This window comes from Phodopus roborovskii, unplaced genomic scaffold (genome assembly GCF_943737965.1).
Source record: "Phodopus roborovskii unplaced genomic scaffold, PHOROB, whole genome shotgun sequence".
Taxonomy (NCBI): Eukaryota; Metazoa; Chordata; class Mammalia; order Rodentia; family Cricetidae; genus Phodopus; species Phodopus roborovskii.
In genome coordinates, this window is record NW_026125295.1 from 25,368,205 (window position 1) to 25,512,383 (window position 144,179).

At 40.8% G+C, this 144,179-nt stretch overlaps 2 protein-coding genes and 1 pseudogene across 6 annotated transcripts; 2 read left to right on the plus strand and 1 right to left on the minus strand.

Moving 5' to 3' along the window:
• Positions 1-2,212: 2,212 nt before the first annotated feature.
• Positions 2,213-55,973, plus strand: Trpc1 (transient receptor potential cation channel subfamily C member 1). Of its 5 annotated transcripts, none has more exons than XM_051207004.1 (13): positions 2,213-2,869; positions 14,495-14,649; positions 21,165-21,266; positions 26,180-26,382; positions 32,480-32,611; positions 35,048-35,243; positions 37,894-38,230; positions 42,156-42,295; positions 43,837-43,980; positions 50,255-50,430; positions 51,672-51,873; positions 52,148-52,342; positions 54,043-55,973. In XM_051207004.1, the coding sequence occupies exons 1-13, from the start codon at positions 2,650-2,652 to the stop codon at positions 54,268-54,270; spliced, it is 2,430 nt and encodes an 809-aa protein (XP_051062961.1). In that variant the 5' UTR covers positions 2,213-2,649; the 3' UTR covers positions 54,271-55,973. The 5 variants fall into 5 exon arrangements, with proteins under 5 accessions (XP_051062961.1, XP_051062970.1, XP_051062979.1 ...); XM_051207013.1 differs by having other exon boundaries at positions 32,501-32,611; XM_051207022.1 differs by lacking the exon at positions 21,165-21,266.
• On the plus strand, positions 6,248-8,160 carry LOC127238433 (F-box only protein 43-like; annotated as a pseudogene).
• A 10,995-nt stretch (positions 55,974-66,968) lies between the features above and the next one.
• On the minus strand, positions 66,969-109,901 carry Pcolce2 (procollagen C-endopeptidase enhancer 2). Its single transcript, XM_051207110.1, has 9 exons — positions 109,558-109,901; positions 108,665-108,773; positions 84,500-84,755; positions 79,907-80,031; positions 76,742-76,878; positions 73,587-73,741; positions 69,741-69,824; positions 67,685-67,852; positions 66,969-67,509 (listed from the first exon to the last, which is right to left on the minus strand). Exons 1-9 carry the CDS (start codon positions 109,635-109,637, stop codon positions 67,379-67,381), a joined length of 1,245 nt encoding a protein of 414 aa, XP_051063067.1. The 5' UTR covers positions 109,638-109,901; the 3' UTR covers positions 66,969-67,378.
• Positions 109,902-144,179: the final 34,278 nt, after the last annotated feature.

Genomic DNA, 144,179 nt, shown 5'->3' on the forward strand with positions numbered 1-144,179 from the left:
TGTCTAAGGATGTCTTGTTTTGAGCTATGTTCAGCATGGGGAAAATACACATGAAGAGCTAGTAGCTGTGGCCCTAGAGTAGTAAAGGAGGAGGACATTGAAAAATATAAATAGGCTTTACCTTACTTGTAGGACTAGATCTAAATCAGAATTTCTTTCCCTCTGAAGTTGTGATTGCTTTTTTTTTAATACCTGTGACTTGTGGGAGTTGCTTAGAGTAATATGCTACTTCAGAGTTTTGCATGCGTCATAACTTTGCCACTGCTCTTCATATCATATATGCAAAATATGTAAATGGTGTTATAATGATCCAATTTCTGCTAGCCAAGCAGTTTACTAGAGGAGAAAGAGGATAGTCTGTAGCTGAGACAATCCAAAACCCTGAAGTGTATTATTAGAACACCAGATTGCCTGAAGTAGACTCTATAATGCCTTAAAAGGTCTCCTAAGATTACAACCAAAGAGGTTTGAATTCTCTCAAATCTTTGAAATTAATCCAGACCCCATAGGACTTCTTTGGATAAAGAATCTGTGTATAGGGCTAAGAGTCATTTGAATTCTTTAACCTCAAATACTGAAATTTTGGATAGGTCGGTTAGAGTTCTGCTACTGGCTAAACATTTTTACTGATTGATAAAATGCAAGTAAAGATGCAGAAGTAAGCACATTCCCATTTCCACTGGCCTCACCTTGAGCCTCTTTCACCCAATACATAAACTTGGAACTGTATTAAACATTACAGAATAATGGGGGAGATTATCTAGAAACAAAACCCAGAATGACTAGAGACTATTTTAAAGTAAACACATAAAAAATGTTTGAAAAGATGTCTTTTGCACCTTTTAGAGAGAAAGTTGATTTAAAAAATTCAGGAATTAAAATGTTGGTAGAGAAAGTAATGGGACAAAGCAGCCTCAATGGGAGCAAAACTATTCCCCTCAAATTTAAGGTACTTCTGAGTAAATTTATTCATTGTCTTAAAAATCTAAACGTTAAACACAGAGTTCAGATTTCTCCCCAGTGTTGACTGTAGGAAGCAATAAGGTGTGGTGATATTTTGTTATGATTTAACAAATAGCTTGCCTAAGGATCAGAGTGCAAGCTAGCCACACTAGTTAGCCATAGAGCCCAGGCAGTGGTGGCCACACCTTTAATCCAGCACTAGGGAGTTGTTAGATGGATCTCTGTTAGTTCAAGGCCACCCTAGGCTATACTAGATTGAATTTGTATAAAAGAGAAACAGCTTAAACACAAAGGTGATCCCAGCACTAGGTAGGTGAAGACAGGAAGGGATACGGTTCAGTAGAGAGAGGAGCTAAGGGCAGTCTGAGGAGCTGTGCAGTCTGTCTGAGCAGTCAGAGGATGCAGTCTGAGGACAGGATCGCTGCTTTGGTCTGAGCATTAGTGGAGATAAGAAGAACTCTAGTGGCTGACTGCTTTGCTTCTCTGATCTTCCAGTTTTCACCTCCTGATAGCTGACTCTGAGGTTTTATTATTAATACCAATTAGAATTCGTGCTGTAATAGAATTACCAAAAAGATTTAATTTCAAGTCACACTTGCTATGTGTCAGTTAGCTGATGTGTGAATAACAAATGTTTTAAAATTAGATGTGACCAATGTAATAAATTCACTGAAAGGACTGTATGAAGAGTTAAGTCCTAAACTGTTCGTATGCAATGGTTACAGGTAACCTTTGAATTACATGTGAATATATACGCATGTATATGTATATATAATGACTTTAGAAATATCAGGAATGTTAGGCCATATTAGATCACAAGAAAAAAAATTAACGATCCTTTAGAACAAGGGGAACGTAAACACAAACTCCCAAATCTGTGTTATTTGGCCAGGCTCTAGGACAATTCTGTATGTGATTTCAACAAAACGTTCACACCTCAAAATCTCAATAGCACCTTGCCGCGTATTTACTTTCTGTGTAGCAGCAGCTGCAGCAGCTACAAGCAGCGGCAAATTACCACAAATCCTCAACCTAGGGATGGAGGCCCGGAGGTTGCCATACACCAGCTTGGGTGCTCCAAGATGCTGCTGGGGCGCTAGGCGACTGACGAGGGAGGCGCACCGGGCCTGGAGCCCCGCCCTCAGGCCCCGCCCCCGACAGGCCCCGCCCCCTGGAGCCCCGCTCCGCCGCAGGCTCCGCCCCGGTGTCGTCGCCTCCGCGGGGCTGAGGATGACGTGAGGAGAGAGCTGGGAGCCTCTGCCTCCTGCGGGTGCAGCTGGGCCAGCGGTTCCCAGAGCCCCGGAGCCTGACGTGCTGCGAAGCGCACGGCCGAGCTCCTCCGCCGGCGGCCCCCTCTCTCGCTCCCCGGCCGGGCCGCCCCCTGCGCGGCCCCTTGCGGCTCCTGGCACGGCCCCGCGCTCGGCTGCCGCCCTGGCGCGCTCCACTCTGTCGTCCCCGGACGGGCGCGGACCAGCTCGACCGGGACGCCGGCGGCTGGGCAGAGGGCGCTGGCCCCGGGGTCGCGCCGGCGCGGCCACCAACCTGGGGCTGTCAGTGGAGGGCGAGTGCTGGTTCCGGGGCGAGGCGACGCCCTTCGGGGCCAACGGGCCGCACGCAGATGTGGCCGGGGCAACGACCCACCCGTTTTCCAGCTCAGGATCGGGGCTGGGGTCGGGGTCGGCGCCCATGGGGGCCCCGCCTCCGTCCCCGGGCCTGCCCCCGTCGTGGGCCGCGATGATGGCGGCCCTGTACCCGAGCACGGACCTCTCGGGCGTCTCCTCCTCCTCCTTGCCTTCCTCCCCATCCTCCTCGTCGCCCAACGAAGTGATGGCGCTGAAGGATGTGCGGGAGGTGAAGGAGGAGAACACCCTGAATGAGAAGCTTTTCTTGCTGGCGTGCGACAAGGGTGAGAGCTGGCCCCCTTTCTCCGCTTCTGGACACCCTAAGACCTACTCCCTGGGTCCTGCCCCTGCCTCCACTTACTCCAGACACTCCTGCTTTTTCTTGGGGTGGCTATTCCCTACCTGTGAGGCCCGCAGGACTTCTGCCTGATTGAGCGGGAGCCAGCAGGCAGGCAGGGCGGGGGCGGTGGACTCCTGCAGGTGGGATGTTTGGGTGGCTAGTTGGGAGCCCTGACCCCAGAGTTGCTTCACTTCTGCAGGCTGGAGTCCTTCCTTTGCGGGCCAGAGGCTACTTTGGAACCTTCTAATCCGAAAAAAAATCTGTTGATTCCCCTTATGGTTTCTCCTATTTATGGGCTGTCACCTTGCATTTTTGTGTTGTTTTGTTTTTAAAAACTTCTATTTAGCATCAGCTGCCAGTGCCTTGGTCTGTTACACTTGAGTGGAATTAGCTATTCCATTATCCTAAGCAGAAATAACATGAAGCAAGGACAAGACAGGAAGAATCCTTCCCTAGTTGCCAAAACTTTCCCTAAACTCCTTTGAGTGTTGAGATTATATATATATATATATATTAGAAATTAGGAAGAAAGGTTTACTGATTCACAGAGTTGGTGGGAGGCAAAAGAAGTAAAAAAAAATAACTATAGGCAAAATATGTGGAAAATACTGTCTTTGAAACTAGAAATGGATCACTTTATGGCCACATGAAAGAATAAGCATGTTTTCAAGTGATCCGTCGTAATGAAGGAATGGGAACGTGGTGCTTTTATCTCCTAACTGAACAAGTACTGAAAAAATTGCCATTCCTCAATTCAGCAGTTTGTTGTGCAGAGACTGTGTTCATTTAGGAAGACTTCATTAGAACCTTGCAGACTTCTGAAAGCTAATTCTAGAGGCAGCTTACACTATGGGAATACTAGTTACAGATTGTGTGTGTGTGTGTGTGTGTGTGTGTGTGTGTGTGTGTGTGTGTTTATACAGTCTCCCTAACCTTTTAAAGCATTTGAAATAGCTTTTCGGTTTTTTTATACAACTCATTTGATCTTAGCTTAGCCAAAAAGCAATTGTTTATGCAACTTTTTGAAAACACATTGGCATATAAACAAAGTCCATTTATGTCTGTTGCCAACTCACTTTGTTTTATGTGATTATTAAATAATAAACATTTTGTTAAAGTCTATCATAGACACCTTTGACTAGTCTTAGAATTATGAAGAAATTAAAAATGTATGTCTATAATGTCACAAAACTATGATCTGCAGATTATATAAGTTACTTAATTTTCCCCAAGTGCTGTGCTTGAGTTTTTTTCCTCATAAATTATCTAAAAGCAGAAAGGAACTGATTGTGTTGTTCTACAGCAGTCAAGAACCACTGCTTTTATTCTAGTTAACTGTGTGATTATTTCAAGGTATATTAGTAAAGGGGATTTGATATTCTTGTTGAACTGAGGACAGAGGAGTGTTGTAATGAAATATGATTGAAGCAGGTATTTTTGTGATACATGTATTTAGAGTGGTTGCATGAGATTTCTCAAAAGGAGTTTTAATTATAAAAGTTTTATAAACTGTCCATAGTACATGTTGAAACAGCTTGAAATATCTCACGTCTGTCTGTCAGTCTATCTGTGAAAGCTGGGACCTGATATATATTTATATTTATAGCATCATGAAAATCCTTGGAGAGATATAAAGTAGAACAGGCATTATTAATGTGCTAGGATGAAGAAACTATATACTTCTTGCATAAAATTTTAATTTGTATTTGCTGTAAAGATGAATTGAAGTTAGAGGAACACATATTGTTTGTGTTCATAATCTGTAATGTTGTAAAAACTTTTTTAATAAGGTCCAAATCAAATATAAAAGTGGGAATTTTCTTAAAATAGCTATAACTCCCACTTTTACAATGAAATCCTCATCAGCACAAATGGCAAACATTTACTAACATAGCTTTGGAATGGAGTGCTCATGCATTTTGTAAGCCATTTCATCTAAAGGGACTGGGAATATTGCTCAGTGGTAAAGCACTTGCCTAGCATAAACAGGGCCCTAGGTTCAATCACCAATACTACTACTTAAAATATAATATATACATATATTTTTCCAGGTAATTTAATCCCCACAACTTCATATATCATATCTGTTGTTTGTCAAGTCACCACAATGCTTTATTGATCTAATTGTAGTTGAAGGAATTAAAATAATTTGTTAGAAAAGGCACCTGTATTTGGATGTACTAGTTGGGAAATAACTCTTATCTGTATGGGTAGCTTGTATACTTTGTTTTCTATGTAAAGGTAAAAATCAAGCATGGTATCCTTAATAGGTCCAGAAAAAATCAACTGGTTTCATTTAATAACCCTTTCTACATGTATGAAGTATTCATAGTGTAGTCTTCTAAAATAAAAGGTAGTTCTTTCTAAAAGAAAAATTGCAAGTGGTAGGTGGTTTTATGTATTCTAGTAAATGAATGGTTATTTAAAATGAGTGCTGTGCAGAGTAAGTAGTAAACAAAATTAGGAAAGGGGAAGATTTTATGGTTTGGAATAACTAGCTTTTATGTAAATTAATCTAGGCCATTGCCAATCCAAGTATTAGCCAATTAGTAATGGCTCTTATGGCTCATTCAAATAGACTAGAATCATCTCAAAGCTAACCCCTTAATCCTTTTGGTTGTTGTTGTTGTCCTTTTGGTTTTCTCTGTGTAGCCCTGGCTGTCCTGGAACTCACTGTGTAGACCAGGCTGCCCTCAAACTCAAGAGATCCACCTGCCTCTGCCTCCCAAGTGCTGGAACTAAAGGCGTGCACCACCACTGCTTTGCAACTTTTTTCTTATTAAAAATAAGAAAAAATGAATTGAAAATTTCTGTTCCATTGATATAGAGCACAGTTTTTTATATATAAATCTACAAAATTAAATTCTTAGAAAGTTTATATGTGAATTCTTTGTAGACAGAGAGACTGAAATTCAGATACAAAAGCTAACTGAACAAGAGCTGATAATAAATGTCTTGTCTTATTAATATTAAATAGACCACCATGTCTTTCTTTTTTCCTCTTTTATTGAGAGTTAGTGTGGTAATTTTTTAACTCCTGGAAGCTTATGATATCCCTCAAGCCTCTTGCCTGCTGAAAGGGTAAATACTTTTTTCAGAAACACCTAAATTTAAATGTCTTTTTCTCATTTAAAGTGTTACGTAGGTGACAAGTTTGTGTTTGGTCCACATTCTACACTTAGGAAACAGTGAATGAAAATCAAGGCTTTAAATGTGTTTATTAAGTTTCTGATCCCTAAAAAGGAATGGCTGGAAATGATGAACACAGTATTTCAAGACTGGCCATATAGCCCAGGCTGGCCTGAAACTTGAGAGCTTAAAGATGTCCCAAAGGCACCCTGCCAGCCAGGGAGCAGGCAACAAAGTGGACTCCCCTGTTGTCAAGTGGCCCAGCCTCAGAGACTTTTGTCTCACATATTCCTTTCAACATGAGTTGTCAGAGACTTGCAGCTTTAATAGGAAAGAAAAAGACCTAGCGTTAACCTGTGAGCATCTGCAAACTCCAAACCGAGGCTCATACAATCCCGCAGCATCTCCCACTCAGAGAAGGAAAACTGTGTTCTCAAGGAAGGAGAAGGGGGGAAGCCCAAAGCTTTGCGAGACCCCCAAAGCCAGTTAACGCTGGTGGCTCTATCTTTCATGCTTCTGAAGGGGGACTCTGACCCTCAGATTCTCTGGAAAGCAGCATAGTCACATTCTTAGCCCAGGAAAGCATATCCCAGACAGTGCTTCCGGTTTCACAAAGCAGGACAGTTTTAGTCCATTAGGTATCAGCACAATAAAAACAGAGGATGCGACTTCCAACAATCAGAACTCAAGGTTAAGCTTTTCCCAGCACAAGACTTCCACAATCAATGACTCCATAGTCATTGCGGCTTATTCGAAGTGGAATGCCTATCTCTAATTCAAGGTGATGATTTTAAAGGTTCTGTCACACATGACTTTAGCGACAGCAGTTTAAGTGTTAGTGATGAGAACACATGTCCCGAACTTCTGGGCTCCTCTGGTAGCCAGACAACCTCTGGAGCATATGTAACAACATCTGTAACTCCAATGAGTAGTCGCATATCAAAAATTAGATTTAAAGGGAGCCAAGCGCTTTCTTCTTAGTGTTTCCACACCCAAAGACAGTGGTTTTAGCTCCCTTACCTGGGATAAGTCAGAAGATCCCCCTCTCTGACCAAGAGGACTCTTTGCAAGAGCTGCTTCAGAAGCACAGGGGACTCCCAGAGTGGGGGACCTGATAAGAAAGCCAAAGCATCTTGGAAGACAGAGAAGACTGTCCACCCTCTGGGAGCAACAGTCAGAGACAGAAGATGAAGAGCAGATGGTCCATCCCAACTCTGAAACAGGAGTGGACGCTGCTTCAAGCATCTCCGGGGGTCATCGAGGCTTTGGTATGAAGATCTGGGATTCTACTCTAAGCTTTAAGAACTTATCAAATCCCCAGTCTTACAGTTAGTTCACGAGCTCTTTGTAAAAGCAAAAGGAAGCGATTCCCGCAGAAGGATGACCAGGGTCTTTGAGGAAAGGGACGAGGGGACTATAGACAGATTGCAGTGTGTTCTGGCCGGACTGATTGGCAAGGCATAGAGCAGCTGGATATCTTAACAGAATTACAATATAGAAATTTGAAGCATGTCTTAGCTATGGTTTTAGATTCCTTGGCTTCAGAGAGTTTATACAGTGCTTGGAACGGCAGCAGAAACTGGCGTGAAATTGTGGCTCAGGATAAAAGGGCAAACGACAGGAGGAAACTTTATATCATTCAGCTGACGGCAGATGCAGAGGTGGCTGTGTTACATGTTCAGGACTCGGCTCCAGCTCCTAAGTCGCTCAGCCTTAAGATCATTGTAGGCACAGGCACCGGCTCCCACTTCTCAGAAGGAGCAACCACCCACTCTGTCTCCTTGGGGAGATGTTTTGACACCTGTAGCAAGTTCTTCTCTCACCCACCTAAGGAGTAAGCAGGACCAGTATGTGAAGGTTGCCAGGACGCTTTTCAGTGATGAAGACTAAAACCTTGCCCACGGTGCCAATCCCTGCTAAGTACCAGCCATATAAAAGAAGGGGGCTGTGCAGCCGTTTGGTCTGCGGCTTTGACTTTTGTGTGTTATGTCTGTGTGCTTATCATGGGTCGGAAGAATGCAGAGGAGGGCCCACAAAGCCACAAAGCCTGGCAAAGCATCTTTGCCAGGGAGTGTCCAAAGCAAGCGGAATTTAAAACGGCTCTAAGGAGACTGCTGGCCCGGGTTCCATCTGACTTTTTTATGACTATTTTGAACACATGTAAATCTTCCCGTTGATGACAGATGATGATTTATTTCCCATTTTGTATATGTTATAATGCACACCATTGTATATTTTCTTTAAAATGATGAGTTTTGGGAGAATTTTATTTTAGTATTTCATATTCCCACTTTAAATAACTTAATGTTTTAAATAAAGAATTTTCTGGACTGTTACATATGTGGGTTTCACTGCTTCATGTAACTTAAAATTTGTGCATTTCCTTAACTATGTGTCCGAATGTTCTTCAATTGTTATTTTTTTAAAATAATTTTCCAAATACTTGGAAAAAATTGAACTTTAGGCCGGTACACTTACAGGTTTTAGAAATTAACTGATGGCTGGAATTAAAACTAAATAAAATGTTTTTAGAAGTTCCATCAAATGTAAAAAGAAAAAGTGTTAAGTACACGATACCTTTTAAAACATAGTTGTGAACCTAAGCCTTTTGATTGTTGATATCAGTGATCAGTGCTTACGCTGAATAAGGAAGAATGAAAGTCTTTACTCTCTGCCAGTGCTGCATAAATTGAGCTCTTTTTAAATTGTTGCTGCCTTTTAAGCTATCCTAGTCAGCAACTGCAACTCCACTGCTAACAGCTCTTGTGGTTCAGGCCACAAAAGCCCCAGCCTGAGGAAATTCTGTTACCTTTCAAAGCTACACAGAGAACTTACCTAACTCTTTGTCCCTCTAAAGAATTCAAAATTCAAAGGTTGAGATGGACTTCCCAAGGAGGTTGAATAGCCAGCAGCTCACCTCCTCCTGTCTCCCAAGAAGTCCAAGCTTACTCTTGCCCCTTCTTATAAACCCTTCTCCAACCTGGCTCCTCCCTACAAGTTGCTGACTCCACCCCCTAACCGCAGGTAAATTTTATTTAATCAAACACATCTTTGCATCATTTAACAAATGTTCCAGAGCATAAACAAAACTAACACACCTTAAAATAATATTCTACAAAAGAGTATTACCAGAAAATTCATATTTTCATTAATAGTCCCTTCTGGACATTTCACTATGGAGTTTGAGAACGGATGGAGAGGGCAGAATTTCACTTGTACCCCTGGATTCATCCTAATTTCTGTCACCTATGTGGCAGGCTTGCTACAGTATAAGGAAGGATACTTTCAGTTTCTGTAGAAACTTTGTGTACCTTGGGGCTTAGGATGCTTTCAAAATGGGCAGCGTTTCCTTGAGAATATATGCCAGTGTTGTATTAACAGCTTACTTAATATGCTTATATGGTACTCTCTTCTTTTGCTATTTTAGAAAAGATTTGAAGGATGTGAGGTTAGGGAGAAGAGTGCTTTGATAATAAAAAACAGAGTACAGACTATTGCTGAGAAGTTTTGTGTTGATAGGCAGCACCTAATATAAAGATATGTACGGTGAAGGAAAATAATTTGCAGAGCGTAGTAGTGATGAGAGTATAACTAACATCAAGAGTATGGAGGTTACACTAGGCATCATTCTGTACAGCTCACAAAGTATCGCTAGCTACAGAACCTATGCATTCTGTGCAGGCAATCTTTGTAAATCACCAAAGTTTCAGAATGTGCTAGTTGAGAAGTGTAGCCATAGGGAGTGGTTCACAATTACTTTAATGGAAGACGACTGAGCAGCTGGCTGCCTTACTGACCTACGTAGTGCTTTCACGGTGTGATTCTTTTTCTTATTTTTAATTTACCGCCCTTTGCCATGCTATCAAAACACACACATGAACTTCTTAATTGTGTTAAGGCATTGGACAAAAGCTGTTATTAATGAGTTACTGACTACATCCATGTCCTGTAGGAATTTTTTTTTATAACTATGTTTTCTTGTGCAGTAGTAAGGAACAGTAGGTTAAAATGATTTGTGTTTGTGTATATAACAAATCTCTCTGAGCAAATGTTCAATTGAACTCAAATGGCCCATAGGAAGTTGGAAGATAGTATATTCTTAGTACAGAGCACTCTTTCCTGGGAAGTTAAAAACAAACGATCCAAGTGAAACCTCAGTACATTGTGTAGTAGAAGCTGAAAGATTACATTTGAGTGCACCAGCACTGTTGCAATTTGAGTTCCTCTTGCTCTGTTGTAGTACTATAAGTGTCTTCTTCAGACTGATTCCATCCAATTTAATTATGCTGAGAGGTCTAATAGTCTAATAGGAGTAATAGTTTAATATAGGTAATGAGAAAATCAAGTATTATTTAGAAACAATAAATGATAACATTAAAATCCAAAGTGAATTATTAGGACTAAAAGATTCTAGTACCATATCAATTATTTATGAGGTCAGTAGAATTTCTTTGGGTTCCAAAGCTTTTTGCTCTTAATGTATTTTTAATATTAATTGAGAATTTTTTTCCAAGGCAGAGTTTCTCTGTGTAGCTCTGGCAGTCCTGCAACTTACTCTGTAGACTGGCCTAGAACTTAGAGATTTGCCTGCCTCTGCTTCCCTGCTAGGATTAAAGGCATGGAACACCATTACCTGGCTTAAATGGGAATATTTTAAGTAGAATGTTATAATTCCACATCCAAAGGTTTTTTTTGTTTGTTTTTGTTTTGTTTGTAGAAAGTTTGGTTTGAAAAGATTTATGTTTTTTGACACAAAAGTTTCCCATACTTCACAACTAGCTTCAAGTTCTTCTTGGTTAATAGAAAATTTAAAAACTGGTCACCTTTTTTGTGGGAGTTGGGGGAGGGTTGGGGTTTTTTTTTAGACAGAATCTTAGTCTCCAGTCCAGTTTGGCCTGGAATTCGTTATGTGAGTAGCCTAAGCTGGCCTCCTACTTCCTGGGTCTGTATTTACAGGCATGAGCCGCCACATGTAACAAAACTGATCAACATTAATGCTGTCATTTTAGTAATGTAGAAATATATCATATATGTTGCAAAGTCAAATAAGAAGCCAGTGAGGAAATCGTCTTTATTAACTAATATTGCTTCATTCCTCTACTATATATTTCTTAAGGATTTATCAGTGTTGGGCAGTGTAAATTTATTGCTGAGAATCTATGGGATTACCTTGGTATTCTTCATACTATTTTATTTGTTGGTCCAATTTCCAGTGGGCTTTCTAGAATTTTAGTAAACATTGTGTCCATCGAGGATGTTAGGAAACCATAAGACTGATATGCTTTGAAGTTTATAGAATGTACTGAAGAGGTAGGGCTAGAACATGGGTGACTGATCCATAAGACAAATAGTTTTGGAAAGCCTGTGAGCTACAACTGCCTTTTGCATTTTATATTTCAAATACTTAAAAATATTTTTAATTAAAAGAATTGTATTTTAAACACAAAAATTAAAGTTTTATTGGAACACATCCTCAATTGTTTCCATGTGGTCTGTCTCTGCTTTGGTGCAAAAGGTCTGGGTAATTGTGACTGAGATATCATGTCCACAAAACCTAGCATATTTTTCTGTCTGACCCTTTCTCAGAACTATTTTCTTGACCCCTGTGTTCAAGATCAAGCACTGTATGTGTAATAATACAGAGAAGAGCCCAGTGTGAACTGAATCCAAGTTCATTTTGTACAGAGACAGCTAATTTAAAGGGTTAGAAAGGAGAGTAAGTGAGGAGTCAAGTAAAGGAAAAGTTACAAAACACCTGGGGAAATTGTACAAAAAGTAGATGGTTGAGTTTTTGTGGAACCAGTATGGATTTGTTACCTGGCACTAAAGGCGGTTGTTAGATGGCTATCTTTTCACATGGGCCCTGTCTTCAGTGTTCAAATGAACTAACAGCCATGACTTTCCTCGGTGTATTTGCAGAGGATCATGCTAGTGATGAAACCCAGAGCAATTAGAAAGTATGGTAAAGGAAATGTTTTGTGCAAGTTTTATGGGCTAAAATCAAAGCCTCGTAGTGGGGAAAAGGGGACAGTAGTTTGCTCAGGATTTAGTCAAAGAGAAAATCTTTTTTCAGTAGGTCTATCAGGTAGAAGGCTATTTCACTGTCCAGAAGGATGGTAATGGTTTGGTCGAGGGATGGCTGTGTTCACAGGGATGGGTGAAGGAGTATGGGAGGTACTTAGAGGTCTGGCTGAGATGACTTGCTGTTGCATTGGTGCACTACCTATGGAGCCCACTGAAAATGATTTCTGTTTTATTTGTTGAACAGAGACACTGGGGCCTGAGGTTGGCAGGTAAAGTTGGAGGCTAGAGAGCCTTCATATAAAAAGCAGAGTGATGGAAGTCTGTAACCCTGGGCAAGCCAGTCCTTGGAGCTTGGTGGCAGCCAGTCTAGCCAGTCAGTGAACTCTGAGTTTAGGGAGAGACCTGTCTGGGGATTGTGGGGAGTAGATAGCAATAGAGGACGACACCCAACCTGGACCTCTAGCCTCCACATTTCACACACACACACACACACACACACACACACACACACACACACACGCACGCACGCACGCACGCACGCACGCACACACACACACACAATTAAAAATAAATTTTAAAAACAACTATATCATCAAAAAGTAAGCAATTATATTGCTTTTCGAAAGACAAGAGATGACTTGCAAGCAATTCACTGTGAAAGGAAAACATTATCTGGCATAACAGGCATTTTAACTCGAGTCTGGGCCTTTAGCTAACTTCCTGTGTAAGTTTTCTAACCCCTTTCACATATGCCTTCATCCTCAAAGTTAACAACTGTTTTAGTCTTTACGGCATATAACTTTAAATGACTTGCAGATATAAAGTTTAGTAATGAAGCTATATTTAAGAAGTAATGGCTGATGATATTGCAGAATTAATGAAGTGCAATGGCCTTAGATTTAGAAAGCCTATTGAGTTCCAAAAAGGTGAATTAAAATGAATGATCCTCACCTAGATATACCAGAATAGCAAAGTGGAGTTTTATGAGTAGCATTTTCTTATATTTTTGGTTGTGAACCTAGCCTTTCATGGCTGAGCCATTCCTCTAGCCCATGAGTAGTATTTTCTTATCCCTATGCCTAAAAGTAGATTTGTCTGAAATAGTTTGAAAAAAAATTGTAATAGTGATGCCATTTGAGTGAATTACTTGACCCTCTTGGCACAGCTCGAGACTAAGAATATCATTTTATCAGTGGACTTTAAATGTTAATTAGTGCTATGGGGAAATGATTTCATGACTAGTTTTTTTATTCTTGAGACATAGGAGATGTATTATTAAGAAAATATTATTCAATTTCTTTCTTTAAAAGATGTAAGCAGTTATTAAAATAATAGGAAGTTTGAAATTTTCATAAATAAAATCTGCTACTTTAGTTGCAATATAGTTTTTCTTATTCAGTCTAATTTAATGTTTTCTCTGTGTGCACCATGAAATTATTTCTTTTCTCTTTCCAGTTTTCACTCTGATTATTCTTTCCCTATTTCTTCCTCACAGACATCTAAGGAATAATTGTAAAAGTGTTTGTTTATTTTGTACTTTAAAAGTAAAATGAAACAAGTATCCCCTTGCTTTCTTTCTCTAATGGTCATTTCCCTTTGGATTTTTATTTCTCTTTTCTCCTGCACAATGTCACTAGCAGGCAAATATACTGTGCCTTTGGTGACAGTAATTCCCATTTCCCTCACATGGAATGACCATCTAGGGTGGCCTTCAGTCAGGCAGACCATAGCCTGCTTGCTCCTAATAGGCCAAGCGGTCATTCTAGCCCCAATGGCTGGATGTTCCCTGTTTATTAACACTATACTTCATCTTCCTTAACAAGATGGGGTGTTCACGCATGTATGTGCATGTGTGTGTGAGAGAAAGTGGGGGAGGAGTAAGACCTTTTATGTACCCTTACTATTCACACTGTCAAACTCTTATTACTTTTTAAAAGTATGCTTTCCCCTCTTTCTAATATCCTCTATCCCAGACTCCATTTTAACCAATATGATGCATGAGTAAATGTGTGTGTGTCTGAGATCCAAGCCAATTCCTTCTAAGTTTCATTTTATTTTTCTACAATAGCTGTCAGTTTGTATTTAGGGGTATTCTTTATTAAATTGTTTTACATATCTTCTATGAGTTTTTCTTATAACATCAGGTTAAGAATTTAAAACTAGAAATTTTTATTATGTGCTACACATTTATTTTTTCTAGTTGTGTTTTATATTTACTGCTTATATGTGTTATTGTTTTATTAAGATATACTTTTTTTCCAGGAAATGTTCACATTTTCTGTGCACATGTCCACATGCAAAGCAAAAATGAGTTTAGGTATTTTTAATCTTTTAATTCAGCAGGATAAATTTTTCTTTATACTCATTCTTGTTTAATGTCTTAAATATTAAAGTATGTTTGTATATTGTTATTTAGGTGACTATTATATGGTTAAAAAGATTTTGGAGGAAAACAGTTCAGGTGACTTGAACATAAATTGCGTAGATGTGCTTGGGAGAAATGCTGTTACCATAACTATTGAAAACGAAAGCTTGGATATACTGCAGCTGCTTTTGGACTACGGTTGTCAGGTACAAGGCTAGATGATTTTATCCAGTAGCTTCTAAGAAATGTTAGCTATGCCATGCTTCCATCTGTCCCTCTAGCTCACCTTCTTTTTCTTTCCTTTGTTTACTCTCTCTTCCTTTGCCTTTCATCTTCTATCTGGTTTTAAGCTATAAAAAGTTTACAGAACAAACCCAAATGAGCTATTTAAAAAATGTAATATTTTAAATTTATTTGTGTTTTTCTTCCTGTTTCCTTTTCCCAAATCAGATGAAAGTAAACTATCATGAATTATTAAAGATGGCATTGTTTTTGTTACTGATAGAATTACTATTTGTATTATATACCTAAAAATAGCGCAAGTGTTCCAGAAGTGCCAGGGGACAGGGTTTTCTGTGACTGGTATTATTTATAGGCACATGAACAAAATGTTCCTTACAAAACAACTTACAGTTCAATTTGGTTTCTCCTAAGTTTCATTATGTTTTCCTTTTCTTTGAAATTTAGTGTTTGTTTTCATCTAAAGATAAATGATTGTTTTAAAATTGGAATGGACAGAACTTTCCATTCGTCTTTGTATCACTTAAGGTAGAAAAGCAGGCATGCATATACATTTTGAAGGTGTAAGTTAATAAAAGCATCATTTCTTTTCCCTCCTGGTTCACGCATGATAAACATCGCATAGGAAATCTGGCTCTTCCTTTGCAGCCTTGATGAGGCATAGCTTTTGCAGTGACATTAGGAAATACAGCAATTATTATTATTAGTAGTAGTAGTAATAGTAGTGTGGTAGATGGTTTTTGGTACATCCGTATTCATTATATTATAATGTGGTATCATGAGTGATTTATGTGTATATATAAGTACACACACACACACACTTAGGGTAGATAAGGGAATTGGGTACCCAGCCATTTTAGCTATCTAGACTACAGCAAGAAACCAAATGAGATTAGCTTCTGAGCTGCCAGAGTAATTTCCATGAAGTTTCTAAGTTATTTTTAGTTGTAGAACACTTCTTCAAAGTCTACTTTTTCTCATTTTAGACTTTATTTTAACAAACTTAAATTTTTAGTTTTCTGGTCTGATCTGAAGAGAATAAAGAAAGGCCATAAAGGGGGCATTAGAGCTGCAGCTGGGCACAATGAGGCATGGAACCACTCACACTGTCTAATTAGATTGTTAGCACTGCATGTCTGCCTGGTGGCTAAGCTTTATATCAGTGAGTTAGCGTCAATAAGGAAAAGTTAAATTATATTCACTACCTAACACCTTAGATGTAAGCATAAAACTTTCATCAAAATTATTTAAGATTTAAAGTTAAACACTTAAAGGCATAAGCTTCAGTTACCTAGAAAATAAGGTTATAAAGAAATCCAATCCTTGCTGATTTTTGATAAGAAATGCTATGTATAATAACTGCATTTCCATACATGGTTTTATATACATAATAATTTGGCAGTACCATGGTGCTTTGAGTACTTTTGAGCATTACTATCTACATTCTGTATTTTATAGATCAGAAAACTGAGGCTCACAGACTTTAATGAATTGCCCAGAGATGTAAAATTAGTAAAGGCAAGCTAATGTTTGAATTTAATCTTTTGGCTGCAAACCCCATTCTCTTTCTAGTTCTCTGTATTCTGTCCAAATTATCTGTGTCTCATTCTGTCAGTCAAGAAGTATCCAAGACCTTTACCTGGGTGTGGTGGTAGAAATGAGTAAGGAAAATACACTTATTCACCAGTGAATATCAAATGAATGGAGACAGCTAAAGCACATATGGATTACAAAAAAATTTAAATATAAGGCTGTATTTGACAAGTGCCGGGTGGTAGCAATGCTTGATGCTTGCATATTGCTTTACAGTTACAAAATGCTTCTTATTTTATCTTGGATTATATTAGTGATTCCCAAAAAAAAAACGTTGTCTGCACCAAGGGATATTTGGCAGTATCTGGAGACATTTTCGTTTCACAGTTGGTGGGCAGATTACTGTTGGTATCTAGTGTGCAGATGCTGTAGTTGTTACTAAACATCCTACATTACACAGGAAAGGTACTACAACACCAAAACAATACGTGACCCAAAATGTCAATAGAGCTGCTTTCGAGAAGCCCTATTTATACTTAGACTTTTTGAAAATCAACATAAATATTTTAGCAACATAAAAAAAGAATAAGACCATTATTTGATCCCTAGCATGGGGGGGGGCTTTTTTTTTTTTTTTTTTTTGTAATGTGCTGAAGCTGGAGAGATGGTTAAATGGTTAAGAGCTTGCGCTGCTCTTGCAGAAGACCCCAGTTCTGTTCTTAGTACCTACATCAAATAATGCACAACTCCAGCTCCAGGAGGCACTGGCACCTTTGACCTCCACAGGCACTTGCTTTCACATGCATATACTGCTCACCATCCATTTAATTAAAATGTATCTTTGTTTGGTTTTTTTTCAGGCAGGGTTTCTCTGTGTAGCCCTGGCTTGGAACTTACTCTATAGACCAGGCTGGCCTTCAACTCAGATATTCTCCTGCCTCTGCCTCCCAAGTGCTAGGGTTAAAAGCATCCATCACCACCACTTTCTTTTAAAAGTTTTAAGAAAGATTTCACTGAAAGAGTGAGTGTCTATTGAGCTCAGCCTTGAAATGTTAATACTGGGCTGGAGAGACATCTCACTGGTTAGGAGCACCTGTTTCTCTTGCAGAGGACCTTGGTTCTGTTCCTGACAGCCACATGGTGACTCACAACATCTGTAGGCAACTCTAGTTCCAGGGGATCCAACATCCCTTTCTGGCCTTTACAGGCACCACACACACATGTGGTGTACAGACATATGTGCAGACAAAACACTCACATAAAATTAACTTAAAAATATAAAAAGGAATGTTAACACTTATATTGTGCTGCGTTGTGCCAGTGAACTTGACTTCCTGATCTTCAAAAGATTAAGTAACTTGCCCAGATTCATTCTGTAAATGGCAAACTTGGGATCTGGCTCTAGAGTCCATGTTCTTCCTGTTACCCATGTCTACTCAAGAACTCAGAAGCAGCTAAGGGACAGGGGGTGCAGTGAAGAATGTAAGCGGATATGTGAAATGTGTTTCTTGAGACAGTAAATTCACAGCCTTTAGAATAAAATACTGGGCTTGTATTATAATGGGAATGCTCAAGGCAAATAACTAAAAAAAAAAAAAAAAAAAAAAAAAAAACTGGTGAAAAGGGCCTTAAATGGGAGGCTTAGAATTTGCGTTTCATATGATAGTAAGGTATCATTCAATGCATTTTTGTAGAAAGTATGGTGTATGTCTTGTGGTACTTTAGATAGATGAATATAGTGATCAAGTTTAGGCAAGACTGGGGAAGAAGGGAAGGGGATAGCCCATGTGAGCAGTCTTTGTATTAATTTGGGTATGAATATTAAGGTCTGAACTGGAACACTGGCTGTAAGAGTGACCGCGGCTGTAAGAAGCGGGGAGGAGCTGGGGTTTAGCTTCTGGTAAAACCCTTGCCTTGCAAGGGTGTGTGTGAGGGTATGAGGAGGGGTACAGATACAGAAGCTGCCAAGAAAGGGAATTGAGGAGTTTTTATCAACCTTAAGTATACCTAGGGACTAGGAAAGAAAACTGGCAGGCTCGGAGGACAGGGTGGGCTTGATATAAAGGATGGGGTTGTCTGACAAGGGTCAAGGTAGTCTAGGCATCATAAGCAGGAAAATGGCTCTATATATCTTCACAGAGGCAGAAATCACAGAGCATAGAGCTAGCAGGAAAATGGCTCTATATATCTTCACAGAGGCAGAAATCACAGAGCATAGAGCTAGCAGGAAAATGGCTCTATATATCTTCACAGGGGCAGAAATCACAGAGCATAGAGCTAGCACATATTTACTCTTACAGAGTTTTTACATTTAATAAAGAGCACAGGAAGAAAAGAGTTGCATTTTCAAAGATCAAATGAATTATTCACAATTTTGGGTCAGCTAGAATGGTGGTGTAAAAGCCAAAAGGGAAATTTTAATTTAATTTCTTGCTTAGAAATAAACACACAAGAGGAGAGAGGAAAAGTCACTGGGCTTTAAAAGTATGGTACTGATTAGGGAACATGATGCGTACCTTACTTTGAGATTTTAAACAATGAAATAAAAAAGAGAACATTTAGTGTCAATAGAAAGATAAGATCAAGTTAAATTAACAAAAAGAGAAGAATTTAAAGTTGTAGAGTGTAGGATTAATACTCCTTTGGATGAAAGACCAAGTTTTTATAGAATATTTTAGAGTATTAATAATAATTAGGTCTAGAAAGGAAATATAAGTATCTTCTCACCAAGTGTAGAAGGTTTAGGAGAATTAAGTGGCTTCAAATATATAGTAAGTGTATGTGCTGAATATGTTTTAGTGGAAATGGTCAGATTACTTAGAAATTGGGAAATAAAACTAAGTGAGGATATTTTGTATGCTTGCAAGTATTTGAGAATACTTTAAACTAGGCGTGGTGGCACACACCTACCATCACCAAGGCTTTGGAGGCTGAGGAAAGAGAAACACAAGTTCAAGGCCAGTCTGGCTTTTAGACTGTCTCAAATAAGTTATATTTTTTAAACATAAAATATTTGTCCTTCAGAACTGCCACTTATTTATCAAATAACATACTGTTTGTATAGAATGAATCAATAGCCACTCTTTAATTCAAATTTAAATACTCTTCATAGCTGAAGCTTATCCTTTTAAGCACTGAATATTAACAAACATCTTTATTCTTTACTGAGTAGTATATCTGAATATAATTTAACTTTACCATTATTAGTTGGAGTTCTTGAGAATGTAATGATTTTACTTGGCTTCATGAGGTTCCAAACTATTAATAATTTGTTCTTACATTAAAGTCTGCAGACTGCTGTGTTCTGACAGTGATTTTTGTTCTATTGGCATTTATTCTTTCTGTGTAACTTTTAGTTTTTTCTTCTTTTCCCCACTTGCATTGGTTTTACTCTAGCTCTTTTATTCAGTAAAGATCTGAGGAATGCTTGGGAAAGCCACTGCCCTTGACTTAAGGACAAATCTTAAGTCAGTGTGCTTAGGCCTGTCTCTTCTGAGAAACAATGCCCATGGTGTTACTCTGTGACTTGGTTTTGTTTTGGTTTTGGTTTTGGTGTTGTTATTGTTTTGAGTTGTAAATAAATTAGTGGCTACGTTTTAGATTATTGGAATTGCATGCTGTTTGAGAGTGGTGGCATTACTATAGTTAGCTTTATTGGTTAAAATTAAAACTCTAGATAAAATACCTAGTAATAATGAATACTCGGTTCTTGTTTTTTAAAAGTTTGTTCGCTTCAACTGATTGAATATGATAAAGCTGAAGAGAAACATGAAGCTAAAAAAGAAAAAAAATGCTTGCACTTTTTAGGGCTATATCTAATGAATCTAAAATTTTCAAATGATTAAATTTCTTATCTAGCAAGGAAGCTTTTCCTGAACGAAAACAGAGGTGACTCCTAAGAGTTTAGTAAGAATTCCAGCCCTTTCTTTGGGTTGTCAAATATCCCACTAAAGCCTGCTATTTTTAGCCTTATTTTTTATATTCACATAAGGAAAGTAAAAGCTTTATTCTCTACAGCTACAAAGAATACTACAGATCTGTTTTAGTTTCATTCCTGGGGCAAGAACGTTGACATTTAAAATAGTAAAGGTTATGTAAGTTAAAAGTGTACAGATTGAAAATAATCATGACATTTTCTTAGATTAAATCACCACTCATTACTATGTTTTCCTTCTGCCATTATGATTTTTCTTTAAAAAAAAAAAAAAAAAAGCAAAGAAACTAAAACTTGGCATCATGTTTGCCAGTAGCACGTAGACTTTGTTATAGAGAGTACAGAACCCCTGAGCCCTGCGTCTGTTAGGTCCACCTCTGCTCAGAAGTAGATAGAGCTCTACTGTAGTTAGGACTGGAAATGTAAACTCCTTCCTGACTCTACCAACTTCAGTACCTGGGTTCTTTGTGATTTATATTTGACAAGAATGTTGATACCCAATTCAAACTGTACCATTTCTATCGGCCATGTAGGTTTTTAAGAGGGCTTTTGTATATTTTTTCCATTCTCCCGTCTTCTCAGAATTACACTGATAATATTACATCCAATATATTCCTTTACTTGATAGTTCCTGGTAATTTCTTAAAATAAATTGGGAACATTAAGAAATTTTTGGTCCATGGTTCAAGAGAAAACATCTTGAAGGTTTTATTTTTGTTTTGTAGCTTTAAACATTGCATGGATCAGCACTGTTCCATATAGAATCCCTTCTATGAAATAGTCATTATTTTACCAGGTTGTTCATTGAAACCAGAACAGAAATGTTTATGTTGTGGTACATAGAAGTACTACTGATTTTGACAAGCAAATGTACTACATGGACAATATAAAAATTTTTTAATTCAATATTACTGTATATAATACAGTGTGAAGAATTTTAAAATAACCATGCATTAGTAAAACTCATTTCCATTTTTATCTTCCATTTTCATTGTAACTTTTATTTTTTTAAAGTCCGCAGATGCACTTTTGGTGGCAATCGACTCTGAAGTAGTGGGAGCTGTTGATATACTACTTAATCATCGACCAAAACGATCATCAAGACCAACTATAGTAGTCAGTACTCGTAAATATTTACTAATTTGGATTTTTAAGCCAAAGTGGACCTCCTGCCCCATTGCCATCTTCCCCCCCTCCCCATTTTATTTTGTTTTTAAAAATATTGATATTTTTACTTTGTAAAATATTACTTGGAAGTAGAGATAGAGACAATAGTAATTAATTTTGCTTTCTGGAAACCGTTTTAAAATTAACTAATACTTCCATAATTTTGTTAGTGTGAACCAGTATTTTTGATATGGGGTACTACTCTTCAGATAATGTTGAAATACTGACTAGTTTGTAGGTAGAGTTAAGAAATGCAAGTGATGAAACCAGAAATGTAGATAAATAAGTATGTAGCTGCTTGGTGTGGAAGAACTGCTTTAGCTCAAATGCTGTGGGTAAGAATTCTGATTGTTACAGCAGTTATGTCTCAGTTTCACACATTGAACACATATAGAGCTATGGATCCATGCGAAACAGGATTCTACTAAATATCTCCTATTAATAGCAGAGCTGGGCCTGGTGGCTCACACTGTTAATGATAGCACTTGGGAAGCTGAATCTGGAGAAACTCTGTGTGTTTGAGGACAGGCTGGTTTACATGGCAAGTTTCCAGGCCACCTAGAGCTATACAGTTAACCCCTGTCTCAATAAATAAATAAATAAAATAATAGAAAATACCAGAATCTATTACAAAATAACATTTAGAAATTTTCAGAAAATAAAACAAAATTTTAAATCATAATTGCTAAGGAAGATACTGGATTTTGCTTATTAATGACCAAATTAAGAAGAAAAAAATGACCACAGCTGTGTACTACTGCAGAACAGGGTGTTTTGGAAAATACTTTGGCAAGATCCCTCATAAACAAGAAAGATACTTGTGTTCTTTAGACTAGTGCTTTCTCCTCTAGAAATCTGAGAAGGAAATGGGCAAATCATTGACACATTTTATGTGTAGCAGTTTGAAACACTGTTTGACATATTCTAAATGTTCAAAAAGTGTGTCAGTGGTAGGGCACTTACCAACATGCCCTTGATTACATTCCTAGTTCAAGAGGAAATAAAAGAAAAGGAAAAACACTCTAAAAGACAAGACAGGAAATATAAATCATTGTATATATAAACCTTGGAATATAAGGCAGTAATTAAAATGACTTTGAAACTTTTTGAAACAGGATTTAATGTATCCTAAACTGTCCTGAACTCCTTATATACCCAAGGATGACTCAACCTCCTGAGCCTCCTATCCCTACCATTAAAATGCTGGGATTATAGTTGTGAGCCACACCCCAGCTAAAGATAATGTTCTTAAATTAAGTTTTAGGAATAAAAAAAATACTAAATGATATAAAGTGACCATACTTAACCATATGTATAATTGACTGAAGGTTAGATGAATACATAGAAAAGGGACTTGAGAGATGGCTCAGGGGTTTAAGCCACTTGCTATTACTGCAGAGGACCTGGGTTCTGTTCCCAGCATGCACATGGTAGCTAGCTCACAACCATCTGCAACTCCAATTCTAGGGGATCCATCACCTTCATCTGTCTTTTGGGCACTGCATGGACATTGTGTCCAGACATATAATGCAGGTGAAATACTCACACACATACAATAAATAAATGTTTTTAAAATCCTTAAAAATGCACACAGACGAGATATATAAATATGAACAAATGTTACTTTATAATAGTCATTTCTTACTGATTGATCTAATTGAGATTTTTTTTTCTTATTTTCTGTGGAAACAAAAATAGAAATCCTTTTCCCCAGTAACTTGTCCTTGAACTTAAATTTTGGAGTCAACGCATTTTTTTTTATTTAATTTATCATTTTACATGTCGATCCCAGTTCCCTCTTCTTCCCTCCCTCCCTCCCTCCTTCCCTCCTTCCCTCCCTTTTACCCTCTCTGCCCTCTCACATGCACTCTAACCACCCTCCCCTCCCATCCCCCACCCCAATTCCATATGTAGGGGAATGCCATCCAGTTAGGGTCATGTAGATCTGACAGGTCATGTGAAGTAGGGAGCCAGGATGTATCCCTGGTGCACAAAAGGACCTTGCGAACACATCTCCCATGGAGGGATAACTGCCTTAATCTAGAGACAGGAGAGAAGCTCTAATTGAGATTTTTAAAAATTATTTTATTGGTTTTCTCAGTAGGAAGATAGTTATTGATAATGTTATTTTAAAATGGGATATTTTTGTTCATTGAATTTAAAAAGTTTTAAAATGTATTATTGTTGAAGCTATAGTAAAAACAATCAGTTAATCAGTTTAAATAACTGCAGGAATTATCAGCTGACTGTAATTAGAATAAAAATATTTTTAAAGAACTAAACTAATTTTACTTTCATTTAGACCACTAAAAGAAAACCCTATGATTTGGGGGCTGATGTTACAAATAATGTAAGTTGTTTGTCTACTATGTATCCTTTAGCAACACACAGACACACACATGGACATACACACACACACCCATACACACAATTTAAAAACTAGCAGCAACAACAACAAAGTGTGACTCTCCTAGACTAACGTTTAGTTCAGATGTTGGGAAGAAACCAGTAAATACAGTAAAAAGGGCTAAGAAGAGGTCCTTTCACTAAAGGACCAAAGATAATAGAATCCCATTCAATTGCCACCATTTATCTTGAAGTTACTACTTACTGTATTTTTATACTTGTGTTCCACCATCTAGCCTTTCTTTGAAGCAAGGTGGAGTGCTGTGTGCCATTGGAACAGTGGCAAGTAGCATTTCATCACCATTGTAGTCAGCAGTTGAAAGCCTTGGAAGTCCCCAGCTAGTCAGTGAAGAAAATACTCTCTGCTCTGCCTCTGACAAATAAAGTTGCTTATTCAGTCTTTATCTGAACACTTACAACCCCTGTATAATCACCTAGACAGACACAATTAAGTATTTGGGTATATTTTCCTTCTACTATTTCAGTGAATTCATTCTATAGCCTTTGCTCTGAATTGTCTTTTCACTATTAACTTTAAAATGTGGACTATTTATTTGAAAATGTGCAGCTGATACTATCAGCAGTGAAATTATAAACTTTAATTTTGCACGTATCTAGTAGTGGTTTTCCAGCTATGAATGCTTCATAGGAAAGGCAGAGTCACTTTTCAGCTAGGACTTTAAGCCTGAGAGTAAATATGATTTTTTTTTAACCAATAATACAGTGAGAGAAAAGTACCAATTTTAGGCTTTTATTTACTGTTACATAAATTCATGAATATGAAATCTCCAATAAATAATTGAAAAGCACATGAACAAACTTCATAAAAGAAGAAAAGCATATTGGAAAATATCAAAACTTAGCAGTACTTAAAAGAAAGTAAATTAAAATTTACTCATATTAAGAGAGACAGTGCCCTTTGCTGTGATTAAAACTTCGGTATGAAATGGATACATACCCATGTTATTGAGAATATAAACCATTGAAAAGACTTAGACATTACGTATCAAGAACTTCACATTTTTCCTGACCTTTGACCTGTACTTCTACTTCTAGGGAGGGTCAGTGCTAATGAGGCAGTCCTAAATTTGTAGAAAGCTATTTTCTTAGCAGTTTGGTGTAATGTCATTTACATTGCTGAGTATCTTAAACACAGATGATACTGTGAGTTTCCTTAAATTGCATGCAAAATTCTGTCCATGATTTTGTCCCTTGACCTGGGCTCTAGAGCAATGAGATTTTTTTTTCATTTTTGATCTTTGTAGTATTAAGAATTATTGCTTTTATCAAAAACTGTTGTTTTTATTACTGGTGCTTAACACGCTAGGGTTTATGCAAAATGTGTCCTTCAAAAGGGGTGAAGTAAAGAAAGGACTAGAAAGAAATACTGTACTGTAAAATGTTAAATATTTGAGTGGAAGGAATATGGGTATTTTTATTCTTCTTTCTGCTTTTCTGTATTTTTCAGATATTTTATAATGAGTGTACACTACTTTTACAATGTTAATAAAAGTTACCAAAATGTGAACTTGATGAGCTTACCCTGGAATCAAACAGCTCTCAGGGAAACCTCTGCAAAAAAGTGAGAAGCATTGGAAAGAATATACAGTAGTTATAAAATAGCCAACCTTTTTATTTAACTCTAACTCTTAAATTACTGATGTTTTTGGTTTTTTGTTTCTTTCTCTTTCTCATTTCATAACATTGTAGGCCTGAGGGTCCTTGCAATGGGAGGAGCTCAGGGTCCTGAGTAACACAGACCTGGGTGTGATTGGCACCTGTGCTGATTACGGTTCAGGCACATTAACTTCTTTGAGCCTCAGTTTCTTCGTGGTTACTAATTATACTCAGCCTCATAGTTCACTGTGGGGATTAAATGGGATGATAAATGACTAACAGTGCTTAACATTAAATACTAAATATTAAGTGTGATTATAGTGATCTTGTGCTTTTGTGACGGGTTGTAGAACAGGCAGGGATTGGGCTCTATAAAGAAGCAGCTTCATTGCTATCTGTAGGACAAGGTTGGCACACAGGTAGAAATTTTAGTTTTTCTCATGCATTTATACTATGGCTGTTTTAACATTTCTATTTTTCCATTTTATTCTTTTCCTAAAATTCTTGTTCTTTCTTCTTATCATGCATGTTTCTATTAATTTTTTTAAAATAATACTTTTTCTTAAGGGATTTCTCTAGATACCCTTGTACCTTTATTAGGAAAATGTGCATAGTTTAAGAATGTTGCCTATCAAAGATTTTATCTGTTATGTTATTTAGCATTTGTTAATTAGAATTGAAAATTTAAAGTTTCAAAAAATGAGCCAAAGTAAAGTGTATTATTCTTAAAATAATTCTAATCTTCGTTATATGATATTATTTTTATTCTATCCTTTAGATAAGTATATTTTTGAAGTCACAGATAATAACCTTTGGACATTTGTATGAATATTTTTCAGAAACTAATGGAACGAATTCAGAATCCTGAATATTCAACAACAATGGATGTTGCACCTGTCATTTTAGCTGCTCATCGTAACAACTATGAAATTCTTACAATGCTTTTAAAGCAGGACGTGTCTTTGCCCAAGCCCCATGCAGTTGGCTGTGAATGCACGCTGTGTTCTGCAAAAAACAAAAAGGACAGCCTCAGACATTCCAGGTTAGAAAATTAGGATTTTGATAAATGGAAGAGTGATATGCCAAGACACATATCAATGACGTTTAGCATTTATTTTTTATTTTTTAAATTGTTCTTTCAGTGCAACTTCTGAGAAATGTGTTTAGGTGCCTTAGGAAAGCTAGGTTTCTGGCTCCTTTGGGCTCATAAGGTTAATGCTGAAGTTTTCAGAAATGTTTACCAAATGCTAAATAGGGAACTCCTTCAAGTTATAAACGAAGTTTATCTTATACTCTCTCTGCTAAGGCTTTTTAGAGGCATGGCTTATTAGTTCAAGAGTACTTCCGGGTAGCAGAAGTAGAAGGGCACCACTTGCTTCCTTATACAGAAAACAAAACTACCATCCTTATCACCACCACCGTGATGATGACCATCATCATGTTAGCTTTTTGAGACAGCATCTTGCTGTGTAGCACTGGCTACACTCTGTAGACTTTACAGCTGACCTTCAAGTAGTCATCCTCCTGCCTCTCTGCTTCTTGAGTAATTGGATTGTGGGTGTGCGCCACTATTCCTGGTAGAAGACAACTTTAAAACATTAAATACTTTTACCTTATGTGTATGAGTGTTTTGCATGCATGTGTGTCTGTATACCACATGTTTGCAGTGAAGGCCAGATCTTCTGGAACTAGAGTTACAAACATTTGTATAGGGAGCAGAGGAAGCTCTGAGTGAGTGAAGTCCTAGGGGAATGTGTATTGTCGACATGAGCTTAGCCATGTTGAGGACTTCAATGGCTCAGCCCCTCCAGGGTGGTTAAAGCCTTACCCAGGTGAGACTCAAGAGGGGTGTTAAATATATCATCAGGTGCCCAGGTCTGAATGTCTATAAAAGATTTATAACACAGTTTATGAGTGTGCAAAGACTAGCAACTTCACCTTCTTCCTCCTAGATGTTTGTAGCCTGAGACAGCTGCCTACAGAGGTCTCCTACTGAGAATAGTTAAGCCCTCCCTATGTGTTATACATACTAAATGTGCTGAGAGGTTCCAGAGATAGGGGAACCTCACCTGATCCCGGCTTCTCTCTCTCTCTCTCTCTCTCTCTCTCTCTCTCTCTCTCTCTCTCTCTCTCTCTCTCTGTGTGTGTGTGTGTGTGTGTGTGTGTGTGTGTGTATAGTTTGCCCTTTCCTCACTCATTCCCTTCCCACACTTATCTTTCCAGGACCCAAATTTCACAGGTTGTGTTATACTTGTTTTCTATCACGTGGATGCTGGGAACTGAATCCGTCTTCTGCATAGCTACAAGTGCTCTTAACCACTGAACCATCTTTCTAGCCCACAAAATTTAATTTCTCCTAATTTCTCACTCTTCATGTCTCTTATTTTCCCTCTTAGACCATATTTATTTTACTTCTTTACTATTTTTCATCTCTTTCCATCTCCCCAGTTGAAATGTTAAGATTAAGAGAGTCTGCTTTTTATAGATTGAACAATATCACCCATGGGCAGTTTTATTACATATATGATTGTCAGCTGGTTGGGAAGTCAGTTTTTCAGAGTAAGCCTTTTCTGTGCTTTACATATGGTTTTGATCCTCATTGTAGCAATGTTGAGATATGACCAGTATTAGAGGTCTATAACTTTATTACCTAGAATGTTGAGGCAGGAGGATCATAAATTTGAGGTCAGCAGAGGCTATTTAGAAAGTAAAATTACTCGGTCTCTGGCATTATTATACATAGTATCCAAAAATACTATGTAATGAGGCAAATTGTTAAACAACCTCTTTGGTCATTGACTTTCTTGTCTGCAAAATAGAGCTGATAAGTATTTTAGAAATATTTAGGTAATAAATACTAATTACAAAAAAAACCTGTGTTGTTCAGTTTTTATTGAATGTACAGAACTTTCACACTTGCAAAGTAGAAAAGCTTAAAAACAGGTGTAACCCTACAAGCTGAGGAGCATCAGTGTAGTGTTTCAGGCATCAACACGGGTAAGGAAGGATACTACATTTTTTTCTTACTGTATGGCTTGTCTGCTCATTCTTTTGACCCATGAATTGTTTTCACATGTGTTGTGTTTTATGTATATTTATGCAAAGAATTCTCAGATTTCTTTCTACTGGTAACTTCTCCCTTAATTCTGAGGGATTGGAGCGCATAATTCACTTCTAAGGAAGTATAAAGTAACAAACTAAGCCTCACCCTTTTAAAATGTAAAATTCTGATCTTAGGATATGTGGTAGTTTGAGGGGAAAAAAAAGGTCCCCAAATAAAGTGGCACTATTAGAAGATATGGCCTTATTGGGCTAGGTATGGTCTTGTTGGAGGAAGTATGTCACTGTGGAGGTTGAACTCTGAGGTCTCATATATGCTCAAGATATGGCCCAGTATCTGAGACCACTTCCTGTTTCCTGTATGTCAAGATGTAGGACTCTCAGCTACTTCTCCAGCACCTTGTCTGTCTGCACATTACCATGGTGATAGTGAATTGAACCTCTGATAATGTAAGCCACCCCATTAAATTTTTTTCCTTTATAAGTGTTACCGTGGTCATGGTGTCTCTTCACAGCAATACAAACTCTAATCAGGGTATTTATAAAGTTTATCATTGATCACTTTAACTTTATAGTTTAACCATTTCAAACAAAATGCATGCTATTAGCAACTCTCCCACTGCATAAAAACAACAGTCTAATTTTTGTATCCATGTTAGCACTATTTTGCAAACCTTACCTAAGTGAAATCATTTGGTGGCTTATGGACCCTGTACATGATCCTGCATTTGGTAACTTCTTAGTAATTCTTTAAGTCTTCTTTTTTTTTTTTTTTCAAACTTAAGTGTTACTCACATATGTGTAATTGACTGGCCAGCTAGAGAGTTGTAGAAACACTGTTAATTTATCTGCAGCTTTCTCATTTCCAGAGTATCTCTTGACATTTCTGGTTGATCCTCTGCTGGCCTCTTCTTGACTTGCCAGTCTTGAGAAGCTAGTTTTCCATTGGTCATATGTCCAGTCCATTATTTGGTTCTTCTAGCCCAAAGTTACAGGTTTACTAGTTTGAACCTGAAGGAACTACAGCTCTTTATTGAACAGGGGACAGGGAAAAATTGAGGCAGCTCTCAGCTGTAGCTTCTAAACTCAGTGGGAGGGAGAAACTTCTCAGCAGTAATAGGTTTGTGAATGTGAAATGGCTAAAAATTAATTCAGAATCAAACAGCAACAGAGTGTTTCTGGCATCATTTACCCACACTGTGTTGTACACCTTTACTGAAGCTCCTCTTGCACCTGCATGCTGTCTGTAATAGTCTGGTAAAATTAATCAGTGTTTTTGATGGAAGCACAGAGATGTTGTCTATACACATATTTGGTAGCTATAGTTCAGGCAGCTGCCTCTTCAGAAATATGTAAGATACAGGTAAACTAGATAATGCCTGTAACCTGAGCTACTTGACAGGTTGAGACAGAAGGTCTGTGAGATCATGGTCAACCTGGGTATTGAAAAAAAAAAAAACAAAAACAAAAACAAAACAGGCCATTCAGACAATTGGATGTTGTTTGTTTGTTTTGTTTTGTTTTGTTTTGTTAGGTGATATCTTGCTATGTTACCCAAGCTGATGTTGAGTTCAAGCGATCCTCTTGCCCCAGCCTCCTGAGTATCCATGAATACAGACTAATTTTGCATGCTATTTTTGCCCAGTAGTTTGAGCTGCGTATAAGATGTGAGAATTAAAGAGTGTCTGTTGTTTCATTTTTAGAGTAGAAATAAATTAGGAGCAACTTTAATGTTCATTAATGGAGATCTAGTGAACAGCTATCAAATGGAAAACCATTTATAGGAAAGAATGAGATGCATTGAAGTGTGGTGACTGTAGAGGGGGGTTGTGGCATTCCAGGTTTCCAGATGGTCTACTCTTTTTTGTTTGTTTTGTTTTGTTGTGTTGTTGTGTTTTTTGTTTTTTGTTTTTGCTGTTGTTGTTGTTGTTGTTTGGTTTGGAGCCTGTCCTCGAACTAGCTCTGTAAACCAGGCTGACCTGGAACTCACAGAGATCTGCCTGCCTCTGCCTCCGAGTGCTGGGATTAAAGACATGCGCCACCAATGCCCAGTCAGATTGTCTACTCTTTAAAATAATAGCACTGTATTAAATTTACATGTAAAGGAAACATATGTATTATATCTCCCAAATTTGTGAACTAAGAATTATATTTAAGTGTTTATGAATAAAGAATTCTGGTGAATTTTTATTCATTTCCTGTTTTGGTATTGAAATAGGAATATTTATTAAATTGCAGAGAGTAAAAGGGATTCTCTCAATTAGAAATTATACATAACTGAGTAATTTCACTCATAACTATTTGAAAAATCTTTCAAAATTGTAACTTGGCTTAATGAGACAAATGTTAAATATATTTAAAATGCTAAAGAAGTTTAATGTCTGGGAGAGGAAAAAAACCTCAGTATCATTCAGTCCATATTCTATTACTTGCTTGTACATTTCCTTTAAAATTATGTGGGTTCAGAAATAGAAAATATTTTCCTTAACTATATTACAGACAATTTTTGTATCATTTGTCTTTTTTGAAAAAGAAAGATCACAAGGTATCTATCATTTCAGTTAACTTAATCTGATTATATAAACTATAAATAAAAATAGAATTAAGAAAGGAGAAATGTATGTTTTAAATTAGACCACTAAGGTATTAGTGCTCACATTTTTCCAGACTAACTGAAACGTTAGGTGATAGGAACTATAGACAGAATATTTCTCCTACAATTAAGATGTTCAGAAGTAAAAGAATATTCAGTTTAAACATTGTGAATTTTTGTTTCCTTGAGACATGGTACTCTCCAGTCTTAACTGACAAATGCATTTAATAGGAAACATTTATCTTAAGAGAAACAAAGATAGTATTCTTCTGTATGGTCATAAATACACTTAAATTATGGGTTCTTTGTTCTTATTTATTTTTGGAGAAGTTCCTACATTCATACTGTTAATCTATATCACCACCACACCTGCCTTTCCTCTCAAGATCTTCCTGTGCTCTTCCTCCTAAATCCATGGTCTCTTTAATTATTAATGTTACATATATACAATCTACTGAGTCCATGTAATTCTGCTTATATATACATGTGTCCAGGACTGACCATTTGGGATTGGACATCCAATACAGGAGCTACCCCTGAAGGAAACTAATTCTCTCAGTAGGCATTGAGCACCTATAGCTTCTTATCTAGGAGTGGGCCCATATGGAATTGCCACTCTCTACGTAGTGCATTAGCTTATGTAGTCATTGTGCTGATCTTGTTCAGGCAACCATATTATTGAGCTGGTGGTGATGCGCACCCTTAATCCCAGTGCATGGGAGGCAGAGGCAGACAGATCTCAGTGAATTCTAAGCCAGGCAGGTCTATAGAGCCAGTTCTAGAACAACAAGGGCTCCATATACAAGAACGCTGTCTCAAAAAAAAAAAAAAAAAAAAAAAAAAAAAAATGGCAATGGGGTCTAGGCCTCTGACTCTTACAGTCTTTCTGCCCACCTCTTTTGTGTTTTTCTCCCCAAATCTGAATTGTAGTGATTGCCTTGAAGATGTATAAAATGAGGTTGAGCACCCGACAGCCCCGGTCTGCATTTTAATGAGTTGCAGGTTTCTGAAAGAGTCTCTTCCTTTGGAAAAATAAGCTTCTCTAATGAGAGACAGGAGATGCACTCATCTGTGGGTATGGAGACAGCTATTTAGAAATATATTGGTTTAGGAAAAATGGCAGTAGTAGTTCTCTCTCTTCTATGACTCCTCTAGGGATGGGTAGGTCTTGCTATGTATCCTAGGTTGGCCTGAAACTCCTAATCCTGTCTCAGCTACCTGAGAGCTGAAATTGCAGCTTTACCAAAGCAACCAAAATTTTGAATGTTGGAAAAGAGACAGTAACTTAAAGCAGTGAACAACATTTTCCAGTATTTATTCCTCAAAATATTTAAGTTTTAGATGTTTCTCCTTGGGGAAATTACCTTGAAATAAGCATATGTATATTTGCATTTTAATGTTTTATACTTTATAAGTTTGTAAACAATGTATATTAAAACTAACAAGGGTAAATTTTTTTACATTATGTAATCAAATTTTACCACAGATTTCGTCTTGATATCTATAGATGTCTGGCCAGTCCAGCTCTAATAATGTTAACTGAGGAGGATCCAATCCTGAGAGCATTTGAACTTAGTGCTGACTTAAAGGAACTCAGCCTCGTGGAAGTGGAATTCAGGTGGGGAAGAGTTGATGTTGTTACATCTTCTGTTGTAGAATCATATGCTTCAATCTGTTCATAGACTGAATGATAATTTGCACTTATTTACATTTAATCTAAGATAACTAACATTGTTATCACTTGGCATTTTCTTTCTCTGTCAAAGGAACATATCTTGGTGCTGTGTACTTGACTCCTCCTCTGTCCTTTGCTCTTCTGTAACCACTTAGTCCCCCAGACAACCTTGCAGTCACCCTTACTGCGAGTATCTCCACCTCCCTCTCACCAGCTCCCATTTGCAAAGTGCCAACAGGGACAGTACATGAACCCACTTTCCAGGCACGGTTGCCTATGTGGCCTCATCTTGTGTGGCTCTGCTCCATCTTGAAAGTCAACAAAGTTCATTCACACTTACGGAGCAGGATCAGAAACTCAATTTTATTTAGCCTTAACAGAAGCATACATAGTATGTTCCTAAAAGTTCTGTGTCCAGAGACTTAGGAAAGACTACTTGTAAGTTTTCAAGGTTAGAACTACTATTCTTTAAGTACATTACATTAGAAAAAATCTGTATACTTTGATAAACTCATAAAACATAGTTAACTTTAATTTTATTCACACATGAGGCTATGAATAAATTCTACTTAAATATGAGGAATTTCTTTTCTTTTCTTTTTTTTTTTTTTTTTTTTTTTTTTTTTTTTTTTTTTTTTTGAGACAGGGTTTCTCTGTATTGCTTTTGAGCCTATCCTGTAGACCAGGCTGGACTAGAACTCACAGAGATCTGTCTGCCTCTGCCTCCCAAGTGCTGGGACTAAAGGCATGAGCCTCCAAAGCCCATCAAATAATTTCTTATAACCTTATTTTTTATTTCCATATAAAATAGAATTTATCTAATTTATTCCAAAAAATATTTGAACAACTGCTATGATTGTATTATAATCATGAACTAATAAACTTAGATTTGAATGTTACCCTAGAATTCATTTATTTTAACCTGGTGTTTAATAGAGAAAAGTCTACAAAACCTAAATGTTTTTACTATTATCAGCAATATGTTAGCAGCAGTTAAAACCCAAAGAAGCAAAGTTACAGCTAAGCATGGTACTGCATGCCTGCAATCCCACCAATTATGAGATGGAAGCAGGAGTTTGAAGCCAGCCCCCTGGGTACATAACAAACCTTGTCCCCAAAAACAGAGACAGCTTTAATCCCAGCCCTTGGGAGGCAGATCTCACTGTTGTGAGTTTTGAGGCTAGCCTGGTCTACCTGGTGATTCTGCAGCCAGGGCTACACAGTTGAGTAAAGGCAGGACAAAATTGTACAAAATCCCTATAAAGTTATATTTAGGGACCAAGATCTTTGCTCATTACCAACTGTAGCTCTGTGTAAACTGTACAGCCACTTAATTATTTTCCCATAATCTGTTAGAGATTAAACAGTTTAATGAATTGTATACTTTGTTCTAGCAGTCTATTAAATATTTATTAAAGAAGAGATATCTTTGTAATAATACTTTTGATGCATATTCCCATCTACAATTATATTCCTAAACCAAAAGGCATGTTAAATACTTCATTTGTTAAATAACTAATTGTTAAACAATTAATTGTTCTCAGGTCATGTAGTAATGCAAAGAATGAGAAAAATGTTTGCCTCTAAGGAAAAGTTGTAGTCTAGCTTACAATCAGCCAGTTCAAGGGAACGTTTGCTGTGTGCAAAGACTAAGTAGCCTTCCTGTTTGCCTTCCTTTTAACATGGGGGGAAAAGCTGGATAAAATTATTTTCTAAAGTCCAGCCTCTAATAAAGCTTACTTTGTTTAGCTGAGTTATAAATTTAATGTAATTGATGTTTAATAAATTATTATGTACTAAAACTTCACTTCTCACATGTTAAGTACAATGTTTATAAGTAAGTCAAAGACAAAGGTAAGGTTTGGAAGCTAGCACTTCTGAAGAGGTGTCCTTAGGAGGTACTGTTAAAATTCAACTGAATGTCACTCACATGAACACTTTAAATGTGAGTCACAGTACCTTGTCAGTATTAAAGTAGCATATGTATATTGTAAATTTTTGAAATTACTGTAGGTAAAAACCATTTAATAATATCAAAAATACTGTTTTTGTTGTTTATATGAATAATGTCAAGGGAAATTTTAGCTGTTCTACAGAGAATGAGAGAAATGAATTAAGTGAAAACCAACAAGTTTTATAAGCATTTCTTATAGTGTCATCTGAAATCATCAATATGGACAACTGTGGAGACTTTCTGCACTGATAAGCTCCTGTGATTGCCAGCAGGAAAAGATCATATCTTACGTAATCCTGTCAGAATTTAAATATTACTGAGTAAAGTAATTTCCAGCGATGTAATCTCATTGGCCAGTGGAAATGGCATTCCTAATAGTATACAGTGGGAATGCTATTCCTAATAGTAGATTGTGCATTTTATAGGAATGATTATGAAGAGCTAGCCCGTCAGTGCAAAATGTTTGCTAAAGATTTGCTTGCACAAGCCCGGAATTCACGTGAACTGGAAGTTATCCTAAACCATACATCTAGTGATGAGCCTCTTGACAAACGAGGACTACTAGAAGAAAGAATGAATTTAAGTCGTCTAAAACTTGCTATCAAATATAACCAAAAGGAGGTATGAAACTTTCTGTGATATATTTAGGTTATTTTCTTTATCTTTATTTTATTTATTATTTGGTTCTCAAATATAATAAAAAAAAGTAACAGTATAGATACATGTTCATAATTCAACAGTGTATATACAGCGTAAAGGAAAGGCTATGCTAGTGTCTGGAAGTAGAAGCAGATCTTGTTTGGAGGGTTGTTACTCAGCTCTCTGGTGTCTGAACATCAGCCGGGATGATGAGTATCACAGTCTCAGTAGGCTGGGTGCTGAGATGGGCGAGTTCACAGAAAGTGGAGCTCCCGAGAACTCAAATCTGAGATCTGGGGGGAGCATGGTGATCACAGTGGGCAGTGAGGGCATGGGCCAAGAAGCAGCTAAGGGCTGACTGGAGTGTTTTCATGTCTGTGTTCCTCGGGCTTTCACAACTTGTTGACTTTGGGGTAGTGGACCTTTTTATAGGGCAACTCCTAACTCTAACAGTTAGTATTTATGTGAAGAAGGTAAAAGAAGCATGACCTTAAGGAGGCCTTTCAGAGGTAACATTGGGTCCCTTCTGCTGGAATGTAGTCTTTTTTGCTGGCTATAGTAATCTCAGGTTGCTGGATTAAAGGACAAATGGGAATAGTGATTTCCTCCCCTGCCCACCACTTCTTGATGACAGGAATATTAGAGAATCTTTGTCTATGCCTCAAACCACTGTAGACATTTGTAGTTGAGATTTTATTATTCTAGGTACTACTTAATACAATTTCTAATTAAATTATTATTATATTAAGGGATGTCAAGTATAGAAGTAGGGTTGAGTTTTCTTTGATATTTGGGGAAAAGTTACACATCCCCTAATTTCTGGTTGCTGCTAAAAAGTAGTTTGGGAAGAAAGACTATTTCATCCCCAGGTATCTCACCTTGAGGGACAAACACTGGAATCCAAACAGAATAAGGAATGGAGGGGCTGAAGAGATGCCCCAATGGTTAAGAACACAGACTGCTTTTCTAGAGGACCCAGGTTCATTTCCCAGCACCTATATGGCCTCTCACACCTGTCTATAACTCTGGTTTCAGAGGGTCCATTGCTCTCTTCTAGTGTCTTTGGGCATCAAGCACACAACATGCAAGCAAAGTGCTCATACACATAAAAAAGTTAAAGAATGACATAAGACCTAATTGCTAAAAATGAGTATAGTTATGTTAGAAAAAATCTTGATAAGCATGAGAGGATGCTGCCCTGTTTTGATTTGTTTTTCAGACTAAAATTCTGCGAATTAGGTATTAGTTCAGGATAAATTTTTTTGGTTTTTTGTTTTGTTTTGTTTTTCAAAATAGGGTTTCTCTACATAGCCCTGGCTTTCCTGGAACTCACTCTGTAGACCAGGCTGGCCTTGAACTTAAAGATTCACCTGCTTCTGCCTCCCAGAGTGCTGGAATTAAAGGAGTGTGCCACCAAAAATCATTTTAAAAAGTAACATTTACAAAACATTATTTTACATTCTTGAATAACATGATTGTCTATACTTTGATTACATTATATTAGAAAATATTGCCATTTAAATTTGTAAGCTAAGAAACTTTGTAAACTTGTACAAATTAACTTCTGTACTTGAACTATAATTTTGTTCTTATTTGAGATTTTTCTTCTTACATGAAATTCACTGCCAACTAAATTTAAGAGTATTTTATTTTTACAGGGCTGGAATGGTAGCTCAGTCATTTATGGTGAGGATACTGGTTTATTTCCCAGAATCCATGTCACCACATCTATGATTCATTTACAAGGGATCTGATGCCCTGTTATCTCTGTTGATACCATGCATATACATGGTGTACATATATACTTGTAGATAAAACATACCTATATACATACATACATACAAACAAATAAAGCTTTAAAATAATTTTATAAGTTTTTTTTAATGCCTTAGGCATTAAAATTCCAGCTGCTGAGGCAGGAAGATCACAAATCCACAGTTAGCCTGGTCTGAGGATGCAGCTGAGTGGTAGAGTACTTTTGCCCATCATGTATGTGCAAGGCCCTAATTTCAGGCTTCAGCACTGCAATCAGAGTCTCTGATACAGTTTAAATCCCTCTCAGTGTTTTCTTGAAGTGTATGTAGATATAATACATGGACTATTTTTTACCAAGCCATCTGGGTTTCTCAAAACTCAGGAACTAAAGCCAGCACTTTATCAAAGATTAGTTAATGCTGTTTATGGAATGCATATTAACTTTCAACTTTTATGCATATGATATGTCTTTGTACTGGCTTGTAAAGGCTCTTGATAGTCTTTAAATCAGCTGAGTGCAATAAGGCTGCTAATACTTTGAATACTTAAAATGGCATTGTGCTGAGAATAAGGCATTATCCTAAGAACTTGATGCCAAATCTTCACAAGTTTATGAGGAGCTACTATTGCTATCCAGATGTTAGAGACAAGGACTGAGAAGCTAGAGAGGTTGAAAACTTACTCATGGTCATCTAGCCTGTACCAGAGTTTGGATTTGAATTGTGTAATCAGAATCCATAGTCTGTGTTCTGAAAAAAACCTATATACAATGTGTAGGATTTATCATCAGATGTTAAGACTTTGAATATTATCCAGTTACTATTTAAAGGTTTCATTTACCTTTTTTATTTTTTATATTTCTGTATGTCCTTTTCAGTTTGTCTCCCAGTCAAATTGCCAGCAGTTCCTGAACACCGTTTGGTTTGGACAGATGTCAGGCTACCGCCGTAAGCCCACCTGTAAGAAGATAATGACTGTTTTGACAGTTGGCATCTTCTGGCCAGTTTTGTCACTATGTTATTTGATAGCTCCCAAATCTCAATTTGGCAGAATCATTCACACACCTTTTATGAAATTTATTATTCATGGAGCATCATATTTCACATTCTTGCTGTTACTAAATCTCTACTCACTTGTCTACAATGAAGACAAGAAAAATACAATGGGGCCAGCCCTTGAGAGAATAGACTACCTTCTCATACTGTGGATTATTGGTAAGTTCCAAATGAGTTTAAAAGATTTGCCTTTATTATTTAATATTCCTTGCTTGGTGACATTATGAAAATGGAGTTCAATTTGCAACTTTGTCCTTTGGTACAGCTAAGACATGAACATTTTCATGATTATTTATCTAATATCTTTACAAAGGTTAATGTTCCTGATTTTATAACTTTGTATTAGCTAAATTCATGAAAGTCAAAAATTGTGTGTGTGGGTGCACACATGCTCATTTGTGCTGGTATACATGTGTGGGTATGAATGCAATGTGGGTGTGTTATGTGACAAAAACTTTCCTGGGGAAATGCAACACACATGTCCACTCACCCCATATAGGGATCTCATGGCAAACCAAAGTATGGATACCACCACAGTCCAGTTTGATGAACCAGTGAGTTTTATTAGGGTAAACTACAGGAATATGGGTAAGGGGTTACTCACTGGAGCAGAAATTACTCAAAGACAGTGTATCACCAAAGCCCACCCCAGAATGAGTTACAGCTCACAAAGCTAGAACCTGGAGCACATTGCAGTTTGCAGGGAGCCCAGCTGGTTGGATTGTGTCCTTTCCAAGTACCTCAGTTTGTCTAAACATCTTGCAAGCTGGTCTTCTCTGAGAGTTTTTCCAGCTTTACTTGTCTGAGAGTTTTCTTTAAAAACTTGGCTTCCTTTGGTCTGAGAGGGACTCCAAGGTTTTATTGTTTACCATGGAAGGAAAGGGGACTAGTGAATCTGGTTAGTTTCAGACACTTTCTGAAGCTATTTTGAGTTGTTTACCTTCCTGCTTAAGGAGCTTCTCTAACGGGTGTAATGTTGTAATCTCCTTTTACACAAGTGTAAATAGAGGCTAGCAATAAACTTCAGGTGTTATTCCTTAGGAGTATTCACCTTATTTCTCACAGAGGAGTGGGACTTGATGATTAGACCTCTTTTTAGAGGGTTTTTTTTTTTTTACACAACTTTTTTAACCTAATATCAAAATTTACAGTATAAAGCTACATATAATACATGGGAAATATAAATTATTCCCTAAATTAAAACATTAAATCTTAGGTAAATAAAGAAACAGGAAAATATTAAGATGAAATTTCCCTTTAACCTAATGTACTATTTTTATTTTACCTACCTAACTTCACACATTAATGCATCATGGTTGGAATATTGCTAAAAGTAAAACTCTGAAATCAAGTCACTTGAAAAATAATTGATTTTTATATTAGAATGACAATATATGAAAATTACTTGGCACTAGCAGAAGGAAAACAAAAGGTGGATATTGTAAAATAACTCACCAAGTTATCTAATAATGCAAACCATTAAACTAAGGAGATAGAAACAGGGGTGGTATGGCTGGGTGGAGAGAGGAATATAAGGCGGGAGGGGAGGAGAGATGCAGTTTGCTGATGCACTCTGATCACCCCTTTGGTCTGCGTGTTGGTAGAGGTGAGAACTCTCTAGCAGCTGGCTGCTTTGCTTCTCTGATCCTCAGCATGAACCCCAATATCTGACTCTGAATTCTTTTTATTAAGAACAGTTAGAGTTCGTGCAACAGCCTTCTCCAAATAATGGAGTAGAGTCTTATTTAGATAAAATCCTGCATCACACAGAAGTAAAACGTTTTCTTGGATCATCATGTAAAGTGTTATTTGGCAATGTTATATAAGTTAAGATTTACACATTATTGTTTACCGTGATCTAGGTTGAGATAATAACTTGAGTTCTTAGAGAAGGTGTGACCGTGGAGGATTTAATAGTTTGTGATCTATATTCCTGGGGTGAGGCTGGGCAAGATGTGTTCCCAGAATTTTTATCTCTATTCCTCTTAAGAAAATATTTAAATTGATAAAATACAACCTTTCAGGACTTCTTCATTTAACATTTTAGATGATTTTTTTTAATCATTCATTTTGGGCAAAAAGTTACCAAGTAGAATATTCATTTTTTTTCTCTCTCAGATCTATATGTGTTTTAATTTGTTTCTTCATAAAATATAGTACTGTATAACAAAGATGTTCTTTCAAGAATGTTTCATGTTTTCACATGAAATTTTTCTGCCTGCTGGTTAGCCAAAAGTACTTTATTTCCATTCATGTGTTATATTGTAGCTCTCGTTCTCTGTTACTTCATAGTCTCTTTAAAATGTCTTGATGAATAGTCAGGCATGGTGGCACACACCTTCAATCCCAGTGCTTAGGAGACACAAGCAGGCAGGTCCCTGTAAGTCTGAGGCTAGCCTAGTCTACCCATCTAAATCACTTTCCTGGAAAACATTACTATTTGAGCACTAATTTTTGAAGGAGATCTATTGTCTTATTTGTTTGTGTTTTTGCAATGGGACCTAGACATTTGGAGTTAAGCAGTGGTAGTGTTTCTTGATATGGAAGTCCTGTCTTCCATTTTGAGGGTGTTTGAATTTGTTTCCTATTACCTGCGTTTGTCAGGTTGTAGACTAGCTGAATAGGTTTTAGGCTTAAGTCTTGGGCCAGTTGAGGGTGATGATAGAATGTGGTCTTAGAAATAGTCATAGTCATGGCTCAGTGTAGGTTAAGTGAAGTTTCTAAGCCCAGGAGCAAACCTTATGTAGAGTTAGAAGATTCTCGCATAGCCAATATTTAAAAACTAGGGGAAGTGTTCAGGAATTGTCCTCAGGCAATGAGAGCCTATAGAGTTGTTGATTGAGCCTAGCATACTCACCTGGAGACAAGCAGCCCTTAGCTGCAAGGATGGGTGGAGTTGGTATCACACAAGTCTGGGCTCCCTACCTGAGGAGGAGGGGCCACAGCGGGGCTAGAGGGCAGGTGTGGGACACAGGGCCTTCAGGCAAGTCATAGGGTTGGGTAAAGTTGTCAGTGTGAGTTTGGGTCTCTGACAGAGGGTTCAGAGAGGAGATGAGTGGAGTTGGTGTCTGAATCTGGGCTCCCTACCTAAAAGGGATGTGGAGTTTAAAAGAAACAGGAATTAGGAGTGATTCAAGATTTGAATTGATTAACATTGAACAACTAGAGGGATGGAGTTCTAGTAACTGAAATGAGAAAAATCTCTAAGTGTGATGTATTTAAGCTGTTTGGACACATCTTCAACTAGTTCAGATCAGAACATTGTCTAAATAATTTGAGTTTAGGAGAGAGGTTTGATAGAAATTATTATGTAAATATAAATTGAATTTAAATATATGTGTTGGAGGAGCTGTGAGATAGCTCAGTCAGTAGGATGCCTGCTGTGCAAGCTTGAGGACCTGAGTTCAGTATCCCAGCACCACATAAAAGCCATGCTCTCCAGCATGCATCTGGAATGTGAAGTCCGGGACAGGTGGATCCTTGGAGCTAGATGGCCAACCTGCATGAGCTCCACATTCATTGAGACCCTGTCTCAAAAAGTAATATAGAGGATGATTGAGGAAATCAACTGACATTGATCCCTGGCTTATATACACACGTGTACACATGCATATACCCACTGTTCACACAAAAACTAATAGAAATTTGAGACTTTTTGTTACACAGATATTATTTAAAACAAAACCGTGTGTGTGTGTGTGTGTGTGTGTGTGTGTGTGTGTGTGTAGTATGTATGTATGCTCATGTATGCTTGTGTGTGTGTGTGTGTGTGTGTGTGTGTGTGTGTGTGTGTGTGCATGCCAGCATTTATCTTGTCTTCTTAGTTTGTATCACATCACTTAGCATTCCTTTCTGGCCAATATGAAACTTAAGGTTATTATTTTTTCCAGTCTCAAGAAACATAAGATTTTTTTTTCTTTCAAATTTTAAATACTTTACACTAAAAGGCTGTTATTCTCCATCCTCCCCCCCACTGCCTTTGGAATACAGCTATAGTTAACCCAAGCACTGTAAACACTTTGTCTCTTACAGTATTGTTTAGCTTATTATTGAATTAACAAATCTGATGTTTTCATTGTTTTAGGGATGATTTGGTCGGACATTAAGAGACTCTGGTATGAAGGGTTAGAAGACTTTTTAGAAGAATCACGCAACCAGCTCAGCTTTGTCATGAATTCCCTCTACCTGGCAACCTTTGCCCTCAAAGTGGTAGCTCACAACAAGGTGACTGTTCACTGTCAATCAAAGTTACAGACATTTGTTTTAAAAATTAATATACTTATCTTTGGAACTCAGAGTTAGTATAGACCCAAATCTATGTCTGGTATCTTTTCATTTTAAAGCAATCTGTGTGAATCTGCTTACCTTTTCAGTAGTTTGAATGTTTTGCTTTTTCAATGATGGTTGTTACTTACATATATTGGGTCCCATGGTTGATGTCAGATATACTGCATCTAATTTTATCCTTACAATTGATGGTTGCCTACCATATGCTAGGTTCCATGGTCAATGTTAGATATACTGTATCTAATTGGATTCTCATAGGAATACTTTAAGACAAAAGTCCTTATCCTCATTTTGCAAATAAGAAAACAACTCAGAGAAATTAGGCAACATATCTGTAACTAGTGTTTTTAAAAAGATGATTAAAATCCAGGCCTTATGTATTTTGTTTCTACCTAGTATCTTATTTCTTCATTAGCTCATTTACCAAGTGTGTGTGTTTAATACCTCTTCTAATTTTTCTTTCATCAATATTTATGCTTTCTCAAAGTCAGGAAATATAATAGGCCCTATGTTAGCTATGGAGTACCACATTTAGGGTACTAAGATGTATAATATTTCATGATTTTTGGTCTATTTTTGATGATAGAAAGAGCAAAGTGATTCTATCAGTTTACTTTATTTAATACCTGTTTCTTTAATTGATCAATAGTATGCAACATGTTGATCAGAGGGAGATTCAATGACTGAAGTGAGAAGTTACTAAAAAAAAATTGGTCATATGGAAATGAATGCCTTGATAGATTTGGTGGCACTGATTTTTTTCAGACTACTTTCTTTGGTTCTAGAAGTAGTTTTCTAATCCAAACAGGACATGTTGAGAGTGGAAGGATGCATGGCTTACAGTCCCACAGAACAACTGATATACAGTCTTTGCAGTGAGATAGGTAGTTCCCCATGTCAAGGTACAATGACACATTTTTGTTTTACTTGAAAGGGGCCAACTTTTGTGGTTTGTTCTAAATTCCTAGGTCAAAGGACTGTGTCTTGTACAGCATCTAATTAACTGACAGCGTGCATTCTCACAATTTGTGTTATAGAATTCAAGGAAACTAGCCAGTGTTTCTTTCATGAGAATTTAATGATAAGTTTTTAAAAGATGTATTTATTTTATGTATATGAATGCTCTATCTGCATGTATACCTTTATAACAGAAGAGGGCATCAGACCCGAGTATGTGCTTGCTGGGAATTGAACTCAGGACCTCTGGAAGGGCAGCCAGGGCTCTTAACAGCTGAGTCACCTCTCCAGCCCCTAATGATAAATTTTGTAACTGGTCTAATTTTTTTTTATACCAAGAAATTTCTAGTAAATTTCTGCACATAAAGTGGTATTTCCTAGAATACATGGAAAGCTTGTGTTTGGCTAAAACATTATTTAGGTGTTCCACAGGAAGACAATTAAGATAGTTCTGGTTGAGACATTTCATGATATTCCTCTTCATTTTCCTGACTGACTTTGTCTTCCCTTCCTGCCCCCAGTTTCATGACTTTGCTGACCGGAAGGACTGGGATGCATTCCACCCCACACTTGTAGCAGAAGGGCTTTTTGCATTTGCAAATGTCCTGAGTTACCTTCGACTCTTTTTTATGTATACAACCAGCTCTATTTTGGGTCCACTGCAGGTAAATAAAGGTCTTACAGAATGTTAGTTACATGTCACTACTATTGCAACTGCTTATGCACTTCAAATTCATTCTCATGATGTTAAAATACACTTAACATTTGAAAATGATTGGTAAATACTTTGTTCTGGCTCATTGGTAATTTTCTTTCAAGAATTGAAACCTTATCAAGCTGTGGTCCATTGACCTCCTCCCTTCATTCTCTGGCTATAGCATCGTTAAAATATTGCTGCGCTTCATAGAAAGGAGTACAGAAAAGTATGGTTTTTTACCAAAAATAAAGTTCATATTTAAACTTTGAAAGATAGTTGGCTTTTAATAAAAATGCCATCTACATGACTTTAACACATAGATATGTACATGTAAAATGAATGACAGTAAGAACAAAAGGCCAGGCTGGGAGAAATGAAAATACACTATGGTAAGGCTTTCAGCTGTGTATACAAAGTAGTATGATATCATTTGAAACTAGGCTGTGTGATAAGATAGGTGTCATAAGCCCTAAAGCAGTCTATGAATTAAAGCAGTTATAGTTAATAAACCAACTAAGGACATAAAATGGCATTTAAAATTATCAAAAATAAGACAGTAAAAAAGGAAAAAAAAACCCCAAAAAACAAAAAACAACCCAGATGGATTAAAGAGGAAGAAATAACATGATAGATGTAAACGGTTCAGATGCCACCACAGTCCTCCCCAAACGCATAGTCAGGTCTGTCTCAGCTGTATCCCATGAACTGGTATCAATTTCTGTCTCAGTTAGGAGTTTTTGTTTTGTATATTTGTTTGTTTGCTTTCATCTGATAAACACCATGACCAAAAGGAACTTGGGAAGGAAAGGGCATATTTAAGCTTAAAGTTCTACATCAAGATCCATCATTGAAGGAAGTCAAGGCAGAAACTTGGAAGCAGGAACTGAAGAGTGCTGGTTCCTGGCTTTGCTCCTCATGGCTTGCTCAGCCTCGATGTTTTTCTGTCAGCTATGCGGCTGCACATGAATCTACTGATATTTTAATTATCATCTGCCATCTCATGGCCCTCAGTCAGAGCCGCCAGCTACTTAAGCTGTGGCCTGGAAGGTCCAGTCCTGGACCATGGTATGTAGGTTGAAATTAAGTCTCTATTGTTATATTTATCAATAAGACCCAGAAGTCAAAGGCTGGGTGAAAACCTGCTAACTCAGAGACTGAGTAGCAACTAGCTGACCTTGTTTTTTGGCTGGAGACGCTGTAAAAGACATATCTCTTCCCTTGTCCCAGAACGAAGAGAACTCATACTCTAGTCCCTGTCCTTTCCTTCCCGTGCATCTTCTCTATCCAAATTGCTAGCTTCTCTATGGCTAATTTTGGTCAGCTAGCCATTAATTGCCCCCTGATTCAAAGTATAGGTAGTCTCAGGGCTATCAGAGTGTAATCAAAATATCCCATAACACGGTCTGCCTTCTTATAGCACCCAGGACCACCAACCCAAGTGTGACACCACCCACAGAGAGCTGGACCTTTCTATATCAACCATGAATTAAGAAAATGCCCCACAGGCTGATTTGGCAGGGGCATTTCCTCAACTTTATTTTTCTTCTCAAATGACTCTATCTTGGGTCAACTTGACAGAAAACTAGTCAGTACAACCCTGAACATGTAATTTTCATTCTAAGACTTTACAGTTTCAGGTCTTATTCTTAATTATTTTTTCCACTTTGAGTTGATTGTGTGTGTGTGTGTGTGTGTGTTATAAGATTTGTATGTTGTAAGATAAAGGTTCAGTTTTATGGTTTTGCATGTGTATAATATGGTCATTTTTTCCCAACATCATATATTGAAGAGACCACCATTTACTTACTGTGTTTTCTTGGTACCTTTATTGAAGAGAAGTTGTGCTTATTTATTTTTATATTTATTTTTTAAGGTCTTTATTTTGTTCATTGGCCTACACATCAGTCTTTTTTATAGTTTGATCCCATTTTAATTACTGTAATTTTATAGTAGATGTTGAGATTGGATAGTGTATTATTTTTAGCTTTGTTCTCAATTGTCTTTTTTGAGATCATGCAAATTTTATAATTTCTATGTGTATATATAAACATATTACTGGGATTTTGATTTTGTCCCAAATCTGTAAGTATTTTGATTGTATGGATATTTTAACAGAGTGTCTTCTGTCTCTTTGTCAGTGTTCTGGAGTCTTAAGTGTGTAGTAGTGTCTTCTGTCTCTTTGTCAGTGTTCTGGAGTCTTAAGTGTGTAGTTCTAATTCAGGGTTAGGTCTGTCTGCCTCATTCTTTTTCATGTTGTTATAAAGGACTTGCTGTCAAATATTTGACCCTTTTCAGATGGTTGCATTACTAGTATATAGAAATGTAACTGTTGCCTCTTCATCTTGCATGCTGAAATGTTTCTAGATTTATCTCTAATATTTGTGGGCTGTTTTGTCACTTTCTCTCCACATAGGATCATGTCATATTCAAAGGGGGATATTTTCACTTTTTCCAATGTGGTTATACTGCCCCCCACCCATATTTAATTGTTTTGGGTACAACTTCAGTACTGTGTAGATAGACATATAAAGAGAAGTATTTGGCTGATGCTGATATTAATAAAAAGTGAGATTTTCACTAATTATGTTAGCTGTGGGCTTCCCTATATGGTATTTATTGTGTTCAGTTAATGTCCTTCTGTTTTTGTTGGAAATAGATTTTTTTTTGTTATAAAAAAGGGAATTGAAATTCATCATATGCTTTTTCTGGGTTTATTGACCCTATTATATAACTATTATCTCATTTCATTAATTTGCTGATATAGCCAATTAATTATTTTTTTTTCTTGTATCCTAAAGATAAATCCTAATTGGGAGGCATATGTGCTTTTTCATTGAGTTTACTTTGATTATATTTGGTTAGAAACTTTGTTCCTTTATACATTTTATTACATTTATTTAATATTTTGTGTATGCTTACTGCCTTAGTCGATGTTCTGTTGTTGTAAAGAGGCACCACTATCAAGGCAAAACTTATAAAAGAAATTAGGGGCTTGCTTACAGTTTTGGAGGGTTACTCTGTTATCATCATAATGGGGAACATGGCAGTGTGTGAGCAGACATGCTCCTGGAGCTGAGAACTTTACATCTTAATCTACAGGCAGCAGGGACAGGGAGGGGAAGCAGGGGGAGGGCTCTAGGGAGGGGGAGAGGAGACAGCTGAGAGGGAGAGACAGAGACTAGGCCTGGCATGGGCTTTTGAAGCCTCAAAGCTCATTCCCAGTGATAGACCTCCAGCAAGGCCACACCTTCTAATACTTTCAAGCAGTTCTACTCCATGGTGGATAAGCATTCAAAGAAATGAGCCTAAGGGTCATTATTCAGTCATCACAGTATGCATGTGCCATGACATGTGAGTCCTACAGACCAAACTCAAGTTGTCAGATTGGGTGGCAAGTGCCTTTATCTGCTGAGCCATCTCACTGGCACTTATTTTGTTAAAGATTTTTGTATGTATGTTTCAGGGTTATTTAAGCCTATAGCACTATTTTCTTATAGTCTTTGTCTGCTATTGGCAATGATATTAACAATATTTTTTGTCATTGGCCTCATAAGATGAGTTGAAAGTGTTTTCCAGATACTTAAGAAAGATTTGTATTAAATTTTAAAAAACATTTCATATTTTTTCACTGAAGCCATCTGATCCCTGTTAAGATACTTTTGATTATTGATTCTATTTTTATATTACTTTATATCTTCATGACTTATTCTTGCTAGATTATAATCTGGCTATCTTGCTAGTTTGTTGTTCATAGTAGTTCCCTATGACCTCCCCTTTCTCTCTCTCTCTCTCTCTCTGTGTGTGTGTGTTTTCATTCACATGTGCACATATTATGGAGGCCTGAGGTTGATTTCAGGTGTCTTCCTTGGTTGCTCTCTATCTTATCTTTTCAAGCAGAGTTTCTCACTGAAGTTGACACTCATTGATTGCCCGTAATGTATGACCAGTGAGCCCTGGGATCAGTCCAACTCCTTTTCTTTCTCTTCCTTGCAAATGACCACACCTGGAATTTTTACATGGGTACTGGAGATCCCCACTCAGATCCCCACACTTGTAGGAGGCACTTTACTGGTGACCCATGTCCCCAGCCCTCTTTTCTCTCTCTTAGAGGTTTTGCTGTTTCCCAGACTTGCAAGTTCATGGTCCTACTGCCTCAACCTCTGGTGTGCTGTACTGTTCCTGGCTCTATTTCCATTGTTCTGACAGCCAAGAACGTTTTTTTCCTCAGTCTGCACTAATAGTAACTACTTTGTAAACTTCAGTGTTGATAACTTAATTCTCTTTTTCATTTCCGTGATAGTATGGTATTTACAAAGGCATACTGCTTATGACCTCTCCATCCATAAGAAGATTGTTGTTTTTGCCTGCTTACCTATCACGTGCATGTTTATATTCCATCCAGTGCTGTGATACTGCTGTGATAGCCAGTGTACTATTTTTAGTTCTGTATGATGTAAATCTGATACCAGTTTCTGGTGCCCCTCCCCTCCTGTATTAACTCACCTTGATATTCAAGTTGGTTACATTTCTGTTTTTTTTTTTAATTTAGTTGTGTTAATTAAAATTATTTTTAAAATTAAGATTATATCACTATTTGTGGTTACTTTCAAAAAACTCTATTTATAGATAAGTGAATAGTACTAGAACTTTCTTCTGGAAGTTGCCAAAAGCCGTTGCTTTATTACTGCCTTAGTACATTCCCGGCTGGTTTAGGTGTGATTATATTCTGAATACTCACAGTCTGAGTGAATGGCTTTGTTTTCCTGAGTGACCCACTAAAGTTACTACTAGTGCCTTAAGAAGGAAAATACACACCTTTGATCCCAGCACTTGGGAGTCAAAGGCAGGCAGATCTCTGTGACTTCGAGGCCAGCCTGGTCTACAGAGCTACACAGAGAAACCCTGTCTCAAAAAAACAAAAAAGAAGAAGAAGGAAAATACATTTCTTTTCTTTCTCACATATTTTGAGCCCAGTTTGGTCTACAGAACAAGTTCCAGGACAGTCAGGGATACCCAAAGAAATCCTGTCTCAGAAAACAAACAAACAAACAAACAAACAAAACACAAGTATTCCAACATAAAAAAAATAAATCAAGATGTATTAAACTACCTGATCTTCAGACATTAGAAGAGTATGAAAGAAAATAAAATTAGGCTTGAATGAAGCCTCTCATTGCCCCATGCTAATGTATTAGAGATAGTCATTATTAACTCTTAGTGCTAGAGTAGCCTGCACACATAAGGGAAGTGAGGGAAAGATGCTCACTCTTGGAAAGAAAATAGAACAGTTCTGGATGCTGATGCTGTCCTTTCAGGAGTTAGTTGAGAATTAGTTACAAAATCAGATGAAATGCTTCATTTTGAAATGGTTTAATATTTGTAAACTTTAAGAAACCACATTTGCCAGTGAAACTAATGGGACAGAGAGGTGTGTGGCACACTGAGCCTCCCAACACCACCAGGACAAGTGAAGAGGTGTTGGAGAGGCAGGGGAGAATGAGAAGCAAAGAGATTTTTCTGTTGTCGTGGGTTTTACTTTGTTTTGTTCTAGGTTTTTTATTTTGTTTTTGCTTTTGTTTGGCTGCTTGCTTCCTTTGATTTGCTTTATTTGGAGCAGGGAGGAGCACAGCGGGGATGAGGGAGAGGATATGGGGGAACCAGGAGGTGCATGATGTCAATAAAGAAGTTAAATATAAAAATCAAAACAATTTTAAAAAGCCACATAAATATAAGCATTTAATTTCCTTTAAGATTTTCAGAGTTACTTCTTTATCCCCTTCCAACAATCTTTGTGTTACCAGCAGTGATGATCCTAGCATATGGAGAGCTGAGGCAGGGGGATTGTGAGTCTTATGGCAAGATTGATCATGGAGTATTCTGTGTCTCAGCAACAACCAAAATGATAATGATAATGAATAGTAAGAGTAGGTTAAGTTCTCCATGTATCTATTCTCCCTACACTTTAAGACCTTGAAGACCTCGTCTGGCAAGGCCTATCCATCTAATTCTCACAGTGCTGGTCTGGTTAGAATAGCTTGTTGGAAGATGGTTGGGTTCATTGGTTTGGTTTGGTTTTGGTTTTGGTTTTTCCTGCAGATGGAGTTTTGATGCTCATAGCAAGGTGAAACAATAAGTATGACTTGTGACTGTTGTGTCAGTCTTCCTTTCATTACTGCGTAATTTCATATCTAATATATAGTTTTCACTACAGTTTTAATGTTCACCATGTGATATATCCACAGATTTCAATGGGACAGATGTTACAAGATTTTGGGAAATTTCTGGGGATGTTCCTTCTTGTTCTGTTTTCCTTCACAATTGGACTGACACAACTCTATGACAAGGGGTACACTCCCAAAGAGCAGAAGGACTGTGTTGGCATCTTCTGTGAACAACAAAGCAATGATACCTTCCACTCGTGAGTACCTTCAGATTTTACTAGATGGACTCTCTCCTACTGAGTTCTGTATGGGATAGTCATTACATGAATGAGACTTTAATTGTTCTTTAAAGAATCCTTTTTAAATGTCTGCAAGCTTTAACAAATGTTCATTTTTCATCATCTTTACCTGTAGGATCTTCAGTAGTAGATCCAATCATTACATGTATCTTCTCTACTGAAATCTGTCTGCACAGAACTCTTGACAAATTTACACTCTGAGCACTTTGGGAAATTTCTTTTAGCCATCCCATACATTAGAGTGTTCAGCATCTCTTCCTCTAAACTGTTAAATACCTGTAGCTTCTGTTGGTTCCTGGTACAACCCAGAGCATTCATGTTTTCAGCATTTCTTGAGAAGTCATTAGAATTGAGAATCATTAGAACTAAAGGGCCAGTGGATCATAAAGAATGGGACAGCCACTATAAAGTAGACGGAATACCTCCCTTCAGGTTCCTTTCCTAGTGCTGGGGATCAAAACCAGGGCTGTGTGTGCTAAGCAAGTGCTAAACACCAAAGCTTACATCCCCAGTCTTACTCGCTCCATCCTTAAATAAAATTTGGAAGCGTATGTACTTCACATCAGTCATGTTCTTATTATGTGCCAACAATTCTTTAGGTACCTTGTGTGTCCTCTCATTTAAAGAATAAGGTTTCTGGGTTGTCCAGGATGGATGGGTAATAGGGGTGATCATGTTGGACCTTACAGTCTGATTTGGGGCTACTGAGAATGAGAATCATCTGAAGGCTGAGGTGAAGGACTGGCAGAATCTAACTAGATACCCCATGGACTGCAGTGCTGAGACTAGAAAGGCAGCGGAAAGTTAAATAGGAATATTTTTGAGTGTGTTTCCTCATTTAAAATAAGACTTTAGGGGCTGGAAAGATGACTTAGTGGATTACAGCACTTACTGTTCTTACAGCGACCTGGGTTTGGTTTTCAGTACCCACATGGTGGCTCACAACTCCAGTTAGGAGATCTGGTGCCCTCTTCTGACCTCTGTGGAAACCAGCATGCATGTGGTGCACACATAAAACAAAAACATTTGAAATATGACTGTATGTACTGTGAAAATAAAAATAAAGCAATAAAGTTATTTTTTTTTACAATGTATTATGCAAGATTATTAAAGGTTCACATGTGTAACTTTGATATAAATGCATTATCTGTTCTTGCTAATTAATTTCCTTTTTAAACAGAATGTATTTGCCCTTACAGGTTCATTGGTACCTGCTTTGCTTTGTTCTGGTACATCTTCTCCTTAGCACATGTGGCCATCTTTGTCACAAGGTTTAGCTATGGAGATGAGCTGCAGTCCTTCGTTGGAGCTGTGATTGTTGGAACATACAACGTCGTGGTTGTGATTGTGCTTACGAAGCTGCTGGTAGCCATGCTTCACAAAAGCTTTCAGTTGATAGCAGTAAGTATTCTTCCAAAGCTTTATATTCTCTCCAAAGCACATGAAATGTATGAAATCAAATAATGGAAGATTGCAGAATTAAGGAATAACATTTTAAAAATAAATATAGATTTTAAAATGCAATGTCTAATAATTGTACATCTTTGACCAGTTTTTTAATCTGTAAGGTGTGGTGACATTTAGACAGTTTTAATTAATATCTCCCCCAACCTGTCCATAGCATCTGTGTTTGTGTTTATGTTCTTATTCTATCCTGATTTTTCCTTACCTGTAGAATCATGAGGATAAAGAATGGAAGTTTGCTCGAGCAAAGCTATGGCTTAGCTACTTTGATGACAAATGCACACTGCCCCCACCTTTCAACATTGTTCCTTCACCAAAGACTATCTGCTATATGATCAGTAGCCTCAGTAAGTGGGTTTGCTCTCATACATCGAAAGGCAAGGTCAAAAGGCAGAACAGTTTGAAGGTGAGAAATTAGAGGTTTGAATTGCACCACAGTTTTACAGTTGCTAATTTCACTTTTACTTTCTCTTTGTTTTAATTTTGGGGGAAGGGATGGAGTCTTACTGACTATAGAGCTGTGGCTGGTATGGCATTTGCTATGTAGACCAGACTGCCTTCAGTTTGCTGCAATCCTCTTGTCTGTCTGTCTACCATGGGCTGGAATAATATGTATATGCCACCATGCCCAGCTCAGATGTGTGTTGCAGAATATTTGATCACACTGTGATTGATCACACCCCTAGATTGCATTATTTACTAAACTGTTTCTAGTTGTGGTGTGGCTTAGCCCTGGCACACACCTTTAACATAAGAGCTTTCCGCTTGAATATTGTAAACAGGATTAAATAAAGTCAGCCTTAGGTCAAGAGGCAGAGCAAGCAATCAGTTGACAGGAAGTGAACATAGCATTATTAAGAAAAAAAGAGAGAGTAAGAGGGAGTCAGCAGGACAAATAGAGAGACGCCCAGGAAGGTTGAGAAGTCTTGTTTGCAACATTGTAGGAGAAAGTGGGAAGGGCTTCTGAGAAGGAAGGCCATATGGGTGATTTCTCTGCCTCTCTGAGCTAGGAGGTTTCCACCCCAGCATCTGGACCCAAGTCCTTTTGGTAAAATCAAACAACTGAGATTTTGTTAAAAACCAGCAGATGTTTCTTAAAGCACAGGTTTCTTAAAGCAGGGTTGATAAGGGCTATACCGACATATTTTCCACTGTATCCTTAATGCATGCTGTAGTAGCTAATATAACGATTCAATAAATAATTGAGAATAAGAAATAAAACTAAGGATTTGAGGGTTGGTTTTGGTTCTTTTCTTAGTTATTAAATTTCCCCAATACATGAACTCTTATCACATAGTCTTTCACTATATATTTAAAGCACAACTATTAGTTCATATTGTTTTTGAGTCTTGAAAGTTACTCAGTTTATTTCTTATCCAGTGTATACTTATTGTAAACCAGGAGTTGGTAAGTTTCCTAGTTTACACTTTGCAAGCCAAACAAAACAAAAACACCATCTAAGAAGTTATATAAGAGAAAAATTTTCCAAAACACTTGTAGATGAAATTAAAAATAGCAATAAGTAGCAGTAATGGTAATAAATTACTAGGGAAAACAATTCCCTGTGGGAGGATTAAAATTTTGCTTAACTAGAGTTAAATCAAGTTGTCCATTATAAAACTGATTACAGATATACATTTGTAAAGCCATTCTTAGCTCATAAGGAAAGAAAGACAGGAAGTGGGCTATTGACTTGGGGTTGTAATTTGTGAATCTCTATTGTAGATTGAGCATTACAAAGACTAAATTTCTCCATGTAATTGGCCTACAGTTGAGTGAATGAAACAGATATACAGGCTATACTTTTTAAAACATGTACTGACTATGATTTTTACCAAAGTAAAATGTCCCCTAAATGCATTGAAAATGTGTATCTGTGAATATATTTAAATTTTACCTCATTTAAATATTGTCTCTGAGGCTGGAGGATGACTTGATTGCAGACATTTGCCTGATTGCCTGCATGTGGCCCTGAGCTCATTCCTTAGTACTGCAAATACATGTCTATATGTGAGCATATATACATGTTTTCTTTTACATATATGCATGTACTTGCACATACATTGTTCTGCTGTCATTATTACCGTGTAATTGCTTGTTTTGAAGGAGTGGAGAAACTTGAAACAAAAGAGAGATGAGAACTACCAGAAAGTGATGTGCTGCCTCGTGCACCGTTACTTGACGTCTATGCGACAGAAGATGCAGAGTACAGACCAGGCAACGGTGGAGAATCTCAATGAACTGCGCCAAGACCTGTCAAAATTCCGAAATGAAATAAGGGATTTGCTTGGCTTTCGGACTTCTAAATATGCTATGTTTTATCCACGAAATTAATCATTTTCTAAACCTTGTAGAAATAATTTTCCATAACAAATCTGAAAGATTGTATTTACATACCTTACAGTTAAACTAATAAGATACATATGGACATAAGCAATTACACAAAAGCCATTCTTTAAATATTTATAGTATAAATATATATCATGTAAAATATGTATATAGAGTTAGTTTTTTAAAACCTGTCTGTGGCTTTTTGTAGAAAGAAAACAGAGTAAGTAAACAGTTTTGTTGGCATGCTATTTGAATTTTCTTAGTTTGTCAGTGCTTAAGGTTTGTAATGTTTAAGAGGGGCAGCTACCAGTGTACACATTGCCCACTCCTTTTTATAAAATGGAGATCATCAAAAGCAGCTACCTTAAGAGACACTTGAAATGTAGAGTTCATGTTGTTTAGAATCTCTTGTTTTAGGAGTTCACACAGAGTCCAGTATTTATTATTTGAGTATAGTTTTATCTAAAATACCCTATTTTTTCTTTTGTTATAATCTTAAGCAACATAGAAAAGTCTCTAATGAACATTTGAGTTTAAGCCAGGCACGGTGGTGTACACCTTTAATCCCAGCATTGGGGAGGCAGAGGCAGGCAGATCTTTAGTTCAAGGCCAGCCTTGTCTACAAAGTGAGTTCTAGGACAGCCAGGGCTACACAGAAAAACCTATCTCAAAAAAAAAAAACCAAAAAATTAATATTTAGTACTGTCAATCTAAATTCACCTTGGTTTTGGTTATATAATATATTTAACTTTACATGGTTATAATGATTTTATATTTTTAATTTTGTTTTTTCACTCAATATTTTATATACAGTTCTCTATATTGAGGTAATTCATGTATTTAAATATTTATAGAATTCTGTGATTTTTGAAAAATAGTAGACATCTTTTAGCCATAGAATATTTGTTCATATTTATGCATTTTCAAAGTTACTTCTCTAGGCATTTGGTTAGTTTTAACTTTTCCCTGTAATTTTTCAAGTTTGGACAAGTTACAAAGTATAAGCTGCTTGTCTTCATGTGTGGTCACAGTGGGTTTGGCTGGAGAGCACCCAGGGCCTTGAAAATAGCTGCTGTAAGTTCCAATGCAGGTTCTTGAGCTCTCTTCTGAAGTGTTGGCCAGAATTTAACACAGCTCCTAGAAAAGTGGCTTTGTGCCTCCTGCTTGAGATGTGAAGCTTTGTTTTTTCAATTTGAAAGTAAAAAGTATATTTGACCTCTTTTCAGTGTTCACAAAAAGGCAGCCGAGGGTTTCCCCAGATACTGTGTAGATCTGTGTAGACCTTCAAGTGAGCAACGCACAGGGTTACTTTCTTAGACACATCAGCTGACCTTGAGAGTGTGAGGGTGCAGGCTGCCCTTGGTCTGTGAGTTTCAAGTACTCAGGTGGCGTCTGGGTAATCTAGTATTAGGTTTCATCTTGCGTTTTGCATTTGTTTTTAATGTTCAAGTTTAAGTGTTCCCTCTTTGGGGCAAATTCTTATAAAAAACGTTTATTGTAAAGTTATATATTTTGTCTACAATGGAATTATGCACTTCCCAATTGGGATTTTACATCAGGATTTTTAGTCATTCTAAAAAAAATACCTAATTATTAAAAAAAATTATAGAGTGCCTATTGTGTGCATGAATTACTGATGAAGTATATTTTGAATGACAGCATACTGTAAGAAAAAAAGTGAATAAAACTTGACATTAGATTATAAATTGATAGAGCTTTAGCTTTCTACTTATGATTATTTGCTTTTTATTTTTTTTAATTATTTCATTTTATGTCTGTGAGTATTTTGCCTGTGTATATCTGCTTGCCATGCATGTGTTTGGTACTCACAGAAGCCAGAAGAAGGTGTTGGATCCCCTGGAACTGGAGTAACAGACAGTTGTGAGTTACCATTTGGCTGCTGGGAATTGAATCTGGGTCCTTTGGAAAGAGCTAGTGCTCTTGACCAATAAGCCTCTCAAGTGCTTTTTAAGTTTGAGATACATGGATAGCAAGACAGCTCTGTGGGGAAAGTTGCTTACCACCAGGCCTGATGACCTGAGTTCTACCACTGGCACCCACATAGAGGAGAGATTCCCACAAGTTGTCTCTGACATCCATGTGCATGCTGTGTCTCACAGCATCCATACTCATACAAACACAAAACGAAAAATTTTAATGTGCATTTAAAAATGTTAGTATTTTTTAAACTTATGGTCATAAAGGCTTAAAATGCAAAATACCAACATCAGACACACTTAGCAACACTTCCCACTTCTGAAGCAATTACACTAACGGTTAGCTCTTTCCTAGTAGAGCATATTTTAAATGAATGTATAGCAACACTTCCCACTTCTGAAGCAATTACATGTGACGGTTAGCTCTTTCCTAGTAGAGCATATTTTAAATGAATGTATTGACGCAAAGATCTGTATGTGACTGTTCAAGGGAGCTTTATTCATTGTCCCAAACTGAAAATAAAAGACCTTCAACTAGCAAATGGACAAATAAATTATACATTTACATAGTATAAACCTCAAATATAAAGGATGTGTTCAGAGAAACAAAGCTGCTAGGATAGTGGCAAGCACGCATGCAGTGTGTGTGCATGTGCACATATTTCTATATAAGGGTCTGACATCTCACTCGTTGGATTGCTGGGCAGGTTCTTTGTCTTTGCATCCAATGTTGGAGGTCCCTGAGGTAGCAGCTAAGGAAAGGCAGATGCGAAGAGGAGGGCAAAGATGTGCTGACACCCGTGAAGATGGACTTGGGTGAATGGTACTTCTTGTGCCTCCAGCCTTATGCCGTCATATTCTGTGGCAATACTGTTGCCTTTTGCCACTTGCCTTTGGCCATGTGTTGCCAAACATGCCTTGACTCAGGAATCCTAGATGCTGAAGGAGGACCCAAAAAAAAGGTGCTGCTGCCCCACATCATCCATTTGAATCAGCACACACGAGTTAGAGAAGTCCTGGCAGAGAAAATAAAAGAAATGTGTGTCTCCATTCAGATCACACACAAAGAATTCTGGGAAATTAGTCTTAGGCAACTTAACGCATGAAGCCACCACAAACACAGACTGGGGACACTTGCAGTAATATGGCTGAATCTTAAAAAGTGAAAAAAGCTAGTCACAAAGACTATAGACTGCACACCTCGTAACTCCACCGTGTAACATTATACAAAACCTGAACTCGAAGTCAAAACATTGGGTCATGCGATCTGCAAAAGGAAATCAGCTGCACAACTCAGAAAACTACACTTTTATTTAAAATGATGAATTTTAAACTGGGCCTGGTGGCACAGATCTGTAACCCCAATGTTCAGGAAAGAGAGGCAGGAGGATTTTAGGGTTCTGAACCAGCTTTGACCACAGAGGGCACTGCAGACCAGACACAAATACATGGTGAAACCTGCTTTGAACTGTGAATTTTAATGTTAGGATTATGCTTGTGTCAACCTGTTGAGAAATAAATAATGCTGTAGCCGACTAAAAGAGTTAAGAAAACAACAGGTATCTTACAATTCACTACTGCAGAAGAACTAATCTGTGCCGTGTAGCAGAAAGACTTGCCATTTGGATCCACCAGCAAGCGGCATGGAGGTGGAGAGCAGACAGGTAATCACCATGTGCGCAGTACTTTTCAAAATGAATTTTGCTATCTAAGTGGTCTGCTTTTTCTCACAAAGTGGAACGGTCAATTTCTAAACAAAATCCAAGTTGACATTCTTATTGGAATTATGTTAAATTAGGGACTAACTTGGAAGAACTTGCATTTTAGCAATATCTTTCAGTCCACCAACACAGCACATCTGTGTATTTATTCAGGCCTTCTTAGCAATATTTAGTAATTTCTAGCACTAGAATCCAGTAGGATTGCATTTTAATAAAAACATGAAGATTCTATTGCTCATGTGTTTGGAGGATTATCTCCCTGTGGGGACACTAAGCAGGGCCTCCTGTCCCCCTACAGTTCCAAGGACAAACCAGTCCTGGGGAAAACACAGTGAGTTTATTAGGCTTACAGACAGAACAGTGGATGAGGGTTGCAGGCAAAAACATGGGAGACTTGAAGCATCCTCATTGGATGATGTCTCCCCCACGGTTGCATGGATGGAAACCCTGCCCCTAAACTTCCCCAGCCTATGTGCTCTAGCCCTTGCAAGACCCCCCACCCCAAGGCCAATTGCAATGAGGGCAGAATTGCATGAAACTGCGAAGGAATGGCTGGGTACTCAGGTGAGGGTTCAATGACCCTCTCCAGCCCCTCCTGTAAGGGAATGTCAACAGTCAGCAAGCCAGAGGAGCGCCACTGTGCTGCTCCAATGAAGAGCTGTACCTTCATCATAACTGGTAATTAGTTCACATTTCACTCAGATTATTATTCCTAAAAGCAGAGGTTATATTTATTCATTCATAGAGGGACACATACAACCAATTACTAATCATTGCTAGTCTTTGGTAAAAAGATAAAACTGGAAATGTTCTTTGTCTCATCTCTAATGAATACACACTATTCTCAGTCAGGGGAATTTTTTGATTCCTAAGACTGTTTGTTTGTTTTTGAGATGAGGTTTTTTTTTTTTTTTTTTTTTTTTTTTTTGTGTGTGTGTGTGTGTGTGTGTGTGTATGTGTGTGTGTAGTTCACTTTGTAGACCAGGCTAGCCTCACAGTCAGAGATTTGCCTGCCCAGCCTCTCGAGTGCTGGGATTAAAGGTATGCACCACAATGCCTGGTGATTCCTGAGACTTTTAAATTATCATTTTCTCCCGTACATTTCTAAAGCACTAAATGATCTGAGATCATGAGCCTTGAAAAGAAAAAAGAAAAAAAAGAAAAGAAAAAAAAAAAACATCCAGGCCTAATTCAGAATTTAACAAGGGCTGGGGACACGGTTCATTTGGAAAAGTGCTTGCCATTTAACCCTGAGGTTCTGAGTTCAATCCTCAGCACCCACGTATGGTCTCAGTTGTAGAGAGGCAGCCACAGGCACTTGCTGACCAGTTAGTCTTGTTGAATGGGTGAGGACTTAGTTCAGGGTTTTCAAATTAGGGGATGTGGAAGACTTGGAAGATGGTTCCATGGGTATAGTGCTTGCTATACAAGCAAGAGGACACAACTCCAGATCCCCACACCCACATAAAAGCCAGACATGGTGGTGTAAACCTGTGACCCCAGCACTTGGGAATTGAAGAATGTGGACTCCAGGGTTCACTGGACAGCCAGACTAGTGACCCAGGCACAGTAAGAGAGCTCATCTCAGAAAATAAGGCAGAGAGCGAGAGAGGAAGGTACTATGCATTGACTTTTGTGTGACCTCCACATATATGTGATCAAGAAAATGAAACAACAACATGCACACACTATATCTACACACACACACATACACACTCATACACACACACACCTCCAATTTAACACACCTAATGTCAACCTCTGGCCTACATGTGCATATGCAAACATGAGCACATACACAAAGAGGAAAATTTCTCCCTGATAAGTCAATGTTCTTTTTGTGGGATCACACCCCCCACCACCACCACCACGTGCAAACATACTGTTTCTACAGCACATTCTTCAAAGACTTTATCTTTCATTTGATAATTTCAAATCATTTCCTTTATTCTGTTTTTATCTGCATTTGAAGATGAACACCAGCTAAACCACACAAAAACTGGGAAATGTTTTATGTCCTCTTTGTATGCTTTAAAGTAGCCATTTTCAAGAGACATAGTTTCTGATGCATATTAAACTATAGGAACACAATAAGTAGAACAGCGGGCTTATTTTTTAAAAAGCATCCCAGGCAATCAAAATTACTGACAAACTCCATTCTCTTCACCCTGGAATTAGCAATCAATTTGTTCTCTGATTTCCTGCACCAGGAATGCTGTTTAAGAGGCCCATGAAATAGATCAGCAGGCAAAAGCATTTGCTGACTTGATGATGAGTCAGATCCCCAGAATCCACATAAAAACTGGACCGAGCCTCAGTGGTATGTGTCTGTAATCCCAGCATTCTTACGGTAAAATGGGAGAGGAGAGGGGCAGCGGACTTCCCCTGGAAGTTTGCTCAGACTGGATAGCTGCAGTAACAGAGAAGAGAGGCCCTGTTTCATCAATGTTTCTATCCAGCGCTGGACTCTGCCTGCTACAACTTTAGTATAGAATTAGTGTTGAATGGCACAGACTCCTTGACAGGAAACTTTTCCATGATTTATATGGGTAAAGGTTCTAGGGATTGCATATAATTAGATACTTAAAGCTGTGTGTGCTCTAATCCTATGTTGAACTGGGAGAAATCTTTGATAATGTCTGCAAGCTTTTAATTTAGTAAAAGAAAAGCTAGCATTTGGATTAATTTTCAATTGTTATATAACTGACTTGAGATCCTGAACTCTATTGTATGCATTGCTTTTTAAAACTAATTTGTCTGTTCAGTTTTCTTGAGCATAAATGGTCAGTGATGTAGTCAGACACAAAGGAAAGCCACATTAGCCTCAGACAATACCAAATCAAACCAGGACCAGAGTGCTCAGAGTGGAAAGTCTGGTTGTCATAGTTTTTTCCTATCTCTGTGAAGGGACACCGCAACTGAGGCAACTTATTTAAAAGAAAAGGGCATTTAATTCGGAGCTCGATTACAGAAGGTGAGTCCATGACCATCACAGCAGAGATCATGGTGGCAGTCAGGAAGGCGTGGTGCTGGAGCAGTAGCTGAGGGCTTAAATTTTATCTACAGGCAGAGAGAGAGAGAGAGAGAGAGAGAGAGAGAGAGAGAGAGAGAGAGAGAGAGAGAGAGAGAGTTCTTTGAAATCTCAAAGCTCCTGGTGAAACACCTTCTCCAACAAGGCCACACCTCCTAACCCTTCCTAAACAGTTCCAGCACCTGAGACCACACATTCAAATGTTTAAGCCTCTGGGGGGCCATTCTCATCAAACTCACTCAGTTTCTCTCCATGCCACCTTGTCATCTGTCTGATTTGGATGTAAATGATATGGACGTACTTCAAGACCACAAAGGGTCTCAGAAAGGATTCTACTTGTCTTTCTTGTTCTATAGATACACTTCAATTCTTCTGGCGATACACTGTGCATGAGAATCCAAGTTCTTCCCTCCTCATAAAGGAGGCTCTTCCATGCATTATATAACCACAGACATTACTTCTTTTTAGATGAGTCGGATGTATAAAGTCTTAGCTTGTCAATTTTCATAATAGGCTTTTATTCTTAGAACCTCTGTCTCTGAAATTAATTAAGTCTCACTATCAGGGAACCATAGACATCCTTCAAGCAAAAGACAATGTTTCTAGTTTATATTTAATTGAATGTTAGCCTTTTAAAGCTACTTTGCTTTTGAAAGGAAAAACAAACGACAAAGGGGGAAAATCAGGATTTTAAATTATAACATTAAAATGACTCCTGTAAATATTTCTGCACTTGATCTCAGCCAAAAGACAGACAAGGAATTAATTTCTGTGTATGTTCCAAAGCTCTTCTGAATATAATACCATCTGGCTGAAGCTCTGAATACCTGTGAATACCTCCATGCTGACAGTCATAGGTTTCATCAGCCAGCCATGGTGAGGTGTGTATGCAATCTCAGCACCGAGGAGGCTGAAGAAAAGATCTGGAGTTTAAATCCAATCTAAGATACATAGCAACGTGCAAGCCAACCTGGACTACATAGTCAGCCCCTGTGTTAAAACAGAGCAAAATACTTAAGTGTGCATAGCACTTAATTCAAGACTTTTAATGATGACAAAGTGCACTATATTCGATATTTTGTCCTGGAGTTAATTTGTCCTGGATATTTTGTCCTCTTCTTATATGTGAAATCCTTACTTTTAATTATATCTTATTTAGTTGAGACACGTGTGCACATGTGTGTTTGTTGATGGGCATACATGCCACAGTGTGCGTGGGGAGGGCAGGAGTCAGTTCTCTTTCCATTATGTCAATTTTAGAGACTAAACTCTTGTTCATTTGGTGGTGTCTCCTCCTGCTGACCCATCTCACCAAGTCTCCTTTAATGATAAAATAACGCTTACTTATTGTTTACCTTCAAGTTTCTTCAACTGAGTTTTTAATTTGGGTGACATATCATCTTTGCATTATATTAGTCTTATTTCTTCCTTTCCGAGTTTTGTATCATATACTTCATTTCCTCCCTCACTACGCTGTCTAGATCCTCCAGTACAATTTTAGAAGAAATGGTTATTTTATACAAAAATGTATAATATAATCATTTGAATCTTAACTGCTTTTAGTAGTTTACCATGAGGGTTACCAAAGGGTCCCCTGTGACACTGATGACATTTTCTTCCATTCATGGGTTGCTCAAGGTTTATTTTTGTCATAAAAAAATGGAATCAGACTGATCACGTTTTGCCTTATTAAGAACAGGAGCTAGGATGGGAGCTGTGTACAACCACATCTCGCCTGGCTTATGCTAGGGACCAACTCCAAGGCTTTGTGCTAGGCAACCACTCACCCAATGAAACCACACCCCTAGTTTCATCTAATTTGTTACCTAGCAATTTGTTGATATGGTATGTCAACTCTGCTGCTAGGCAAACTTGCTTATGGTTAAAAAAAAAAAAAAAAAAAAAAAAAAAAAAAGCTCAGATTGGCAAATTGTATCTGGACTAGGAGGAACCATAAGTAAACTGAGAATATCTAGTGAGGAACCAGAGCTTTGGGCTTTCCCAAGCATCAGAGCCTAGCACCTGGGAGATGTCTGGGAGCTGTACCTCTTGCACTGTGGGATGGAGCTTTTCTGAAGATAAATCTTTTGGCTGAGATGTCTATACCCTTCTGATGTGATTGTTGCCCCCTTGTACCTGACACATCATCTAGGAAAACCAAAGAAAAAATAGCAAAGGATAGCTATAAACACTTATATCATGTATGTATGTATGTATGATCTTGATGTATATATCTCACAAGAGACAAATAGTACCAAAACAAAAAAAAAAAAAAAAAAAAAAAAAAAAAACAGACCTGTAGAGTGATTAAGAGTCTGAGTGTCCAGTTGCACCAAAACTGGTAATACAATATAGTATAATTACTGAGTTCTCTCATGTTGAATGCATTCCTGGGTTCTCACATGTTGAATGCAGTCCCGGGCTAAGCCCTACTTGATCGCCACTTTATTTGATGGATTTTGTTTGGTAATGTTTTGTTTAGAGCTTTTGCACCTATGTTCCTAAATGAAATCAGACTGGATATTTCCATGGCGCCTGCTGTCTGCTAGACGTTTAGAATTAAGGTCACTAGTCCACAGAAGGTACCCTGTGTGCTTTCCTTGTGTACACTCTGGGATAGTTTGTGTTAGGTGGACAGTTCTATTAAGGTTATTAATCTCACAGAAAGTGCCCGTGTCCTTTCTTTGTGTACACTCTGGGATAGTTTGTGTTAGGTGGACAGTTCTTGCCCCTTAGACACCTGACAAACTTTCCAAATAAAACTAATTGTGTTTGAAGTTTCTCTGGAGGAAGATTCTAAAATACTTACTGGATGTCTTCAGTGGATGCAGTATTATTAATTTTTTTTTTCTGCTTAAGTCTGTATTGCTGGGCACACTCACCTTCTTCGCAGGAATTGTATTTTTCCCTCATTTCATTCACATTTTACAACCTGTAGGCATAGAGAACTCATAATGCCATCTTAGTATTGTCACTTTGGAGAGAGAGAGGGGAAGGGAGAGGGAGAGGGAGAGAGAGAGAGAGAGAGAGAGAGAGAGAGAGAGAGAGAGAGAGAGAGATGGGAGCTGACATTACAGGTGAGCACCATTGTGCCCAGAACTCTTATTACTGCTAAATCATCTAAAATATCTGATAATACCCGAGAAAATGTTCCCTTTTGACCATAAAACTGGTTTTACCTGGTTCTCCTTTTTAAAAGAAATATTAATCTTCCTTATTTTACATGTATGGGTGATTTACTGCATCCACAGCTATGCACCATATGCACGCAGTGCCCAAAAAGACCAGAAGAGGGTGTCAGATTCCTTGGAACCGGAGGTACAGATGGCTGTGAGCCACCATGGCTGGGGATTGAACCTGGGTTCTCTGGAAGAGCACTTGGTGCTTTTAGTCCCTGGGCCATCTCTCCAGCCCATACTCTTTACACTTTTTGTGTTTACTCTTGACGGAGTTTTCTGAGGTATACCAGTCGTTTCAATGAAGCAACTTCGAGGTTTGTTAACTTCATCTGTTATTTATAATTACTTTGTGACTCAATTTCTGTTCTAAGCGTTGTTGTGTGTGTGCTGTATATGTGTTTGCATGTGTGCACATGTGTGCATGTGTGTATAGAGGCCAGAAACCTCATTTACTCCCCATCTTATTTCTTTGAGGGTCTTTAGCTAAACCTGGAGATCACTGATTCAGCTGGTTTCCAACAAGCTCTATGGTTCTATCTGACTCAGTTTCCCCAGCCTCCCTATTTAGAAGTATTGCATCTCCAGTGCTATGGTACATGGCTTTCTTGTGGGTACTGGGGTTCCAGACTCACGTTCTAAGGCTTAAAGTCCCAGCAACTACTTTAATGGCGGCCCCACCTTTCACCTCCCCATCCTCCCTACCTTTTAGGCTTTTGGTTTGCTTGTTTGACTTTTGAGGCAGTGTCTCACTATGTAGTCCACCTTGCCTGGTACTCGCTCTGTAGACCAGGATAGCTCCAAACTTATAGAAATCTCCCGCCTCTGGCTCCTGTGTGCTGGGATCAAAAGCGTGCACCATCATGCCTAGCTTTCTCGACTTCTAAAATTTTACTGTTTTTATTCTACTAACTTCCTAGTTTGTGTCGTTTATGAAGTTATAAAATTTAAAAGTTTTTTAAAAGATTTATTTATTTTATGTATATGGTGCTCTATCTACAGGTGTACCTGAATGCCAGAGGAGGACATCTAGGTCCATCACAGATGGCTGTGAGCCACCATGTGGTTGTCGGGAACTCAGGACCTCTGAAAGAGCTGCCAGTGCTCCGAACCACTGAGCCATCTCTCCAGCCCCCAACATTATAAAACTTAAAGTGTTGTTTTTAGTATTTTTATTTTATGTTATGATTTTTAGTCGACAATTTAATAGCACATTTCTTAATTTCCAGCAAAAGATTGTATTTTTTCCCCCTTATTTTTGTTTAGTTTTTCAGTACTGATCTATTCACTATTGCTGGGGAAAGGTATCCATATGACATAGTTCTTTAAAATTTGCTTCATGGTACATTAAGTAAGAAAGTTTAAAAATTATTCTTCATACAGTCTGGTGAGATGAGTCAGTGGATAAATGTGCCTTCTGCAACTCCCTCCATTTATAACTGAGGAAACTGCAATTCTGCCTAAACAAATAATTTTATAACAGAAGTCAGAACATTTGTTGGACCAGGAAGAATATCTCACTACTCAGCTTGACTGTCTCTGTCTTAAATAATGGAGTAGAAAGACCAGCTGGTGTGGGAATTATTAGCCACCGACCCCTTGGCGGTTGTTTTGTGTCTGAGCCGTCAATGGATTACTGCTCCCAGTTTTTCCTGCACTGTGACACCAGACCCCACCCAGAGTCCATGTGCCGGGACCACAAGAGACAGTGGGACCACAATGCCACAGCATCAAGCTGTCCTAGCACATCAGTGAGAAGGGGATGCGGTCATCCCCAAGTCCCTAATGTGCATTCTTGACAGGACTCCATTAGCAGGCTTGTCTACCAGGTGGCGCTGTCCAGAGAAGCCACCACCCAGCTGTTGCGGGGTCCTCTAGCTCATCTTCTTCTTAGCTAGTGAGATCCTGGAACTTATGGACATGTCAGCAGGAGCATTTAGAACAACTTCTGATCCTTCTGACGGACTCCTATTAATTGCTCTTAGACCTGAGCAGCTGCCAAAACAGCTTTTCAACTTAAATTAACATTTTTCTGCCTCGTTAAGTGTTTGTCAGGTTAAGAACTGGGAATTATCCTTCTCATCCAAAATAAGAGCTTCACTTATTTGTAAAATTTTATTCCTACCATAGGAGGCATTGTGACCCATGCCTTTGTCCACCCATAGTGTTCCTTTTACCATCTTTAAATGGAGATGACACACCCTCTTCAGCAGCCTCTGGCCAGTGACTTCCTAGAAGGCAGACTGTCATACCCATTGCAGGTATAGCTGAGCTGCCTCTTGAGCAGTTCATCTCGGCTGCCACAGTCTGATTCAGTAGAATGGGAGCGGACAAGGAAAGGGCCCTGGAGCAGCTCACAGCTGAATGGTCAGGTTACCTTATTGCTCAGTCTAGCAAATGCAAGCCTAAATATTAGTCCTTAGTACGGAATGCTTCATGTGGGAAGGTGGCTTTCTCCCGGGGCTGGAGGAGCATCTTCTAGTGACATTGTGAGCACTGGGTTTAGAATTGGGACCCTTAGATTATTGTCCTGTCTCTGATGAGATGTGTACTCTGGGGACGTCCTTATACATACCTTCCATTTCAGAGATAGTGAAGGAATTTGGGCTGGTTTCTGGTTTTCCAGACAGAGATAATAGTCCACTGACATTATTGCATCCCTCTCATCCCTGGAATTCTTAGAGTGCCAACTCTAAACCGACACAATCAGAACCTTATGTGAAAACAGCATCTTGAACACTGTTAAACAGGAGTGGTCCCACAGTTGTCCTTTTCGTGAGAACAAGTTTACTGGCTGCCTTGTAATCATTTAAAAATATTTTATTAAGCACTGATGTTTAAAAATTGCAAGAGAAAAATGTGACACCTCACAGCAAATGCTTGAAGGTAACCAAATACCATTATAAATATTGCACTTTATAAAATCCTTTTTATATCTTCCTACAACTCGATTCTGGAATATCTTTCTACAGATGTATATTACACACTTCCAGCTGCCAGGGCCTGCTGCTGTCCCGGTCAGGAAGAGGGTGGGAGTGTTCTCAGATGTCTGCTCCTCACAGTGCAGGCTCAGAACTGCCACCAGCAACATGGGGCAGGGACGGGGCTCACACATCCGTCACGTGAGCAGTAACTTGGCCCCATCTCCCAGAATGTTCAGTATTAAATCGTATGGGCTTTTTCTAGGCGGGGAGCATGGGTCTTTCAGAGGCAATGAACAAGTACAGCCGAATGACCGAGCTCAGGCTAACACTGCTTGTTCCTCAGGGCATTCATGGGCTTCTGGTTCTTATTCTTGAACATCTTGACAAAGCTGTTTGGCATGATTTTGCCACGCCCATCTTCACCCACTTGTCCCATGATAATGTAATTTAGACCTAAAGAAAGAGAATGTAAAAAATAAGTGTTTTTTTCCCCTTCCAGTTCCTGACTAAAGGCTTCCTTCCCCATCAGAAGTGGACAATGTGTGAGCCTTGACTTCGCTTTGCTATACCAACCCCTGCCTGGAAAGGTCCCTGACTTGCTCGGAGAGGCTGTCTGCTCCGTCCTTACCTCTTCTGAGAAGTGGGCACTGCCTGCAGACCACAGTGAGCTTCACACTCATGTTCTTGCCAGCCTGCTGAATGGCCAGGTTGCCCTCCCTGTAGATGCTGATGATGGAGACTGTGGCATGCAAACTCCCACCTCGAGTGACTGTTGTGATGACTGTGCCCGCTAACACTGTAGAGGAAAACTGATGGTGAAGGCAAATCCAAACCCAGCTGAAAATGAATTTCATTCTCTTACGTTTCAGAAGTGAAAATCTAGTGTTGAAGAGACAGAGACAGCTGACATGAACAAGAGGCAGCGCATGGACCCCAGTCTGATAGCTGGGAAACCAGCATAGGACTGACCCAGACTCCCTGAATGTGGTGTTAGTTAGGAGGACTGGGCAGTCTATGGGGCCTCTGGTAGTGGATCAGTATTTATCCCTTATGTACAAATGGACTTTGGGAGCCCATTCCATATAGTGGGATGCTCCCTTAGCCTAGACACATGGGGGAGGGCCTAGGCCCTGCTCCAAATGATATGACAAACTTTGAAGACTCCCCCATGGAAGGCCTCACCCTCCCTGGGGAGCAAAAGGGTGACGGGATGGGGGTTGGGAGGGGGACAGGGAAGGAGGGGAGGGAACTGGGGTTGACATGTAAAACAAGCTTGTTGCAAATTTAAATAAAAAAAATAAACTCACTCTAAATAAAAAAGAAAAGGATTGTGGAGCTATAAGGCCATGTTTGGGTGTTGGGTCCCAGGAGAGAAATCTAGCTGTTTTCCCAACTGCCATCTGTGGCTGAGATGGAGACCCTCTCTAACGAATGGATAGACTGTCACGAGAAGGATGAAGTTATGAGCCTTATTTATGAGTACTCAGCAAGCCTATTTATCTCATTTAGAAAATCCAAGTAGAGAATGTGCTATAACTTAGAGTGAGCTGTGTGCTTGTCCTAGCGCTCTCTAATATAACCAAAAACTGCCCTCGGGGAGGGTGTCCTTCCATGGCCGAGAACTCACTGTCCCTTGGTAATAATGTTTGGTTACTGTGCCATCTAAGTGAGTCATAGACAATAGGCTGCAGGATGGTGTGAGCCCCCCAGTGCTCTGTAATACACCAGGCTCCTAAAATCAGAATTCCTAGCACACCTTCCTTTGACTCCTGGTAATGTGGGTCCACTGCAAAATTCAGCCAAGGGAGACCAGGGGGCTCCCAAGGCATAGAAATGCAATTCCTTGCCCGTCTCCCACAGAAGGCTGACCTGGGTGTGGTTGCAGATACACGGGGCAATATTTGCTTACATGTCTATGCAGTCATTTGAACTCAGCATGACCTGTCTCTTTCCTACAAGCAGTCCCCAGGCAGTAGAGTTACCACTTAGGGCATGAAAAACGAGCCGGACGCTTGTTTTTCATAACCTATTTGGCTACACCATCTTTCTTTTCCTGATAAGATTAAATTTGGGTATCTTTTGCTCTCAAGTGCTTTCCATGATGATGCAAATTTCCAATTGGACAAAATCCCTTAGAAACCCAAGCACGTGAGTATCCCTCCTCGGGGTCCAGTTTACAAGAGCTTCAGATGGTCGGCAGATTTTCACATTTTCCCTTAGCACTTTGGAAATACACGGCTGAGAAAGATCCTTGCATTTCTTTTTAAGAGTGGGCCAGCTTTTGAATGTGAGTTTAACTATTTAATATACTTGAGTTGAATCCCAGATGCGAGAATGTCATTTTCCGGAGTATAACAAAGAAATGCATGATAAAATGTCTACACGGGCTTTCTCATGAAGTCAGCCGGAATACAAAGAATAGCAGTGTCAGGTACCAAGAGTCGACTGATTAGACTGATGTGAGGGGAAAGAGGGCATGGTTTCTAAAGCTTATTCTTTTCACCGTGAAACCAGACAGTTCAAATAGCACAGGTGGACGGACACACTGGTGGGCAGGACAGTGACTCCATGGGTAAGCGACTGGCGTTGCGGAACCGCCACCAGAGAGGTCATGGGAGTGCCATTGAGATTAAGCACAGTCTCAAGTTTCTCATTACAGAGAAAGGCTGGTTTCTGTCTCTTACCAAAGTTGCTGGAACAATAATTGCTCTCCAGAGTCCCCGTCCGTCTACACTTTTGCTGACACAGGGCCACAGTGGGTTTTAAACCTGATTCAAAGAAGAAATTCAAAGAAGGTAGTCGTGAGACTCAGGAAAATGAATTCAAGTGTGATTGGGGTTTATATCGGAATCTGGTCAGTTGAAATCACCATTTATTTCCCCAAGCCACCAATCCACCACTTTGATGAAATAATTATGAAAGTCTCCGTGCTACCAACTACTGTTCTTTCTCGCAGGAACTCAATACTCTCTACTGAATTTTAAACATGAGGTCAATGATAATCCAAATTCAGCCTTGTCCTCTTCTCCTTTCATATCAGTGGCTCTCAACCTTCCTAATGCTGCAACCCCTTAATACAGTTTCTCATTTGTGGTGACCCCAACCATAAAATTATTTCGTTATTACATCATAACTGTAACTTTGCAAATGTTATGAATTGTAATGTAGATGTTTGCCAATGCTTTATATGAACTTTACTACAACAGAAATGACCTGTGTGCCCAGCTTAGGGTAAATAAAAAGCCATGAGTACAGTGTAACAAATCTGAATTGACAAAGCACAGGTTAATTCTTCACAAGAGGAAGTCTATGGTGCTCTCATGAGGGCAAGAGGAGCTTTCTTGGTGTAAATATATAAACAGACTTTGCTTAATGATAACAGAGCTATCTTGATGTCATTGGTGCAGGGCCTTAGAAATGCTACTCACATGTAAAGTGTTAGGTTTGATGCCGGAAATCACTGAGTATTTATTTTGAACCCTGTATTGGCAATGAGGCTCTCAGGGGCTGAGATGGAACAGTTATCAGTTCCATCCATCAAGAGTCACAAGTTATAAGTAAAATTAGACACAACCACAGTTGTTCTCAATTTGCAGTAACTTTGTTCTGTGGGTGACATATGATGGCCATAGGAAACATTTGTCCTAACTAGGGAGGTAACAATGGCATCCAGTCCACAGCTTAAACTGTACATCTGAGCTAGTTGGTTTTTATTACCCTGACACAAACTGAGACATATCTGGGAAAGGACACTCTTAACTGATAAAATGCCTCCATAAGACTGGCATGTAGGCAAGTTTGTAAGGCGTAGTCTTGGTTAATAATCACACATTGTGGGTGGTGCCATCTCTAGGCTGGTGGTCCTGGGTTGTATAAGAAAGCAGGGTAAGCAAGTTTTGGAGCAAGTCAGTAAGCAGCACCCCTCCATAGCCTCCATAGCCAGTTTCTGCCCTGACTTTCCGGAGGGTGGATTACAAGCTGTAAGAGGAAGTACATTCTTTCCCCCCAAATAGCTACTAGTCTTGGCGATTTATCACAGCACACAAACCCTAGCTAAGACTGCACTGCAGCTCATATGGGGTCCTGTAAGTGAATGTGGGGGTCACAAAGAGTTTGGCAGTGCTACAAGTTTCCTGAACACACAATGGCCAAAAAGTAATTCTGTTTAAAAAGCAGGTCTCCGTGTTTGGTGTTTGTGGCAGTGTTGGCCTGTGCTGCACTGTGAACCACAGCCTTGGTTCTGAACACAGCAGAACCCATCATATCAGGTCCCATCACAGCAGCCAGCACTGCCTGAGACACCTTGGCTCACCCCAGCACTAAAGCGTCAGCACTTTGGGCATCTAGCCCATCAACCCTGGCTTGCTGTTACCTGCTTAGTTATATCACTTGGTTCCTACAGTCTGTTTCTCAGTCAACCATTTAAACTGTCACACTCCCTCTCTCTTTCAGCCCCCAGAAGTCCTGCAGGAGAATGCTCTTTTCGATGCCAACTTCACCCCCACACTCTCTTCCTTTGCTTCTCTTAGGGAGGAGGCTACCCTCTCTGGTTCAAGGCTTCCAGTAATGGAGTATGTAGTCTATCGCTTTTGTGACAGACCTTTCTACCTCTGTTCCTTCTGCCCCCTGAATTCCCTTCATCACTCTATCGCACCGGCATTAATGTGTTCTCCTCTCACCATATTGGATCACACACTACAGATGAAGAATTTAATGGAAGAACGATGTGGCCTGTGCTGGACTGGGAGATGCAAGTGGTGAGGTAAGACAAAGGAAGGCAAAGGCGACTATGAGAATGTCTGTTGATGTTGGAGATGTGCTTGGGCAAACAGGTAGGAAACAGGCTTGAAGCAGAGGGTGTGGTCAAAACAAGCTGAGCGTAATATGCTTTTATTTACAATGTTGGGGAAATCATTGCAAACCACATTTGCAGTGTTAGAGAAAGTTCAAATTGGAGCAAAAAGCCAGGAAGCCACTACACCAAGGGTCTGTCCAGATACTTCCCTGTGCTGGGCAGAGGACATGTGACAGTAACACCAGGCAGTGCACAGCCAGGCCACAAGGTGGCCCATTTATAGACTGCACAGAGAAAGCAGAAGTTGTCTAGATTCTTTATCTTTGCGTATTTTGTTAAGCTTTAACTATTCAGATAAACTAAGTCATATACAAACTGTAATATTCTATGATGGTAAAATTTACTGCATTTATAATTCATTTTGATGCTAAAGGATCTTCAATTAAATCTTCAACTCAAGTTTTTAAAGCTCAGACTTAACAGGGATAAAGCTGTAAAAATCCTAACCTTACATAAGCTATTAACTTGTAAACTATTCATTTAGTAACAAGCTTTATTTAGCCTCCAGGGCGTGCCTGTGCTCTGGACAACCCTATTGGAGGAGGGCAAAAAGCCTGTGCCATTATCTCCCAGTTTAATCCATGCCCTAACTTGAGGTTTCTAGTGTGAATTCCTGAATTCCCACGGGGTGGAGCAGGTAGGCCACAGAGGCCAGATACCAGGGTCCATTGCCTTCATCACTACTTAGATCAGCAACTGTCTGCAGCTTCGGCAATTAGTGAACACTTTTGTTTGATTTATTCCATTTGAATGCGTGTGCGTGTGTGTATTTTGACATCTTCTGAGATGTGAAAACAAAGCAAAACCTTAAAGCTGGCTATTGTGAAAAACTGGTAGGCATTAAGGCCCTGGAACGTTGACCTGAAATAGAATTTTATGTAATAAAATGAAAAGTCTAAGTAGAAGGGAGACAAAAGAAAAGGTGACCTAAAACCTCGGTCATCAACTTATAGTTAAATGGGAGGAATGTTCAACAGCACTGAAGTGTGACTACATAATTCATTGTATGATACACAGTCAAAACAGTAAGTTTCAAAACCTTTTATTTCTCATGGAGAGGTGTGAATGCTGAGGTCAGAGGACAACTTTGTGGGATCAGTTCTCTCCTTCCACTGTGATGTGGGTCCCTGGGAGCAAACTCAGGCTCCACCCTTGTACAGCAAGTACCCTTTCCTGCTGAACCTCCCCAGTCCTAAGAACTAGAAGAGATGAGCTCAAATTCTAGATGACAAATGCTTAAGGAGACCAAAATGGTGGTTACCCTGGTTCAACCATTGTACACTGTATGCATGGGTCAAATTGTACATAGCATAAATATGCACCAGTTATTGTCAATTAAAAAGCAACGAAGGGAAGAATTTTGCCATGTATTATTAGTGAAGGAACATTTGGTTTATAAAGATAGTGTTTATGTTAAAATTATCGTCATGTATGTGATTCTTAGGTGGTCATTGTTTTTCCCCATGGCTAATGCAAACCACTAGCTGGCAAGCATTCTTACCTGTTTTTCTTTTATCCATGAAATCTCATTATCATCTCATACAAGTTTTCATCTAGTTATGTCCATTTCTGGGACCTTCTTATTTTGCCTTAAAATAAGAAGAATTTCTACTTCAAAGGAATTCTTTTTAGAATTCTAAAGTATTTGTGCCAACTTGCAAATACCAGAGCTTACCTGTAGTTACAGGGAATGGAGTGGTAACAGGTATGGCTGTAGTTGTGGGAATTTTTTTAGGCCTGAATTTGTAGTGACCAATAAATCCATCTGCTGTCAAACTTAAGTCTGATAAAAATTGAATGAGAAGTTCATTTCTCTCAGACAGGATTGGCCTAGGAGAGAAACACATTGACAGTTTATGTGGTACCTCTCTGAAAATGTCAAATCTCCTTCCTTCCTTCCTTCTTTTCTTTTTTTTTTTTTTTTGAGACAGGGTTTCTCTGTGTAATCCTGGCTATCCTGAAACTTGCCTTGTAAACCAGGCTGGCCTCAAACTCAGAGATCCACCTGTCTCCGCCTCCCCAGTGTTTGGACTAAAGGCTTGCACCACTGTGCCTAGTTAAAACTTTTAGTTTTCAATTCATTTTTGACAACAGATTAACAACTCTGTGGAAACCTAAAATGCAAAACACTTGAAAAAATAAAAGACCCAACACTCTGCTTCCCAAGAACCCTGTCATCATCCTCTTCCTGTAGAATGGGCAAGTGAATCCAGAGCTCAGTGATATTCCCAAGTTCCTGCAGTCAGTACGTGGGAACCAGGATTTGAATCTAGGGCCCAGTGACTCTACAAACAGTGGAAGATGTTGGGACCAGTATGGACACTGGGGTTATGGTTGTTTCCCACAAGCCCCCAAGGCTTTGCCTGACTTGTGAGTCTGAACTAAGTCTGGGATTCACACCAGCTGTTAGTGAGGGAGAAGCCAAGGAGCAGAGCAGATGCTGAGGACTCAAAGAGAGCACATTTCATTTTTAAAGGGCGGGCTAACGCCTGCCTGCCATGGCAGCGCTTCCTGTTATAATCCCCATGGGGGAGTTCTGATAACGAAAAAGAGCAGGTGACTCCCGATTGGTAGCCATGACACCATGAAGATCTCCAGCACTAGGGACTTGTTGGTTAGTTGGAACTACAGGGTTAGAGCACTGAAGTCCCTTGAACCATAGGGGACAATCGTATGAAGTGTCATCTCATTTCAGTTGCTATTATTTCCTTGTCATTGATGACAATGCTATTTGGTTGATCTTAATCAAAAACCAATTCATAAGTAGAAAAAGATTAAATTAATTATTAGATTGAACCAGTCAGTGATCTGATGGAAGTCCTTTTCTGGAGCATCCCTCTAGTCTGTGGGCCTGACAGCCCATAATGAGCAGCTCCCTTTGGTATCGCCTGCTGTGAACTGGCAGAGCCATTCTTGAACAGAACTGTGGAAAAACTGTGGACTGCCCGTCTTGAATAAAACCCTTTTGAAGTGGGTATGGAATCAACAGAAGCTGGAGCCTCATGACCTCTGTCTGTCTGTATGTCCCGTCCCCTAGAGCCTCATGACCTCTGGATGTCCTGTCCCCAAAGCAGCTAGGACCATGTAAATAATGCTTCGGAAATTCAAGATTTTAACAGAGACATTTTAACTTGCTTATGAAAAACATGAAATAAGCCAGGTTGCAGTGGTGCACACCTTTAGTACCAGTACTTGGGAGGCAGAGGCAGGTGGATCTCTGTGAATTTGAGACAAACCTGATCTACAAAGCAAGTTCCAGGACAGCTAGGGCTACACAGAGAAACCCTGTCTCAAACAAACAAACAAACAAACAAACAGGAAAAAGAAAAACATGAAATAAAAAATTTAAACTACCCTGTACACGATTCTCACCTACAATGAAAACAAAACACGCTTAAATGATAGATTGCAGCAAGTACTCCCTATAGGTCCAGTGGAAATCCAATCAGGCTGGCCTTCTACACAGGCAAGTGTCATTCTGGTGACCACACTGACTTTTCTTTGAACTAACTGGGAAACATTGCATCAGAAATTGATTTGTAGATTTTTGTTGTGGCACTTTATGGAAACATAACAGGTTCACAGTGCACTGAGGACACAGGGCTGCATCTGCAAGCTGACATAATGAATGACTGGGAAGGGGAGATGAGATCCCACCCAGAGATGGGCCGAGAAGCTGAATGCTTATGGCAAATTCAGATGTTTTATCTGAAAGAGATCTGCTTGAGGTCTTGCTTCTCCCATTGCTACCCAAGTTAGCATAGTTGGGCCAGGGACAGAGACACTTTGTCTAGCAAAACAGAGAAAATATTTTCTTTTCCTTCAGAATGGATTCAGGGAGAAGAAAAAGCCACAGAAATCAGTACACACACACACACACACACACACACACACACACACACACCCCTTCAGGTGGGAAAAGAAGTCTGACCCAGACAGCTGTATCGGGGCTCCGGATGGTCTTGAGGGCGAGGACTGGGGATTGAAAGGAATAAAGTGATAACAAAAGGAAAGAGTTGAAGGTGGGGTCAGGAGAGCAGGGCTGATGACCCAGGCCAGCAAGTTTATTAGGGTCCCAGTTCCTTATATACGCTGCAGATGGGGAAGCAGAAAAACGGCATAAGATCAGACACCAGAATTATGGGGAGCTCAGAATAGCTCAAGTTCCCCTTCTGGGAGGTAATTCTGGAACAGCAAACAAAGCATTTCACATCCCAGTGTCCGGAACATTTAACCACATACATACGGGGGGTGGGGGTGGGGCATATCAAGTGCCCCTTCGCAGACTACACCCCCTATCCCCACCAGATCCTCACCCCAGTCTGTAGCTGGCCTTGCATAGCATGACCCTGGCTAGGGAGGGGGCAAAATGCCCACATCCCATCATCAGGGCTGATGGGCAGTTGCCAATCCAGTCTAGTCCCCAACACCAGTCAATAAGGTTTTTCTCCAGAGCTCTGATAAACACCAGAGGAACAGTGGTTTCAATGCTACACAGATCCTCCTAGAGAAATAAGTCCCTGGCTTTTTCCCCCCCTCAGGTTTCCATTCATTCCCGTGCTTGAGCTCCCCTTAGCAGGTCTGCGACACAGGTGGCATGTCTACCCCTGAAGCACCACCAGCCCCGCCTCTATTTGTTCTGGCTGCTGGACTCTGTTCAGGTGGCTGCTCTTTGCTGATGCTGCTGGACAGGGATCCACTGCTATGGGATCCAAGCTTTGCCAACAAACAGCAACGTAATATTTTTAGGAAATAAAGGTATTTAGGGAAATAGTAGGACGTAGGTTTAGAGTCATTAAAATATTAGTGACACCGATAGGCACGACTTACATAGGTGGACTGTCACCACAGTACTTTCCGATTCTTTTAGCATCGTTGAGTTCCCCGCCATTGAACACAGCCACATAGTCATATCGGCAGTAGTTATCACGCTCAACATCAAACTTCTCAAACTTCAACTCTATAAGCTTCAGGAAAAACACAGCATGGAAACGTCAATAATCTGAATAACCTTGAGTGGAAATCCCCCCTGTAATTGGTGCTGGAGCTCTATTATGGCAACTATAAATAATAATAATGTACATTTGAAAAATTGCTAAGATCATAGATTTTACATGTTGTCAGTGTGTATAACCATATGTGTAACTATACTAGGTGAAAGATATGCTAATTGATTAATTGCAATATTTCACAATATATGCATCATCAAAGTATCACTCTCTATACTGTAGGCATATACAATTTTTATTTGCAGCTATACCTCAATAAAGCTAGAAAGAAAAAGAAAATAAAAAGGCTGGTTTTTATCTGGATGACTGGGTGTGTGTTGGGGTGATAAAAGTACTTGTATACCAAATCCATCATTCTCTGGAAAAAAAATGAACAGAAATCAAAAGTTTTACCTGAGATGATCCTCATATTGTATTACCTCTGGGTGTGGCATGTGTGCATGGTGTGTGTGGCCATGGGACGTGTAGATTTCTCTTTTTGAGAGGAGACAAACATCCTACTCACACGTAAGGGAGTCAATTTTGGGATGAAAGGTTCAGGGAGGTGGGAACTGACTAGAGTTGTTAAACAGAGATGCCTGCTCTGTGTATACACTCTGAGCATGTCATGTGGGGTGTGGTTGGTTTTCGAAGAGGTTGCACAGAAGCCCTGTGTGAGTATCAGAGGCTTCCTTTTCTTTCTTTTTTTTGTGTCCTAAATCATTCACATGAACAACACATTTTCATTTCATAAGCCATCATCGTCCCCCAGCCTCCCTAACAAGTGGCTTTGTTCAGTATGTGAACCTAGAAAAGTCTCCCTGGGTCTTTAATGACTGTGGCACTCAGCTGTTATCCAGTCTTGCTGGGCAATAGGTAACCAGGGACTCTGCTAATTCAGGGAGGTTATGGAAATTAATCCCCACTAGACGAAGGGTATTTATTCCCAGCGCAAGATGCTTGCACATTAATTGCAAAGGTAAAAGCAATGACATTATGGTTGGACACAGGTCAATTTTGATGGGATCATAAGGCTGTCCATGTAGACATTTACCTGCCTTTAAAAAGCCTGTGTCTGTGTTGGGGGAGTAAGTACCATCTTACTCATGCTAAAAATTGCTTTCTACCTCCTTTGGGAAGCCACTGACTTCTCACCAAAAACTAATAAAATACTTTCCATTTAAAAATTGGCTGAAATTTCTTGCCCTAAAAATTAAAAAGCTTTTGGAGAGGAGATTAAAAAGGACTAAGAGGAGAAAGGGGAAGGCTGGGACAGAACCCAGAAGCAGTGCTTTTGAAGAACATTCCACAGGCTTGCACAGAAATTCCTCAGGATTTGGTTTTCGGGATGTTTGGGATGTTTTTCCTCTTTGGAACTGCCCGAGGGTTCCAAGTACCCAGATGCTGGTGAAAAATTCAGCTGAGTGAAACAAAACAAAACAAAACAAAACAAAACAAAAAAAACCCTGAGGCTCCCAATAATGGGAGAAGGAATCACAAGAGATATGGGACTGTAATTTGAAAGCTAACGACATTGACTTTATTTGGTCAGCTGTAGTAACAATGTCATAGAGAAATTATCAACACAATTTCAAGAATTGCATACTGGTTTTAAATATTTCAAAAATTTACTTTCAAATATTACTATAAACTGTAATCTCTTCGACAGATATGTGGTCTTTCATTATTTAAAAAAAAGAAAAAAAAAAAAAAAAGGCCACATCTCTAGTCTTTAAATGAAGACTGAGTTTTGAGATATGGCCAGTATGGATGTGTGCATTTGTATGTATATGTGTTTACCTCAGTGACTTGCATGGTGCATTTTCCTGAATTGTAATTGACATTAAAAACAAATATGTGGTAAGTATCTTGGGGCTGGAGAGATGACTCAGTGGGTAAGAGCACTTGCTGCTCTTCCAGAGGGCCAGGGTTCAAGTCTCAGCACGCTCATAGCCATTTATAATCATCTGTGAGTCCAGTTCCAGGGAATCAGATTCCCTTTTTCTGGCCTCTACAGGCACCGGACACACACATGGCGCACAGACACACATTCAGACAACATACTCATACACAGAAAATAAAAATAGATCAAAAATAATTTAAAAATTAGTATTGTGATGCTCACTAGAGAGTGTTTAGACTAAAGTCAGCAATGTTTGAAACAAGAATAATTTTACAAATTGATTTTTAATTTTTTCTACAGCAAGATCCCTCCTACTCCTGCATCAAATTCTACAATGTGATATGTAGTTGTTTCTAGGAAAGGTCAAGAATTCAAATGACCACATATTAATAAACACTGGTAACCTGGATTTCAGCTGATTGTTTTAGAGCAGTGGTTCTCAACTGTGGGTCACGACCCTTTGGGGGCCACATATCAGATAGATATTTACATTATGTTTCTTAGCAGTGGCAAAATTACAGTTATGAAATAATTTTATGGTTGCTGTCACCACACCATGAGGAACTGTATTAAAGGGTTCCAGCATTAGGAATGCTGGAAACCACTGCTATTGAGGAATCCAGATAAAGAGTTTGCACACATTTTGTTTCAAACAACCCCAATACTCAAAAGCTGACCCGTTATCACCAGAGATAGGGGTTCCTTGAAGGCTCTGGAGCTGCTGGCTGGCTGGGCTGCAGTGAGGCATGCCCTGGATGAGGTAGACTGACTAAGAGAGCAAAGGAGATGCTGGGATGTGCATCTCCTCCCCATACTACATCTGCCCCTGGCCTACACAGTACCAGTTGGAATTTGCTTACAATTTGTATTTTCAAAACTGTTTTGATAGTTACAATTACATAATAGAAAATCAAATCTATGACTTTGCAAGTCAAAGAGTGCCAAGGGCAACTTTAGCCTGGGTCTTTGTAAGAATAAGAGTGAGTACTGGTGTCCACCTGGGCTTTCCTCCTTGGGTCTTTAACTCTCCAGCCCCAGAGGCAGAGGCTTACACCGTGGGCAATTCACACATAATCACTTTCGTCACATTTTCTGGAGCCTTACCTGGTTCTTTGGGGCTACGATGTGCCACACACATGTAACTCCTATGGGGTAATCTCGGTCTGGCCAGTTGGGGGTTTTAAAGGAGCCGGAAGGTTTTTCGAGGCGCCCTCCACAATACCTGTCTCCTAAAGTCATTAAATATGAAAAAACATACAAGTTTAGGTCACAGTAGTACAATCACCCGGAGGTTAGAAATAAGAACATTAGGGATATCAAAGCACATCAAGGCAATGGGAGGGGCTTGTCAGTTTTCTTTTCAAAGTAATGACCACAGTCTACTCTACACATCTTATCTGTTTGCTTTTGAGATGGTCTCACACAGCACAGGCGGACATCAGTGCACTATATGTCTGAGTCTGGCTGTGGTCCTCCTGCCTCCAACTCCTGTTGCTGTGGTTACAGATATGTTATCCCCACAGCCAGTTCACCGACAGCCTGACAGGTCACACAAGAGAGGGAAGGAGTAGACTCAGAGCCACAGCTTTCCTGTCGTTCATTTTCCCTCTCTTTGGGGACAAAAAAATTCCCACTCATTCAGAATTGTAGACAGTGCAATGGACCAGGTTCTAAGAATCCTCAAGGCATTGGTTCATTGGTTACTTATTAAAGTCCCGTGAACAAATTTCAAATTAGCTTCTCATTACTAGTATCTAGTATTCTCTTCTCTCTCCATATATACATACATATATATATATATATATATATACATATATATATATATATATATATATATATGTATAACCACTATATAACATCTAGTAACACATATAGTATGTTCTAGAGTTCAATAGGCTATTGTTAGTGAGGCTAGGTTATTTTTGTGCACATATTTTTTGTTGATGTGTATTTTCATTTTGTTTTACATTAATACCTGAAAATGCATTACTGAGCCAGAATAGATACAGCTGTTTCACTTCACTAAACAATCAACACCACCAAAATTCCTCCCAGCACCAAAGAGTCTATTATCATTTTATACCTCTCAAGAAGGGAGATGATTGGTTACTGCTCATCTTTGGTAACACACATTGTTATCAGGTTTTAGCCAACCTAATGGGGAAGTAGAAATGTGTAGAAAATATGTTTATATGTACTCTCAGTGTTTGCATGGATGTCCTATCCATGCACCATGTATGTGCAGTGCTCACAGAGGCCAGAGGAAAAGCACCAGATCTCCCAGGACTAGAGTTCCAGATCTTAGTCCTCTGGAAGACCAGCCAGTTCTTCGAATCATTGAGCCATCTCTCAGACCCTCACTGCCTCCATTTGCATTTTTCTGGTGATTAATGATACTGGCCATTCATAGCATCCTCTGCAAAACGCTTGTGCAAGTTTTTCACTCAGTTTGTATTCACTGAGATCCTTCTATTGTTGGGTGTTATTTTTATGTATTCTGAGTATGGACTGACACTTGATATTTCCATTAGTGGTGTGGACTGCTGTTCATATCTATAATGGTGTAATTTAGTAAGTGCCTTTTTAATTTTAATGAAGTTCACTTGGTAAATATCTTTCTCATGCTTTTATTTTCAATCTATTTGGCCTTTGTATTTCAAGTGGTTTTTGATAGACAACACTTGCCTGGGACTGGCTTTTAATCATTCCTAACAATAACTTTCTTCTACTTGAGTGATTAATCCCTTATACCTAGTGTATTTATGGATGTCTTGGCTTTAGTGTGCCTGTTGCTATTTTTTCCAATTTGTTCTCACCTTTTATTAAGCTTTCTTAAAGTAGGTAATTTTGGTTTTCTATTTAAATCTTTTGTCTGTTAATCATAGATCTTCAGGTTTTTAATGGATGCTCTACACACATAACTCATCGTAACCTATACCGAGATCATTGTGAACATTTTCATGTGTAGTATGTGCGCGAGCGCACGCGCGTGTGCACGTGCGCGCATGTGTGTGTGTGTGTGTGTGTGTGTGTGTGTGTGTGTGTGGTTACATCTAGCCATTCTTTGTTGTCAAATATAAGACATTATATCTTCCGTAATGCAAAGCTCTTGTTTTAGTCATGAAGGCTGTGAGAAGAAATCCAAAGATAGATATAGTGTGTGCTCTTCTATGCTAACCATTTCCAGTGGGCATCCTTCACCACCTTCAGGTCAGGTCAGCCCCTGCTCTCACTTCCCTTGACAAGAGGTGCTGCCATCAGCATTTCCGGTGGCACAGATATAAAAATGTCTCTGGGATATTCACAGCACTAGAAAGTGCTTTCCCCTCGCTTTCATGTTGGAAAGCTGGCTGAAGATGCTAGGCATCCTCATCCCAGGACTTGAAAGAGGCCGTGACACTGCCCTCTGCTCCCTCTGCCGCTCACAACGGAAGGTCAAGCTCCGCTCTTCGTTCTCCTCTCGGTTTACCTGCTTGGCTTTAGGAATTTTATCTTTTGAGTTCTGTGATTCAATTATAATGGACTAAGGTTTTTTATTTGTGTATTCCTTTTTTATTTATCCTATTTAGAGTTAATTTTCTTCTTGACTGCATCAATTCATGTCTTTGTTTCTGTATTTATTATGGTCAAAGCTTCACCCCAGCCCCTGGCATCCATATACCCAAAGAGTCTGGGATGTTATGGTGGAAATTTCACCCAAGCCCCCTCCCTTATCTCCCTCTAAATGCTTCTGCATCTCAGAAAGCCAAACAAATGATGAGCCCTCCCCAGATGCTCAGAAACACTCCCAGAGGGTATTTAATTTGCCTCCCAGAAAATAGACTTGTGGTTTTCAGATCTCTCTTTCCTGTCTCCCCTCTGGGGGACTGGAAGACCATCCGGGAGCCATGTTCCATTAAACATGGGCTTTTTCTAATTTGGTTTGAATTGGTCTGATTTAGATTGCTGCATGGATGGAGAGGTTTATTGGGTTGCAGAAACTTTTCAGTACTATTATCATTGTTTTAGAGGTAAAACTCATACATGCATTAGATAATTTAATACTATTTCTCTGGTCTTTTGGTCTCCCCTTTCTTCATTCTTTTCTGTGCTGATTTCAGACTAGTAACTTCTATTTGTGGGGAACTGTCTCTGTAACTTCCAGGCTACTTGTTGGGCAAATTACAAGATATCAAATTCTATATTTTCTAACTCTAAAATCATTACCTTATTCTTTGTTTGCTTGTTTGTTTCTGTGCTTTTTAAATTTATTTATCCTACATACATTCCTCTTAAACCCTGAAACCTTCCCCCTTCCTCGATACTGGAAACTGAACCCAGGACTTTGCACAGGTTGAGTGAGCATTCTAGCACTAGGCCACACCCCGCTCCCCTCCCCCACAATAAAGGATCTGTTCTGTTGCCCTGGCTAGCCTTCAACTTAAAATCTTCCTGCCTCAGCTTCCTGGGTGACTGGAATTCCGGAAACAAATTCACAATTGCTGCTTAAAGCGTTGCTTGTAGTGAGCCATTCCTCAAATCTGTCTGTCTATCTATTCTTTATACTTGCACTTGTCTCCTATTGGATCAATTTATGACCAATGCATAAATTTAATAAATAGCCCAATTGAAAAATGAAGCATTCATCTGCTAATTGCAACCTCTGATTTATGGTGGGTTTTTCTACTGACTGCCTTTTTCTTCGCATGAATGTAACATGAATGGGCTACATTATACTCTAGATTCTGTTATATTCCTATGAAAAATAATTTTTCTCCTAGTAGACACTTAGCTACACTTAAACAATCTGTCTCCTTGACCAGAGACTCTAATCTGTGTTTGGGTCTTTGTCCCAAAATTGTAGTGTTTTTTTTTTTTATTTAATTTATTTTTTGTGCATTGGTGTTTTGCCATGAGTGTCCAGTCCCCTGGAATTGGAGTCCCAGACACCAATGAGCTGCCATGTGGGTTCTCGGAATTGAATCCAGGTCCTCTGGAAGAGCAGTCAATCCTCTTAACACATGAGCCATCTCTCCAACCTCCTGTCCCCCCAGAAACCCCCTATGAAATTGTATGCTGTCAAAGATGTGGGTAAATTTTCCGTGTAATTTTGAACTCTATGCTTTTGTGGCAGCCTGCTAGGATTTCCCCCTCAGCGCTCGGGTTGTACTGTCAGCCCTCAGTCGGGTCTTCTGATGTCTCAATGTGGTTATGTGACCCAAACCCGAGGCAAATGAGCAGGTATCCTCCGGCAGAGGTCTGGAGATTTGGACATCCTGCCTGCTGCAGTCATCCTTCAAAGTGCTTTCCTAGAGTGCTCCTAAAACTGACATGAAAATACCCTGACATGGTGTTAAGTAAAACAAGAAAGTTATGAAATAATATGTGATTTCACTGAGGCTCTTAATGAGTTGCACAGGCACATGAATGTAAGTAAACACTGAGAGAAAGATACATTGGCCGTGCCTTTCTGCCGGATGAGGCAAAGTAGTGGCTTGCACATCTGTGAAGATATATTCAAGCTTCTCATTTAACCCAATGAATTTCTATCTTTGACTTTTTAGAGTGATCTCTTGGTGACTTGTTGGCATCCCTTAGCTCTTTGAGAACTGCTATTGCACTTTGAACAGCACCAAGAATAGAGCCTGGCACACAGAAGGTAATGAATCCCTGTGACCTGTCATCACTATTGTCACCGTCCTGTGTGAAAACGGGTACCTTTTCCGTCTGGTGCAGCAGCGGAGAATGTGGCCATGAAGCCACTACCAGCAGTGTTGGCATCGGAAATCATTTGTACCATCATCTTGTTGCCACTGGCCACAAGGGATCCAGGTCGGAATGTGCCGCAGAAGCGCCCAATGCGCTGGCCATTGGCATGGCCATTGTACACATCCACGAAGTCATAACGACACAGGTTGTCACTCTCCAGGTCTATGAATCGGAAATTCAGAACGACCACTTTGCCCTCAGGGACCTGTCAAGGGAAAAAGGCAGATGAAAAGCTGTCAAAGAAGCAACATGTATGGCCTGTCAGCACTGAAGGCAGCAGAGTGCACTATACTAGGCCAAGGTGTGCCTCAGTGCAGAGTCTTTGCCTGGCATGTGTGACGTACTGGGTTCGATCCCAGCAATACCCACTCATAAACAAATAAGTAAATGACTCAAGGTGATTTTCTTCTCAGGGCTAAACTAAGCCAGGAAGAGTGTCCAGCACACTGTTTCAGAATAAGAATATTAGTCCTTACTGGCCTTTGCTAAGCTCAACAATTCTGTAAGGTACACGACCCCTATTCTGTAAAAGAATTATCTCAACAAAGCCACAGAATACTAGACAAATCTCATTAGCTGGTATCATTGTCTATAAAGAATATCAGTTCTGACTGTTTTTATTGGTGCATATTTACATATTCTAAAATACTGTGTTACCCAGACATGTTGCTTGGCAATGAAAGACTTGGAAACATTTTTTGTTTTGTTTGTTTGTTTTGCAAATGAAGCAACTACATAGAATGCTTCTGTGAAGTTTAAAGTTAAGGACTTATTTGGCAATTTGTAGTTAATTTTCAGATCGTTCAGTTGAGGCCAGGAAAATCTATATTAATTGGAGATTTGTTGATAGATCTCTTCTAAAGAAATCACTATGTTTTAAAACATTTTTATTTGTCTTCCCTGAGTGGAAAGTACAATCTTTTCCCTTGTCATATTTCCTAGTTTCTCCATGCAGTTCTTAGGATGCTTCCTTCTTTGTCCTGTGAGGAAGAAGGAGAAAATATCTACAAAAGCATTTGGTGGGGTCGCTGGCCATCAGTCTCAGTCATGTGTCTTTTACTTTCTTTATTCAAGTTGTTCGGCCCTAAAGTTCAGATCACGTGCTTTATTCCTTCGGTCACATGAGTTCACTCTCAGGCTTTTCTCCTGTAAAGATGTTCTCATGACATGATAAAGGTCCATGTTGGAAATGCATACCTGCAAGCTTAAGCTGATTGGCTTCCATATCCATCTTAATGGAGGACCTCAGAATTGAAAGCCAGGGAGACACTAACATTAACTAACATTAACCTCCCCCCACCCAGGGCATGTTTTATTTGACTACACTAAAATAATGTACTTTCTGTGTCATTTAAGTTTTCTGTCAAACCCATATACAACCCACAGTGGAAACTGTACTGGAAAAACCCCAAGAGGGCATTTTTAAACCCCACTTTGAGGCATGGTCTCAAGTAGTCCAGGCTGGCACTGGAACTTGCTATGTAATTACATAGGGTGTGAAATTCTGATCCTCCTGCCTCCACTTCCCACATGCCGGAACTACATGTGCCATCGGGCTGTGCTTTATAATGTGCTAGGAACTGAACCTAGGGTCTTAGGCTCACCAGACAAGCCTCTATCAGCTAAGCCACATATCCCAGCACTCCCTGGTTGCATTCTAATTGCTAAATATTTGTACTAATTGTGCAAGTTCCAGACGCTCCAGAGATATGATCTAGGAACCTAAGAGAAAATGCAGCGTAACGTTTAAGGATTCTCACAAAAGCAAAGCGTTGCTCATTGGAAACGTTTTATTCCAAATCTCCAAATGCTCACATATGATGCAGGCACTTGACAATTATTTATTTTGGTGGCAATTAGATGACACTGTTGTTTTGTGAGACGATATTGGCTAGGGGATTCATTATCTGCCTGGAGGAGAAACAATCAACAGCTGAGGCCTGTGCGGACCAAGGCCAACAGCTGCGACAATGACCTTGGTTCACCCACAGCCCCTGGGATGTCCTTATTGTCACAGGCACACTTGCCAAGTCACTTGATGCCGGGGCTTCTGCCAGCAAATAGGGGAAGTGAATTCTCAGTTGGCAGTTTGCATTTTCAGGGAAGGATGAGCAAAATGCAAATCCACAGGCGGCTTTGCTGTGGAGAGCACCTCTACAGGAGGTTCTGCTCCTGGCTCTGCTCCTGGCTCAACAGCTCCCGTCCACCAACATATCACTTACTACTTTGAGAAAAAAGACCTGTTTCTGCAGCATGCCTAATTTCTTTTTTTCTTTTCCTTCCTTCCTTCCTTCCTTCCTTTCTTTCTTTCTTTTCTTTCTTTCAAGCCATCATTTCCAGCCGCTAGGATTTCTCTTTCCTACAGACAGACATGGTAAGTCATGCTCTGACACTCAGACTAGTTCACTCACATCAAACCTGAGAAGGTGGCCTACTGTTACCCTGCACATGCACCCCATATGTAGATCTGGAAATTTTACATTAAAAGTATGCATAAATATTTGGCTGTTTTTCAAGATGGGAATAGATCAGAGGCTTACAAGATCTTGTTCGTATATAGCCTGTGTGTATCTCAATACTATTTTTAAGAGCAGTCTTGTCCATGTTTAGAGAATAAAACAGTTTTAATAGAAACAGCACATAATATTGTGAACATTTCCTTTTGTCCCTGGGAGTTTCACCAAAAAAAAAAAAAAAAAAGAAAGAAAAAAAAAAAAAAGAAAAGAAAAAAAATATTAAACTCCTTTCACACCTAGAGGTGAGAAAACCCATCTACTGGAGTCTACAGAGACCTGGTCACACTGCCCTGCTGGAAATCATCCCAAACTTCCCCACTGCCTTTGGAGCCATAATAAACTTGACCCTCAGGTGTCAGGTACATTTCTAAACACAGTACAAGTTATCTCGCACAACCATCGCAGCCACTCCATGAAGCTGATGGAAACTGAGGTAGAGAGGTCAAGGCCCTGCGTGACACAGCGCTTGACCGTCGCATGTATCTTCCCACGCAGTGTGACCACCATGCCACCACTCCACTGTTTGAAGAACACTCCAACGATGGCTCCCACCTCAGGGCCCGCTGCTTGGCCAATGCGTCTTCCTGATATTCTACATCTGCGTCACCTTATCTTAGGTCTCAGCTCAAGGATTACTTCCTCACAGAGGCCCACCTGAGCCCTTCAGGCACCATACATGAAGCATGTGTGTCACATAACCATACTACTTCTTTACAGATTATTTGGCACCCATCTTACCACCGGCAGGCATGGTCAGAGAGCAGAATTTATCTATAGCCGGCATGGTGCTCAATATCCATTGAGCAAGCGACTATCCTGGTAATCTTAAAAAAGTAAAGCAGCAGGCTGTGCTTCCTACTGCTCACAATGATGCAAACTCACTTAAAGGTACAGAGCAAACATCATTAACCTTAGGAATAGGAAGAGACATAATATTGTAGACAACTGTAATATAATGACCATCTAAGGCCACTTAGCAAGTCTGTGGCAGAGCCCAAATTTTGTATCTTGCTGTGTTTCCTATGACCCGGCTGTGGTAGAGTCTGAGGGGACACTTTTTTTTTATTATTCTTTTTTTCATATTTTTAAATTAATTTATATTTTATATTCCAATCCCAGTTCTCCTTCCCTCCTCCCCTCCCATTCCCCCCTCCTCCCATCTGCTTCATGGAGAGGACAAGTCCTCCCCTAGGAATTCTAAGCCTGTCCCATCATCTCATTGAAGCAGGACCAAGGCACCTCTCCACCTACCATATCCCTGTGTCTAGGCTGAGCAAGGTATCTCTCCATATAGAACGGGCTCCCCTAAGTCAGTTTATGCATTAGTGTTAGATCTTAGACGCACGGCCAGTGGCCTCATATATTGTCCCAGTCACACCATTGTCACCTGTATTCAGGGAGTCTAGTCTGGTCTAATGCAGATTCCCAATTTTCATGTCTGAGTCAGTGATCTCTCAGTAGCTCAGGTCAGCTGATTCTGTGGGTTTCCCCATCATGGTCTTGACTCCTTTGTTCATATTATTGCTTCTCCCTCACTTTGACTGTACTCCAAGAGCTTGGCCCAATGATTAGTTGTGGATTTCTGCATTTGCTTCTGGAAGAGGGTTCTGGCTTCTCTGGGGTTGTGAATTGTAGGCCGGGTATCCTTTGCTTTATGTCTTATGTCTGGTATTCACTTATTAAGTGCGTACATATTATATTTATCTTTCTGGTTCTGAGTTATCTCACTAAGAATTTTTTTTCCCAGTTCTGTCCATTTGCCTACAATTTTAGGATGTCATTGTTTCTTACTGCTGAGTACTACTCCATTGTGTAAATGTACCACATTTTCTTTATCCATTCTTCAGTTGAGGAGTATCTAGATTGTTTCCAAGATCTAGCTATTACGAGTAATGTTGCTATGAGCATAGTTGAGCAAATGTCCTTGTGGTGCCTCCTTTGGGTATACGCCCAACAGTGATATTGCAGGGTCTTGAAATCGCCATACTGATTTTCACAGTGTCTGTACAAGTTTCCAGTCCCAGCAGCAATGGAAGAGTGTTCGAGAGGACACTTTTTAAGCTGATTTCCTTTCTCTAGACACACAGGAAGCCCACATTTCCCAGCCTCCTTTGCAGGAAGAATGAGGCTATGTGAAGAGGTCTGGGCCAGTAGAATGTCAGTAGATGTGATGTATCAAATATTCTGTGTAATCCCTCTGGAATTCAGTTTTGGCTTTAATGAAAAGATTCAGTAGAGGAAACAGGAGGTCCCAGGAGAGATGGCACAGCTTCTCAGGGAAGGAGTTAGCACTGAGGACCACTGCCCAGGACAGCCACTCACGGAGATCAAGGAGAACTACGTGCCTGGTTAGGCCACTGGGGTTTGGGGAGCTGCTTGTTAGGGAAGCTCAGTACCTTCCATCAGTGACCCAGGAGTAGAATGCATCAGCTGTCCTTTCCCAACACCTCTATGCCATGCAGCTGTCACCTCTGCTGTTTTCAGTGTCTATATGTTCTTTATAAGCAAACAGCTTGGTGTGCCTCCCAGATAAAGCAGGTTCTGAAAATGCCCAAGGAGGGAACGGCTTTGTCCCATGACAGCTATGTAGAGTGTACTCAGCAAGCAATGCTCCACTAACAGCAACTCATTTCAGAGAAGGCGTGGACCATTCGGATTAGCCATAAAAATGAGACAATGCAGAATAATTGGGGCACACGGTGCTTGTCAGCTTTCCATCACTGAGATGAAGGAACTGGAAGAGAAGCTAGTGTTTATTTGGGCAGAGGCTTTCACAGGTTTATACTGTTGCTTCTCAGCCTGTGGTGAAGTCGCATAGCATGGTCAGGAACACGTGGTAGCGCAAAGATGGGTTCATTGAAGCTAGAAAGCGAAAGAGAGAAAGATGAAGGGTCCAAGACCTTGACCCCACCCCCATTAAAGAAACGTCCCTGTTTCAATTAGGATTTCTCTGCCTCGGATAAAACAAGTTGTGGAGGAAGAGCTTCATGTACTCTTACAGCTTGTAGGCTGTTGTCCAGGGAAGTCAGGGCAGGAGCCAAAGCAGGAACCTGGAGGCAGGAGCTAAAGCAGAGGCTGTGGAGGGAGGGGATGCTCTTCCCTGATTGCTCGTTGGCGTCTCTTATAAACTCTAGGACCTAGGACCGCCTGTCCAGGCGTGGCACTACTCACAATGGGCTGGGACCTCCCACATAGGTCACTTAAAAAACAAAACCACCACAGGCCAATCTAGTGGGGGCATTTTCCCAATTCAGGGTCCCTTTTCCTGAATGACTCAAGCGTGTGTCAGGTTGCCACAACACTAGCCATCGGGGCCCCGTTGGCCTATTTTCCTCCCAGTGGGCCCTACTTTCTAAAGGTTCTACTGTATCCTAATACAATGGTTCTCAGCCTTCCCAACGCTATGACCCTTTAATACAGTTCCTCAAGCTGTGGTGACCCCCAACCATAAAATTATTTTTGTTGCTACTTCATAACTATAATTTTGCTACTATTAACAATCATCTGATCTGCAGGACAGTCTTAAGTGACCCCTGTGAAAGGGTCTTTCAGCCCTAGAGGGGTTGCAACCCATGCATTTAGAACCACGGTCCTAATGACATCCTAGGCTGAACACCAAATCTGCAATACACGCATTCTTCAGGGCATGTTCAAGATCCACACTACAGAATATAGCAATGGCTCTAAATTTAGACTCTAAAATGCCACCACCACCAGCACCCTGACTCCTTCACCTGGCTGGACAGGAGTAAGCAGCATCCAGCAGCTGTTTCTTGACCTGAGAAACCAAATGAATCCCTTCCTCCTCTCTACCCCTTCCTGGAATATATTTTTCCTTCATCACCAACCATTGACTCTCACACAAATTTCAAACTTGGGCCAAACACATCGTCTCTAGGAACCTGCCTCCCATCACCCTCAGGCCAGATCTAGGGGAATTATCATTTCTCTTCCCCCACCAGTGCTATTCCACGTCTCACTGTGATCTTCCGCGTGGCCCAAACCTCACAGTGCACAGCTGGAATAATTCCCCCCGTTATCTGTCTGTGTAAGTGAAACACAGCAGGAGAGACCAGGCAGCTCGGCAGGTCGGTGAGGTGGGACACATTTCTAACTTCATTTTATTTATTTTGATCTAGGATTGTCTGTGCTGTTTGATTATCTATTTTGCAAATCAACAAATGTTCATGAAATACCAGGGAAGGACAAAGAATTGAACTCAAGAGTCCATGTGGCCCAGAGCCTGGCAATGCCTTTTCGGAGCAGACTGGACCTCACCGAGAGGAGAGGCGGCACCAAGGGCTAGGCTGCCATGCCTGTCCCATTGGTCTCCTTCACGTGCTCTTTCAATTCACATGTACAGGCTTGTGAATTTTAAAAGCAAGGGTGGTGACTTGTTTTTCTGAATTATGCTTCCTGAGAGAAGACTTCAGAAGGTCATGAAACTACAGCAAGCCATTTTTTCTGCATCTTCAAAGAGTCATTTTGGGACATTCTTTCTGGTTTCCAGAAGTTGTCAAGATGAGGCAACCCAGAACAAGATAAACATGATTGGTGGAGATTTGCAGAAGGAAAAAAAAAAAAAAAAACGTCCCTAGGTTAAACAATTAGTCCATGTTACAGCTATTTTTAAGCACAACAGAAATAACAGCCGGAGGAGTCTTTTACTAGTAAAATCCTCACAGAGCACTGAGGATTTCTCCCTTGTGTGTGCCCACATGAGTGCCTGTGTTTCCGGGTATGTATGCAGGAACACACGTGTGTGGAAGCCAGAGGCCACCAGACATTGTTCTTCAAGAGCTGTCCAGCTTGTGTTTTAAGACAGTGTGGGACCTGGGACTCTCCCGTTAGGCTAGGCTGACTGAACAGCAAATCCCAGAGATAGTGCGTGGCTTTTCCCATGGGCTCCAAGGATCAGCTTCTGCAGCGGTATTTTACCATCCTTGCTCTTGCCTGATCTCTGGTTCGTTCTTCTTAAACGATTCTAAATGTAACCCTGCAAAACTTTACAAGTAGAGCTTATTTCTATCCAGCGACCTAAAGAAAGTGGGGGAGGAAACCCTGATATGTCATTTTCAAGAATAATTCTGTAATCTGGAATTTAGCTGGAAAGATCTGTAATGGATCCTGAGTATAAACTTGTAATGGCGTTTTACTAGGACTGAAACAAAAGCCCTTCCCTTCTGAGATGGGGAGGGGGGATCACAGCAAGGCAACTGAATAGTTAAAAAAGGCTATATGCAAATGAGCATCCACTCTCTTCTCCCGTGAGTAAAAAGGCTTTAGGGGCTGCATACAGTTGCTACCAGAGATAACTCAATTATTTGCAAATCTGATTTATTTGTAAAAATTAATGTTGCTGCTTACAAAGGATAACAGAATGACAGGCTTTAATGAGACATTCCAGTCCATGCCATTTCCCCATCCCGTGTCTGCCTCTCACAGGTGACCAGTTTAACTCTGGGCAAGCCCTTCCAGGACTCACCTCCTTGTGGAAAAGCAGCCTGCAGCCCTTCGCCTTGATTTATCTCTTTCACTCATTATCTTATGCCTGTAATTCCCCCTGTCCCTCCATCAAGTTCCTAGTTGAGTCAAATTCCCCGTACCGCCTTCATGTAAAGTCACTGCTCAGCTAAAGTGTTCCCTTTCTCATGAAATTTGTTTTCCCTGGAGCAGTGATTGCATCTCTTGAAGTTTGCTTATTTTCTGAGTCTCTATCACTAGATCTTCCCGATACAGGCATCAGTAGCCCACCGTTTGCACTTTCTCCTCGGGAACGACCACTCCTGCCTCTATATATGTAATTACACAGATCCTGTGTTCAAGGAAATATTTTTACAGAATAGATTCATAGAAATTGATAAACTCAAAACTTGTGAATAATTTATTTTATTTTCTTAGTGTGTGTGTGTGTGTGTGTGTGTGTACATGCATGGGGAAGATGCGTATGTGCATTTGGCTGTTGGCGCTTGCTTTTCCACTTTGTCTGAGATGGACCCTTGTTGGCTGTGTAAACCAGGCTAGCCCTCTAGTTTCTGGAGGCCCTCTCGTCTCCCCTTCCCATTTCTCGCAGGCACGCAAAGATTACAGACACTTGCACTACTGTTTCCAGCTTTTAGTTGGGCTCCGGGGACAGAAACTCAGGTAGGTCACCAGGCTTACACAGAGATTGTTTCTACATACTGAATCATCTCCTCAGCCCCTGCATTTTAACATTAACAGAGTACTGACACCAGAAAGCTGTATTGATTCCTATTCTCGTTATTTCCTGCTGCACTGGAAGCTATCAGCATGTGCCAACTTAGAAGGCACACATGCTCATATCACAAAGGAAAAAAGGAGAGACGTCATTGTTATTTTGTGGCCATTGTGGGGGAAAGCTGAGCTTATTTAAGGTGACAAGAGACAAGAGGTACAATGTCAGGCAAGAGACACTTCACCAAAGACACCCTGGAAGTGGCAAGCCCATGGGCAGCATCAGAAATAGAAACGCAGTAAAGAGAAGAGGAACATGCGTTATTTTACCTTAGAAGACATGCAAAGAGGCAGAGGGCACAGTGGTTTGTTTTTTTAAATGTTGCATTTAAGATGTTATAGGAATATGCTACAATATTAAAGGGCAATTAGAATGACTGCCACAAAGGCCTTGCCTACCTCCAGTTTTGGCTCCCTAAGCCACTCCATCTTTCTGGGTGTCATTTTTGCCTCTACTCATCTTGAATTCCAAGAGCAGTGACTCCTCCATGTGATGACACCATGAGAAGAATATTATCAGTCTCCCAGGCAATAAAGCCTTTCTGGGGCTACCTGGGCCCTGAAGAAGCAGACTGAGAAATGCATCAACCAGACCGGTGTGACCAACCATGAGTGGCTATGCGTAGCTGTTGCCCTTTCCTTGTTTCTGCCCGTGTAATTCTAGAGCTCTTGCCAGCAGCTCAGGATGCTAGAAAACATGCCAGACAAGCCTAAAATCCCAGCATTTGGGAAGCAGAGGCAGAAGGACAGCAGTCAGTTTGAAGCCAAGCTAGTCTGCGTAGTGAATTCTAGGGCATAGTGAGCCCCCATCTCAAAAAAAAAAAAAAAAAAAAAAAAAAAAAAAAGAAAAAAAAAGAGAGAGAGATAAAAACGCCTTCCCTGTCACCCCAGCATTTAGAACTCTGTGGCAGAGAGACAGTGACATCAAAGCAAGCCTGGGCTACGAACACAGAGAGACCCTGTTTCAAAAGCCAGGGGTAAGAAGGAGGGGGTGGGGAGGAACCTAGCCAGCTTCATTATACCTTCTCTTCAAAATAATTAAACTATCTCCCACTCAGTCTCACCCAAAAAGCTTTAAAAAAATTAATGAAACTAAAAACAGAAGAAAAGTAGATAAACTAGCATGATATTTAAGTAAGACGAGGCAGAGAGTGAGTCACTTAGCTCAGTTGGTGTGGCATTTAATTAAATGTTCTTAAATGTTCTGTGACAACGACATGCTTAGGAAAAACCATGGGGATGCCAGAGAGAGGACAGAAGAGGCTCAGCACTGTCACTGGGCACTGCCTGATGTACACGGCAGTGTGTTTGGCTCCTCTCTAGGTACCCTGTCCCTGTTTTCAGCTCTTCAACTGCAGAGCTTGGCTTTAATTCATGAAGTGGTTACAGCACCTTTGCTCAGAGCCCATCCACCCCCCAAACTGCTTGAGGGGCAGGGTGCCATGGAGCTTCTATCAGTCCCCGGAAGCCAGGCACAGGGGGTGCTGCTGCTTTCACCCTACTTCTAGACCACAATCCCTAGGCAGGGCCCCCACAGTCCCCTGATACCTCAAATGTCAGTCAGGCCAGAGAGTTTCCATCTGAAGCCCCACCTCCTTTTATAACCTTAAAAACAACAACTTCATTTAGGAATGATTATCCACTATGAACGCATTCCTTCTAAGTGCACATGTCAGTGATGCTTAGTAAATTCACGCAGTTTCACAACCGCAATTACCATCCAATTCTAGAACGTTTCTATTAATCGTCTCCAGGAGATCTCTTATGCCAGCTGCAGGCAGTCCTTGTTCTCACCCCAGCCTCTGGAAGCCACAGATGTGTCTTTTTTAAATGTGTTGTGTACTATTGCAGAATAGGGCCTTGCATCTGGCTTCTTTAACTTAGTACAGTGTCAGGAGATACATCTGTGCTGTGGCACGAGTGAGGACCATGTTCCTCTTATGACTGCGCAATATTTCATTGTATGTACACACTGTTCGTCCATTCACCAGTTGATTGACATCTGGAATACATCCACTTTGGGGTTGTTATTAACAGTGTGTCATATGGCTAGCTTTTTACAAGTCTTAGGAACAAACATTTTCACTTTTCTTGTACTTAGGGGTGTCAGTGCTAGGCCATGTGGTAGACGTTTACCTTTAAAAGGAACTGTTTTCTGAAGTGACAAGTACCATTTTACACTTCTACCGGCACTGTAAAAACGTTAAGACTTGTGTGTGTGTGTGTGCGTGTGTGTGTGTGTGTGTGTGTGCGTCCTGACTGAGCACAGTTGTCACACTTGTGTGCATGTCTGATGTCTTCCTCAGCTACTCTCTGTCTTATTTTTTGAGACTTTCACTGAACCTGGAGCTCACCGATTTGCTGAGATCCACTGACTTCCTTGGAATCCTCCTGTCTCTGCCTCCCCAGCCCAATAATTATAGGCTTGTCTTACACTTGCTTTTTATGTGGGTGTGAGAGATTAAAGCCAGGCCCTCACGCTTGCATGGAATGCACTTCACTGACAGTCATCTGCTCAATCCCTATTGTCTGTCTTCTTGATTCCTGCCATTCTCAAATGCTTGACAAATATTTAAATTTCTCCAGTAGCTAATGATGCTATGTATCTCTTTACACACCTACTGGCCACTCATTTACTGTCTGGTAACACGGGACTGGAGAGATGGCTCAGTGGTTAGGAGCACATGCTGTTCTTCCAGAGGACCCCGGTTTGATTTCTAAGTAATCATCACATGGTGGCTTACAAGTGCCTGACCTCCAGTTCCAAAGAGTCAGACACTTCTCACTTTCTCTTCTAAGAGGTTCAGTGTGACTGGGTTTATGTTGAGGTCTTTGATCCATTTGGACTTAAGTTTTGTGCATGGCCATAGATATGGATCTATCTGCAGTCTTCTACACACCAGCATCCAGTTATGCCAGCACCATTTGATGAAGATGCTTTCTTTTTTCCATTGTATAATCTTAGCTTCTTTGTTTAAAAAAAATCAGGTGTTCATAAGTGTGTGGATTAATATCACGGCCTTCAATTCGATTCCATTGGTCCACCTGTCTATTTTTGCACCAATACCAAGCTGTTTTCATTACTATAGATCTATAGTAGAGCTTGAAGTCAGGTATGGTGATGCCTCTGGAAGTTCCTTTATTGTACAGAATTGTTTTGGCTACCCGAGGTTTTCTGTTTTTTTCCATATTAAGTTGAGTATTGTTCTTTCAAGGTCTGTGAAGAATTGTGCTCGGATTTTGATGGGGATTGCATTGAATCTGTAGATTGCTTTTGGTAAGATTGCCAGGAGGAGAACATGAGGGATCAGAAAGGTTGAGCTGAAAGAAAAACAGTGTAGGAGAGCAAAGAAAGTGATACCTTGATAGAGGGAGCCATTGAGAGCTTAATGAGAAATCTGGCACTAGGGAAATCCCCAGGAATCCACAAGGATGACCCCAACTAAGAACCTAAGCAATAGTGAAGAGGCTACCTTAAATGCCCTTCCCTGATAATGAAATGGATGACTACCTTACATGCCATCCTAAAGCCTTCACCCAGTAGCTGATGGAAGCAGAAGCAGAGACTCACACTAAGCACTGAGCCAGACTCCTGGAATCCAGTTGTAGAGACAGAGGAGTGATGAGCAAAGGGGTCAAGACCATGTTGAGGAAATCCACAGAAACAGCTGACCTGAGCAAGTGGGAGCTTACTGACCCAGACTGACCGCTGGGAAACCTTCATAAGACCAAACCAGGCCCCTGAACACGGGTGTCAGTTGAGGGGCTTGGGCAGCGGAACCAGTATTTATCCCATGAACTGGCTTTTTGGAGCCCATTCCCTATGGAGGGATACTCTCCCAGCCTAGATACAGGGGGGAGGGCCTCAGTCCTGGCCCAAACCATGTGACAGACTTTGATAATTCCCTGTGGAAGGACGCATCCTCTTTGAGGAGTGGATAGGAGGTGGGATGGGGAGATGGTGGGGGGGAGTGAGAAGACGGGAGAGAGAGGGAACTGGGATTGGTGTGTAAAAAAGACTGTTTGTAATTTAAATAAATAATAATAATAAGGAAATCCAAACCGTGTTTGTCTTTCTGAGTCTGGATTGCTTCACTCGCTCATAAGTGGACATTAGATGTAAAGCAAAGGATCACCAGCCTACAATCCACAGCGCCAGAGAAGCTAGGAAACAGGGAGAACCCTGAGAGGGACTCATGGATCACCCTGGGAAGGGGAATTAGGTGAGAGCTCCTGGGTAACCTGGGGGAGAGGAGGGTGGTAAGGGGAGAGGATGGCGGATGAGAACATGGGGGATGGAGCGGGAGAGCAACAGAAGAGGTATCTTGATAGAGGGAGCCATTAAGGGGCTAGGGTGAAATCTGGTGCTAGGGAAATTCCCAAGAATCCACAAGGATGACCCCAGCTAAGACTCCTAGAAATAGTGCCATCAGTGCCCGAACTGGCCTTCCCTTGTAATCAGATTGGTGAATACACAAACTGTCATCACAGTATTTGATGGAACCAGATGCAGAGATCCACAACCAAGCACCAGGCCAAACTCCAGGAATCTCGTCTAAGAGAGGGAGGAGGGAATACACGAGCAAGGGAGGTCAAGATCATGATGGAGAAATCTACAGAAGACAGCTGAACCAAGCTCGTGGGAACTAATGAACACTAGACCGACAGCCGTGGAGGCTCCACGGGACCGAACTAGGCCCTCTAATTCAGAGACAGCTGTGAAGCAGTAGAACCAGGATCCATCCCTGCTTCATGAGCTGGCCTGTTGGAGCCCACTCCCTATGGTAGGATGCTGTGCTCAGCCTTAACACAGGGGGGAAGGGTTTGATCCTGCCCCAACTTAAAGTGCCAGACTTTGTGGACTCCCTCACCTGTTGGGAGGAGTGGGTGGAGGGTGGGTGGTGGGGGGAGGGGCAGGGGAGAGGAAGGAGCGGTGGGAGGGAGAACTTCGGTTGGAATGTAAAATGAAATTTTAAAAAAAGCAACCCAAGTGCTATGCAGGCGCTATAACCTGTATAATATAATAATCTGTACTTATCTACTAGTCAGCTGAGTCAGAACAGTGCTTGCCACTCAGTCAATGTAGACAAAGACGGGCTAACATGATGATACTATGGAGGCTGGAGAGATAGCTTAGGAGTTAAGGCCATTGGCTGCCCTTGCCGAGGTTCCCGATTCAATTCCCAGCAGCCATGTGGTGGCTTACAGGGACTCCAGCATCCTCTTCTGGTCTCCTTGGTCACTGCACAGTACTGAACAGACATGCATGCAAGGAAAACACCTATACACATAAAATAGAAGTAAATAAATAAATAAAAAATACTAGCTATCACAATAAAACCATTTCTTAAGTGCCAACTTGAAACCCGCTATTTAGGGAAAGGTTAAAACTGTTTGATACGGATCTGTGTAACGAATTACCTAAAATGCACTATAGTCTGCCACCTTGCTGCCTATTGGAAAAACTCAGTAAGTCATGCTGTGCCATAAACAGCGTAGCGGCGGGTTGTCTTGGTTTTTCATGCTGTTTCTATGCCGAGGCTGACACACGCAGAGCAGTTTGTTGGTTGAGCCCTCTACTCACACCCCGTGGTTGTTGTTCAGTTTGCTTTTCCACTCTGAGCAGAGGCCTTCCAATGTCAGGAGAGGACTCAGTTGTACTAGGGTTTAGATCTCCATCCCCTCTGTGGGGCTAGTGTGGGAAGTTCCAGAGAGGAAAAGAAACTACAATGGCCATGTCCTCAAGGGCTTTATAGTTTAGCAGGGGACGCAGACTAGCAAACAGAGCATGGAGTGCGATCAATCGGAGCTGTGACAAAGGTTCTCTCTGGACGCTCTGGGAAGGTAATCTTAGGCTCCAAGCATGGCCTTCTGGTTCACAGATGTACTGAGGGCTTGCTGCACACTACTCTGAGTGACAGTGACTCAGAGACACCCGAGTCTCACAGCTCAGATGTCACCACATCATTGATCCCATTTCAATTAAGCTTGCAATTCTCATTACATGTCTTGTATGTTGTCTTCACAGCTCATGTTACCCCCTTGACCCCTACCCGTTCACCGCTTCTAGGCAAGCACTATCCAATGCAGGGATCTCCCCTACTCTACTATATCAGTAAATACTTCATGGAAAAATAATTTTTTAGTATTTACTATCCGCTAAGTGCTGTGTTCTTTAAACTTTTTATTTTATGCATATGGGTGTTTTGTCTACATGTATGTCTTTGTATTGTGTGTATGCTTGGTAATGGTGGAGGACAGAAGAGGCTGTCAGATCCTCTAGGGCTGGAGTTATAGCCAGTTGTGAGCAACCATGTAGGTGCTGGGAATCAAACCAAGATCCTGAGGACGAGCAACCATTGCTCTTAACTGCTGGGCCATCTCTCTAGCTTCCAGGACATGGTTACTTCCTCCCTAGGCTACTCCCACAAATTTTGTTTCACCAGACTGCTCAAGACTCTCTATGGGGAACATGGGAAACCAGAAGGCATGGCATTTGGAGGCTCATCTTTGGAGACTCCAAGTGCAGGGCTGGTGATGGACCCCAGCAGTCTGACTTGAAAACCTACACCTGAAACTCTGGATCATGATGTGTCTTCATTGGGAATCCCTCGGTAATGGCTTTAGCTGGTTTGTGTAACCAGGGCCTGTTTGGTGATTGGAACTCCAAAGAAGGAAAATGTCTCCATTTCTAAAGACAGAAATGTAGTCCTGGAGGCAGAACCCAGGACCCTGCACAAGACAGCCACGTGCCCTTCCATTGAGCTCAGCCTTCTCTCAGCTTCATTGATGGTCCTTTCTCTGAGTCTGAGCACCCCAGTTTTAAAGTCTTGAGGAATCCTCAGTTGGTGCAAGGGTGGGAGTTGGCTGGGGTGGGAGGGTGGGAAGAAGCCCTGTGGATAAAATCTTATGAAAGATTGTATTTTAAATGGTGAAAGCACACAGGGAGAAATTTCCGATGGGAATTCGTCATGCCCCCAAGGATTACCAACCAAGTTGAAACCAGTTGGCTTGCAGGCAAGTCCTACACAAACACCACACTTTCATTCCTTATTGCAGCCCTGGAGAAGTGGTTTAAAAAGATCAACACCACCTCTAGCCCTGTGCCAAGGGCCCTCCCATCTAATACCTACTTCAGTGCTCACATCAAGAGGGTGCCAGCTTCAGAAAGGTTCAGAACCTCCCCACATGCGTAGCAAATGTGTAAACAGAGATTAAAACCCACGTCCACATGCCTCCCCAATGCTTATTCTTCTAGGGTCCAGGAATGCCACACAAACAACTCCATTTGGTCCCCGTTCACCTTGCCTCTCCCTGCTCCAATGCAGGGGTGTGATTTCTCGACCCTAATTGCAGTTTCTGGATTCAGTGCAGCATCGGATGGGCACATCATGGGCGATCTTAGTGAATTAATGAATTATGGTTCCTTCAGAAGAGGTCAGTTGTAACCCAAAGATTTTAGCAAGTCTGTGTGTGTCTAGCAGTCAAACTCAGCATCCATTTCTAGGGGGCACCTAACAGTAAAACTGCCACAGGCAGTTCCTTTCTTCTCAGTCTGATCTGGTAATGGCCCCTCCTTGACCAACTGTCTCACTCTCTCTCTGGACATTTTGGTTACGTGCAGGTCGGGGGGGGGGTGGTTCAAGAGTGAGCATCTGAGGAGGGAGCCTAGGGTGTGGTGAAAGAGAGGTGTGCTTATGCTTTAGGAAGCTTCAATTCTAACTCTTCACTGCTCCAAGTCTCTGGCTTATTCAGGATGCTTACATTGGGTGTTCAAGACTCACCTCTCATGAGCTAAAGAATAATGGATTTCAAGAAAACACTTGTTCCCCCACCCTCCAAGTTCCTAGAGTAAGAAGTTCAGAGATGCCTGAAAGCATCATTGCATTGTTGAGGTGTAAATTTGAGGGCAAAGAGCGCTTTCATAGGCTGCTCCTCAGGTCCCACCATATACATAACGTCTCCCTGTGTGAGGAAACCACGCAGCAGCCATCCACAAGAGTATGCCCAGCTCTAAGGATGAGGAAAGTGGTAGCTTTGAAGGAGTTGGCAAAATTTTCATAGAACAATTCAGATTTGCTACTGAGTTCACACCATAATTTGAACTGTGGCGTAAGTAAGGGATGTAAAAGTTCTCCCTGGGTATTCACCTTTATTGAATACCTTCTCCATTGACAATGTTACCAAAGAATTTCTGTCAAAAAAGAAACACATGAAAACTTCATTTTCATGCTAATCCCTCTGTTCGTTAAGCCTTTTAAAGGCATTGGATTGGAAATAGCACTAAAAATACAGGCAGAATAAATGAGCGCATTTATAAAACATCAGGTTTCCAATCAATAAATACATACTTAACTTCCATCTGAAAGAGCAAAGGAAAACAAAATTAAAAGAGGCAACAGAAGCCCTCAAAAGCAAGCGGGGAGCTAAATTTAGGAAAAGTGGGTTGGGCCCCCATTGGGAAAGTGTTACCCACTTGCTTATTTATTTAGGATCTATGTTTGTCCTTCCCAAAAGGACCTGAGACAGCAGGAAAGCTCTGTAACTCTAGCGTCTTAGTAACTGAACCCTCAAAGGAGGAATTTATCTACTTCAAGACTCATAAAACTTCTAAATTAGAAATTATCAGTCTAAAACACAAAACAAGTTTGGCTTCCAAGTTTGAAGATGCAAACATGTTCTATTGATCTCACTCATCTGTGCTTAATCATACTAACTTTAGCACTGGGTAACACTATTATTCAGGCAGCTAAAGGGCTGTGCCTATAAGGGAAATATATACATTCATTAGAAAAAAAACATACTTAAGATCGGAACTTAAGTCTCCATATAATGCTAAATCCTATGTGCAGTCAAAAGCCAGGAAGTTCGTGGTTAAACTCCAAATTCCATTCTTCTATCTATCCTGCGGAGGCTATTCCAGACAAATAATAGTTATGGTGATTTGAGAACCCTTTCTTTACCCTTAGGTATAATTAACTGACTTAAATGTTGAGTTCCTGCCCAAATTAATTCTTTGTTTTCTCAAATTACATACCTAACACTGTTCTTCCTAGAACATGGCACATACACAGCTCCATGCTGATTTTCTTCTCACTAACCATATAAAAGTTGAGAAGAAACAAACCCCAATCCCTTTTTAATTTAGAAATTCTCTAAGCAAAATGTGAATGCCATTTAACCAGGCTCCTGGAAGACAGATTCAGTATGATGACTTTAACATACATAAGTTATAAGATTACCCTCAAGGCAATGGTACAAAAATACCTCTCTAGGGTTCATTATTATTCAGATATCGAAATAATCAAGGCATGTGTAAAAAAAAAAAAATACTGACCTGTGAATCCAAAACCTTATAAAGGCATCTTCAAAATTTTCAATACATAAAGTTACTTAAGAGTGAGCAGCAAAAATGACTTTTAAATGTTCCTGTCACTGATTTTCTTATCTCCTTCTTACCAGATCTGAACTCTCTAGGGATGGAAAACATGCCTTGTCTCTTTACCCAAAGGGCCAGCACAATGGGGCACCTATACCAGGACACTCAGTTAGAATGTTTGTATAAGAGATAAATAATAATTATATATTACCTCGACAGGAAACTGCGAGTCTTTTCATGGTGTTTATAGACATGATGTTATATTAGGCAAGATACAAGTTTTGTTTAGCTTAGATTTTTTGATACAAGATCTCACAGTATAGACCAGACTGACCCCCAATTTACAGCACTCTCCGGACATGCAGGCATAAGCAACCACACACTGGTCAAATCTAACGAAAGTTCTTCAGCTAGCAGTTTCTCTACCTGTGAAATGGATATACTAATGCTTGCCTTACCCAAATCAGAGAATTAAATGCAAATGAGATAAAATGGTTCAATACATGTGAAGGCATGCTGAAAATATACATTGTCATTTAAGTAGTGTGAATTACATGTTAAGTCTAGTATATGCTAGCTGGCCCGAATAAAGCAGGTGACTTATGAAATGGCCGGACATGCACTGGCTAGACTGCTGAGGCTCTTTCTGCAGAAGAAACATAAGCAAACTGCTCAAACATTTGCTGGGTGTTTTTCTATTATATTAATGCTAAAATTAATATTCATATGCACTGGTGTTTTACCATGGAATTGGAGTTACAGACAACTGTGAGCTGCCATGTGGGTGCTGGGAATTGAACCTGAGTCCCCTGGAAGAACATTCAGTGCTCTTAACCACCAAGCCATCTCTCCAGCCCCTGAAGTTAATATTAAAAACTCTAAATAACCAGCTGACTTCAATGTTCTTCATTCTTTTTATAGATGAGGCAATTACAAATAATACAAACTTTGTGATTTTAATCCTGATGTAACAATCTATCTCCACACGTGGAGTTTCCTATTTTAAAACTGAAGTGTAAATTGTGTCCAGCTTAAAACCTAAGAATAAAATAATTTCTGCCCATCTCTGCAGACCCGACGTTATCTCGGTAACAGCATCTCCTTTACACACTAGGATACTCTGCTGGATTTTAAGTTCAGGAACTAATTTTAAACAACAATTCTTATACATGTTTAGGATTTCCCAGAAGTCTCTGTGCTTATACATGTTTAGGAAGTCTGTGGGCTTCAAGTTTCCTGTAACTTATTGTTTCTGTAAGCAAATCTTCAGCAGTTGACTTTCCTACAAAAGAGTGAAATTGTTTAAAATCATCAAGTTCTATCTTTGATTCTACTATGGGAGTCAAAGAGGAGAACGCAATGGGCGAAAACATCAAGGAACATTAGCGATTCCCCAAGCTTTTGCTGAATTTATCCAGACACTATTAAGAGGCTGGTGATCTAGATGTCAGGGGTGCTGAAGAGTTAGAACTGCAAGGGGTCTGGTGGGCTGTATCTCACTAGCCCTACCCTCGCAGCCATCTGCAAATGCTCACATCACTTCTGACATCGCCGAGATTCGCCTAGGAGGCTTCCGGCCAGTGTTCCGATGGCCCACGGCCCGAGCCCTTGCTGACAGGGCTTCATTGCAGCCTTTCCACTTTCTTTGAGGATCTCAGCTACCTTCCATCACCCCCTCCATTATTGCAAAGGAGAACTGTAACCAAGTGTGGTGGCAGTGTGCCAAGATCTGGAGTGCCATCTCTTGCTCCAGGGCTTGGCACGTGCTTTTCATGCTTCAGTCACTTGGGGGGTGACATCAGCCTCACCCCAATGTTTTATTACAAAAAGATTGATTTCCACTTTAGTTGTTGACTCATACTCAATTCTTGCCCCTTACTACCAAGGCAAGGCATAGCATCTAATGCAGATGTCCATGTGGTTAACTTTCTGTAGAGTTAACATCTACAGGAAGTTAAGAAACACTCACTCTCACCATGGATTACATAATACTGAACTATTTCATAACCCTCAAATCATCTATTTAATGTGTAGCCGTACATTGTTTAAGAACATGCTCAGCCAAATTAATTACTAAAACCTAGTCAACTAAGGCCACCACAAGTTGTTGGCCAGAATGATAAAGCTGAGTCAGCAGGATTAAGTCATCAACTATGGAGGACTAATGTCAGCGTCCCCAGTGACAGGGCAGAAGTACAGCTATATGGTCTGGAGCACTTCCGTTCTCAAGAACTGTCCAAAGGAATCTTTTACAATGATGGAAATATTCATGCACACTAGTCATGGGGAGGGGAAGAAAGAGAAAGGGCGAGAAGGAGAGAGGGAAACAGAGTGCTACTGAGCATTTAAAAGTGGCTACTATGATTAAGGAAATAAAACATTTCATTTAAATAATCCACAAAGACAATGTGTACAATGGTGCCTTCAATCAAGAAGTTGCTATAAAATTTAAAATACTAGAATACAGGCTGGTAATGTAGCTCAGTTGTACAGCAAGGGCTTTGCTTGTTGAAGCCTCCAAGTTTGATCTCGTCTCTGAGGGAAGAGAGTTCTATCAGGCCTGTACTGGTTAGTTTTTGTCAAGTTGACACAAACTAGAGCCAGCTAGGAAGAGGACACCTCAATTGAGGAACTGCTTCCATCTGAAGGGCCTATGGCATATCCTGGGCATTTTCTTAATTGCTAATTGATGTAGGAAGGCCTAGTCCACTGCGGGTGGTGCCATCCCTAGGCAAGTAGTTCTGGGCTATATAGGAAAAATAGCTGAGCAAGCGAGAGGAAACAAGCAGCATCCCCCATGGTCTCTGCTTATGTTCCTGAATTCAGATTTCTGCTTGAGCTCCTCAATTACAGACTGTAAAGTATAAGATGAAATAAACCCTATTCTCTTCAAATTGGTTTTGGCCAGTGTTTTATCATAGCAACAAAAACCAAATTAAAACAAGGAAACATTTCCAATATGCAAGCCACACTTCCATACCAGGAAAGCCAAGACGATGGGCTAAAACATTTAGTTGTGACAATTTTAAAACCACGCATCAGACTTCCTTCATTTTCCCACTGATAAAACAGTTCCACGGAAACAATCTGGCAGTGAAATCCACCTTGCTGTGCACATCTTGAGTTGGAAAGGTTGGGATGGTAAGGAAATGAAAAGTCTGATGTTAGCAGAGGATGACAGTAGCTGTGGAGGTAGAGAGAGGATAATCCCTGGGGCTTACCAGCCAGTCTAGCCAATGGGTGGGCAGGCAAGGGTTCAGTGAGAGATACTGATGGAGAAGCATTGAAGAAAATGCTAGATGTAAACCCACATACACATACATAACCACTGACATAAGAAAACATAATGTACATGATATGATGTAATATTGAGTGCCAGTAGAACTCCGTTCTTGCTTTTCTGACTGCAGAAGCACAAAACTGGACTGGATCAATTGATGTGACAGTTGATCTCGATTGTCACCCTGATGGGACTTGCAGTTATAGAGAAGACACACCTCGGAGTGTGTCTACGAGGTTCTAGGTCCTTTGGGTTTCTTGTGAGAGGAGGGTTGTTGTTTAATGTCTTTCAGAGAGGATTGACTGAGGGTGGTACCATCTCCCAGGCACCCCACATAGAAAGAGCTTTGAGGAAAGAGCAGTATGAATGACCCTGTCTTCTCTTCTTGAGGGGCCAGTGTGTCTATCCCCACCACTGTCATCCTATGCTGACATCACACCCTAGTTTCCTCAGCTTTTCAACATGGACACCACACCAGCTGCTCTCCAGGGAGCCTATAGGCTTTCAGTGTTAGATGGAAATACTGAAGTACCCAGTTTAGTTGACTGAGTGGTTACTGAGTTGTTTGTTTGTTTGCCTCTCCATTGCGGTCACAGGCACTGGTGGACTCCGAAAAGCCCATGGTACACACATACACACACAGTCACATACACACAGTCACACACAGAGAGAGATACACATACACAGGGACACATACACAGAGAGACACACAGATACACACACACACACACACACACACACACACACACACAATTGGTTCTGTTCCTCTAGAGAATCTTGTCCAATACAGCTGGCTTTGAGAAGGTCTTCCTAGACTGCCTTGGGTAAAGCCCCAGCAGAAGTCACCCCTGCCTAGATCAGGAGCCACAAAGGGGACAAGCTGGCACATGGACCTATCAGCTGGTGCCACTACACCCTGGTTGCATGTACATCTACCTATGAAACACCTGAACGTAGAAGATGCCACATTTCTTCATCTTTGTTGTTACTCCCCTGTTACTCCATCCTCTCCTGGATCCTTAACACCATCTTAGCCCTCCTCTGCACCCTCCCTCCACACACACAGCTTTTTGAGTCTGGCACTCACTACTCAGCCATTCGGGTTGGCTTCAATCTCATGGTCCTCCGGTTTGTTTCCTCACTTCTCTCCAGACTGCTCTTTCTTCATTCCGTTCCAGCTACCCTGACTTCCTTGAGTTGTTCTTAAGGCAGTTAACCCTCTTCTCCACCCCAGACCCATCCCACCCCTTAACACTCCACACCCACCCTTCCACCCCACCCTTAGGCCTTTTTTTTCGGGGGGGGGGCAACTACACCTCCTCTGAGACAAAGCCCCTCCCTGATGCAGAAATATCTCCTCTGGACATACCCCTCCCCCATTAAAGTCCTGATGCCACAGCAACATGACTGGTACAGCCCCCAAATACACAACCAAGCATGAATTTTGGCTTCTTAGGCACACGCTGCCTCTTGGATCATTTTGAACTCAGAATCACTGAGTCACAATGAAAACACAACTATAAAATAAAACTAAGTCATTTTACACTTGTCTCCCAGCCTTACTTCACATTTATTAATATCAGTATTTCAAAGCTGCTTCTGGAGTGTCTGCTCCCCTAGCTTCAGGTGCTGTAACAACATAACAAAGTCTGTACTCATTCACTGAACATTTAAAAAGCCAAATTTCATTTTATGGAGGGGTCCTCCACCGGATTCTGCCTGCCAAACGTCATTGCACACCAGGTAAAGTCAGGCTTATCAAATCAATGTCTCTATCTAATTCTGTTAGGCCTCAGCTTTACCATCTATAAAACAGGGAATGGTTCTGTGGACTCAGTGAGAGGCTTGTTAATTACTTGGCATTTCAGTACTTAAGACATGATGGGGCTGGGTGTGTAGTTCAGTGGTAGAGGACTTATCTAGCATGTATGAGCCCCTGGTACAATGTATATAGCAACATACATGCAACAAATCATAACTGGTGGGTGTTACATCCTGACTAAATGGACTTTTTTGATTACCAAATAACTTCCCAAGAGCAACAAGAAAAGTTACAGCAGCAGTGACTGGAAATATGACTCAGCCAGCTGACTCTAAATCCAGACTTTTATTTATATTAGTTGTGTCTTTATCTGGTTTCTTGCCTTGACTTGGGCTAGGACCACAGGCATTGACTACTGGGAGCATTTTATTAAACCCTCCTTAGCATCCTCCAGTATTAGATTGCCTTTAGTGGTGCTTCCTAAGAAGGGACAATAAATGGCAGCAAGGGTTGTTGGTAACTGCTATTCTTTTTCTCCTCAGTATAAAGTAGTCAAAACTACTTTGATCATTTATTTCCCATGAGGGATTTATGCAGGTATGAACAGCATTTAACTTTCAAAGATCCTTCCAACAGACCTCTAACTGGAAACAGCCTTAATCATGAATCCATAAAACAACTAATTCAGAAACATGGGCTTCAGCGGTTTCTTCCTTCAACATCATCCTGAGCCCTTTCTAATCACTATTGCAGGACACCACCGGCTCTCTTAAGAAAAACTTCCCAAATGAAATAAATGCAACATTTCTCGTTCTTAGGCATCTACCACTACCCTGAATCCTGACACCAGGGGGTAATGGCACCAATGTGCACTCTTTCCAGTACCCACACCCAGAAGAACACCTTTAAAATAAATACTTACTGTGATTTTCCAAGTACATTTGCTATTTGGAGGGTACATTCCAGGAAAACCTTCACTGCCAATAAATCCAGACTCTCCGGTAAGAATGCCGCCACATGTGAAAACAGGTCTGGGAAAATAAGAGGAGAGAATGCTTAAATTGAAACACACTCTAGCAATCTAATGTGAATTTCAAAAAGGTGTATGAGCTGCTGTGAACCAGTTAATACTGTTTAACAAAATCTTGTACCAGATTTTAAAAAAATCTGAAAGCTTGCCAGATTAGAATATTTAAATCATAGCCCGATAACTTGCCCAAATTCACCATTAGCTTAAGATAGGTCATACATGTAAATATGTAAAAATGTTCCACTCAGGGTGTTGTATAAAAATTGAATGATTTAACTGGAGAGAGTGGGAGAGGTGGTGGGGGCCATTCTGGGAGAGCCACATGGTTTAAAAGCCATGGTAAACATAAAGTTTGTAAGTTCTCAGATTTGGAGACAGACCCTGTTTTCTCCTGGTTTCGGAAAACTTGGGTTTCCCAGTGCGTCCCTCCCCACGCCCAGGGAAATAGGGAGACAGAGACGGCTGGAGGTGATGCTGGAGTTAGGATCCTGTAGATGCCTCTGCCCTGGCACTCGGATGTTAGCGAGAACTCACTTAAAGAGCGGCCTGGGTCTGCCTTAGATTAGCCAAGGATAGGAAGAAAAGCGCTGGGAAGAGGAGGGAGCACATTCGAGCGCTAGTGAACTCTGCACCAGCACACAAACCGCGGAGAGGCGAGGCAAGGGAAGGCTAGCCGCGCCACGTGGTGGCCCGGGGACCACAGCGCCAGCGTCCGGGAAAGCAGGGCAGCCGGCGGTTGAGAGGTGCGGGGTCAGGGGTGCGGGGAAGGGCCGGGCGGGCTTTACCTCTCTGGGGTCTGCGGCCGGGCCAGCTGCGCGGCGGCCAGCAGCAGGCAGAGCGGGATGCAGGCGCTCGCGCCCCCCATGGCCGGCAGCTCACTGCGGCATCCCGCTCGGAGCCCGCAGCCAGGTACCAAGTGCGCCGCGGACGGCGGGAGGGCGGCTTTTGAAAGCGATCGCGGCCGACTCTACGCCTAATTTCCCCAGGGGACGCGCCCTGGCAGCCGCGGGCGGCGGCTGAATGTCCCGTTTGTTCTCCGGCGGGAGGGGCCGCGGCTTCTCCCCCGGGGCGGCCGCGGGGGAAGGGAGCCCCGGCCAGCGGTACCCAGGGCCAGCCTTGGCTCTCCGGGGTGGGGGTGGGGGGTTGCCCCCAGCTTGCTTTTAAGTAAAACGCAGCGGGCCTGCTGGGGAAACCCCCCTTCTCCTTTGTCTTCTTGGAACTGCAGCCCCAAGGGACAACAAGTAAAGAGATCCTTCCAGAGTGGACCTCCAGCTCCAGCCCTCATTCTTGCTTTAAATACACACACGCTGGAGACTGTGTTCACCGGAGTGTAACAATGGCTAGAGAGATAATTTTGTGGGCAGATTTCAATATGCGTTTCCAAGAAGAGATTTGCAAGTGAATTGTCATTAAATGTCTGATCTTCTCATCTCGCCACCCGCGTTAGGTTCTGAAAATGGTGTTTCTCTGCTAGCATCTCCGTCATTTGAACACTTACCCCTAAGCCTGGGAAAGGAAACTTTATTGATGAGTTAAAATATTTACACACTTTGGAGAACAGTTCTGGCCTTGTGTAGTCGAGGCTTTACTTAAAGAAAAATTTCATACCTTTATTGTGGCACATCACCAACAAGACCAACCAGAGTGGACTCGATGCTCATGGGAGATAAACTTTACTTTGAGACTTCGCCAGCAATGTTCCTTTTAAATTATTTTCAGCTTGGTAAGGAAAGGAAAGGGAAGGGAAGGGAAGGGAAGGGAAGGGAAGGGAAGGGAAGGGAAGGGAAGGGAAGGGAAGGGAAGGGAAGGGAAGGGAAGGGAAGGGAAGGGAAGGGAAGGGAAGGGAAGGAAGGGAAGGGAAGGGAAGGGAAGGGAAGGGAAGGGAAGGGAAGGGAAGGGAAGGGAAGGGAAGGGAAGGGAAGGGAAGGGAAGGGAAGGGATCGAATCAATGCAGTACTTATCAAGCTCTGGGGCTGAAGGAACAGCTCAGAGGTTAAGAGTGTTCGCTGCTCTTTCAGAGAACTCAAGTTCGGTTCCCATCATCCATGTTAGGCAGCTCACAATCACCTGAAATTTCAGCACCCTGAGATTTAAAAACTCTTCCTTCTATGGGTGCGCGCGTGCACTCACACACACACATACATATTTTTTTAAAGACTTAATTTCTAATAGTGAGTTTGTAATGTTAAGAAGTTAGACTACAGTCTAAGCGGTGGAAAGCCTCTTCAGAGTTTATACTGCCTTAGTATTTTAAATAATTTTAAAATATATGTTTTACGTGTATGGGTGTTTTGCCTGCATATATATCCGTGCACCATGTGTGTACAGTGTTTAGAGAGGCTGGAAGAGGGCATCAGATCTCCTGAAACTAGAGTTACAGCCAGTTGTGAGCCACCATGTGGGTGCAGGGAATTGAACCCTGGTCCTCTGGAGGAGTTGCTGGAACTCTTAATTGCTGAACCATCTCTCTGGCCCCTCCCTGCCTTACTACTGTTTTTTAAAAGCAGGGGAAAAAAACAAAACCAAAAACCTCACCAGGAATTACAACTTAAAAAAAAAAAATTACTAAATGTACCACACCCTGTATGACATTTTTGTAAAAGGAATTACAGAATTTGGCAGTGTCCATTATATTCTGAAACTTACACCCTCAACTTAGTAAAAACTCCTTTAAAGGAGCCTAGAGGAAAATCAGTTGTTTGTTTTATGCACATTTCCAGAGTAAGCTATCAGAAAACTCAAGACTCAGTAGATGATAGTTTATTACAAAGTCACAGATTGGAATTCTAAAGTGAAAATATTGCTTAATTCATTTTTCTTGAAATGGTTTGGAGTTTTTGTGTATGAAGCTATTTTATCTGTAGGATTTTAAAAAATAAGATAAAGTAAATGTGTTAACCATGCATAAATAGAAAACTGTTTGAGCATGAACTTTTAAAAGTATTTTCTTTTCTTAATTTACAGACTAATGGCTGTGTTTGTATTCTTAAAAGTAAAAGGTTCTAACATGGATCATTCTGTTGTTGTTGACACACATTAAAAAGATTTTACCAAATTAAAAAAAACGAGCAAAAAAATTATATGGACTAAAAAAATTACCATTTGATTGAAAAGGTTTATTAAGGACCATGTTATTTGCTCTTAAAAACACATATTTGACCTGGAACTACAGTTCTAACCAAAATTATAAACCTTAAATGTCCTGAAATGTTTAATGTGTTAAATTTGAGACAGACTCAAGGGACCTCTGAAGGTGTGTGTACACTTCACATGAGTGAGGTCAGTTTAGGGTGCACTAAGGGCAAGAAGAGGCAGAGCAGAAGGGAGCTGGTGAGAGATAACAGTGCAGTGGGTAGATCACCTGAAGGTCAGCAGAGGGAGGGGTCCTCTTCACCCAAGTATGTGAGACCCCTTCTGATGTTGCCTGGTTGCACAAAGAACCTAAGTTGGGAACATGCACAAAGCTACCAGTGAACTGACTGTTTGGAAAAGTAGTATGCATTATGCAGAATATTGGCATTTAGTGTTTGCCATCTCTGGTTGATTCGTTAACCTTGTAAACCTCTAGAAGTATACCGTAAATTCCAGCACAGTCACTTAAAGGTCATTAGCCCTATAAAAGATCCAGAATGTTATATACTTGTGTGTGTGTGTGTGTGTGTGTGTGTGTGTGTGTGTGTGTGTGCATGCGCAGAGATACTGACACAAAAGATACGACGATGAACCTTATAGGATAAATGACATTAGATGTTCTTCTTTAGTGAACAACTGAAAGAAAGCAAAGAAGGTTCCTGATGAAAAGTCTCCACAGTGACTTTTGTGTCCCCTCCTCTCCCTTTGGGTTAGATCCAGGTCCTTGACACGCACTAAGAATATGTTCTACTCCTGAGGGACACTCCAGACTCAAGAGAATATTTTTCAGTGCCAAAGTATTAACAGAAGCCTGTGAAACAAATGAACCCCTAAGGTGCTTTTCCCAAAGTGTTTTTGTTAGCTTTACAGCTGATGAACAAACAAAAAACACCTGCAACAATCAAGTTACAAAGAGAAAGGGTTAGTCTTATCTTTTCAGAGGATTTGTTCAATCTGTGACTAGTTGGCTGGGTTGCTTCCAGCCTGTGGCAGCATATCACAACAGAAACCTGAAGGAGGAGTCAAACTGTTCAGCTTGTAGAGCGGTGGTTCTTCCGAAAGCTTCGACCCTTTGAGACAGTTCCTCAAAACAAACAAGACAAAAGACAATTCCTCAAGCTGTGGTGATCCCAAACCATAAAATTATTTTCACCACTTCATAACTGTAGTTTTGCTACTGTTATGAATCATAACGTAGATTCACATGATGTGCAGAATGACCTTAGGTGACCCCTGTGAAAGAATCCTTCAGCCTCCAAAGGCGATGCAACTCACAGGTTGAGAACCACTATTGTACAGGGAGGAGAAAGATAAGAAACAAGAAGGGACCAGGACCCACCCACACAGCTGCTTGGAGAAAGGTGTGTCCTCAGTTACCTCCCATAGGATTCCACTCGAAGGTCCTATCACTTCGCAGTAGCTCCGTGGGCTAAGGATTTTGACACACAGTCCCTTGGGGACCACTCCAGATACAAACAGCAGCAGTGAGAGTCAAAAGTGAAAAGACTGGTAGTTTATTATGTGGTTTCATCAAGAAAATTGTATTTTAAAAGTTTACATTGGGGCTGGTAAGATGGCTGAGGGGGTAGAACAAGGACTTGCATTCAGATCCCCAGAACCTACATAAAAGTTGAAAACCACAAAGTGGGGAGGTCAGACAGGTGGGTCCCTGGCCTGTCATTTTGGCTGAAATGGTGCGCTCTAGTCTCCAGGATGAAAGCTCAGCACAGGATCCGAGGACTTGTCTAAGTACATAGGATGGGTACCATCCATGTCACTTGCCTGCATCTCAGCTCCAAGGCAGGCAGTCTGAAACCAAACCCAGCATGTGATGAATGAGGGTCATGCACTGTTGAGGTCCTACCCATTTCAAAAACCAATGGACGGGCATGAGAATAATTAACACTCATGCTGGGGAATCTGCAAAGCTGTACAAGTGCATCTCTTTCACTGAGGGAAGCCCCTGAAGGGATGTCTTCCTGTGTGAGTGTCCAAGGGGATGTGTTTGAAATAGAGGCAGCTTGCACCCACCTGCACAGGTGCACCCACCTGCCCAGGTGAGGATGGTCTGTCAAAGGCAGCTGGGGTGAGGCTGGGCAAGCTGGACGCAAAGGAGTGAGCTGCCGCTGACTGACTTCCGTGGGTTCTCCATGACGGATCGGCACTGCTGTCCTCACTGTCAGTATGGTCTCTATCTTCAGCTGAGCACATAGTGTGTAACAGGGATTGTACCGAGTCCCACACAGTAGCATTTCACTGCTTTTCTTTTCCTCTTTTTAATGTTTATTTATTTTCCTTTCCCTCCCTTTTTGTTGAAAATAGATTTTCTCACACACTACATCCTGATTATAGTTTCCCATCCCTCTACTCCTCCTAGTTCCCTCCCCTCCAATCCACTCCCTTTGTGTCTTTCCTTAGAAAAGAACAGGCTTCTAGGAGATAACAGCCAAACGTGACAAAACAAAATATAACAAGATGAGCTTGCTTCTATTTTTAAGTCTGTGATGTAAGACGGTTTGCTGTCATTTTACAGGCAGAGATTCTGAGATTTGAAGCAGTAAGCCATTCGTTTTTATAAATGAAAAGCTGGGATTTGAACCCAGGCTGGCTGAAAGTCAGGGTTTTAATCAGTACTGTAAGCTAGCCCATCGTGACCTCTATCAGGATGAAAAATGCCCACAGCACATGGAGACAGTGGGTGTAAATGAACTGGCAGATGCTGTTTACCTTCCCAGAATCCCTTGTACTTTGTGGTTCTGTGAACACTAAGCCCATTCACTATTCCTCAGGCACCCAGGTCGGGAACCTGACCAAGGAGTGAATGAGAGTGCTCAAGCTTTTTAATTATCTATTTTTGTCTCCTCTTTAATCCCCTGGAAGTAGTATGTAAGCAAACATTTCCAGGACCAAACCTGAGGTCAGTGTTTCAGAACAACAGTCTTCCTTCTGGAGCTGGAGTTCCAAGAATTACAAAGACTACTGAAAACTCAAGAAGTCATGAATGGAAAATATAAGGATAATTAAAGCATTTATAAAAATTTATGATAACTGGTTATGGTTGCCTATGCCTGTAATCCCAGCATTCAGGAGGCAGAGGCAGTTGGATCATGAGTTCAAGGCCACTTTGGTTCATCAAACTGAAGCCTAGAGGTGTAGCTCAATGGTATAATGCTTGCATGTGCAAGGCCCTGGGTTTGCAAATAATAGCAATAACAATAATAAAAAAGAAGCCAATTATGTGGACCACAAGTGACAATAAGGAGTATGAAGTATAGAAAACAATCAATATCACCAAATCAACCCAAATTACGTTGGAATTGTCTCATTGTGTTGACTTGTAGAGACAGACTTTTGCCTGCAAGAGGGATTAGCATCAGCTGCCTATAACACAGATCTCCTTATCGTACAGGTGTACTTACCACATAGGAATAGCTTCATCCTATAAATGGGCACAGAGTCAGTGAGTACATTTTGTAGCTGACTGGCCTGGGAATCTCACTGGGGTCAATTTTACTCATAATCTTGACTCAGAGCGAGCTAGCATTTGTCTGCAAGAATGGCAGTGCAATAGGTCCACCCAAGGTAAGGACAAGGACAGCAAAGATAAGTCCCCAAGATGGCTGGTGAGAAGAAGCCAGGAGTCTAGAACAAGACATGCTCAGAGTAACAGAAGCCATCCTTGATCCCTTCTCCCTCAGATGTTTCTCTTCGTTCATTACACTGATTCTGGAAGGGATGGCAGACTATACCAAGGAGTAAAAACAAATTGGCTTTTCAACTGTGTAGTTCCATCTCTTAGTGGTGTGTGTGTGTGTGTGTGTGTTAGTGGTGTGTAAATTAAAAATATCCTTCAATATAAAGGAAATAATTTTTGTCTTAGGGTTTCTATTGCTGTGAAGAGACACTGTGACCACAGCGACTCTTATAAAGGAAAACATTTAATTGAGGTGGTGGCTTACAGTTCAGAGATTTAGTCCATTATCATCATGGCAGGACATGGCGCCTGGGAGTATGGCTGCATGCAGGTAGACATGGTGCTGCAACTGAGGGCTCTGCATTTTGATTGGCAGGCAATAGGAATGGTCGGTCTCACTGGATGTGGCTTGAGCATATATGAGACCTCAAAGCCTGCCTCCACAGTGACACACATCCCCCAAGAAGGCCACACCTACTTCAACAAGGCCATGCTTCCTAATAGTGCCGCTCCTTCCAGGGGCCATTTTCTTTCAAACCACCACATCTGCTCATTATGTAAAATATGGAAATGAAAGGCAGGAAGGAGGAAAGGAAGAGAGAAAGAGAAAACTCACCCCTAATATCATCCAGAGACAACATTAGTGCCACTAATGCTACACTCCCCCCCTTCTAAACTGCTACTTGGGGAACCAGGGTACAGTAGACAATTGGACAATCTGGCCAATTCACCTGGAAATTTCAAATCAAGGAAAAACATGGCGTTCATTGCTCGCTGAACACCCGGAGTGAAAGTGTTTGGCTTTCCCATTTGAGCCTGGATTGTTATTATGTTTCAAGACTGCTTTAGAGATATCCTTTATGAAAAAGTAGGATTACAAAAAAATGAATTATCCAAATAAATTATATATGAAAACAAAGGGACTAGAGCTGGGAGACTAATTAAACTTGAGAGAAAAGTACAACAGCATTTACAAATATGTACTTACATATATTCGCATATAAAATTATGCTTGTGAACATAGTCACAAGTCTACATTATCAGTAAAACATGCTTAAAGCCTATGTCAAGTCCTTGGCTTTTAGAAAATAACTTATAGCCCTGTAAAAGCTGGTGAAATAATCCCAATAAAAACTTCATTTTTCCTAAGAAAGGAGAACTCTGAATATACATTTTTGTTAAGATAATTGCAAAAGAAGATACACGCAAGGAAAGCATGGTTCTCAACACAGGAACATGTCGAGCAATCTCAACATGCTTGAACTTTAGCATAAACTTATCACAGGGATTAAATGACTGCTAATTTTAAACCCTAGTGCTAGCCCTGCTTGTTTGACTGAACTTAATCAGAATACACTTCTTGCTTGACTCCTTTTTGTCCTCCTCAGGGACATTAGGATTGATGCTTCTCAGTTGGGGGAGGTTGGCCAGACACTGACAGCAGCAATCTCATGACCCCACTGCTCTAGGCTAACTGTCCAAGCGGGAAGTGCCCACAGCAGACACACCACCTCTGTGCCTGGAGCTGGCAGTTGGCTCTGTTTCCTTGGTTGGCAATGTTTCCATGGTAGTGTCTAGACACTTTGTTGTTGCTGCTATTATTGCTGGTTCCTTTCCTTTTATTTTTGTGGTATATTTAGGTCTTATTGAATATGTTTGGAAAATATTAGGCATATAAATGCACATTTTGTGTATTGTTTCCTGAACGTTGTCATTTATGCATATGTAGATATAGATGGAGGGTGAATGTGTCTGTGTACATGTATGTCTCTCAGACAGTGCTAGAAACACACACTTTGGGTCGCCTGCCCCTCTTCTAAACTACGAAACTGATAAGGCTCTTCTGTCTGCCCATTTTCTTTTCGCATTATTTATTTATTTTTTAACATTCCCTAACACATGATTAGATTTCAGTCTTGGCTAATCCTGATCTTCTTTCTTCATTCCCTCTTTCTTTCCTTCCTGTTCTCCCTCCCTCACTTCCCCCTCCCTCCTTCCCTCCTCCCTCCCTCTCTCCCTTCTTCCCTCCTGTTTTTCCTATTATTGGGAGCCTGTTCAATGCCAAGGCTCTGGAGACACAGCCTGTGCAGTAGAACAGGCCTGGTTCCCACACATCTTGTTGAGAATGCCTATAAAGTCTGTTTTATAGGACCTAAGGAGATGGCTCAGTCAGTAACATGCTGGCCTCTCAAGAATGAGGACCTGAGTTCAATTCCCAACACCCATGTAAAAAGCCAGACATAATGGCACACACAGGAAGGGCCCTGTACTCGATGGCTCACCAGCCATTGACACACTGCAGGCCAATGAGAAACTCTGTCTCAAAAAGGAGACTAAGGACCCCTCTGAGGATAAAAACCTGAGGTTCTCCCGTGGCCTCTACAAACGCTCCTGTCCTCACCACTTCCTACTTTTAAAAGAGGGATTTGTTTTTCAAATAATCTCATTCATTTTGTAATGTGTGGGCTTGGTCCTCTGAGTTAGCAAACGCCAAGACAGAATTAGACTTGCAAGATAAGCAAACACTAAGATAGAATTAGACTTGCAAGATAATGCCTCTGAGAGAGCCCGAGACTACTGGAAGTTTGGCGTCAGGCTGGAGTCAGAGGAACAAGGCGGAACCAAACTCTGGTCTCTAGAGCAGCCTAGGCAGAAGTTTGGCCACAGTAGTGAAGAAATCAGCAGGAAGATGCCCAGTGACAAGAAAGGCTATGAAGGACACAGTTGATCGTGGATAGAAAGCAGCCTTGCTGAATGTAGCAATGGCATGCCTGAAGCAATAGATCCCAGTGTGTGATGGACAGGGCTGCCAGACAATGATAATTTTTAGAGGAGATTTTTCTTTTCTTTCTTTTTTCTTTTTTCTTTTCTTTTTCTTTTCTTTTTTTTTCTTTTCTTTTCTTTTCTTTCTTTCTTTTTTTTTTTTTTTCCTGGAAGGAGATCTGCAGGATGCACTGGCTGGTTGCTAGGGTTTCATCATAACAGGCAGCTTTGCTTTCCATGCCTTGGAGTAGGTAGGATGGAGGAGAAGTACCATACTGCCACCCTGTGAAGACTGCAGGAAGCAGGACTCAGTGCCCTAGGTCTCCATCCCATCAGCACTCATGGGTGCATCTGTCTCACTAGGGAGATCTCAGCACTGCAGTGTAACTGGGCTTGCATGGAGGACTATTGGCCTTGTCTCTGGTGCCTAGGAATTCACCTCCCTGTCCACTTTTGTCCTATAGCACTCACCTACCAGGAGTCAGGTTTTGAATTAAACACACAAAGGACACCTTTATCATCTGCCTCCTCTAGAGGCTCAGGTTGTGTCTTTCTTCAGTCTCAAATCTAGGGACAACCTTGGCTTATGTTTCTTATTTTTTAAAAAAGTAAGATATAAACACCCAGTCTTCCCTATACTATCACTAAAAACCAAAGAGTTGTAATAGAAGAAAAGAAAGACGAGTCACTTTATTATGTCCAGTGACAGGACCATAGACTCGGTGGCTTACAGACAGCAAATGTGTTTCGCATAGCTCTAGAATCTGGGACGTTCAGATTGAGGCTCTCATAGTCTACCATGTCAAGTGATTCTCACCATAGTCTACCATGTCAAGTGATTCTCATGGGTGCCTCTTTTCCATGGTGTCTTTGCCTGGCAGAGGGAGCAAAGCCATTGTCCTGATCTTGTAAGATCAGGCACTAATTCCAGCCCTAAGCTCCATCCCTCATTTCCCCATCACCCCCAAAAGGACCCCCTCCCCAAGCCCAGCACCTACAGAGGTTGGAATTTTCACTTCTAAATTCTGAGGGGAATGCAAACATTGAGACCTCTGGACCATGAAAGAAAATGAACTTGAAAACTACAAGGCTGTGTGAATAGTTTCCAGAATGTTTATAACCACCCACATATGACGGAGCTCAACCTCAGGTTACCCTCTTGTCAAAGAATTCTAGAAAGTCTGAAAACATCTTGAATATCTCCATCAGCAGCATAGTAGACAAACAACTCCACCTCCAACATTGTTACTGCCCAGAGAATTTGGAAAGTAAATAAGAAAATTACTGTGAACTATTTGAGACAAAAACAATGAACACACGAAACAAATCGTTAAGAATGCAAGTAGGTAGTGCTTGAAGATCTGGTAGCCTATAGGCACTCCTACTCCAAGTAACCACACAGAGACATAGGATTAGTTAAATGCTCAGCCAAAAGCTCAGACTTGTTACTAGCTAATTCTTACATTTTAAATTAACCCCCATTTCTTATTTACACTTTGCCAGTTTGGCTTGGTACTTTTTCTCAGTACAGCATGCCCATTTTGCTTCTCTCTGCATCTGCTTGACTCCTCCGACTCCGCCCTCTTCTTTCCAGAATTCTCCTAGTCTGGCTCTCCTGCCCAGCTATAGATCAGTCTGTTCTTCATTAACCAATGAAAGTAATACATATTCACAGTGTACGGAAGGGTTATTCCACTGCAGTACAATGAAGGCTTGGGTGGCTTGGCTTTGGCAAACATGGCCATGGAAAGGGGAAAAATTAGTGGCAGAGAGAAAGAACATGCCTTAGCATATGGGAGCCTTTCAAGATGGCGGGTGTTTGCTGGCTCCCTGCAGAAACTAAGCTAAGTTTTACTCATGCAGGAATGAAGAGGAACCCTTCTGGGGCACTGCTTATGGGCATGATGAGTAAAAATGGGTCCTTTTGGAGCATTTGAGTGATGCTAGCCACTTGGAGCAGTGTTGAACTGCTCCAGAGTCATAGCAGATGTAGTACTGATCCAGAGGTTGACTGTCACTCTTTCTCAAAAGAACAGTTTCCAGAATGTCCATTAAGACTCTTGGCCTGACTCAATCTGGCTGAATGCTCCTAGTTGTCACTCAACCCTGGGGTTCCCAGGCTTGGGGACAGGAAATCCTGCACTGATTTTTGTAGTAACTATTGTCAAACTCTGCTGTCAGGGAGGGGGCTCAGTGGGCACATTGTCAAGCCGAGTGTCACTGGATCTCCTTATCCCCTTCCTAATGTGCCATATTGAATAAATCTCCATTCTCTGTTTTTATTGTTAATTTGATTGACTTATTGAATACAGGTGACTGAACTTGATTTCTTGGGGTACAAACTGTGACCCCAATCAATAGTAGGCAGCTCTGGCAGAGAAATAAGTAGAAGTTGATGAGTAGCTTTCAAGCATTTTGTACATTTTTACTGATCAACTGAATTTGTTATTAGAGGCAATTTTTCTCTTTATTAACATGAGATATTGTGTGGTAGAGTCGTCATGACCAGTAGTAGAATAATTACATTAATAGATGTAGAAAGAATTTAATACTTCAGATGATTTTCTAAAATTATTCTCAAGATCATCGTTGTAAATAATACTAATTAAGTGCTGTGTCTTGATGTCCTCATGATGTTGAAATGTCCTATTTCCCAAATAAGAAGATAGCCAGCTCCAAACCTTGGAATAGTCATTAAAAATAACAAGAACATGATTTTATTTACTTCTTCAGTGGGACAATAAAACATGGTTCCTGGTTCTATCTTAAGAATAGAATAAAGATGTGAAGAAAAAGTAAAATTAGACTGTGCCACCTTCTGTTCAACCCCATGCTGCTTGTCTGATCAATTGCAGCCTAACAGAAAAATGATACAAATGCCCATAAGGGAAGCTAAAGTGAATTGGCTTTCATAACTTAAAGGTGGATCTTGGTTCCAGTGATATCACTGGAACTTAGCTGGTCTCTTACCTTTGTTTCTTCCCTGTTAGTTAGTTCAGTTTCTAGTTAAGGCCCCACCAGTTCACAAGATTCTTGCAGCAGTAGCAGACTTGGATATTGGATAAGAAGTCTATTGGATAAGAAGTAGTTACTGGGAGACCACTCCCCAAACTAGCAGCAGGTGGTACCATAGAGCCTGGAAACCCTTCCCCAAGACTATCAGAAAGCAATGACAAGTTCTCTGGAGTGCTGGACTTAACAGATTGCAAGAAGACATCACTGGTGGAACTGAGTATTTGGCCACAGCCCAGGACCTAAGGTAGAAAAATACTCAGTAACTCCCCAGGTTGTAATGGGTGGCTTGACTGTCCAGTGTGCAATAGTTTAATTCCAGAAGGAAAGAAAACTTGCTACAACTGGTAGGTGGTGGCTTTCTTCTACAGACTGTAGATCACAGCAGCTTTGTGCAAATCCACTAGGAGAGTATTGAAAAAGATGAAAGCAAAGTCAAAAGACAGATTAAGAAAAGAGAGAATAAAGCAAGCTAGGATCTGCTGGAGGACAACCTGTATGGTATGTGAACAACAGTATTCTTGAACAAACTGTGGCTTTTGCAATTTTTAAAAAATTACATTTGTTCAGAAACCAGACTATAAATATTAGTATTGGATACAGATATGGAGAGATAGAAAAGCTATTGTGTGTACTACTCAATGAAATATTATCATTTTTTATTTAAAAGCTCTGTTTTGTGCTTTACTCTATAATGCCAAAACTTAAAACCTAGTCTTATAGCTTCAATATTATGGTTGATTTAAAAAAAAATGTGCTTGCAGGAAACCAAAGAATTGTGGTGCCCTTTTGTGAAAGGTCTTAGAAACAGTGGAATTATTAAGATATTAAAGTCTTCCAAAGAACTGATTTTTAGGTTATTTTTTCTGTTTCTTACTTTACTTATATAGAATCTTTACATTGAAAAAGGCTCTTGTAAGAGTATACTAAATGCCTACAGTGATTTTTCCTTCTCTGATGTTTATGGTTTTAAAAATATTTCCTTGTATGTTCTCATTTTTCAGATTTGTTTTGTTTGATTTATTTATCCCTACAGCCTGGAAAAAAACTAATTATTTTGGGAGTACATATTGGTCTTATTAATCAATTTAATCCTCCTCATTGATATGTTTATTATCCTCAAATGCATCTCATTTTTATTTTTAAAAATGATAATTCATATTTTGGCCTCTTCTTCACCAAAAGGTACAAATTGCTTTAAAATACTTAAACATATAATATGAATTTACCATCTGGAAAAAAATGTGATTTTCTGTGTAATCATAAAATTACAGCTGAAATAGAACCAACTCTTTGACTGGGTATGTGATGTAAGCACTGGGAACCTCGGGTGCTGGTAGTGATGGGAGATGTCATTCTGTAAATATGTTTCTCTTATTGGTTAATGAATAAAGCACTGTTGGCCAACAGGGAAGCAAGATAGGTGGGACTAGGAGAGGTAGAGGATTCTGGGAAACATAGGACAGAGTTGAGATATGATCTCAGGAGGAGAGGATGCGTGAGTCTGGCGTTCTTGGTAAGATAAGACCATGTAGAAATACATATATTAGTAATTATGGGTTAATAGTTAAGACAGAACTAGCCAATAAGAAATGCTAGTCACTAGCCAACAGTTTCATAATTAATACAGCATCTCTGTGTGTTATTTGGGGCTGATGTGACTGTGGGATCAGGCTGGTGGAAAAGTGCCCGTAACATGGTAGCATTTCATTGCTTGAACATTAGGCCAGTTTGCTTGTTTCCCGGGGCCCACATCATGCTCAGAGCCTCCCTTGTCCAAGAACTTTCAGTATTGTTAGTCTTGCCTGAGAGTTCTAGGTTGGCATTAGGGAAAACAGAACTGTGTAGACTGGAGTCTTCAAACTGGAAAGACTACAGTTATTCTGACTGTGTCCCTTTATTAGGAAGTCCTCATACTATATTCTATGTATTATAAACATGGAGCATTTCATATTTTTGACATCAGTTGTAAGCTGCATGATTTTATTGTGTTAAATGCCTTTATACCCATTGGGGGGCTGATTTTTAATTTCTTCTTTTATTTTCATTAGCACCTCATATACAGTGCTAAATAAAAATCAGTGCCTTAACATGAAACAGCAATTATACCTTCCCTGGGACTTGTTTACAAATCACACCCATTTTTATTGGCTCTGTTTGGATGTTGTTCCATACTTACACCAGTTATCATGACCAGTCTTCAGTGGTGGCAGTCACTGGAGAGATGTGTAGCCTGCCAAAGCTCCAAGAATAAGAGGCTGACTACTCAGCCCTAAATGGGACATGTCTCAACCCCCAAACCTCACACTCCCATCGTCAAGGATTGGGGAACTGAGTGGATGGAGAAGAGAGCTGTGAGGTCCTGTCTTCTGGATATGACACGACTGTCTCACGAGCTCACAGAAGCTGGGGTGACCTGCATAATTTCAGGCCAGCCAAAATTCCAGCACCTACAGGATAAGCATTCTCCAGCCACACCCCTAACCCCTCCCCACTCTTTACCGAAGACCTACTGGAAGCTGATAGCTGCTTGGGAAGAGATAATTATCTTTATCCCAACACCCATGCACATTTGGACCAGCACTAACTGGACTGTGGGTTAATAACACACAGTTTGGGTTGGAATGTGTGCTGGAGAGGGTAAGAGGAAAGTTAGAGGGGGGGATGAGGGGAGAGCTGTGACTGCATTTTATTGTATGCATGTATGAAATCTCAAGAATAAGAAGATTTTTGCTGATGATAATAAAAAGTGGCATTCTTTCTAATTAATTATCTGGGCTTCAGTCACACTGCCATACAACAGCCAAGAGTTGTAATTCAACCCTGCCATAATTTTTTTTTTTTTTTTTGAGACAGGGTTTCTCTGTATTGCTTTGGAGCCTGGCCTGGACCTAGCTCTGTAAACCAGGCTGGCCTTGAACTCACAGAGATCCACCAGTCTGCCTCCCAAGTGCTGGGATTAAAGGGGTGCGCCACCAACACCTGGCTACCCCACCTTAATCTTATGGATGGAGAGAGTAGAGCTGGTAACAGCCCTGAGGGGAATCTTGCTGTGGTTATCAGAAGGAAGTATGGAGGTGAAGTGACAAAGGACAGTGTCACTTATCTAAACCAAACTCTTAACTCAGACCATACAAGGGTTGGTTGTGGAGGAGACAGATGGGAGGGACAATTGGGACCACAAAAATAAAACCCAGAATTTCTCCAGTTGTATTCTCACCTACAATGCAGGGCTTTGTCCTCTCCGCTCCTCACAATTGCCTATAGGTCCTTAGGGTCTCTTAGAGAGGAGTCATATGTGGACTGTCTGAACAGTTCATCGAGCATCTAAGTGGCATTCACCGCCTGTGGCCCTCTCTGTCCTTTGTCACGGTGGCCTGTGGTGTTTCTGTGGCTGTGAAGACCAGTGCTGTTGCTAGGTTTTCCAATTAGGTTTTCCAATGCCCTCCCGAGGCTAACGAGACTTTGCTCATCGCAGGAATGATCAACTCCCAAAGTGTCTCTCCCCACTTCTCCCAAAGGCTCGCACTCAAGGCCCATGCCCTCTGCCCCCACTTCTGGAACCCAGAGATGAACTTGAGCTTGAACTGATTGCCTGGTGCATAACCAACCCACAGTGACTCACCCAGAGCTGCTGGCCTAGTTAGGCAGGGTGTGGTGAGAGGGGTCATGCTTCTAACCGTGGAGAGTTCAATCAGACAGGCCTGGGAGTTGTCACATACTCTTGTAGCTCTCTTGTTCTAATTCCCTGGGGTGAAAGGCTGGTCATCAATGTACAGGGGGGAGGGAGCTGTTGGGAACCATAACTTTTCCACACTGGGAGACTGCTCTGCATTGGCAGGTTCAACCAAGAACAAATTGAAAATATTTTGAGAAAAAAATTAGCATTGCATACCCACATTATTATTCCCTTAACAATATACAGTACAAAAAATGTCTTCATAGCACATATATTGGGTCCCAATGTACTTAGTACCCATATTAAGTAACCTAGAGATGTTTTAACATGCCCAGGATATGTCCAAGTACTACACAGTTTTATACAGAGTCTTGAGACTAGGCAGAGTTTATTATTCACAGCGGCCCTTGGATTCCCAAGCAACCATTGGATTCCCAAGCAATCATACACGCCTGGGGACAGTGAGAGCAGTGGACTTGACTGGTCTCTTGGGCCTCCAGGTCATCCTCAGACAATGCAGAGTTGACATTTTCATCACAGCACCTAATACTAAGCAATTGTCATGTGCTAAGTAAAGTGTTACGTCCTTAGCATGCATTGTCTCCTCTGTCCTTTACAGCAAACGTGTGGGTCAAGAAGCATCACTACCCATAATTAAAACAGATGATGTCAAGTACAGCAAAGAAATGTTTTAGTAAACATAGCTGTATACTGCCAGACTTTTGCCTGCCTCAGTCACTGATACACTCTCCAGCAGTGATGCATCCCCAGTGCCTGTGTTTAGTAGTCATTCAGTAGGCATTTTTCCTTAGGTAGACAGAGTGACACGTACCTGTAGTTCTAGCACATGGAAGGCAGGAAAAGAATGATTGGGACCAAACGTGGCTACATAGTGAGACCCTACCTCAAGTGTGTGTGTGTGTGTGTGTGTGTGTGTGTGTGTGTGTGTGTGTAATTCAACAATGTTTTGAATTGATGGATGTTATGTGGTTTCTCTGTTGAGGACCGTAGCACCATGCTCCAGCCTCCAGCCTCTGGGTGTCCTGGTTGCTAAGGCTCTCAGTTGGCTTCTCTCTAGAACACTCTGTTAGAAGGTTCCATCTCTCCCCAAGGATTGCACCAAAGACTGGTCTGTGCAAGAATGAAAAGATCCATCCCAGTTGGGAAGACTGAGGTCCATCTGGGGGTCACTCAGCTGAACACCGCAGGACAGCAGCTCTGCATCCCCTCTTTCTGATCCAGCTGCCCTTTTCCCCTCACAGGTGTCTTTCCTGTCGAGACTACTTGTAGACACTGTGTGTACACTCCTCTTAGTCTCCAGGCAGTAAGAATGTGTCCTTGGTCCGGTCCGATGGCTCTCACTTCCAGCATGATTTCCACAGTCTGGATCTTCCTCTGAAACTGTTCCAGGCAACTTGGCAGCTGGCTGCTTGCTCCCAATTGTACTTTAAAAAAAAAAAAAAAAAACTTGTGTAAGCCTAGTGGTAAGCTGAATGCTCAGGAAGTAGCCACCTCTACCTTAGCTGTGGCCACTGAGGCTACAGATCCAGGCTCTCCCTGGATCATCTCAGGATGAATCTCTTGTCCCAGTACCTAGTGCCTTTCTAGCTCACTTTCTAGCTCACAGTGGTAATATAGCCATTGAGAATAAGACCACTGCTAATTTTTGAGGCAACTTTGAAGCAAGTTTTAATTAAACACTGTCCAAGATGATGGACTCTAGCCAGGACTATTCCAAGATTCCCAGAAAATGAGGATGAGACATATTTTCTAAGGCTTATAAAGGCATACCTATAAGGCTACATATTTCCCACCAGGTCTAATTAGGAACAAGCACATATCCTTACATACTTCCTGCCTGTGTACCTCCTACTTACATGTTATCAAACATATCTGGTGCAGTTGGGTCAATCAAACTTGATTACATATCGAAAACCCAAAGCTTGTTATCTTACATCAACAACAGCCTCTGGCATTTTAGGAAGTATCTGTCCTTGGGCAAGTGGAGGCAGTTTTTTTTTTTTTTTTTATAGATCTCTCAGACACAGTAATTAAGACTTAAAACATAGCTTAGCTCTCACAGTAACCTAAGACTTGAAAAGTGATGTTGGTTCCCTATGGGAGGCCCTAGTCTTTTAGCTGTTAGTTTAGTCTCTCCTTCCAGCAAAGTGAGGGCCCTCGACCATCTCCCTCTCTTTTTTCCTGCCTGTTGGTGAGGCCCCTCAGTTCCTCTGTAAGCTCTTCTGAATCTCCATTTCTTTTGCCCTCCTCCACTACCCACCAAGCTCTGCAAATATTGACTACATTGTGGCAGGGAACTGGGATGTGTATGCTATGGGAAGAGACACCGACTTACAGAGAAAGCATGCAGAAAATGTCTCGCTGTTTACAGCAGAGGAATTAGGAAGTCACACACCTGTCATCTTTGCTTATTCATCTGTAAAAATGGGGATCCTTCCCTAACCTGATAAGATGATTAATTAAATATTAATTAAATAGTGAGTTCATATAGAGCAGTTATCATGGAGTAGTACTTTATTAATGGCACCTACGCCAGGGACGAGGTTTTTGATGCTCGGTTCAAAATTACTACACCACTATGCAGTGCTCTGGTGGGCTGAGACTCTGCAGGGCACATTTCTGTTTGATTAGCTGTGTCTAGTTCCCCCACCCTTAACCCCAGGATGCCACATGGCTCATGGCTTTACCTGTCCTCTATCATTCCTTGTTCCTCTAGTTAAAGAGAAGAAGGGGATGGAGCAAAGGAGAAATCTTTCACACTGAACAAGAATGACTGCTCATCCTTCAGATGCGAAGCCAACACTGCAACTGACTGGGGAAAAGATACAGTGACATTGCTGGGAAGCTGGTCAAAGCAGGAACTATTGCTGAATTTTAAAACATTTGTGCAGAATAGTTATGGAATTCAAATTTCTTTTTATTGCCATAAAGATATAATTTTCTCATGTGAAGGGTCTTACACAGTCCTTTAGCAGAAAATTCAGTTTTTATTGTTAAGTAATATCTAATTGGAAATGGTGTCTCAGAGAAAAAACAAGTGAGTTGTTAAATAATCATTGTCAAGAAATAATGAGTAATGTCAGTGGATGAGTGGAAAAAGCCTACACAACATGTTTGTAAAAACAGAGGACACTATCCAACTCTCGGGTCATTACCAAGGAATGAGGGCAGAGTTCTCATTGCAGGCGGTGACATGGGGCTATTCTTATGATTCTCTGCTAGGAAAAACAAAATCAAGTACACACAAAAAAGTACTTTACACAAGTTTGAAGAATTAAGCCACTTAATTTTTGTGTTGCCAAAAAGAATGTTCCTAGGAGGGAAACAATCACTGACAAATGTAATTATATATATGTTTTATTAAATATAATATATATATGCTTAGAATTATGCTTGAGTTCAATGTTCAGAATTTATTAAATAGTAAATGTCAATCAAATAAATGCCAAGAGAAATAAATATTCTTCTCAGCCTCATGCTTCTTGTTCGAAAACTCCACCCAGCTCCACTCCTCCCATTCCAGACCCCGCCCCTGGGAAAGCCTGCCATCAGTGGCTCCTCCTCCTGGGATGCTTAAGACCACACCCACAGGGTACTTAAGTCCCAGCCAATAGACCTGCCATGTGCTCTCTCTCTCTCCTGCCTCCCTGAGAGTCACCCGGGAGTGCTCTGCCTCTGTTTATTAGATATAGATTTATTAATTCAGTCTGATTTGGTTTATTGCATCAGTGGAGGAACCAGGTTATCAGGATCCAGTACTTATCAAATCTCTTCTCTCTATTATGCCAGCATCTTGCCTTTTCATTGAGTGATTCTATTTCTTGGGGGTTCTTGTGGTGTGTACTGTTTACATACTGCTACATTTTAAAGTCAGAGAAACGACAGGATCTGACGATCTTTTTACCTAGCTGACAGCTTCCTCCAGTGCACCTTTTGCAATCTTTTGAGTGACTATTTTGGAGAACCTTGTTAAAGCAGTTTCAGTGGTACAATGATGGGGATTGAACCCAGGGCCTCACAAATGCTTGGCAAAATCTGTACCACTGAGCTATCTGAAACAAAAGGTGAAGGAAGTCAGTAATTGCAATATAGTGTCCTTGATAAGACAGATCTGTTTAGAGATTTGGCTAGGTGACCTTGAAGCTGTGTCTTTTTGTAATGGAGAGATATTGGTCAGCAGTGATGTGGCAGAAAAATGTGTGTGTGAGGGGGGGATGGAGCAGGGTAGGGGCGGAGCTTCAGAGGAGCATGGGAAGTATGACTAGGCTAGGTTTCAGTGAGAGAGAGAGAGAGAGAGAGAGAGAGAGAGAGAGAGAGGCAAGTGACATAGCCGAGGTTCTGCAGTGCCGCCTGATAGAAGGTGTCCAAGTGGCTTCCTCCAGGGAGAGGGCTTCTGGGAAAGAAAAGTGGATTATCTCATTAAGAGGATAGCTAATCCTCCATTCTCTGTACAAGTCTTCAGGTGACTCATTTCCTAGAGGATGGAATCTTGGCTGGGAGACTGACAGGCAGGCCTGGCTAAATCAACTCCTTTTTTCTTTTCTTCTTTAAAGACAGAATCTCACCAGGTAGTCCCGATTGTCCTGGCACTCAGATGTAGATCAGGCTGACCTTGAACTCACAGAGATCTGTCTATCCCCGCCAGAATTAAAGGTGTGCATCACCACGTGTGGTCTGAATTAACTCTTAAAAGGTACATAAGGTTGTGGGTCCAAGGTAGGAGTAGAATTTATACTGTATTCTTTTGTCCTAGAGGAATGAGCTTCACCTTAATGGGCCTTAACACAGATACCTCCACCTTCTCAAAAGGTGTTTTAAATTCTGAGTCGAGGCAGAGCTGTTACCAGGGAAATGGAGAGGGGCTCCAAAGCTATACCACTACAGTAGCCTACAACTCTAAAGAGTAACCATAAAATCTAAAGATTTAGTACTGTGTAAGCATAAAAGCTCAAGTACATATAAACAATGTGCATATGTGTGGTCTTATGTAAAGATAGAGTTTATTTATAAAGTATAAGACATTTGATGACAAGGACAGAGTCTAACCTGTATACTGACAAGGTGTTAATAAGGCTGAGCAGGCGCCAACAGCTTATTTCTGTTTTAATTTTTGCTATTTATGTTAATGTGTATGGGTGTATAGGTCTGTATACCACATGTGTGCCTGGTACCTGCAAAGGCCAGAAGAGGGCAGCAGATCCCCTGGAACTGAAGTTACAGACAGATGTGAGCAGCCATGTGGGTGCTGGGCCTCAAACCCAGGTCCTCTGGAAAGGCAGCAGGTATTCTTATCAACCCAGTCATCTCTTCAGCCCCCAATAGTTTTTCCCCTTTATTATAATTGGACAAGATAAAAACCTTGAAAAACCCAGGTGTGTGTTTGTTTGTTCTGTTTTGTTATTTTCTTGGTTACTGTGTTTTAGGCAAGGTCTACTAAACTAAGTAGCCCTGGCTGGCCTGGAACTTGCTATGTATTCCGGGCTAGACTTGAAAGCAGAGGTCAGCATGCCTCTGCCTCCAGAGTGCTGGGATTAAAAGCAAATACTGAAAGAACCAAAGTTACATCCTAAGTTTTAATTACTGTGCCTAAGAGATCCACAAAAAAAAAAAAAAAAAAAAAAAAAAAAAAATGCCTCTGATCTGCAAGCCCCTTGCCCAAGGACAGATAGTTCCTGAAGTGCTGGAGGCTGTTGTTTTGGGGAGATAACAAGTCTGTTTGACCCATCTGCACTGGAAGTGTTTGATCACTTGTGGACAAGAGGTTTACAGAAAGGAATATGTCAGGATGTATGCTTGCCCCTGATGGAAAATACTTAAGCTGCAGCCAACCATAACTCAGAACCCAGAGATAGATCTGGCCAGAGCCCACCTACCTCTCCAGTATTTAATTAAAGCTTGCTTCAACTTTGGTTTTAAACTGTGGTAGTGGTCTTATTCTCTATCTGTGGGATTAACATACTACCAAGCTTGGCTTGGAAAACCTGGCCTTGAAAGAACACAAGGGCAGAGATGGTTCTTAACTCTTCGTGTTGTGTTAAGAGTTATCCTAGGGATGTGAGTAATTAGTTACTATGATCTTAATACCTAAGAGCATAGCCATTTTCTTATCAATAGCAAGTGAATGAAAACGAAGACATGACAACTCCTGGTGTGGTAGAGGAGAAAGTTTTTATTGTAGATCTGAGAGAAATTACAGCCAGAGGCCATGAGAAGAGAGGGGGTAGGGAGGGAAAGGGAGAGGAGAGAGGGGAGTAGAGAGAGAGAGCACCAGGGAACCAGAGAGGTCAAGATGGGAACTAGGAGCCCAGAGAGCACGCAGCCAAAATGGTTGAGGTTATATAGGAAAGAGAAGCTGGGGGAAGGGAAGTGAAGCTCAGGGGATGGGGAGGCTTGGGGGTGGGGTCAGAAGTGCTGGGAGGAACGGCTGAGTGATGCCAGGAGGGCTGGCCAACTTCCGCTTTGTTATGTTAATAGGCCCCTCAGCCATTAGTGCAGGGTTTGTTTGAAACCTGTAACTCACCTAGATTTCAAAGTAGTTAGGACTGTCAGCTTCACTTGCCACACCTAGAAGAGGGGATGTCAGCTGAGGGACTGCTTGTGCCAAGTCTGTGGGACATTTTCTTAATTGCTGGTTGATGGAGGAGGGCCCAGCTCACTGTGGGCACTGCTGACGCTAGGCAGGTGGGCCTGGGCTGTAAAAGAAAAGCCCTGAGCGAACCAGTAAGCAGAGTTCCTCTGCTGCCTCTGCTTGAGTTCCTGCCTTGGCCTCTCGGTGATAGACGGTAACCTTAGATGGCTACCTGTAAACCAAGTGCCTTCCCCAATTTACTTGGAAAAAAAGAAAAGAAAAAAAAGAAGGTTTGCCCCGGTGGCGGCGGCTGTAGTGCTCGCCTTTAATCCAGCACTCTCAAGGCAGCAGCTGGCCGGTATCTTGAGTTCGAGGCCAGCCAGGTCTACAGAGTGAATTCCAGGACAACCAGGGCTGCCTGTTACAAGGAAACCCTGTCTGGAGAAAAACTGTGTCCTCTAGCACACAAGAGGGCGCCAGATACTCTGGAGTTGGAGTTACCAGCAGCTGTATACTGTCCAACATGGGTGCTAGGAACTGAGTTGGGTGCTCTAGAAGGACAGCAAAAGCGCTTAACTTCTGAACCATCTCTCCGATAACTGAGAACTAGGCAGCCACCCAGACTGAGGGCTGGGCTCAGGCAGCCAGAATCCTCTCCTGGGCAGCAGTGTAGCCTGTATCTTCAGCATCTTAATGGGGGTGGTAACATGGTCACAATCACCTGGCGGGGGAATGGCCCTACAGTCACCATCATCTCCATAGTCAAGGGCAGCTTCTGCTTACCCCCAGATACCTGATGTTGGAAAAGTCGTAAACTGTCTGCTGGATGGCCTTCTTGAGGGTGACAGGCTCAGGGTCATAGCTCTTGGACCAGATGGTCTCAATAAGCCATTTTGTTGGTTCTGCAGCTGTGTGTTAGCCAGCCTGATGGGGAACAAGTGGGTGGCCCTGATTAACCCACTGATGCCACCGTCGATGAGCTCAGCCCTCAGGTTGAGCTGCTTTATCTGCCGTTTAGCCCATAGCCCAACAGGCAGAGCGGGAGGCTGACCCAGTCCAAGCTGATGTGGGGAGAGGGTGGCTGTTAATCGAAGATAGGTCATTCTCAAAGGATTTTCAAGGCTCCTGCCACCGTACTTTGTTTCCGTGTTGTTTGTCTCCCCAGTGCAGTGTCCGCGTGTGGGTGTTTAGTCTTGTTAATAAAAGAGTTCATAAATGGACTGGGAAGGAAACTCGAGGATAATTTAGTGTCTGAGAGAAAAACAAAAGATGAGGCAAGCTGTAAATCTCAGCAGCTGCCTGAGACAGAGAGAAGGAGGAGGAAAAAGAGGAGGCGAGGAAGAGAAGGGGAGGAAGAGGAGAGGAGGAAGGAGAGAAGAGTGGGGTGAGGGAGGAGGAGGGGGAGAGAGGGGGAGAGGAGGAAGGCAGTGTGGTGATAAATTGCTTCTACAAATAAAGCCTGCCTGAAGGTCAGAGAATGGAGCTTGCCACTAGCTAACCATAGAGGTCTGGAGGTCTGTACAGACAGACAAGAAGTGAGCTAGCTGGGCAAAAACAGGATATAAGTAGGGAGAAACAGGAACTCGATCTCTAGTCTGTGGAGTGGATAAGGAGGTAAGGTGTGGCTGTGGTTGCTCCTTCTCTTTGATTTCTCAGCATTTCCCTTTATATCTGACTCTGGGTTTTTATTAATTAGACCAATTAAGAGCTCCATTTACAGGGGAGGAGGGGAGTATGAAGAGGAGAGGAAGTCATGTCTTTTACAGTGAAAAGTTGGCAAGCAAGGTGTTGTAGGAAGTTGGGAGGCGGTGTTTCAGAGAGTGAGTGGGAAGCCCCAGGGTATCAGGAAAAGCACGCGCAGGGTTAGAAATAAACAGGTAGACGACAAAAAGTTATCGTTTGCAGGGTTAGTTTTCAGAAAAGCAGACAAACTCTGCCATGTTGCCTGGTAGAAGCATTGTAAGCAACTGTACCAAAGGAGGGGTTTCTGGGAAGGATAAGTACATTGTCTCATTACGGGGATAATTAGTCCTCCCTCTTCCTAGCATGTTTTCAGGGGAATCAGCTTTCCTGCAGGGTAGACTCTTGGCTAGGTGAATGAACACTCGGGCAACCAAGCTTGGAACAGAGGCCAAAACACATGGTTTGTCATTTTACATAAACAGCGTCCAGCATTCCAGGAAGTTACCTCTCCTTGGGCAAGAGGGGCTTACTGGTTAGAGGTATTTTGTTTTACAGATCTCTTAAGCACAGTAATTGAAACTTGAAACATAACGTTAGCCCTCACAGGATCTCATCAAAGCTCAGGTACCTCCACTCATTTATATAGTAATTTAAATCCTCAAGAGGGGCTCTTTCTAGTGTTACCAAAGGAAAAAGGATGTGGGCTTTATCCTCGGTGACCTCTAAGCTATCTGTCCCTGTAACAGCGTGAGTGATGCTCAGTAAACACATGATGTGTCTCTAGCCAGAAGACAAAAAAGGGGGAGGGGAGAGTGGAACATAATATGGGAAACAAGAGTAGAGCTGAGCAGCCAAGTGACAACAATAATGTAACAAATAATAATAGAAATAAATAATAATAAACTCGCCCGCAGAGCTTCACAGTATCTCTGTCCTTTGCCACCGCAGAAGATTGCCACTGGGACTGAGAGCCACAGCTCGACACGCCAGCTGTAGTTGAAACCCCCAGTCCCGAGTCCTTTGCAGAGACCCTACTGAGGTAGAGCCTGAATTCTTACACTGCAGAGGTAAAGCCCGGGTTCTTGACTTACACTGCCGAAAAAGCTGTCAGGATGAATCAATGTGAAGGGAAGCTGCAGATGATTAAGAAACCATCTTAGTGTGGATTTTGGCACAGGCATTAGGAAGGAGGAGCCAAAGAGAAGGATAGTGTGGTGAACCACCGAGAGGCCCCGGCTTCTCAAGAAAGAGCTGCCCAAATCATTATTCTTCAAGCCAGTCTTCTATCATCATTACTGAGAGCAGACGGTATCTTAAAACCTTACCGTTTTAAACAGAGAATCAGGCTTAAGCTCTGTATCATGTGCTTAAATTCGAATTTAAAAATTTTAGTAACCTTCAATTATATGAGTCATTTTAAGTTTCATCATACACTTGTTTTTGTAACATGCTTTAATTTGATTTCGCTTTTATCTCTGTTTTCATGTTAGACAAAACAGTAATCATCCAAAATCCATTTTCATCCAAAACTATTTTCCTTTCTTCTTAATCTTTTAACCAGAAACACAGTCCCACAGTATATGCAGCTGGTTTTGTCCACTTGCTGCAAACTGAGGCATATCTGGGAAGAGGGAATCTTAGTTGAGAAAATGCCTCCATGAGATTTACCTGTAGGCAAGCAAGCCTGTGGGCATTTGAGGAATGGTTATTGTGGGAGGGCCCATCGTGCTGTAGGTGGTGCCACCCTGAGATGGTGGCCCTGGGTGTGTAAGAAGGCAGCTGCAGGGAGTGACTGACGGTGGAGTGGGCCCTTCCACGGCTCTCCTTCAGCTCCTGCCTCGGGTTCTTTCTTGCCTTGAGTTCCTGCCCTGACATTTTTCGTTTGTGGACTTCAATGTGGAAGTGTAAGCCAAATAAACTCTTTGCTCCCCAAGTCTCTTTTGGTCATGCATGGTGTTTACCACAGCAACAGAAACCCTAAGACTCACAGCTAAAACTGTTTCTTCTCATACTTGCTGCTTCCTTTCTGCTTTGCTTTGTTTGCTTGCTTTTTAAAACTAAATTCTTGGGTTAAGCCTGGCTTGGTGGCACTTGGGAGGCTGAGGCTGTATGTTTGTAAGTTCAAGGACAGCCTGGGTTCTATGGTGAGTTTCAGGATAGCCCAAACTAGTAGTGAGATCCTGTCTCCAAAACAAACAAGTATTTTGCTAACAAAATAAAGTAACATCACATTTTACTAAAAACCTAGAAAGCTGAAACAGAAAACATGAACATTGTATTTCAAACATTAACAGTGATTAAACACACACACACAGTCAAAACATACCATTTAAGCTCTTATCTACCAACAAACTAACTTACCTGTTAAGTGATGTGTACAAGGGTGTAAGGTTGGCTCTCTGCAGTTTCACCTTATTTGATGTTTTAGCTCTAATTTAAGGCAGCAAAAACCTGGATATAGGGCAGTCAGACCATCTGCCTGACCACCCACAAGAAAAGATGTTTTTCTTCAGGATCTGGGAGTTGAAATCCTTCCGATGGTGATGACTGTATCCCTATGGTGGCTTCCTGGGATAGGTGGCTGATTCCCCCTTCTGGGGGAGAGAAGAATAGTCAGGGATCACATAAACGAGAGAGGGTCTGGAGCATCCCTCAGCATCCTCATTTCCCAAGCTGTACCTGTCTGGCATAGGAGGTCATGCTCCCTGCCAACACGGCACTTGAGTGGGTGACCCTCCCAGCATGCCTCTCTCCCATTCTCAGCCCTGCCAGAGGTTGTCATTGGTTCCCTAGATTTGGCATCATTTTATTTCCATCCTATGACCCTGGAGTGGCAGGGCATGCATTACCCTGTGGGAAGAAAAGGGAGAGACTGAGAGAGCAAACAGGAGGGGAGAGACAGGGTTCTGCAGCTGGTGTGATGACTGACTTCTTGCCTAGGAAGAGAAAAATCACACTGGCTTTTTGGGGAGTACCCTAAGGCTGGGAACACCTTCCTCAAAGCCACAGGTGGCAATCCTGGAGGGCTGTGTAAGTGAACATGGGAGCGTTGAAAACTCTGGAAACAGTAAGATTAAGTGAAAAATGCAATGAAGCTGTGATGTTCCCACAGCTCTTCCCAGTGTTGTGCTGCACAGCTGGTTTAGTATGCCCAACACATGCACTTTGAACTGTACATGTCATAACACCATGCAACTCCAGAACACTGCCTGGAATATACCAGCTCAACCTTGGGACTATCGTGCCATGAATGGCAGTGTTTTTTTTTTTTTTTTTTTTTTTTTTTTTAAACTGGACATACAAGGTTTCTGTTCTTATAGAATGGTAATAGCTTTGTTTTTGTTTTTGTTGTTGTTGTTTTTGTTTTTAAAGCATGGAAGTATCAAATTGGGATATCCTTGTAATGTACTGTGTTGAGATGTTTGGTTTTAAAATTTGATCATAGGTCTGGTAGTGGTGGCGGTGGCGCATGCCTTTAATCCCAGCATGTAAGAGGCAGGCAGATCTTTGTGAATTTGAGGCCCTCCTGGTCTACAGAATTCCAGAACAGCCAAGACTATTTCACAGAGAAACCCTGTGTTGAAAAACAAACAAACAAACAAAAGCAAAAACAAGGACAGCAACAAGAAAATTTATGGTAGAGTCGCTGAGTTGAGTGTCATAAAAATAAAAAAATAAAAAACATTCCACAAGTTTTGGCTTAGGATTGAGACAGAATTTCCAGTAATTTCTGAAATGGCCCACACATACTGTTTCAGTGCATATTTAAGTGAAGCAGCACTCTCAGTACTGACAATTATAAAATCAAAATAATGATGAACTCTTAAAACACATTAAAGATGCTCCATATCCTGGTGTAGCAAATATTCAGCCAAGATTTAATTTTCTGTTTAAAAATAAATGCATCTATTTCATTACATATACATGTTTATTTAAAAAGCAAATTTACATAATAATGAAATCGATGCATCTATAATATATATACATATATGTGTGTATATCTATATCTATATATATTGTTTTACAATACATTTCTTTGGTTGTGATTAAGACTGCTCACTGCTCTTGCAGAGGGTCTGGGCTCAGTTCCCAGCATCCATATCAGGCAGCTCACAACTGCCTGCAACGCTAGGTCCAGGAAATCATGTGTCCTCTGGTCTGTGCACATGTACACATGGTACACAGAAACTTACTCAGGCACACATAAACATGCACATGATTTTTAATCAAATTATTTATGATTTATTGTCACTAATTGTTTGCTTTGTGTGCATATATTATGTTATATTATATATTGGTATACCTGGGATCTTGTAACACCTTCTCAGATGAAAACAAATGGTTGCAAGTGGAGAAATTAAAAAGACTGCCCTGGAGAACCTTCCTGAAGAGCCAGAGGGGAACAGCATACAGGTCAAGTCAGAACTGGAGTCTCAGAGGGTATGTGCGTGAATGTGTGGAATACTATTTTAACTGTGTAAAGATGTGTTCTGCTTGTTTATGCTGCAGAATATTACTTTAACTGTGTAAAGGTGTGTTCCATTTGTCTATGCTGCATTGTTTAACGATGTGAGGGTGTGTGTTCAGTTATGTAAAGAAGTGTGGCATTTGTTTCTCCTTGCCTGCCCAAGGCACCTGATGGTCTAATACACAGCTGGAACAGCCAGTGCTTGGGCAGGAGAGCATAGGTGGAGTTGTCCAGGGAGAGAGAATAAATATGTGAAACCCAGGAGAGAGAGAGAGAAGAAGAGAAGAAGAAGAGAACAAGAGAGAAAAGGAGGGATACAACAGGCAGCTGCCAGCCAGGTACAAGAAGCAGTGAAAGTAAGATATAGGAAAGGGGAAAAGGAAAAAGCCTGAGGCAAAAGGTAGATGAAGAGAAACGGGTTTGTTTAAGTTAAAAGAGCCAGCCAGAAATGAACCTAGGCCGAGCGAGCATTCACAAGTAATAAAAAGTTTCTGCGTCATGCCTTGGGAGCTGGTTGGTGGCCCCAAAGAAAAAGCCTGGTACAGGCAAACTGGGAAAAGTCTTTCACTGGTTGTAGTTTCCCTGAGTTGTGAAAACTCTGTTCTCTCTACCCAGATGACATGAAGCTTGAATGCAGGAGTCTTCCCCACCATCTCCCGTTAATAGAGGAAGAGAAAATGAAGCACATTTACTCACCATTGCTTTTAACTTTGTGGTCATTTTAAAGGCTATCTGTGTGGTCCCAGACTAGGGGTAGGTGTTTGAGAAAGCATGACTAATGCATTTATTACCTCGGTTTACCTTGCAGCTCTGAGGCAGGCAGATAAGGGCTCCTGTGCTTTTCACCTTGAACCTGAGGGTCGTAGGCCCAGCTGCTTTCTGCTTCACCTTTGCAGTCTGAGGGTGGCTGGCTGAAGGGCTGGAGCTTGGAAATTTTAAGCTGAGTTTTGAGTGCCTCCTGGGATGTAATGATGTAGGGATTGGACACACTGAAGTATGACCCCTCCAGATGCCTGTCCTATGTAAAGAGCAGAACTAGGAAAATGTGAGTTAAACAGGCCTACAGAACAACCCCTCTCCATGCTTTACACATGCTAAAGGCACATTTAAAACATTTCCTTTCACATGGCCTACCACATCTGGTTATCAGGGGAAAAGTATATATATATAATTTGGGCAGGAAAACAAGAGGGCAGATTCTGAGCAGGTGGGGTGAACGCATGCATGAATGAATGAAATAGGTTCTCTGTCTCTATAATATACTATATTATAAAGAAATTAGAAATGATTATTATAATTATAGAATATATCATTAATCCCATGATTATTTACTAAAGGTCTACCAATGTCAGGCAATAGTTTATAAAATGGATTATGAGAAGATACAGAAATATGGAAAGATATTTATAATGAAATCTAGTGAAAGAAATAAAGAAAAAAACAGAATTCCAGAGCATGCAGAATCATTATAAACCCAAGCACATGAAGGAGGCACGCTCGTGGTTTGCAGTGGTTTAAAGCTATTTTTAGTTGAGGCTCTTTCTTTAGATGAAACCTTAGAAGCCCAAAATACAAAATACACAAAATATTTTTTTAAAAAGTTTTTTTTTCTTTGCTTAGCACTGGGGTGTGGGCCAAAGCCTGCCCACCCCTCTCTGCCTGCCCACCCCTTTCTGCCTGCCCACCCCCCCCCTCTGCTTCCCCTTTACACTACACATAAGCATCTTCCACTGTAGCATCTTCATAGAACATTATTGAGAATTCTCCCAATTAGACTTCTGGTTAAAGATTGTAGTTTAGGATAACTTTCTTTTGATCTCTCAGAGTACTAAAATAACAGTGAATATACCCGAAAGATTCAAGTCCACAGGATAATGGAAATGGGGGAAGATATCATGTCAGCTCAGTTTTGGAATGTAGGTAGGGACTGGTTGAGAAGGCTCTGATCCCACTAAGCTGTTAAGATGAAAATTCATTTTCTGCAGATGTAGGAGAGAGGAAAGAGACCCCATGTCACAGCACAGAATCAGAGATGGCAGATTCTTCAGAAAAGGAAGAGATGTAGGGCTGGAAACGAGGTTTGTGGCAAGTCTTTTAAAGATGTGGCAGATGTCTGCATTCCCTCGGGGTCCTAGGAAAACTGAACAAGAGGCTCCCGACTCTAGGGTACTGGAAACAATTCACTGGAATAATAGAATTCACTCATCAGCCCACAGTGGGTCATATGAGTCTGGTGGGATTAATCTTGTCACTTTTGCTGAAGTTGGCAGGGGAAAAAAAGTCTGTGGAAATGTTCAGATCACAGCCATTGGCTTCTGGGACAGAATGGAGGTGGTTGATACTGTCAACTCTAGAATCTAAGAGAGAGAAGGCCCTAAGCATGCCTGTGAAAGATTTCCAAGATCGGGTTAATTGAAGTGGAAAAGGTCTTCCTAAATGTGGGCAGCACTGTTCCACAGCTTGGGGTCGGGGACTGCACCAAAAGGAGGAAGCATCGGTGGTCATCTCATGACCACCTGCTCCATGCTCCCGCCACCATGCCTTCTGTGCCGTGATGGACTGCAACCTCAAACTTGATACAGATAGGCATGGGTGTGAGTTCCAGGCTAGCCTAAACTATTCCTGTCCCACGTGTGAGGACATATGCTGTAATCTCAACAGTGGGAGGTGGAGGCAGGAGGATCTGGAGTTCAAGGTCAGTCTGGGATACATGGTGAGAAATATAAGAAAAAAGAAAAATATCAAAACCACGAAAATCACATGAGGTTGTTGATTTGGACTATGTTCTCTAGGTCCCAACAAACTTGGCTAAAATAGAAGCACTCATGTTCAAGCCATGTGTCAGGGTGCTAATCTGACTTCAGAAGAAACCAGGATTAGAAAGATCACTGCCAAATTTCCCTGTGTGCTTTAATCCTTACATAAAAGAACAAACCCGGGGTAACCTGACATTTGACTGGTCAGCCATCATCCTATCACGCTGCCCTCCGTCTCCAGCTTACAAGGGAAGGAACTTAGAACTGACTAATCCAACTTTGTTTTCTCAGTTCTGTTTTCTTTAGCTTTTCTCATTGAGTAGTACAGATTGCTGTTTAGATCACTGGAACATTTATTCTATTATATGAGTTATGAGTTAAAAATTCTAGCGTTAAATATTAAGCCAATTGAAGATGGTTGAACTAAACTGTAACTTTGTTCCTTTTTTTTTTTTTTTTTTTTTTGATCCTATGCTTTCCCGTCATCAGAGTGAAAACCCATGTAAAGTCAATGAGGTGACTTGAGAGAAAATGGCCCCCAAAGAGGACAGCACTACTAGAAGGTGTGGCCTTTGTGGCGTAGGTGTGGTCTTGTTGGAGGAAGTGTATCACTGTGGAGGCAGGCTTTGAGGTCTCATATGCTCAAGCCACACCCAGTGAGTCAGTTCACTTCCTGTTGTTTGTGCAAGAGGTAGCACCATGTTTGTCTGCACATCTCCCCATGGTTCATCCGACCATGAAGATAATGGACTGTAAGCCAGCCAATTAAATGTTTTCAATTGTAAAAGTTGGTCATGGTGTCTCTTCACAGCAATAGAAACCCTAATGAAGACAGTGAACAAGCGTGAAGTCAAACAGGAAAAGAGGTGGGCGCACTTGTGTGTGTCCTGTGTTGAAACTCTTGTCCTAGTCCTTGACGTTTGTGGCTCTGACATTTCCTGTAATTCTATGATTTACCCAGTATCTGTCCCCTTGTTCTTCTCTTCATGCTACATTAAAGTATCACCGCCACCAAATTATTTTCTCGTGATTTTGGAGGTTGCAGATTTTGGTGCTGGAGGTCTGGTTTCATCGAGTAACGTGTGCATTATCCAACAGTGTGTACAGGGGAAAATGATGTGGTGTGTACATGCTAGCACCTCTTCTCATAAGTACATGTGTTACAGTAGGTCTTCCTGCCTCTGCCCTCCATGTACTGGGCCAGGTATGCATCACTAGGCCTGGCCCATACTAAGCAATTCTTCATATCCCCATTAATCAGTGTGTTTTTTTATCTGCTCATGTCATTTTCTAAAATTCATTTTCGTTGCTTAGTCAACAGTTACCAATAAACAGCTATAATTCGGAAGCACTTAAATAATTTAGTCAATTTGGAAAGACGAGGAAATGGAGTGATTTTCTCACATGTTACAAGAAGAAAAAAAATTGGAAATGTCTCACATTTAATTATAAGGATCAGAAGGTGGAGGGAAAAGAAACAGCTTTGGGCCTGTTTCATGTCCCTGAATATGTGTTGAAACCCTGATATAAGTCCCCCTGGGGGGACCACCAGGTGCCACCATACCTGCCCCCAGGTAAGCTTTCTGGACTGCTAAGTCCAGGCAATCCCAAAGAGACAAACATACCCTGTTTTGCACAATTCTACCTCTAATCTCTATAACCAGTGTGGATGCAGTGTAAACTATTTATGCTTTCTTTTCAGAAGCTTTCATTATAAAAATATTTTATGACTCTTAAGTTGGCCAGGCACATTTCCAGCTGCTATCCAGCCGCGTTAGTAACTACAGGGACATGTCTTACCACCTGGTTCTTTTCCTGGCTTCTCTAAGGCTCAACAGTTTGACAGTTGGAAGTGCTCTTTGTTTAGGGTGAGAGGCAGGTGGGAGCTGAAATTGCTGCCTCTGGTCCTCACAGATGCTGAGTCACTGGTAAGGTGTTTTTCTGAAATTGTGTGTGCACTCTGGGCTCTGGCATATTTATTTACAAACCGAGGCTGAACTGCATGAGTGAATATGTGTGTGTAAGTGTGTATGTGAGCACATGTGTAACTATGTGAGCATGTGTAAATGTATGACTTCGTGTGGCTGTGTGTGTATGTGCATGAGACTATGTGTGTGAGTGCATATATGTGGCTGTGTGTATGTGATTGTGTGTGTGTGTGTAGGCAGGCACTCGCCACAGCATGCATGCTGAAGTTAGAGGACAATTCTAGTGTCAGCCCTTGTCTTCCATCTTGCTTTGAGGTCAGTGTTCACTGCTGTGTATTCAATCCTTACTAGCCAAGGAGCTTCCAGAGGTTCCCTTACCTACACTTTCCATCTCTCCATAGGAACACATGTGCCTCCCTGCTGACTTTTACATGGGTGTTGGGGATTCAAATTCAGATCTTCACACAATGGGACAGCTACTTTACCTACATAGCCAACTCTCCAGTTCAGTTTTTATGATCTTTAACACTAACATTCAGTATTAGTCTTGCAAGGATATCTTACATGAACAGAAGCTTTAAAAGTTACATTCCTGGGTTTGGCAGTTCACAACATTAATCTAGCATTGGGGAGGCAGAGGCAAGGGGATCAAGGACAGCTTGGTCTATATAATGAGTTCCAGGCAGCCAGGGTCATACAGTGAGATCCTGCTCTAACAACCCTGGTTCCTTCTCCTTCCTTTCTTACTTCATATAGAATAGCAATCGTAGGGCTCAGTGATTTTGGAATGCATCAGATGCATTTCTAGGTATGGGCTACATGAGTGAGGAAGAAATTGCTACAGTTAGCAGTAATTAATATTATAGTATCTTTACACGTTGAACATTTTCTTTCTTTCTTTCTTTTTTTTTTTTTTTTTTTTTTTTGTCTTTTTAAAAATTTTTGGTTTATGTTTGTTTGTTGAGACAGAGTTTCTCTGTGTAGCACTGGCTGTTCTGGAACTCAATTTGTAGACCAAGCTGGTCTTGAACTCAAAGATCTAACTGACTCTGCCTTGTAAGTGCTGGGATTATAGGTGTGCATCACCATTGCCAGGTGAATATTTTTTTAATTTTTTATTCAATTTACAATCCAACCACACTTCCCCATCTTTCTCCTCCTCTCTCCCAAAGACTTATTATGTATAGTATTCTGCCTGTATGTTTGCCTGCATACCAGAAGAGGGCACCAGATTTCATTATAGATGGTTGCTGGGAATTGAACTCTGGTCCTTTGGAAGAGCAGCTGGTGCTCTTAACCACTGAGTTAAGTCTTCTCTCCAACTTACCCATTTTATTTCTTAGTGAGTAACTCCCCTAACCTACCTGTCTTAGAGTTATTATTGCTATGATGAAATACCACGACCAAAAAAAGCAACTTGGGGAAGAAAGAGTTTATTTGGCTTATATATCCTGAGTCACAGTTTGTTAAGGGAACCCAAGGCAGGAACACAAACAGGGCAGGAACTTGTACACAGGAACTGATGCAGAGGCCATGATGCAGAGGCCATGGAGGTGTGCTCTTTACAGGCTTGTCTCTCATGGCTGGCTCAGCCTGCTTTCTTATAGAACCCAGGACTGCCTGCCCAAGGATAGCACCACTCAAAATGGGCTGGGCCCTCCGCCATCAATCACTAATTAAGAAAACACCCTACAGGCTTGCCT

Excerpts from the sequence above, each read along its gene's own strand:
- Trpc1 (XM_051207004.1), top strand. The coding sequence starts at position 2,650 with ATGGGGGCCCCGCCTCCGTCCCCGGGCCTGCCCCCGTCGTGGGCCGCG. Across the intron at positions 21,267-26,179 it reads CATCAAGACCAACTATAGTA|AAACTAATGGAACGAATTCA; the intron begins GTCAGTACTCGT and ends AATATTTTTCAG. Across the intron at positions 50,431-51,671 it reads AGCAATGATACCTTCCACTC|GTTCATTGGTACCTGCTTTG; the intron begins GTGAGTACCTTC and ends TTGCCCTTACAG.
- Pcolce2 (XM_051207110.1), bottom strand. The coding sequence starts at position 109,637 with ATGGGGGGCGCGAGCGCCTGCATCCCGCTCTGCCTGCTGCTGGCCGCC. Across the intron at positions 80,032-84,499 it reads TGCTGCACCAGACGGAAAAG|GAGACAGGTATTGTGGAGGG; the intron begins GTACCCGTTTTC and ends TAATGACTTTAG. Across the intron at positions 67,510-67,684 it reads GTGCCCACTTCTCAGAAGAG|GTCTAAATTACATTATCATG; the intron begins GTAAGGACGGAG and ends CTCTTTCTTTAG.